At 46.1% G+C, this 117,621-nt stretch overlaps 3 protein-coding genes and 3 non-coding genes across 14 annotated transcripts; 1 reads left to right on the top strand and 5 right to left on the bottom strand.

Moving 5' to 3' along the window:
• Positions 1-119: 119 nt before the first annotated feature.
• On the top strand, positions 120-939 carry UCK1 (uridine-cytidine kinase 1; the record flags this gene model as incomplete). Its single annotated transcript, XM_056538585.1, is given in 1 exon segment — positions 120-939. A coding segment is annotated over 1 exon segment (183 nt), but the record flags the coding sequence as incomplete, so codon positions are not given.
• Positions 940-4,459: 3,520 nt separating this feature from the next.
• POMT1 (protein O-mannosyltransferase 1) lies at positions 4,460-22,366 on the bottom strand. Of its 2 annotated transcripts, XM_056538577.1 has the most exons (20): positions 22,348-22,366; positions 21,232-21,353; positions 20,884-20,990; positions 20,149-20,199; positions 19,880-20,026; positions 19,471-19,582; positions 17,061-17,126; positions 16,892-16,985; positions 16,661-16,816; positions 15,126-15,256; positions 14,512-14,607; positions 14,333-14,425; positions 14,160-14,256; positions 10,435-10,527; positions 6,995-7,115; positions 6,826-6,923; positions 6,358-6,471; positions 5,900-6,026; positions 5,639-5,816; positions 4,460-5,055 (listed from the first exon to the last, which is right to left on the bottom strand). In XM_056538577.1, the coding sequence occupies exons 2-20, from the start codon at positions 21,351-21,353 to the stop codon at positions 4,884-4,886; spliced, it is 2,175 nt and encodes a 724-aa protein (XP_056394552.1). In that variant the 5' UTR covers positions 22,348-22,366; the 3' UTR covers positions 4,460-4,883. The 2 variants fall into 2 exon arrangements, with proteins under 2 accessions (XP_056394552.1, XP_056394553.1); XM_056538578.1 differs by lacking the exons at positions 15,126-15,256; positions 16,661-16,816; positions 16,892-16,985; ... (5 more) ...; positions 21,232-21,353; positions 22,348-22,366 and having other exon boundaries at positions 14,496-14,607.
• Positions 22,367-29,418: 7,052 nt separating this feature from the next.
• PRRC2B (proline rich coiled-coil 2B) lies at positions 29,419-100,553 on the bottom strand. Of its 8 annotated transcripts, none has more exons than XM_056538568.1 (32): positions 100,395-100,553; positions 80,312-80,481; positions 79,541-79,718; positions 78,139-78,241; positions 74,202-74,274; positions 73,920-74,087; positions 68,142-68,386; positions 67,326-67,453; positions 66,193-66,341; positions 66,014-66,104; positions 64,676-64,871; positions 62,086-62,413; positions 61,190-61,353; positions 60,612-60,846; positions 60,272-60,473; positions 56,276-58,240; positions 53,835-54,019; positions 53,637-53,749; positions 51,699-51,822; positions 51,218-51,294; positions 49,099-49,287; positions 48,644-48,838; positions 45,561-45,647; positions 45,298-45,402; positions 44,936-45,122; positions 43,522-43,619; positions 41,529-41,656; positions 40,397-40,637; positions 39,684-39,845; positions 39,501-39,592; positions 34,351-34,426; positions 29,419-30,334 (listed from the first exon to the last, which is right to left on the bottom strand). In XM_056538568.1, exons 2-32 carry the CDS (start codon positions 80,424-80,426, stop codon positions 30,194-30,196), a joined length of 6,540 nt encoding a protein of 2,179 aa, XP_056394543.1. In that variant the 5' UTR covers positions 80,427-80,481; positions 100,395-100,553; the 3' UTR covers positions 29,419-30,193. The 8 variants fall into 8 exon arrangements, with proteins under 8 accessions (XP_056394543.1, XP_056394545.1, XP_056394546.1 ...); XM_056538570.1 differs by having other exon boundaries at positions 29,419-30,331; XM_056538571.1 differs by having other exon boundaries at positions 48,656-48,838.
• Positions 43,410-43,490, bottom strand: LOC130292196 (small nucleolar RNA SNORD62). The gene has a single exon (XR_008848104.1). It is a non-coding gene; the product is annotated as a small nucleolar RNA SNORD62 (small nucleolar RNA).
• Positions 43,731-43,812, bottom strand: LOC130292195 (small nucleolar RNA SNORD62). The gene has a single exon (XR_008848103.1). It is a non-coding gene; the product is annotated as a small nucleolar RNA SNORD62 (small nucleolar RNA).
• On the bottom strand, positions 51,074-51,157 carry LOC130292194 (small nucleolar RNA SNORD62). The gene has a single exon (XR_008848102.1). It is a non-coding gene; the product is annotated as a small nucleolar RNA SNORD62 (small nucleolar RNA).
• Positions 100,554-117,621: the final 17,068 nt, after the last annotated feature.

The raw sequence follows: 117,621 nt of genomic DNA, 5'->3' as shown, positions 1-117,621 counted from the left end.
TTGCAACAGCTGGAGGCACCCTGGTTGGGAAACGATGGCCTCCATATTAGTAATCATTAGTGTGGTGACTATTTGACTGCCTGTAGGTGGCGCTCTGACTTCCTCTCTTTCCCTTCCCAGTGGCCATTAACCTGATCGTGCAGCACATCCAGGACATCCTGAACGGAGACATCTGTAAGTGGCAGCGGGGGTCCGCCAACGGGCGGCTGCAAAAGAGAAGTTTCCCTGAAACGGGGGAATCGGGAGGCGTTTTGGTCCCCGGTAAGCGCACTCACCTGGAGTCCAGCAGCCGGCCGCACTGATCCCCCCCCCCCTAGGTTTTCTTACTTTGGTACAATCCGGCGTCTTACCTCATCACCCACATACAGGGGGGAGGTGCTGGGACACACTGGAGCCGCCATGCTGGATTGGTATTAATATTTTTGAGGCTTTTCCCATGTGTGGGAGCAGAACCCTCCATTCTTACTGTGAAGAAGAGACATTGATCACCATTGTGATTGTACTGGGGGCACTCCGACAGCTTGTGTGGCGTCCTGAACTTATCGATGTGTCGGTAAATATTACGTGAAGATCTGTGAAATGCCCCCGATCACTCATGCTGCCCACCCTTCATCCATGTAATCTTGGGGGGGGGGTATAAGTCTCAGCGCTCATGACGCTTCTCCAATACAGCAGATATATTGACGCTAAATAATGGCATGAAATGAAGAAGAAGAAACATTGTAATATATTTACATATAAAAGAGGTCAGGTGACCGCGACGACCAATCACTGCTGCAGAATGCACTATGGATGAAGAGTCTGACAGTGATTGGCTGGAGCGGTCATGTGACTGTTCACACTGCTCAGTAGAGGTGTCACATACCCGACAGTACAGGACGTATTCTCTATCCACAGACGTTTTGGATCACGGGGGGGGGGTCCGAGCGCTGTGGCCCCCCCTTCCCCCCCCCCCCCCCCCGGCGATCATCTCTACGGAGCCCCGGCTCTACCACAGAGTGACGCATCATAACCAACTCCCCCTCCATATATCTCTATGGGACAGTCATAAATTGCCGAACTGCTCTCATAGAGATATATGGAGGGGGTTGTGATGCGTCACTCTGTGGGAGGGGCCGGGGCTCCGTACAGACGATCGCGGGGGGCCACAGCGCTCTGATCCCCCGTGATCTAAAACTTCTCTCCTATCCTGCAAATAGGGGATAAGTTTTTCTGTACTGTCGGACATGAGACTTATCCTTTTAGGGTAACGTTCACACGTACAGGATCCTGCGCAGATTTGATGTGCAGGATTTGTAACTGTTCCGAATGATGGAGTTGGGAGCGTGTGACGTCATAGCCCCGCCCCCTCAATGCAAATCTATGGGAGGGGATTTGACAGCTGTCACGCCTCCTCCCATATATCTGCAGTGAGGGGGCGGGGCTAAGAAGTCACACTTTCCCGGCGCCAGTACACCTTTAAGGGGTGCTCTATTGCAGAACATCTTATCCACCGGATAGGAGATAAGTGTCTGATTGTGGGGGGGCATCCACCAGCTGAGACTCCCCTTAATCTCCTGCCCGGCGTCCCGGTTCTCTCTGTGCACAGATTACTGCCGACCACCGCACAAAGCAATGGCCGACACACCCCTCCATGTATCTATATCTCCGGCTCTCAGAGTTTGGGGGCCGGGCAGGAGATGGCGGGGGGGTCCCGGCTGTCAGACCCTCCACTATCAGACACTTATTCCCTATGCTGTGGATACAGGGATAGGATGTCCTGCATCGGAGTACCCCTTTAAGTAACTTCATAGCAGTGTCTCCCAACATGTAGCTCTGCAGCATTTACAAAACTGCATCTTTACTTCCTACCTGACAGCAAAGGATGATGGGAGTTGTAGTTTTGCAAAAGCTGGAGAGCTTTGGGGGGGGGGGGGGGGGGGGGGGGGAGGAGACACCGATTGTGGTAGGAAAAGGCGCCACTACTGCACGTGGGTGTGAACGGGATCGAGCCGCATTCACACTGCGCTTCCTGCTGATAGTATGTGCTGGAAAAGCTGCATTTGGCCGCCGTAGCCATAGAGTTCCCCTTTATGAAGTGGTGTAGTCAGCCGCACTATACACATGTATACCGCACCTTATACTTCATTCCTTACATTACACTGTGAGCGGTTGCTATGGGGACAGCTGTTTTTTATTTATTTTGCCCGTTCAGTGTGAACAGAACCTTAACAGGGTTCACAGTTTTTATGGCAACAAAAAATATCAGAAAAATGCTGCAACTTTATAATTGTATTTTTTTTTTTTTACTTTCTCGCCATTTTAAAAGATCTCTGCTTGCTGTCAGTCACTGGGTGTCCAGGACCTCCAGCATGATACATTGTTGCAGATTTTAGTCAAGAATAGTCACACAATTTACTAAAATGAATACATGATGATTAATCTAAACCTCCCATCATATAGAATAATCGATGCTGCAGGAATTAACTAGTAGAGAGATCATTGTAACTAAATGACTGAACACAACAAAAACAGCGCCACCGCTCTCCACAGGTTGTGTGTAGTATTGCAGCTTAGTCTTAGTCACTTCAATAGAGCCGAGTTGCAATACCAGACACAACCTGTGGACAGGAGTGGCGCTGTTTATGCAAAATATATATATATTTTTTTAATAACAACCCTGGAGGCCTGTGCTTCCATATCCAGCATCGAGCCTCACTGTGCTGCTTCTATTGTAATTAGAGATGAGCGAACTTACAGTAAATTCGTATCCACCTTTTCCAGCCCACGGGAGCATCTGAAAGCTGAACTAATTTAGGCAGGGTAAGTCATCAACCGCCGAGCCGAGAAGTTAGTGACGAATCGAATTTACTGTAAGTTCGCTCATCTCTAATTGTAATCTGTGAAAGACGTGGTGCTGGATTTGGATGCGTGGGTTACTGGCAGTGTTTTCCAACCAGTGTGCCTCCAGCTGTTGCAAAACTACAAACTCCCCAGCACGCCCGGACAGCCAACGGCTGTCCGGGCGTGCTGGGAGTTGTAGTTTTGCAACAGCAGGAGGCACACTGGTTGGAGGGTGCAGTACGGGTGTCTAGAACACATAGGCGGCTGATGCATATTGCACGATGGCCAGGGTCACACTGCAGTCAAATCCCGCCCCCCTTTCCTCAGATGGTACGTTCCATGGTTTCGTTAGCCGAGATAGGGGGCGCTGTTTGCAGACCCTTGTATCTCAGCTACCTACCAGCGCTCGCACCATATTCCCGCCAGTATAGGCCAAACTCACTCAGAGCTTAATTTTGCACTTTATCCTTATGCAAATGAGCCGACCTCTGGCAGTGGAGCATGCTGGGAGATCCCCCGCCCTTGGGGTCGGAGGTCGATGGCGGCCGCCGCTGCTGTAGATAATCAGACGCGACATTTCACGAGTCGTTCACATTTCCTCAGTCGGGACGCTTCCTTTGACATTGTTCAGTGCACTAATGATGGTCGTTGTAGTCCCCTGGTTTTATAGACTTCACATTGATCTGTCCAGCAGGTGGCAGCGCCGCCCGCTGTATAAACCGCGACTGTTATAAATCAATGGCTCCTCCCGTCACGGAGAAGAGCGCCACATATCTCAATGTCTTCTGCGTCTCTTGTAAAACTGCAATAACATCGACTTCATTAAAAAGGAAATTGTAGAAATGGCTTCTGTCCTGCGAGATTCATGGCGTCCTGTAAAAGGGCGTGAATATCGGCGCAACTTCTTTTTTTTCCCCCATCGCTTTAGTGCATGGAAAATTTATTTTTGCTAAATTTTCGTAAATCTGTGTATACGCCTCTGATGCAGACACGTGTGTCACCATGGTCACAGACAACAACCATCCCGGTGTAGTCAGATCCTGCAGAGGGAACAATCTAAAACACAGGGTTATCTGTAACCATGACAACGCATAGTACTGCACGGGAGCTGTAGACACAAAACGGAAGTCTTTATTGTCTAGATCAGAGTTTCCCAAAACTACAACTCCCAGCATGTCATTGCCAGACTATATAAGCAGTGTTTTCCCAACCAGGGTGCCTCCAGCTGTTGCAAAACTACAACACCCAGCATGCCCAGACAGCCGTTGGCTGTCCGGGCATGCTGGGAGTTGTAGTTTTGCAACAGCTGGAGGCACCCTGGTTGGGAAAACACTGATGTAGATGGTCTATGCCAATGCCTGTGTGTTACTATAGGGCTCTTTGCTGGGAGTTGTAGTTTAGCAACAGCTGGAGGCACTCTGGTTGGGAAACACTGGCCTAGATGTCCGCTCTGCTGCCCTCTGGCTATTGCAAAACAACAACTTTCAGCATGATCTCCAAACTGTGCACCTCCCAGATATTGAAAAACTACTACTCTCAGTATGCAGGGAGTTGTAGTTTTGCAACAGCTGGAGGCACGCTGGTTGGGGAACACTTGTCTAGATGCTGATTATGTAGAATAGAGAAATATTCAGAACACATTATACTAAATACCTTTATTGTTTGGAATCTATCACAGATTTCACGCTCTTCGCGCCTTTGCTCAGTGTCGCCCCCTGTGGAGTAATCTGCTCCTCACTTTCTGGACTACTCCACCCAACAGGCTGCAGGAGAACATCCAGGAGTCCATCATCCTGTGTTTAGTCCACAACCAACCATTGCAGCATAGAGACCTGAGCCGAGCTTTATTCCCAAACCTGTGGTTCAGCATGCTGGGGGTTGTAGTCCTGCACCAGCCTGGAGATCCACAGATGGGGAATCCCTGCACTGGACTCTGTATGTCCCTAACCTATAGTTTTCTATTCCTCGCGTGGACTCCATGACACCCGGAGGCTGCGGCTCGTCCTCTTCTCTCGCTGACACGTTTCACGCACAGATTGTCGTCCTGAGTCCCCGCCGCCTCACTTCCTGATAAGAATGTCCCAAGTGTCTTTCCACCTTAAGCTCCTCAGCTCCTGTGGTGCCAGGGCCGGCTGCCCGTAGGTCAAAGGGCAGAGTTTACTGAAGGTCAGGACCACACTGGAGATCCACACCAGCAGGAGGGCAGAGAAGGTGTTCTGGAGGGGGTCCGACCTGGAACAGAGGTGGGGGATGAATGAGGGGAGAGACCCCCACAGGGTAAACCCCACCTCACCATACAGAGCCCGGGGCAAATCCCACCGCCTCCATACAGAGCCCGGGGGCAAACACACCGCCTCCATACAGAGCCCGGGGGCAAACACACCGCCTCCATACAGAGCCCGGGGGCAAACACACCGCCTCCATACAGAGCCCGGGGGGCAAACACACCGCCTCCATACAGAGCCCGGGGGGCAAACACACCGCCTCCATACAGAGCCCGGGGGGCAAACACACCGCCTCCATACAGAGCCCGGGGGGCAAACACACCGCCTCCATACAGAGCCCGGGGGCAAACACACCGCCTCCATACAGAGCCCGGGGGGGGGGGGCAAACCAAACAATATACATACAGAGCCCGGGGGCAAACCAAACGTCATACAGAACACAGGACAAACCCCACATCACTGTACAAAGTCCGGGGCAAATCCAATATCATCATACAGAGCCCGGGGGCAAATCCAATATCATCATACAGAGCCCGGGGGCAAATCCAATATCATCATACAGAGCCCGGGGCAAACCCCAGAATCCTCACCTGATGAGATGGCGGTGTACGTGTTCCAGCACTGGGGGCAGCAGCAGGATCTTCAGGGTGAGGGCCGGGAGATAATGATACAAGAACAAAGTCTTCTCCATCAGGAAGAACGGCAGATAATTCACCGCCCAGCCGCCCAGGAACAACGTCCCGGTGAGGTGTAAGCAGCGCCATGTGCCTGCACATACAACACAGGGAGAGGGTGATGGTGTCTGCACATGGTGGATATCACAATCTATAGATCAGGATACAGATCGTCACCTGGTGCGATGTCACAGATCCTGCGCTGCCGCCTCAGCAGGTAGAACAGGAAGAGGACGCTGTATAATATGGCGCCAGCGTTGGCAGAATACCAGATCACAGGGTTCCCCAGCAGCTGGATCTGAGCCTGAAGATATGAGAGGGAAATAGTCACATGACAACGGTATTACTACTACATAGAACAGCGTTTTCCAACCAGTGTGCCTCCAGCAGTTGCAAAACTACAACTCCCAGCATGCCCGGACAGCCTTCGGCTAGAGGCACACTGGTCTAGATGGTTCGGAGCTATAACAAAAGAAGCCATGATTGTATTGTGGTTATTTGCAGCTCAGTTCTGCAGACTTGTAATGCCACACACAACCTGAGGACAGTGGTGGCGCTGTTTTCAGAAAAAAAACAACATCTCAATGTATACGTCCCTCACCAACATGACTGTTACTCAATGAGCGCCTCCTCACCGTGGTCCTGGGATGGAGCCAGTAGGCGATGCTGGTGTCCAGGGTGACCCAGTCTATAGGGGACGAGCAGTACTTGTGCTCCGGGCTTTCGCTCCTCATAGTCAGCATCTTCCACTGTGGACACAGGAACAGTCAATGGCCAAACATTCAGTATAAATTCATAGTTTCTTAACCAGGATGCCTCCAGCTGTTGCAAAACTACAACTCCCAGCATGCCTGGACAGCCAACGGCTGTCCGGGCATGCTGGGAGTTGTAGTTTTGCAACAGCTGGAGGTCTACAGTTTGGTGACCACTGTTTTAGGCTGTCTAGACATGCTGAGATTTGTAGTTTTGCAACAGCTAGAGGCATCTTGTTTGGGAAACACTAGGGTATAGGAAAGTGGTCCTCCAGCTCTTGCAAAACTACAACCCCCAGCATGCCTGTCCTGGTAACCCGATCCCTCAGTGCACACCTTCAATGCCCCTACCTGCAGCTCCCAGAAGCGAGCCATGAAACTGAGGTTCCTCCCGACATCCATCTGTGCCGGGCTGTGCAGCTCCTGCTCCCGCTCCGCCTGCTCCTCGCCTACAGCAAGCAGAGATATTAAAGGACAAGACCGGATCCGAAGCGCCCGCTCACCTCTCCAGGGCACTTACTGCGCCCGTAGCGATGCTCCTCCACGTTCCACACCAGGCTCGGGTGAGAGCCTTTCGCCACCTTGTCACCCACGACCTCCAGCTGCCGGAAGCCCCAGTCTGGTAAGGTGGAGCCGCTGAGCTGCAGAAGGTAAAGTCACTTATGTAGGGATTCTATTCACACGCTGCGGTTTTTATTTATTTTTTTTAACCACAATGTTCTGAAAACTTATCGTGATCAGCAGAATTGCACAGTAAAATGTCACAGATAGCAGCAGCAGTATACAGATAGAGAGGGGGGGGGGGTAGGTGTATAACTACTATACAGTCATGGCCGTAATTGTTGTCCCCGCTGAAATTTTTCTATAAAATGTTGTATTTCTCACAGAAAAGGATTGCAGTAACACAGGTTTTGCTATACACATGTTTATTCCCTTTGTGTGTATTGGAACTAAACCAAAAAAAGGAGGGAAAAAAAACAAATTGGACATAATGTCACCAAACTTCAAAAATGGTCTCGACCAAATGATTGGCACCCTTAACTTAATATTTGGTTGCACACCCTTTGGAAAAAATAACTGAAATCAGTGTCTTCCTATAAGAATCAATAAGCTTCTTACACCTCTCAGCCGGAATGTTGGACCACTCTTCCTATAACCATCAATAAGCTTCTTACACCTCTCAGCTGGAATGTTGGACCACTCTTCCTATAACCATCAATAAGCTTCTTACACCTCTCAGCCGGAATGTTGGACCACTCTTCCTATAACCATCAATAAGCTTCTTACACCTCTCAGCCGGAATGTTGGACCACTCTTCCTATAACCATCAATAAGCTTCTTACACCTCTCAGCCGGAATGTTGGACCACTCTTCCTATAACCATCAATAAGCTTCTTACACCTCTCAGCCGGAATGTTGGACCACTCTTTCTATAACCATCAATAAGCTTCTTACACCTCTCAGCCGGAATGTTGGACCACTCTTCCTTCACAAACTGCTCCCGGTCTCTTATTGGACGGCTCCTTTTCCCAGCAGTAATTATAAGATCTCTCCACAGGTGATCAATGGGATTTAGATCTGGACTCATTGCTGACACTTCAGAACTCTCCAGCGCTTTGTTGTCGTCCATTTCTGGGGCTTTGTGACGTATGTTTGGGGTCATTGTCCTGCTGGAAGACCCAAGATCTCAGACACAAACCCAGCTTTCTGACACTGGGCTGTACAGTGCGACCCAAAATCCATTGGTAATCCTCAGATTTCATGATGTCTTGTACACATTCAAGGCCCCCAGTGCCAGAGGCAGCAAAACAACCCAAAACATCACTGACCTCCCCCATATGTCACTGTAGGTACTGTGTTCTTTTCTTTGTAGGCCTCATTCCGTTTTCGGTAAACAGTAGAATGATGGGCTTTACCAAAAAGATCTATCTTGGTCTCATCTGTCCACAAGACGTTTTCCCAGAAGGATTTTGGTTACTCAAGTTCATTTTGGTAAAATGTAGTCTTGGTTTTTATGTCTGTGTCAGCAGTGGGGTCCTCCTGGGTCTCCTCCATAGTGGGGTCCTCCTGGGTCTCCTCCATAGTGGGGTCCTCCTGGGTCTCCTCCATAGCGGGGTCCTCCTGGGTCTCCTCCTGGGTCTCCTCCATAGTGGGGTCCTCCTGGGTCTCCTCCATAGTGGGGTCCTCCTGGGTCTCCTCCATAGTGGGGTCCTCCTGGGTCTCCTCCATAGTGGGGTCCTCCTGGGTCTCCTCCATAGTGGGGTCCTCCTGGGTCTCCTCCATAGTGGGGTCCTCCTGGGTCTCCTCCATAGTGGGGTCCTCCTGGGTCTCCTCCATAGTGGGGTCCTCCTGGGTCTCCTCCATAGTGGGGTCCTCCTGGGTCTCCTCCATAGTGGGGTCCTCCTGGGTCTCCTCCATAGTGGGGTCCTCCTGGGTCTCCTCCATAGTGGGGTCCTCCTGGGTCTCCTCCATAGTGGGGTCCTCCTGGGTCTCCTCCATAGTGGGGTAAGACAAATCTAGATCTCTGGAGATGGACTTGTAACCTGGAGATTGTTGATATTTTCCACAATTTTGGTTCCCAAGTCCTCAGACAGTTCTCTTCTCCTCTTTCTGCTGTCCATGCTTAGTGTGAGACACACAGACACACAATGCAAAGACTAAGTGAACTTCTCTCCTTTTTATCTGCTGTCAGGTGTGATTTTTATATTGCCCACACCTGTTACTTGCCCCCAGGTGAGTTTAAAGGAGCATCACATGCTTGAAATAATCTTATTTATCCACAATTTTGAAAGGGGCCAATAATTGTGTCCGGACCATTTTTGGAGTTTGGTGACATTATGTCCAATTTGCTTTTTTTCCTCCTTTTTTGGTTTAGTTCCAATACACACAAAGGGAATAAACATGTGTATAGCAAAACCTGTGTTACTGCAATATATATATACAGAGGAGAGGAGATCTATATATATATATATATATATATATATATATATATATATATATATATATATATATATATACAGAGGAGAGGAGATCTATATATATATATATACAGAGGAGAGGAGATCTATATATATATACAGAGGAGAGGAGATCTATATATATATATATATATACACAGAGGAGAGGAGATCTATATATATATATATATATATATATATATATATACAGAGGAGAGGAGATCTATATATATATATATATATATATATATATATATATATATACACAGAGGAGAGTAGATCTATATATATATATATATATACAGAGGAGAGGAGATCTATATATATATACACACAAAGGGAATAAACATGTGTATAGCAAAACCTGTGTTACTGCAATATATATATATATATACAGAGGAGAGGAGATAGATATATATATATATATATATATATATATATATATATATATATACAGAGGAGAGGAGATCTATATATATATATATATATATATATATACAGAGGAGAGTAGATCTATATATATATATATATATATACAGAGGAGAGGAGATCTATATATATATACACACAAAGGGAATAAACATGTGTATAGCAAAACCTGTGTTACTGCAATATATATATATATATATACAGAGGAGAGGAGATAGATATATATATATATATATATATATACATACACACACACACACAAAGGGAATAAACCTGTGTTACTGCAATCCTTTCCTGTGAGAAATACTTCATTTTATACAAACATTTCAAGGGGTGCCAACATTTACGGACATCACTGTATATCCTGAACCCATAGAGATAGCAGCAGTATACAGCTAGAGCTGGAGGGGAGGTGTATAACTACTATATATCCTGATCCCATAGAGATAGCAGCAGTATACAGATAGAGCTGGAGGGGAGGTGTATAACTACTATATATCCTGATCCCATAGAGATAGCATCAGTAATATTACAGATAGAGCTAGGGGGAGGGGTATACCTACTACGTTCTTACCTTTAGCGCAGCAGTGGTGTTGACATGAAGCAGCTTCACTTCGGACGAGATCGTCTTCCATGTTTCCCGCTCAGATTCCCGATTTGAGATTTCCTGTAATAAATCGGGACAAACAGGTTAACGTTGAGATAAGACAAAAACTGTGTAAATAAAGCTTTACCGCTGTAAGATCCTTGGTTGCCATCAGTGAATGGAAACATTTTAAATCTACAGCAATTTTTTTTCCAACCAGGGTGCCTCCAGCTGTTGAAAAACAACAGCTCCCAGCATGCCCAGACAGCCAACGGCTGTCCGGGCATGCTGGGAGTTGTGGTTTTGCAACAGCTGGAGGCACCCTGGTTGGGAGACACTGATCTAGAGACAAGGGATGCTGTCACAGGTTCGTTACAATGTATCAGGACTCCTTATATTCATACACTTTATAATCAGCAGTAGAGATGAGCGAATTTGTGAAACATTCAATTCGGCTGATTCGAGGAATTTTTAGAAAAAATTTGATTTGATCCAAATAAATTTGCGGCGAATCGGTATAAAAAAAGTGTGTGTGTTTAAAAAAATGTTTTATTATTTTTTTTTAGGTAGTACTACTACTACTCCCAGCATGGAACAGACTGTTCCATGATGGGGTTAGAAGTACCTGTACTAATAGACAGATCGCCCCGGGTGTCACTTCTGACACCCATTGCGATCCTCCTGTATAATGTATATAGATATATATATATATATATGTATAGATGCGGGCGGCCGGCCGGTCTTCAGCGCTATGTTCTGTGATGTGAAGTTTTTCAGATTCATATTTCCCGCAGAGAGCTGTGATTGGTCAGATGGTTCCAGCCAATCACAACTCTCTGTGGGAAATATGAATAATCGGTATATATCTATCTATCTATATCTATCAGTGCTGGGGACCAGAGAGGAGCGTCCCCATCTATACATTATACAGGAGTGACACCCGCTGTGATCTTTCCTTTACTGCAGGTACTACAGCTCCCAACATGGAGCACACTCTGCACCATGCTGGGAGCTGTAGTACCTGCATTAATAGACAGATCGCAGCAGGTGTCACTTCTTACACCTGTTCCGAGCTTAGGACAGGGACATCAGTAATATGTATAATACAGTAGGCCAAAAAGGACTGACAGTTTCCTTAATTTACCAAAAATCCATAACTTTACAGAGGTCTTCTGTCAGAAATTAAAGATACTTCTAATTGTTTCTTGCGGAGGCAGATGGCCGGGACAATTATGTATGAATGTATTTAATGTAATTGGGAAAAACAGTGTCATTGTAATTATACAGTAAGAGCTAGCTTTAATTGACATTACTGAAAAACTCTTCTTGCAATACCAATGTCTCTGCTCTGTATGTGAAAAATCTTTTATTTTTTATGTAGGGGATAATGGGAGTTGTAATTCCTGAATTCCAGTACAGTGGTTGCCGCGGGACCGGCAGGGAGTCTATGGCCATCCTGGAGCCGTATGAATGGAAGAAATAAAGTTTTGAAATATATAGTAGCTGCTCTAATTAAAGCAAATTAAGGTTAATTGCATAATGAGACTACATCCAATTAAGGTCAAATAGGTAATAAAACATCAAAGGAACGTAGGTCAAGTGGTTTGACCTTATAGGGATACTCCGGCCCTAAGACCTCTTATCCCCTTATCCAAAGGGATAAGATGCCTGATCGTGGGGGTCCCGCCGCTGGGGACCCCCGCAATCTTTCATGAAGCACCCAGCTATCATCAGCCTCCGTAGTGAACATCGCTCTTGGTCTGATGAATCAAAAAACCTCAATGCAAGCCTATGGGAGGGGGTGTGGCGGCTGTCATGCCCCCTCCCATAGGCTTGCATTGAGGGGTCGAAGCGTGACGTCACGATACTCTGTGCTCAAATAGGATGCGGGTCTCGTTCCTTCAGCCCAGGTCAGATATGCTGCGGGATCGGCGGTACCCACGGACAGTTTGCAAACGTATATTTTGCACTGTTTGCAAACTGACTGTCGGTGGGTCCCGCAGCATATCGAGTGTATATACCATATGGATAATATGTAATAATATGTACTGTAGATGTAAACTTTCACATTAAATTATATATATATATATATACACACACACACACACACACACACACATGTATAATATCAATTTTTCTTTTTGCTCACACAGCAGACAGATGAATGAAGAACAGGAAATAGGAGGGAGAGACCTTAATTGAATAATAAAAACCCAGCCAAGACAAACCACTTGACCTACATTCCTTTGATGTTCTATCACCTATTTGACCTTAATTGGATGTAGTCTCATTCAATTAACCTTAATTTGCTCTAAATAGAGCAGCTACTATATATTTCAAAACTTTATTTCTTCCATTCATACAGCCCCAGGACATCCATAGACTCCCTGCCGGTCCCGCTGCAACCACTGTACTGGAATATAGGAATTACAGCTCCCATCATCCCCTACATAAATAAAAGATTTTTCACATACAGAGCAGAGACATTGGGATTAGAGATGAGTGAAATTACAGTAAATTTGATTTGTCACGAACTTCTCGGCTCGGCAGTTGATGACTTTTCCTGCATAAATGAGTTCAGCTTTCAGGTGCTCCGGTGGGCTGGAAAAGGTGGATACAGTCCTAGGAGACTCTTTCCTAGGACTGTATCCACCTTTTCCAGCCCACCGGAGCACCTGAAAGCTGAACTCATTTATGCAGGAAAAGCCATCAACTGCCGAGACGAGCAGTTCGTGACGAATCAAATTTACTGTAAATTCGCTCATCTCTAATTGGGATTGCAAGAAGAGTTTTTCAGTAATTTGTCAATTTCACCCAGCTCATACTGTATAATTACAATGACATCGTCTTTCCCAATTACATTAAATACATACATAATCGGGCCAGCCATCTGCCTCCGCAAGAAACAATTTGAAGTATCTAATTTCTGATAGAAGACCTCTGTAAATTTATGGATTTTTGGTAAATTAAGGAAACTGTCAGCCTTTTTTGCCTACTGTATTATACATTTTACTGATGTCCCCGTTCTCAGCTTGTCTCTGACCCCAGCAATTATTCATGCCAGCACATCTAAATGAAAATATATATAATATATCGCTCCTGATAATAAGTCCCTGCATTAATAGACAGATAAGATCAGGTGTAAGAAGTGACACCTGCTATGATCTGTCTATTAATGCATGTACTACAGCTCCCAGCATATAGCAGAGTGTTCTCCATGTTGGGAGCAGTAGTACCTGCAGTAAAGGAAAGATCACAACGGGTGTCACTCCTGACACCCGCTGTGATCCTCCTGTATAATGTATAGATTATATATGTATAGAAGTGACACCCGGGCGATCTGTCCATTAGTACAGGTACTATCACCCCCATCATGGAACAGTCTGTTCCATGCTAGGAATAGTAGTACTACCTAAAAAAAAAATGTAAAAAAGTTAAAACACACACACACTTTATTAAACACATTAAAATACATCACTAATAAAATTTTGTTATAGGAAAAAAAAAAATTATTAAATAAATTTTTTTACTGCAAAAACTCAGTGGAATCCCAGCCTCAGAGTAATACCAAAAAGGAGTGAAGGAAGAAATTCGTTATTTCGAATCGAGCGGAAATTCGGATTTGGTCCGAATCGGATTTTTCATGAAATTCGGAAGGAATTCGGATTAGTCTGGTTCGATTCGCTCATCTCTAGTCAGCAGCCGTCACTCACCACTTTCCACAGCGTCTGCGCCGGCATAGAGATGTTATAGTCGATGTAACAGGAAATCTCTTGGGCGTAGGGAGAATAAGGGGCCGCAACGTCGTGTCTGGAGGGACAGAAAACACGGATCACGGTCACAGTCGGCCATCTATAACACGGCGCACTGAGTGGCGGACACATACGTGTTCAGGAAGCGGGCGGTCATGCCGTGGACCAGCTGTACAACGTCTCCATGTCTTACTACCCGCGGGGGCGAGCCGACCACCATGTCCTGCCTGCGGGGGGAGGAGACGCCAGAGTCATTTCTTCTGTCATCTCCACGACGCGTCACGTACGCACACATACCGTATCACGTGATTACCGCGCGGGGTCCTTCACGATCCACCAGTTGTTGACATCTTTGTAGGGATAACAGGTGACCTGCTGCTGGTGCGAGCTCCCGCGACCTCCCTCGTACCTACAGGAGACAGAGTATCGGAGTTAGACAAACAGCGCCACCCTTGTCCTCAGGTTGTGTGCGGTATTACAACTGTCCATTCACTTCAATAGAACGGAGCTGCAATACCACTCCCAACCTGAGGACAGAGAAGGCAGAAGATCTGAGTAAGGGTTTAAAGGCTTCTTCCACAAACAGCGCCACCCTTGTCCTCAGGTTGTGTGCGGTATTACAACTATCCATTCACTTCAGTTGAAGTGAGCAGCAATACCACTCCCAACCTGAGGACAGAGGAGGCAGAAGATCAAAGAAAGAGTTTAAATGCTTTGTCCAGAAACAACACCACCCTTGTCCTCAGGCTGTGTGCAGTATTACATCTATCTATTCATTTCAATAGGACTGCGCTGCAATACCACTCCCAACCTGAGGAATAGAGTGGCGCTGTTTTAGGAAGAAAGCAGCCATGTTTATCTAATCCTAATGTGACTTTGTGCCCAGTCATGCAGAATTTACCGCCCCTCTGCCCGCCGTTTACTCACATGACAGGGTAGTTGCTCTTGTGGGAGTGCAGCCAGCAGGGCACCGGTTTACCCAGCGTGTTCCTCAGCGTGATCTGCGAGCCGAACGCCACCTCCAGCGGCTGCCCCTGGGTGATCCGAGACAGGCCGCCCTGACAATAGAGAGGAAGTCATTACCACGTACGACCGCAACACGGCTACTGCTGTGCAGGCGATACACCCCACATCATTCCCCTCTGCTCATATATACATCCAGGGAATAAACACGTTATAGTTGTCTGCAGCTGGAGAGCTCGTTACAGTGTATCAGCCCTCCTAATAAACCATGTACCAGTGTCAAGACTGGATTTAAATGGGCGCTGTCACTTTAAATATTTTTTATTTTATTTTTTTTGACACACTGTAACCCTCAGAATTTAAACAGAAATGTCTCTATTCCAGTTTTTCCCAACCAGGGTGGCTCCAGCTGTTGCAAAACTACAACTCCCAGCATGCCCGGACAGCCAACGGCTGTCCGGGCATGCTGGGAGTTGTAGTTTTGCAAAACCTGGAGCCAACATATGTACAGCAAACAGATGTACTGGGGACGAATTGAAAAGAGTTAAGTTTCAATTCTCACAAATTGTAAGATCTCTGCTTGGAGGAAGTGAATAGGAACTTTGAATTTTATTAATTTTATTTCAATCTTAATGGTAAATCATTTTTAAAACCAATATTTTTCGATATATATATTTTGTAGCGGACGTCTAGCACAGGTTGAAAGCTCAATGGGAGAATTAAAGAAAAAAAAAAAAGTTCTGCAACAATTAATAATCTTGTATTATTTTTTTTATTATAATTGTCATTATTAATCGTTATAATATTATGAATTATTAATAAATTATATCAATAACAATTGTTATATTTATATAACTCATTAATAATGATAATTTAATTATTATAAATTATTTTTACATAGAAGAGACAAAGCTCAGAGTGTTCTGTAGATAGGAGAATAATAAAGTTCTGTAATAATAATGATGATAATCTATTATAATAATATTACTTAATAACTACCGTATTATATTTATATTCATATTGATAATTAGTTTATATTATAAATTAATAATTCATACTACTACTACCTATTAATAATATTTCTATTAACAATTATAATAAAAATAATAAATAATATTATGTATTATATTATTTATTATACAAAATTTCTGCCACGTATACTTTAATTATTCACAATGTGTAAAATCTCTGCTTGCTGTCAGCTACTTGGAACGTTCTTGTTTACATTCAATATCCAGGATTAGAGAAAAAAAAAGAAAAAAGCAGGTTTCTTCCAGAAACAGCGCCCCCCCCATATTCTCAGGTTGTGTGAGGTATTGCAGCGCAGTTCCATTGCAGTGAATGGGGCAGAGTTGTAATTCCGCACAAGACCTGATGGCAGGATGTGGTGCCGTTTTCTTTCCTCCTGGATAAAATCTCTCTAACTTAGGCTTTAATTTCCTATGAGATGTGGGTTTCTACTTAAGTTCCCCTTGTAATGTGTAACCAAGAAATGTCACCTCCAGACTGGCCTGGAACGCGCTGCTCATGACGTGGTCGTGGGGGCCGGAACGCGTCAGTATGGAAAGGTGAATGTAGAACGTCCCCAAGTAGAGGAGCGCAGGGAGCAGCAGCAGGGCCAGACCACGGGCCCCCAGGTGACAAAGCACCAAACCCTGCAACATGGAGAGAACATAATCAGAGTCCGCAACACCCACAATGCATCAGTGTGAGATCCGCACCGCACGTACATTAGACAGTCTCCGGTCACCGAGCAGCTGCCAACTGTGAAGCCCCGCGAGGGTCAGGATCAGGAGGTAAGAGGAGAGACCCACGTACTTCACCCTGTGCATGAGAGGAGAACATCAGAGGAGAGAACAGGGAGGTAAAGTACAAGGAAAACAATCGACTGCAGCTTACCCCACCGCCCCGGAGCACGAAACACCGGTCAGGAGCAACCACAACCACCAGCGAGTGGAGAACGGACTGCGGGGAGAAAACACCAGCAGAATAGTGAGTGCAGCTCTGGAGTATAATACAGGATATAACTCAGGATCAGTACAGGATAAGTAATGTAATGTATGTACACAGTGATCTCACCAGCAGAATAGTGAGTACAGCTCTGGAGTATAATACAGGATATAACTCAGGATCAGTACAGGATAAGTAATGTAATGTATGTACACAGTGACCTCACCAGCAGAATAGTGAGTACAGCTCTGGGGTATAATACAGGATATAACTCAGGATCAGTACAGGATAAGTAATGTAATGTGTGTACACAGTGACCTCACCAGCAGAATAGTGAGTACAGCTCTGGAGTATAATACAGGATATAACTCAGGATCAGTACAGGATAAGTAATGTAATGTATGTACACAGTGACCTCACCAGCAGAATAGTGAGTACAGATCTGGAGTATAATACAGGATATAACTCAGGATCAGTACAGGATAAGTAATGTAATGTGTATGTACACAGTGATCTCACCAGCAGAATAGTGAGTACAGCTCTGGTGTATAATACAGGATATAACTCAGGATCAGTACAGGATAAGTAATGTAATGTATGTACACAGTGATCTCACCAGCAGAATAGTGAGTACAGCTCTGGAGTATAATACAGGATATAACTCAGGATCAGTACAGGATAAGTAATGTAATGTATATACACAGTGACCTCACCAGCAGAATAGTGAGTGCAGCTCTGGGGTATAATACAGGATATAACTCAGGATCAGTACAGGATAAGTAATGTAATGTGTGTACACAGTGACCTCACCAGCAGAATAGTGAGTGCAGCTCTGGGGTATAATACAGGATATAACTCAGGATCAGTACAGGATAAGTAATGTAATGTGTGTACACAGTGACCTCACCAGCAGAATAGTGAGTACAGCTCTGGAGTATAATACAGGATATAACTCAGGATCAGTACAGGATAAGTAATGTAATGTATGTACACAGTGACCTCACCAGCAGAATAGTGAGTACAGCTCTGGAGTATAATACAGGATATAACTCAGGATCAGTACAGGATAAGTAATGTAATGTATGTACACAGTGATCTCACCAGCAGAATAGTGAGTACAGCTCTGGAGTATAATACAGGATATAACTCAGGATCAGTACAGGATAAGTAATGTAATGTGTGTACACAGTGACCTCACCAGCAGAATAGGGAGTACAGCTCTGGAGTATAATACAGGATATAACTCAGGATCAGTACAGGATAAGGAATGTAATGTATGTACACAGTGATCTCACCAGCAGAATAGTGAGTACAGCTCTGGAGTATAATACAGGATATAACTCAGGATCCGTAATGTAATGTATGTACACAGTGACCCCACCAGCAGAATAGTGAGTACAGCTCTGGAGTATAATACAAGATATAACTCAGGATCAGTACAGGATAAGTAATGTAATGTATGTACACCGTGACCTCACCAGCAGAATAGTGAGTACAGCTCTGGAGTATAATACAGGATATAACTCAGGATCAGTACAGGATAAGTAATGTAATGCATGTACACAGTGACCTCACCAGCAGAATAGTGAGTACAGGATATAACTCAGGATCAGTACAGGATAAGTAATGTAATGTATGTACACAGTGACCTCACCAGCAGAATAGTGAGTACAGCTCTGGAGTATAATACAGAATATAACTCAGGATCAGTACAGGATAAGTAATGTAATATATGTACACAGTGACCTCACCAGCAGAATAGTGAGTACAGCTCTGGAGTATAATACAGGATATAACTCAGGATCAGTACAGGAAAAGTAATGTAATGTATGTACACAGTGACCTCACCAGCAGAATAGTGAGTACAGCTCTGGAGTATAATACAGGATATAACTCAGGATCAGTACAGGATAAGTAATGTAATGTATGTACACAGTGACCTCACCAGCAGAATAGTGAGTACAGCTCTGGGGTATAATACAGGATATAACTCAGGATCAGTACAGGATAAGTAATGTAATGTATGTACACCGTGACCTCACCAGCAGAATAGTGAGTACAGCACTGGAGTATAATACAGGATATAACTCAGGATCAGTACAGGATAAGTAATGTAATGTATATATACACCGTGACCTCACCAGCAGAATAGTGAGTACAGCTCTGGAGTATAATACAGGATATAACTCAGGATCAGTACAGGATAAGTAATGTAATGTATGTACACAGTGACCTCACCAGCAGAATAGTGAGTACAGGATATAACTCAGGATCAGTACAGGATAAGTAATGTAATGTATGTACACAGTGACCTCACCAGCAGAATAGTGAGTGCAGCTCTGAAGTATCTCTGACTCACCTCGTTTGCTGATATCTGTGAAACCTCAGGTACGACAATATGGCCAGAAGTATGAAGAATATAAGAACGGATTCCAGAAGGATCAGACGGGACTGAGCGACCAGAGCGTTTTCTAGACAGGAAGACGACAATTGGTGATAAAGCTGTGGGATCTCCATGGTAACAGACTACAAGTAAACTTTGTGTAGTCTGATCCTGTAGTCATGTGTTGCTCCCCACATTGTTGTATTAGCACAGTGTTTCTCAACCAGTGGGCCTCCAGCTGTTGCAAAACTACAACTCCCAGCATGCCCGGACAGCCGTCGGCTTTCCGTGCATGCTGGGAGTAGTTGTAGTTTTACAACAGCTGGAGGCGCCCTGGTTGGGAAACATTGAGCTAGCAGAATAGTGGGCAGAATAACAAACTCACCAAAGAGAATAAGCAGAGCGGCCGCCACTCCGGCCCAGGTGGAGTAACCCAGCTCAACCACGATCTGATAGGCAAGAGGGACGCAGAGGCCTCCGGACAGGGCAGGAAGGAGACGCAGCCACCATACGGGGACATTACTGCTGTATTCTACAGGGGAGAGAAGTCACATGATAAACAACACAATGGTCAGCAGCGGTCAGCTGATGCTAAACTACAACTCCCAGCATGCCGAGAGCCACAGGATGGACAAGTCCATAAATATCTCTTACCTGCCCCAATTCTGTTCCACAGGAAATTACCATCAAATCCCCCAAGATATCCTACAAGATGGAAAATGATTACAGACATAAGTATTCATACCCTTTACTATGACACATGACATTTATCATGGCTCCTCCCATTTCTCCTGATCATCTCTGAGATGTTTCTTCCCCCTGATCAGAGTCACCGGAGGTAAATTCATCTGATTGGACATGACACGAGGAGGAAAGAACTGCCTGTAGAGCTCAGACACAGCCCTGTCTATATAAGATCTCACAGCTGACAATATACATCAGAGCAAACAGAGTCATGAGAAGGAAAGAACTGCCTGCAGAACTCAGACACAGCCATGTCTATATAAGGTCTCACAGCTGACAATGTATATCAGAGCAAACACCCAGCCATGAGGAGGAAAGAACTGCCTGTAGAGATCAGACATAGTCCTATCTACATAAGGTCTCAAACACAAAGTATGAAGCATGGTGGAGGCAGCATCATGTCTGGAGGAAAGCAGGCGCCCTCCATCACCTCCCCTATAACATCTCTACAGTGATCATGGTGGGGGCAGCATCATGTCTGGGGGGGGGGGGGGGGGGGGGGGGGAGATTGGTCAGAGTTGAGGGAAAGCTGAATGCAGCACAGTAAGAGATTCTTAATGAAAACCTGACCCAGAGCGCTCTGTATACAGGAAGGATAGACATGGTCTGGTCGGCGGCTCTGTGGCCACTATGGGGTCTTCTAACCTCCAAGAGCTAACAGCATGTGTCCTAATGGTGGTCCGCTGTCATCCAGGAAGAATATCCCCTTCATGTACAGAGAGATGAACTGACCGTAGTAAACTTCATCAAACCTGTGGGGGAATAAACAGCACAACTACATTAAAAGGGCCCCCGACCCTATAAAAGGGAAGCTTCATCAGTCTGCACTCTAAAGCAGTAGTCTCCAAACAGCGGCCCTCCAGATGATGCAAAACTACAACTCCCAGCATGCCCGGACAGCCAACGGCTGTCCGGGCATGCTGGGAGTTGTAGTTTTGCAACATCTGGAGGGCCACTGTTTGGAGACCACTGCTCTAACGGGTTAATACTTACACAACCGCTGGAGGATGACAAAGATTCCACAGTCGGCTTATAAGCCCCAACAAAGACAAAACCACAACGATCAGGTTAATTTCTAGAGTGACCACAAAGGGAGACTTCTTCGGAGCAGCCATCTTACTGGTGGTGGTGAGGGGGGGGGTTAGATGAGAAATAATAGGTGAGAAACCGGCGGCTGTAACAATAATAGAAATATATATATATATATACACACACACACACACACACAATATATATACTAATACCATTCCAATTCACATACAGAATGACCTGACAAACTGTAGGGACTCTGTGACCCTTGACCCTAGTTAGAAAAACAATTAAGTGAACCCATTGGAATTCCCTTATTTCTGTGCTGATTATTTATACAATGACAATATATAAATACACTCATAAAAACACACAAAATTAAAGGGGTTCTCCGAGGAACTACACCCCACAGGATAGGGGAGAATTCTCTGATCACGGGGTGTTCACTGCTGGGATGAGGTTTCGGCGCAGTGTGTAGTGCTCTTTTTTTTTTTCCCCCCCTTCAACAGTGTTTCCCAGCCAGTGTTCCTGCAGCTGTTGCAAAACTACAACTCCCAGCATACCCAGACAGTCAAAGCCACTTTAGTCCAGTGGTCTCCAAACCGTGGGGCTCCAGCTGTTGCAAAACTACAACTCCCAGCATGCCCGGACAGCCAACGGCTGTCCGGGCATGCTGGGAGTTGTAGTTTTGCAACAGCTGGAGGCACACTAGTAGGAAAACACTGTCGCAAAGGGGGGAAAAAAAAAAAAAAGAGCCTTGCCCACTGCACCAAAACTCCAGATGTGATAAATATAGGAAAGTCAGAAATGCCCATTGAAATACACTGAGATGATGTAGAGATGTAACAAAGAAGAAAAACAATTGTAGAAAAGTCATTTCTGATGAATGAAACCACGTGATCTAGTCAGCTGCAGAACTGTATGTCACTCAACGAGCTTTATTGACAGTGACACAGAGCGGCCATTCCTCGTCCCGTTATCTCTTCGCTATTATATCCTCCGCTCCGCCACCGCCTCTCCCTCCTGAATACAAACAACCGGCAGTAACGCGGCTACAGACGTGCGAGTTCCAGTTCCTACCTTCTCCGCGGCTCTCCGGCAGCGATTCATCGGGTCTGGAAGGAGCGGAGCTCGACTAGAACGGCCTGCGTAACACTTACGTGCAGTGACGTGATGACGCAATGAGAGGAAAAAAATAAATAAAGATCGTTTCGCAAATCAGCCACTAGAGGACGCACAGGATACACAGACTGTGACTCGATGTCGCCGATTCGCGGAGGAGCGGCCATATTGTCGACGTCAAACGTCAGCCCCCAAATATTTTCCAATATCATTTATTTAAGTTTTTTTTTTTTTTTTTTGGGGGGGGGGGGGGGGGGGGTATAATTTCCTGTGAGGTATAACTTCTGTATATTGGGGAATTATCACAATAGGTTGTAAGGACATGGAGTGGTTGCCCATAGCAACCAGACTGCAGCAAGACATATGTAAAATAGGTCATCTGGTTGCTATGGGCGATGGCTCCAGAATAATTTTCCAACTGTTGTTAATGTCCATAGCAACCAATAATGGTGGAGCTTTAATTTTCACCTGCACAATGTAAGACATTAAAGCTGCATCGTGATTGGTTGCTATGGACATTGGGAGAGGAATTGTTTTGTCACAGTGGTCGCCCGTAGCAACCAGATTACTTATCTTCCATACTTCTCACTGGAATCTGGTTGCTATGGGATCTGGCTCTGTGAAATCTCTCCCAACTGTAATTGTCCACAGCAACCAGATAAACGCATGGGAAAAAAATAAGCAATCTGGTTGCTATGGGAGACCGCACCATAATAATTCTCCCACTGTCGCAAATGTCCATAACAAACGACGCCACAGATGTAATTTTTACCGCCACAGTTGAAGAAATTAAAGCATCGCCGTAAATGGTTGCCATGGACATTAATGTGAGGGGAATTTTGGAGCTGTTTCCCATAGCAACTAGATTACTTATTTTTCATGTCTCACAGCAGTTGATAAGTACTGGAAGGATTAAGATTTTTAAATAGAAGTAATTTACAAATCTGTTTAACTTTCTGGCACCAGTTGATTTAAAAAATAAAAATTAAAAAAAAATGTTTTCCAGTGGAGTTCCCCTTTAAATGGTGGAAAGAAATCTCTAGGGGACACAAAATGATAGGGCAGTGTTTCCCAACCAGGGTGCCTCCAGTTGTTGCAAAAACTACAACTCCCAGTGCCCCTTTAAATCAGTGTTTCCCAACCAGTGTGCCTCCAGTTGTTGTAAAACTACAACTCCCAACATGCCCGGACAGCCTTTGGCTGTCCGGGCATGCTGGGAGTTGTAGTTTTACAACAGCTGGAGGCACACTGGTTGGGAAACACTGATTTAAATCCTATATGCATGACTGACCAGGACATGCGTGTATATGGGGAAAATGGCTACTGAAGGTTTCTGACTCTACAGCAGACCTTCCCAACCTGCATGCCTCCATCTGTTGCAGAACTACAACTTCCAGCATGCCCAGACAGTTTTTTGCTATCCAGGCATGCTGGGAGTTGTAGTTTTGCACCAGATGAAGACATGCTGGTTGGAGAACCAGGCTCTACACCAAGTGGTGTCACCGATTAATCCAGCATCCAGTTTATCTGACGCATTTCAGGAATCCAAAGCAGCCTTCTTCTTCTTCAGGGTTAACGGCTATGGCAATCCTGGGTTTGTTATAAATTGGGAGTTCACCTTTAAAAGGTGTTGAGTTTATTATTTGCACGAAAATTATTTTTGCTCAAAACTGCTCCGGTAACCGGCTGCCGTAGGAATGGGTGCAAGTATTTTGCCTTTTCTTCGCTATCTAGAGGTTTCCTGTCATTTGTGCAAATTTACAAAGTGATGCGTGCCACGATTTTGCACAGCAACTGAGCGTTCCCTTCAGCAGCTCTTCTAAAAGGGCTCAGTGAAGCGGGGTACCCCTTTAAGGAAGGCGAATTAAGTCATTTTCGTTAGTTTCAACGTAGGGAGCACGACCAAAGGCACCAGCTTAAAGGAGATCCTTCACATTTTTTAAATAATTTTTAATAGTGTGCGTGCGTGCGTGAAAGAGAGTGAGTGAGTGAGTGTGTGAGTGTGCGTGAGTGAGTGTGCGTGAGTGAGTGTGAGTGTGCGAGTGCGTGTGCGCGTGAGTCTATGGCTTACGGATGAATCCGCGCAGTCTCGTCCATGATACCCCGCGCCTTATGTCACACACAGTGATGTAAAAGAAACAAGACCAGAACTGAGAAAAGCAGATTTTGCTTTAATTTTTTTTTTTACATTTTTTTATTATTTAAATGAGAATTCTTCCAGATGATAAGAGCTAAAGTACAATCACATAGTATAAGGAGAGGGTGACATGGAACCGGAGGACGAGGCATGGAGGGCGGGGGTCGCTAGTCTGCCAGGCGGTGGCGCTAGTGTGAGGTTTTCTTTTACTCTCTGGTTTTTCGGGTCACTTAAAAAGATTTCTCTTAATATATTTTTAAAAAAATATAAAACTTGGTTATCTATCACCTCACCGCGGTCACCGGTAGACTCTATAGGGAGGATTATCTGGTGTTCGCTCTGCGCTGTGGACCCCGGCCTACAAGAAACCATTCACCTTATTTGTGGTAAAAACAGAAAAATGATATGTAATTGTAGGTTTAAAGTGTGCACCCCCCTGCACAGAATGGGAGGAGCCATTTGTAAACAGGCTTATGATGTCATGAGGGGCTTCCCCTCCTTAGTGACATCACTCAAAGGAACAACCCCCCCGTGTGACATCACTCAGAGGAACCCCCCCCCCCGTGTGACATCACTCAGAGGAACCCCCCGTGTGACATCACTCAGAGGAAACCCCCCCCCCCATGTGACATCACTCAGAGGAAACCCCCCCCCCCCCCCCCCCCCCCCCCGTGGGACATCACAGAGGAACCCCCCCCCCCCCCCCCCGTGTGACATCACTCAGAGGAACCCCCCGCCGTGTGACATCACTCAGAGGACCCCCCCCCCCCCCCCGTGTGACATCACTCAGAGGAACTCCCCCCCCCATGTAACATCACTCGGAGAAACTCCCACCCCAGAACCCCCCTCCCTCTGACCCAGAGGAACTACCCTTCAATGACATCAGAGTTTTTGGTTCCTCCCGGTGACACCCTCCCCTATGACATCACAAAAACCTGGAAAAAAAATGGCTGCCGCCACCATAGATTGACAGGGAGAACGCTTTGTATTTTTGCGGGAGGACGTTGCTGTTGACCGCGCCGCCCCTCACAAAAGGTTATATACCCCCAACAGTAACGCGGGCGCCGCAACAGCAACATCCGATGAGGAGGAGAATTTATAATATATACAAAAGACATCGCACGGACTACAGCGGGAAGCGAGGTAAAGCTGGTTCAATAGAATTCCGTTTGCTACTACATACACACTGTACACTGCATATATACACAACCAGACTACGATCCCTATACCGAGCCAGGAACGGGGGGTGACGGCCATGTTATGGGGGCTGGAAATGGTGCGGTTTATATGAGGGATACGAGAGTGTCTACTGTTTTTATTTCTTTGGGAATGGATGGGGGGGGGGGGGGGTCCCAGCATACAATCTCTATAACTGGTCAGGCTAATTTATGACAGGGTAAGCAGGGGAGGTTCCCTTTAGCTTTGGACCCGCCCACGCAGAACTATATAAGGCAGTGTTTTCCAACCAGGGTGCCTCCAGCTGTTCCAAAACTACAACTCCCCGCATGCCCGGACAGCCAACGGCTGTCCGGGCATGCTGGGAGTTGTAGTTTTGCAACAGCTGGAGGCACCCTGCTTGGGAAACACTGATATAAAGGTGTTTAACCCTATACACAAGACTGAACCAATGCCCCATGTAGATGCCCGTAATGCCAAGATTATGTCTACAAGGCTTCTAAGTAACTCTACACATTAACTTTGCATTCAGTAGATTCCTACCAGAGATTGTTGGAAAGCAACGTGAGGGGCTCCGGAACGTTCTACAGGCTCCTGCAAGAAATATGGTTAGATGTGAATAAGGGGGGGAAATATAACCTGATACCTGCTCCTATATATTATACTATACACTGCTCTAGGGGGTAACTGCACTTATCTTAGCCATTAAAGGGGTACTCCGGTGGAAAGCTTTTTTTCTTTAAAATCAACTGGGGCCAGAAAGTTGAAGATTTATAAATTACTTCTATTAAAAAATCTTAATCCTTCCAGTACTTATTAGCTGCTGAATAATACAGAGGAAATTATTTTATTTTTTGGAACACAGAGCTCTCAGCAGACATCTCTGTCCATTTTAGGAACTGTCCAGAGCAGCCTATGTTTGCTCGGGGGATTTTCCTACTCTGGACGCTTCTTAAAATGGACAGAGATGTCAGCAGAGAACACTGTGGTCATGATGTCAGCAGAGAGCTCTGTGTTCCAAAAAGAAAAGAATTTCCTTGGTAGTATTCAGCAGCTAATAAGTACTGGAAGGATTAAGATTTAAGTAATTTACAAAAATCTGTTTAACTTTCTGGCACCAGTTGATTTAAAAAAAAAAAAAAGTTTTCCATCGGAGTACCCCTTTAAAGAAACTTGTCTCTAGCCATAGAATGATGGGATTTGTAGTTTGATACGGCAGCCGATACGGCACCATCCGCCGTCTACACATTGAGAAGAGTGACACCATTACTATAAAGGCAGTGTTTCCCAACCAGGGTGCGGTCTAGGTTTTTAAACACTGGAGTACCCCTTTAAAAAGAGCTCTCCCTCTTTCTTACAATACAGTATCAGAATGTTGCAGACCTATTTTATTTCCGATACTTAATTTGCAAGATCTCTGCTTGCAGTCAGTTCATTGTGCACATCCAGGAGCTCAGTCCTGCTCATACAGCTGTATACTATATTGACAGTAAGCAGAGGTATTGACATCTGTCAGTGACTTAAACACGGTTATGTAAAGTTGCAGAACTTCTCGTCATGCAGCTAAACATTCTGGAGGAAAATATATATTCTTTTTAATCAACTGTAAATTACTTATTTAAAAAAAAAAAAGAAAAAAAAAGCTTAATCCTTCCAGTACTTATCAGCTGCTGTAGTTCTTTCCGGTCTGACCACAGTGCTCTCTGCTGACACCTCTGTCCGTGTCAGGAACTGTTAAGAGCAGGAGAGGTTTGCTATGTGAATTTGCTCCTACCCTGGACAGTTTCAGACACGGACAGAGGTGTCAGCAGAGAGCATTGTGGTCAGACCGGAAAGAACTACACAACTTCCTGTGGAGCATACAGCAGCTGATAAGTACAGGAAGGATTAAGATTTTTATATAGAAGTAATTTACAAACCTGTATAACTTTCTGGCTCCAGAGTACCCCTTTAAAACCAGAGTCCTTTAAAGTCCTTAGTTGCGGTTAGTATGGGGGTTATGGTCTTTCTAGTGGCCTACAGCCTAGTAAGGGAAACTACAAGTGTGTCCCAACCAGGGTGCCTCCAGCTGTTGCAAAACTACAACTCCCAGCATGCCCGGACAGCCAACGGCTGCCCGGGCATGCTGGGGGTTGTAGTTTTGCAACAGCTGGAGATCCCCAATTTGGTGACCACTGATCTACAGGGATTTATTCAGTTTATTGCAAAGTCACATGACTCTTCTAGTCCCCTCCCCCACATTGTTACAATACATTCTATAAAAAGCTGTAATGGCGACCGACACTTCTAGCGCTAAAACGATTCTCATCTATTTCTGCAGATCCAACTTATCAGAATCAGAAGGGCGCAATACTGAGCGGCCTAAAAAAGGGTGCAGGAGGTTAAAGGGGAACGTATCTACGACAGATTTGATCCGTGAGACCGTACAATCAGCGGTAAATCATTCGGGCGAGTTCACGTGTATTTTGTATAATACGTGATATCCCTGTGTCCCTCCCCGCTCCCTCAATAGGGATTATATGGCCAATCATGGCTGCACTCATTCAAAAACAGCACCACACCTGTTCTCAGGTTTGGCGTGGTACTGCAGCTCCATCCCAAACATTTAAGATCCGAGCTGCAGTACCAGACACAACCTGCATACAGGAATGGCGCTGTTTCCCAGAGATCAGACATGTTTTTCTATTCCTGGACACCTTTCATAGCACAACATACCATGTGACCAGCAACGCGGTACTGCAACAGATCCAATTTTATTTGCCTTTACGGTACACGAGGTCGGTGTCACTGCCAGAGTATCTATGAAAGTGCCGGAGATACCAGAGTATGTCGCTTGTGTATCTCCAGCGCTCCCATAAGCAAACACGCTGCTCCATGCACATGGACAGACCGGGCCCAGTTCTGGAGGTTGCTGGGGGTCCCAGAGGTCAGTCCGTCCCCTCCCACATGATTAGCCACTTTCTCCTATTAAAGTAGTGAGGTACCCCTTAAATGGTTATCCAGGATTAGAAAAGCCACAGTTGCTTTGTATTTTTTTTCTCCCAGCAACAGCGCCACTATTTCCCTCAGTTTGTGTGTGGTATTGCAGCTCAGTTTCATAGAAGTGAATGGAGCAGAGTTGTAATACCACACACAACCTGAGGACAGGCGTGGCGCTGTTCTTAGAATAAAGCAACTGGGTTTTTCTAATCCTGGAGAACCCCTTTAATATTGTCTTTAACCTGTGGCTCTCCTGATGTTGCAAAACTACAACTCCCAACATGCTGGGAGTTGTATTTTTGCAGTAGCTGGAGAGCCACAGGTTGGGGAACACTGATCTAGATACCACAGGCTGTCAGGAAATGCTGGGAGTTGTAGTTTTTCAGCACCTGGAGAATTACAGGTTGGAGAACACAGGTCTAGGGCAGCGCTTCCCAACCAGGGTGCCTCCAGCTGTTGCAAAACTACAACTCTCATCATGCTGGGAGTTGTATTTTTGCAGTAGCTGGAGAGCCACAGGTTGGGGAACACTGATCTAGATGCCACAGGCTGTCAGAAAATGCTGGGAGTTGTAGTTTTTCAGCACCTGGAGAATTACAGGTTGGGGAACACAGGTCTAGAGCAGTGCTTCCCAACCAGGGTGCCTCCAGCTGTTGCCAAACTACAACTCCCAGCATGCCCGGACAGCCGAAGGCTGTCCGGGCATGCTGGGAGTTGCAGTTTTGCAACAGCTGGAGGCACTTTGGTTGGGAAGCACTGCTCTTGAGGCTGCAAGCTGTCAGGGCATGCTGGTAATTGTAGTTTTTCAACAGCTTCAAACAACATGGAAAGAATACGTTAATTCCCATCCAAGCGCCATTACTAATGACGCCTAAAAACGATGAGGGCAAAACCGGTGTAAAATCCGTATTATCGGCAAGATTCACTCACACTCTGCCGCAACGTACACATATTGTCTCCCAAACCGGGGTAGATCCATCACTGAATACAAGGAAGGGGTTAAAAAACAAAAAGTCATCTCATATATATGTATAGGACAAAAGAAATGATCATTAAATAAAGTTCGGTTAACAGGGTCATTTAAAAACAAGTTTAAACAAACAGTGATACAAATCTCCGCTGCTGAGTCAGCTACAATGTGGAAGCGGGGGGGCCGGGGCATGAGACGGCAACAAATCACGGACTGTGTGGTCACATGATGTATGGGGGGTGGGCAGCGAAAGTAAAAGGCGACGCTCCTGTGTCAATGGAGGAGTCCGTTCGGTGAGAAGTAAATCTAAGGATGCGGATACAGGTAGTTGTTTTTTTGTTTTCCAAAGTTTTTTTGTTTTTCAGAGGGGGTCAATGTCCGCCTGTCCGTGTGACTGTGGAGGTAACGTAGGAGGAGGAAGAGGCGGCTCTCTCAACCGAGGAAGAATCCGAAATAAGGAGCAGGAGGAGAAAACGGAGGTGCGTGGGAGGCGATAAGAACTAGTTATTTACAAAGGAAAAACAAAAAACGGGAACCGCTTCTCAGGCCACGCTCTCCTCCAATTTCGCCACCGAAGGCTTGATGGCCCCTGTCCGCACTGGCTTCATCTGACTGGCAGTGGGCTGGTCGGGAAGTTTGGGGGACGCCAGGCCGCACTTCTCATCGGTCCTCGCTTTTACCTGCTGGGAAAAAAGGTAAAACAAGACATTTTAAGTAAGGGAGGCATCATAGGGTTAAAGGGGGTATTCTGCCCCTAGACATCTTATCCCCTATCTAAAGGATAGGGGATAAGATGTCAGATCGCAGGGGTCCCGCTGCTGGGTACCCCCAGGATCTCGGCTGTAGCACCCCGCTTTCATTACTACACAGAGCAATCTCACTCTGTGCGTAATGACGGGCAGTACAGGGGCCGGAGCATGGTGATGCCACGGCTCCGCCCCTTGTGATGTCACGGCTCCACCCCTCGTGATGACACGGCTCCACCCCTCGTGATGACACGGCTCCGCCCCTCGTGATGACACGGCTCCGCCCCTCGTGATGACACGGCTCCGCCCCCTCGTGACGTCACGGCTCCACCCCTCGTTACATCACGGCTCCACCCCCTCGTGACGTCACGGCTCCAACCCCTCGTGATGTCACGGCTCCACCCCCTCGTGACGTCACGGCTCCACCCCCTCGTGACGTCACGGCTCCACCCCCTCGTGACGTCACTGCCACCACTCCCTCCCAAAGAACTGTATTGAGGGGTGGGCCTTGACGTCACGATGCTCCGGCCCCTGTATTGCCCGAAATGACGGAGGGGTGCTACAGCCCAGATCCCAGGGGTCCCCAGCAGCTGGACCTCCCGCGATCTGACATCTTATCCCCTATACTTTAGATAGGGGATAAGATGTCTAGGGGAGGAGTACCCCTTTAATGATGACTACATTTGTTAAAGGGGTACTCCAGTAGAAAAAAATATTTATCAACTGGCACCAGAAAGTTATACAGATTTGTAAATTACTTTTAAAAATCTTAATCCTACCATTACTTAGCTGCTGTATACTCCACAGGAAGTTGTGTAGTTCTTTCCAGTCTGACCACAGTGCTCTCTGCTGCCACCTCTGTCCGTGTCAGGAACTGTCCAGAGCAGGAGAGGTTTGCTATGGGGATTTTTTTCCCCCTGCTCTAGACAGTTCCTGACACAGACAGAGGTGTCAGCAGAGAGCACTGGGGTCAGAATGGAAAGAACTACACAACTTCTTGTGGAGCATACAACAGCTGTTAAGTACTGGAAGGATTAAGATTTTTAAATGGAAGTAATTTACAAGTCTGTTTAACTTTTTGGCACCAGTTGATTTAAAAATAAAATTGTTTTTCACTGGAGTACCCCTTTAATGCAGTGGAGGGGGGAGACCTCAAAATTGTTTACACTGCAAACTGATCAAAAGACCCCCAGTTCTTGAGTGAATAAGGGGCAAGGTAAAGATGGAGTCTTAATAATTGTATAAGATGACCCTTTGCAACTTTTCAAATCAGGGTTTCCCAACGAGTGTGCCTCCAGCTGTTGCAAAACTACAACTCCCAGCATGCCCGGACAGCCGTTGGCTGTCCGGGCATGCTGGGAGTTGTAATTTTGCAACAGATAGAGGCACACTGGTTGGGAGCACTGTTTTAAATGTTTCAAATCCCAACCATCTGCAAGACCCCCACTTGCTGTTAACGAACGGGAACGCTGCTTTACATCCAGAGGTTTAAAGGGGAGCTCCAGAGGGAAAAAAAAAAAAGTCTTCAAATAAAACGGTAAAAGAAAATCATAGTTCTGTAATTTACTTAAAAAATAAATAAAATCTCCAGTCTTGCAATACTTACCAGCTTCTGTAAATTCTGTAATCTTGCCAGTCTGACCACATGGCTCTCTGCTGCCACTACTGTCCATGTCAGGAACTGTCCCCATAAAAAAACCTCTCCTGCTCTGGACAGTTCCTGACATGGACCTTTAATGGTCTGCAATGTACCCCAAGTCAGGTGACTTAACAGTATGAAAATAAAAAGACAATATGAACTGTCCAGAGCAGGAGAGGTTTGCTATGGGGATTTGTTCCTGCTCCGGACAGTTCCTGACATGGACAGAGGTGTCAGCAGAGAGCACTGTGGTTAGACTGGAAAGAAATACACCACCTGTGGAGCATACAGCAGCGCATAAGTACTGGAAGGATTTATATTTTTAATAGCAGTAATTTACAAATCTGTTGTATAAATTTTTTTTTTTTTTTTTTTATATTCTCTCACTGGAGTACCCCTTTAATACATATGTGTTAATGGTGCGACAAACAATTTCTCTCTAGTGGATAGGCAGTGTTTTTCAACCAGGGTTCCTCCAGATCTTGCAAAACTACAACTCCCAGCATGCCTGGACAGCCGTTGGCTGTCCAGGCATGCTGGGAGTTGTAGTTTTGCAACACCTGGAGGCACCCTGGTTGGGAAACACTGGGATAGGGAATAAATGTACGATCATGAGGGGCACCCCCAGAGTTTTGAGAAAAGGAGACCCAAAGCTTCCTTTGGAATGTAATGTAGTTTCTGCTCCACTCATTGTCTATGGGGATTGTCCTAAACCCTTATATTCTCAAGTCCCATAATCAGTGAATGGAGGGGCACTCCGCAGACACGTTTACTTCCTGCCAATGGGAGCTATGAGATCCACTTTCTGAAGCTTGCGGGGGTTCCACCAGTCGCACTAAAACTTATACATGGTGGGACAACCCCTTTAATCCTCCTCATAGTTTAACGTTTGCTACAATCGTATCTACTGTAAAGCGTAAAAGACGAGCGCATTTATCTGGACCGATACATTGTAACAAACATGAGCGCAGGATATATGCGCTGCCGATGTGTTTACCTCCCAAAGCATCACCTATCATATAAGGCTGGGTCCACAACACGTATTTGCAGTACAGTTCCCGTATACAGCATCGTGGGTGAATAAACCTCATTTCCTTTACCTGGGTGTCCTGCGCTCTCTATCCCGTCGCCATATTGGAGGATTCCTTTGTTTTCCGTCTGCTTTTTGACGTGGAGTAGCTGCAGTTGCCTTACTATTCATGCCTATATCCATTGTTACACTTGGCTGAGTGTAACTAATCACGGTAAGCGCTTCTTTTATTCAGCCCTTGCCGCACCACGGAGCGCTGTCTCTCTTATTTTTTCGTATACATATACGGTATTGAAAACCGTATGCATTGACTCCCCATTGAAAACCGTATGCACTGACTCCCCATTGAAAACCGTATGCACTGACTCCCCATTGAAAACCGTATGCACTGACTCCCCATTGAAAACCGTACGCCAAAAGATGCATCAGGCTGTGTCCGTTTTTTTTCCCATACCCAAAACTAACCTACCACGGTTTTTGGTCCGGGTGAAAAACCATATTGAAATGTACACTTTTTTTTATTATTTTCTATTTTTTTAAAACATGGGAGTCAATGGGAACTGTACAGAACTGTATGTGCGTACGGTTCCTTCTGGTTTTCACCATTCGGTTTTTGGCTTTGCACAGGTCTTTTTCTTGGAATTTCAATCAAACAAGTGAAACTTCATTCATAATGTAGCGAAAAGTTAAAAATGTTAACTTTTTTTTTCTTAAAACAGATGCAACCGACATCATTTTTCAAACCGTATACGGATTAAAATTTGTACACACGTTTTGATACCGTTTAGTCCGGTTTTGAGGAATTTTTTTTAAATCAAAAACCTGATACAGGAACTGTCTTGCAAAATGTGGTGTGAACCCGGCCTGAATGTGTCAAATGTAAGAATTTGTGGTGAATAAAAACAAACACCAATACATCCAGTGAGCAGAAATGATTCCATTCACTGCCAGCAAGCAGTTATCTTGAAGATGGTAAACAATTGGGGGGGAAAAAAATAAGTATGTTATAAAGTTGCAAAACACTTTATTTTCATACTGTTAAAGGGGAACTCCGGTCACTACAACACGACACCACATATTCTCCATGCAAACAGAGCTGAGCAGGCAGGATATACGACCACCGGGCCTGGTCCGTAAAGGCTTTGTCCAACACCATCCTCAATGTCCCTAGTAGCAGGGGCCCCCAGGATCTCACAGGAGGGGCCCCCGCTGCTTCTGATCCAGTGATGGACAAAGTCTACAAACATATGGAAGAGTGAGGGCCACTTGATCACAGGACTTTACCTGTTGAGGATAGTGTCCCAAGTTGGCAGATGGCCCCGGTCCTGGTGACTTTCCACTGGGACTAGCTGAAGCTGGCCTTAAAATGAAAGGCAACCGATTGAGAGCAGGTAAAGAGCAAAAGCAAAACTACTGGAGCCTGCAAGAACATGGACTATGGGGAGGTAAAGATGGAGGAGAGGACTGATGGAGATGTGCGATTACGTGGAGGCATATCCTGCCTTATACCACCTGGTGCCATGGAGGTGAGGACCAGACATGGAGTGAGGCCATGCGTAAGAACATACACACAGGAGACACAAATACAGCGCACACGTCAGCAGACACATCTGACATCAAAACCTTAAAAATATAATCTGCAGCATGCACTTTTGCATAAAAGGGTGAAAAAAAAAAGTAGATTTTTATGCTTACCGTAAATTCTCTCTCGGAGGATCCATTGGGGACACAGAGACCTTGGGTGTTTGCTGCTGCCACTAGGAGGCGCTGCCACTAGGCAATAAAAAAAGTTGGCCCCTCCCAGCAGGATATACCCCGCCCACAGGCTCTGAGCCATCAGTTTAGTCCCAGAGCAGTAGGAGAGAAAGAAAAAACAGTAACTGTCCGAGGAAACCAGACAAACATTAACCAAACCAACCCTCGGACAGGTAACCGAACCAAGGACACCAGAACAAATGGGTGGGTGCTGTGTCCCCCAATGGATCCTCCGAGAAAGAGATTTTACTGTAAGCAAAAAAATCTACTTTTCTTGTTTGGCTCCATTGGGGGACACATATAGACTGTGGGCCGTACCAAAGCAGTCCCCGGTGGAAGGCTGGGCCACAGCCGCCTGCAATACCTTGCGACCCAAACCAGCATCAGTGGATGCAAATTTATGCACCTGATAAAATTTTGTAAACGTGTGCAAGGACAACCAGGTAGCCGCCCTACAGATTTGTAAGGCCGATGCCTTGTTGTGGAGAGTCCAGGAGGCCCCGACAGAACGAGTGGAATGAGCCGAGACCCTGAAAGTAGAAGTCTTCCCCTTGCAGCGGTAAGCTTCAGAGATGGCAGAACGGATCCACCGCGAAATGGTCGCCTTCGAAGCAGGAAGTCCCTTACGACAACCCTCTGTAAGCACAAAGAAGGAGTCACTCTGGCGAAAGGAAGAAGTGACCGAAAGGTAAATCCGAACGGCCCGTACCACATCAAGACCCTGGGATTGGACGGAGCTGGACAAAAGGACGATATCCTCATTTAGGTGAAAGGCGGAGACCAACTTAGGCAAAAAGTATGGGACCGGACGGAAAACAACTTTGTCCTGGTGTAAAACCAGGTAAGGGGAACGGCAGGAGAGAACCGCCAGCTCCGAAACTCTCCTAATGGAGGTGACCGCAAAGAGGAAGGCCACCTTCCAGGAAAGGATACGAAAAGAAACGTCCCAGAGAGGCTCGAAGGGAGTACCCTGCAAGGCACTGAGAACTAGATTCAGGTCCCATGGGGGAGTAGGGGATATGTATGGTGGAGTCGCATGAGAAACACCCTGCAGAAAGGTGCAGATGTGAGGATCGGACGCCAGGGGATGCTGAAAGAGAATGGAGAGAGCCGACACCTGACCCTAAGGGAACTTAGAGCCAAGCGTTGTTCCAGCTCAGACTTCAAAAAGGAAAGAAGGTGTGGGAGGGAGAACAAAACTGGGGATAAGGAATGAGATTTACACCATTGAAAATAGGACCGCCAAGTACAGTGATAAGTCTTCGCAGAGGAAGGCTTGCGCGCCTTGATCGTTGTGCGGATCACTTAGGGAGAGAACCCCCTGGCTCTCAGCACCGTGGTCTCAACCGCCAAATGCAGCAACTAATGCAGCAACTAGTAAATTGGGGTGGCAAAGGGGACCCGGAGAGAGCAGGTCAGGACGAACTGGGAGGCGCAGTGGTACGTCGTCCACTAGTCGAACCAAGTCGGCATACCACGCTGGCCTGGGACAGTCCGGAGCCATGAGAATGGCGGGGATGCCCTCCACTTTGAGCTTCCTCAGGACCCTGGGAAGGAGAGGAAGAGGAAGGAAGAGATAGGGGAGGAAGACATGCGACCAGGGGATCACAGCTAGGGCCAAGGGATCCCGGGACTTCGCAACGAACTTTCTGGTTGTGGTGGGACACAAAGAGGTCCATATCCGGAGTGCCCCAGAGGTTGCAGATCTCCGCAAACACCTCTGGATGAAGAAAACACTCGCCGGGGTCGGCCAATGAGCGGCTGAGGAAGTTTGCTTCCCAATTTTCCACTCCTGGAATGTGAATTGCGGAGATGGAGGGAACTCTGAGTTCCGCCTAGAGAAGGATCCTGGAGACCTCGGCCATCGCTGCGGGCCTACAAGTGCCGCCTTGGTGATTAATATATGCCACAGCTGTGGAGTTCTCAGACTGGACACAAACAGAGCGGTCCTGGAGAAGGTGCTCCCAATGGAGGAGACAAAAAGGTAAATTGCCCGAACTTCCAGGAAGTTGATGGGGAGGAGAGCTTCCTGGGAGGACCAACGGCCCTGGAACGTCCGATCCCTGAAAACTCCCCCCCAGCCTCTGAGACTGATATCCGTTGTGATGACCTGCCAGTGGAGGGACAGATAGGATCGCCCCTGTCGAAGAAGACAGGACCGAAGCCACCACAGGAGAGACTGGCGAGTCCTAGGAGGAAGAATAATCCTGCGATCGAGGGATAACGGAGACTTGTCCCACCAGGACAGAAGAGAAATTTGAAGAGGACAACAATGAAACTGGGCAAAGGGAACGGCCTCCATGGTCGCCACCATCCGACCGAGGACTTCCATGCAGAACCGAATGGAAACTGTAACAGGACGATGGAGAAGACAAACTCCTGTTGACAGAGCGCGGTGCTTGTTGGGCAGGAGCCGAATCTGGGCAGTCGCCGTGCCGAACTGGAGTCCTAAGAAGATCAGAGACTGGGAGGGAATCCGGTTGGACTTTGGAGACTCTCCCGATTCTGAGCTTTGTCCAGAAGGTCGTCCGGGTAGGGGGATCACTGACACACCCTGGGCTCGCAGGATGGCAATCACTGCCGCCAGGACCTAGGTGAAGACTCTTAGTGCTGTGGCAGGCCAAAAGGGCGGGCCACAAACTGAAAACGGCCCTCCGGAACGGAGAAATGGGGATGTGAAGGTAAGCGTCTCTGATATCCACCGAAGAAAGAAACTCCCCTTGATCCATGGATGCAACCGCAGAACGGAGAGACTCCATATGGAAATTACGCAGGAGGAGGTGAAGGTTGAGAAGCTTCAGATCCCGGATCAGGCAGACGGAACCCCCTTTCTTGGGGATGACTAACAGGTTTGAATAGAACCCCAAAAAACACTCCTTGGGAGGAACTGGGACGATCACTCCCTGAACGAGAAGGGTCCGAAGCGCGACCCCCAAAAGCCGCTGCCAAGGAAGGGGAACGAGGAGGGGGGGGAGGGGGGAAATAAAATAAAAAAAAGTGATCCCTTGGAAGGAAAGCAAACTCTATCCCATAGCCGTCGGAAACGACATTTTGGACCTAAGAGTCCTGCACGTGGGCGGACCAAGTGTCCCGGAACAGGGACAAACGACCTCCCACCTGAAAAGAATGTTCGGGGTGGCGGCGTCCAACCAGGCGGAGGAAGGATTACGGGTGCCTGACTTGGCCGCAAAACGGCCGGAACTTTTATCCAACTTCCAGGAGGGACGGGCCTTGAAGGAAGGAGCCTTATTATCCTGTGCCCCTTTGCAAATAGGTGAACAGTGAGCGCTATGCTCCTGAGCCCCCCACCTAAAAAGATAGAAATAAAAGGAAGAAAAATCAAAATCGATATAAAACGTCCCTAAACTAAAAAATAAGAAAATAAAAGACCAGGTCTGGGGAGCTCCCGACCTGTGACTGCCTCCTACAGACACGAAGCTAAAACTTAGATCAGAGTCAGTGGGCGGAGTATATCCTGCTGGGAGGGGCCGACTTCTTTTGTAGCCTAGTGTCAGCGCCTCCTAGTGGAAGCAGCATATACCCACGGTCTCTGTGTCCCCCAATCGAGCCGGATGAGAAATTCCCTTACATCTGGATGACATGTTCATATGTATTGTACTGTAAACCGATGCGCATTTACGGCGTCTGTAGTCTGTGCCGCAAACCCGTAACATCTATCATGAAATTGATTTTTTGGTTTTATTGTGAAATGAGAAATACGGCATCTTTCTAACTGATCTAATGTGAAAGATCTCTGTTTGCCGTTAGTGAATGAGAACACTTAGACCACCTGTATATAATGTATAGGTCAAAGTTTTCCAACTAGTGTGCCCCCAGAGGGTGCAAAACTACAACACCCAGCATGCCCAGACAGCCAACAGCTGTCAGGGCATGCTGGGAGTTGTAGTTTTGCACAAGCTTGGGAGACCGCTTAAAGAAGTTCTGTTGTGAAAGATAAGTTATCTCCTATCCAAAGGATAGGGAATAAGTAATAGATTACGGGGGGGGGGGGGGGGGGGGGGGGGGCTGGGACCCCCTACGATCTCCTGAACGGGGCCCCGGCAGTCTGCTGGAAGCGGGAGTGCTGACCCCCACACGGAACGGCGGCCAACATGTCCCCCCCCATGTATCGGCCACAGCTTCCTGGAGGGGTCTGAACAGCCGCTTCTGGCAGAATGCCAGGGCCCTGTTCAGAAGATCGCGGGAGGTCCCAGTGGTGGGACCCCCCGCGATCTATAACTTATCCCCTATCCATCTCCTGCACAGGAGAGCTGCGGCAGAGCCAGGGCCCCATACAGGAGATCATGGGGGGTCCCAGCGTTTGGACCCCACACACGATCAGACACTTATCCCTCATCCTACGGACAGGGGATAAGTGTCTATGGCTGCAGATCACCTTTAACATCCTGCCGTAAAGTGTAGACTCCACCTGCTTAACACTGCGGCTTTACTAAAATTACCACTTTCAGCCAAAAGGTATAAAAAGGTAAAAAAAAAAAAAGTCATAACTTGCATGCAACAAAACAAACAAAACCATCAACCATTCCACATGGACAAAAAAAACAAGACTCAACCAGGCCAAGCGGACACATGAGCGAGCTGCCCCTGTGACAGGTCTTACCCCATGTGGGGGGCAGTTACATGCAGTGGCTGAAGTAGAGAAGGGGCCGGGGTCTTACCGATATGAGTGCTGTGCTTGCACAGAGGCGGTGGTCTGCATACTCTGCTTGCCTTCTGTGAAATGGAATCCCTTCATCTCCATCTGAGAGGACTGGAGAGGAAACAAATGAATTCTAAATGTTCCACTAAAACCAAAATATAAACCCCCTCCCCAACCATTACAAGCATAAAATCTTACTCACTTCTCTACTTGCAGTCAGATGTGAAGGCTGCATCCTCCGGGGGGCGCCCACCGGCATGTTCTGTCCCTGTGGGATCTGAATGGACTGCGGCAGAAGCATGGGCTGCTGTCCAGAGCTATACCGGGGCATCCCAAGCTGAGAGCCGGCCATTGGCATGGTTAGCTGTAACATAGAAAGGGTTAATGTGAAACACGTAGAATCCTTGCCATTAAAAAGGGGCTATCCAGGACAGTGTTTCCCAACCAGGGTGCCTCCAGCTGTTGCAAAACTACAACTCCCAGCATGCCTAGGCAGCCGAAGGCTAGTGGTATTGTTAAAAATATCTAATCACTTTGTGAAGGAGAAGCTAGCAGCTCTGATTGTGAGTATAGCAGTTTTTCCCAACCAGGGCGCCTCCAGCTGTTGCAAAACTACAACTCCCAGCATGCCCGGACAGCCTCTGGCTGTCCAGGCATGCTGGGAGTTGTACTTTTGCAACAGCTGGAGGCAACCTAGTTGGAAAACACTGATCCGGGAACAGAAAAACAGAGCACCACACCTGTCATCAGGTTGTGTCTGGTATTACAACTTGGCTCCTTTTAATTCAATAGTACTAAGCTGCAATACCACACGCAAAATGAGGACAGGAGTGGTGCTGATTTTTGAAAGAAATTAGCTCTGTTTTTAAAATCCCCTGTAAGGTGGTTGAATTGAAGTGAATGGTTCATACACACCTGTGTGAGCGGGGAGTCCATCATCTGGGAGGCTCCCATACCTGCGGCCTGGTTCAGCTGACTTTCATACACCAGCTGCTGACTCCCGCTCAGAGGCTGATAAGGAGAAGCCGCCTGCGTCTTCACCATCTCCAGAGGCTGCATGCCAGGAAAGGGCGAGTACTGAGGCTTGAGTCCTGTGCCGCTGGTCAGAACCATAGCGCTGGGCTGTGACAGGCTGGGATGCATATACACCTGGGACCTGGGGGCACAAAGTGTATACAGCATTGTTGGTGCAGAATACTACACGGTGGACAATAAGTAATTACACCCTGTAGTTAGGGTCGCCACCTTCCTTGCAAAAAAATAAAAAATACCAGCCATGCTAATTTGCATAATTTATATATGCATGACATCACAGGATACACATATGCGGGGGAAATTTTGCCCTTTTCTGACCCCTATAACTTTTATTTCTCTTTATATGAACCTGCACGAGGACTCCTTTTTTCCGCCCCAATCTGTAGTTTTTAACAGGACCATTTTTATTTGATGTGACTTTTTGATCACTCTTATTTTTTAATTAAATTCGGAGTTGCAGTAAGTCACTAACAAGCATGCCCTGATACAGCCTGTGGCTCAGCAGCTGCCCCAAATGAAAACTACAACTCCCAGCATGTTGGAAAATAAATAAATATATAAAAAAAAAAAAAAAATTTATATATATATTTATATATATATTTATATATTTATATATTTATATATTTTATATATATATATATATATATATATATATATATATATATATATATATATATATATATATATATATATATATATAGTAGTATATGTCAGTGTTTCCCAACCAGGGGCACCTCCAGCTGTTGCAAAACTACAACTCCCAGCATGCTGGGAGTTGTAGTTTTGCAACAGCTGGAGGCACCCCTGGTTGGGAAACACTGGTATAGATTGTAGCACAACATTATGGGAGTTGGAGGATTGGTTGGATAAATACCGGCCATTGCATGGCCGGTATTTTTAATATAAAAATACCGGCAGGGTGGCCAAAATACAGTCTGTGCTGGTAAAATACCGGCCAGGTGGCAACCCTACCTGTAGTGGGAGGAGTCTATAGAATGGATGGATGCCTTACCTAAAGGGTTGCATGGAGCTGTACATTTCTTGTGACTGGGATACAGGGAGTCCTCCTCTCATACTCAGCTGAGCCTGCGCTTGGAGCGATGTGTGGAGAGACATGGGGATCTGCTGGGCAGCTGCAGCCTGTTGGACAGCACAAAAACAGAGGAAAGGTGAGTATACATGGAAATAAAACACGTTGCACATACTAAGTCTGAATGCATGCTGACAGAATGGGGGGGTGGTTAGTGGTGGCCCCAGCAGCCAGACAATGTCTATCCAAATGTTGTCATGTATGTCTATTGTAATGTTTCCTAACCAGGGTGCCTGCAGCTGTTGCAATACTACAACTGCCAGCATGCCCGGACAGCCAAAGGCTGTCCGGGCATGCTGGGAATTGTAGTTTTGCAACAGCTGCAGGCACCCTGGTTGGGAAACACTGGTCTTTTGTGAGAAAACCCCTTTACAGGGGTAATTTAAAGGACAACTGTAGTGCTAGACTTTTATATATCCCTGTGCCCGGGCCTCAAAAACAAAAAATAAACTTTAACTCACATTCCTACGAGCCCCCGTTGGTCCGGCACAGGCCTCACGGTCCAGCAGTGCGAACCTCGTTCAACTTCCTGAGGACGGGGACGCCGCAGAGCCGTCGGCGTATCACCGGCCGCAGGGATGTCCCGCCCCGGCCGGTGATTGGTTGAGCTTACTGACCTGTAAGAAGCCGACGAGAGCTCCTTACATGACAGTGCGCTCAGCCTATCACCAGCCGGGGCTGGACATAACTGCGGCCGGTGATAAGCCCATGGCTCTGCGGCATCCACAGGAAGTTGAACGAGGTCCGCACCGGTGGACCGCGAGGCCTGTGCCGGACCAACGGGGGCTCGTAGGAAGGTGAGTAAGTTTAATTTTGTTTATTTTTGAGGCCCGGGTACAGGGATATATATAAGTCTAGCACTACAGTTGTCCTTTAAAAGGGGTATTCCTGTGAAAAAAAAAAAATTTCTATATAAATTGGCTCCAGAAAGTTAAACAGATTTGTAAATTGCTTCTATTAAAAAAAATCTTAATCCTACCAGTCAGCAGAATGCACTGTTGTCAGACAGAAAAGAACAACTCAACTTCAGCAGCTGATAAGTACTGGTAGGATTAAGATTTTTTTTAATAGAAGTAATTTACAAATCTGTTCAACTTTCTGGAGCCAGTTGGTATGAAAAAAATTTTTTTCACGGGAATACCCCTTTAAGCCCTTAAAAGGTATCATCTAGCGACAGCGCTGGGTTATCTCCAGTGTTCCCATAGACCAGTGTGTCTCCAGCTGTTGCAAAACTGCAACTCTCTGCATGCCGGCATAGTCTAGACCAGCGGTCTCCAACCTGTGGACCTCCCAGATGTTGCAAAACCACAACTCCCAGGATGCCAGGACAGGCTTTGGCTGTCTAGACATGCTGGGTGTTGTAGTTTTGCAATAGCTGAAGGCATTCTGGTTGGGAAACAATGACAAGACAGACACCTGTTGACCGCACTGATGCATTGTCACGAAGCCCATCAGGACAGAAGATGCATTTTGTTCTCAGGATTTGTAGTTTTGCAATCGCTGGTGGCACACTGGTTGGAGGACACTGGTCTATTGGCATGGAGTGTGTGCCGACCCTACAGCAGGGACAATAAAGGACCCAATCTTGAGATCGTGGAGGGTCCCAGAGGTCAGATGTAGGGGATGGAATACCCCTTTAATTCAGCTGTGTCCATCATCCAGGCCAGAAAGGATACATTGAGTAATTCTAATTGATTTACGGCCAGGCTGAAAGGCACTGTCATTGTCCAGAGGACCGGCATGACACCCTAGGTAAACGCCAAACCTCACATGATAAGATCAGATGCATTATATATTTATCAGCCTCTCAGACACAACGTCTCCTCACGTCCCTTCTGAGTACATAGTGAAGAGTCAGCAGGATCTATTGAAACATCACAGAGGCTGATAAGAGAGTCATGAGGTAAGTACAGACCTGCTGGTATCCCTGCTGCTGAGGTATGGTCTGCTGGACCAGGCGCGGCTGCCCTGCAAACATGTGACTCTCCAGGTACAGAGGGGGAATGTGGTTACCTAAAAAAAATGCAGAAAGGCAAAAAAAAAATAAATAAAATAAAAAAAAAAACTTGTTAGAAGATAAAACTCTGTAAACCTGAAGAGGATTTTATATTGGTTACAGTAAAGTCTATCAGTAAATTCAATCTCCTCACGTCCCTTCTGAGTACATAGTGAAGGGTCAGAAGGATCTATTGGAGCATCACATAGACAGAATGGATGACTGTCAGAAAACTCAGATTACACAATGATCCTACACTACATCATACAATCGCTACTCCAGTGTTTCCCAACCAGGGTGTCTCAAGCTGTTGCAAAACTACAACTCCCAGCATGCCCGGACAGCCGAAAGCTGTCCGGGCATGCTGGGAATTGTAGTTTTGCAACAGCTGGAGGCACCCTGGTTGGGGAACACTGCTCTACTCACAGTCAGAGCTGCTAGCTTCTCCTTCAAATATTTTAATCCCCTTGCACAAATATAATATATTATAGTGAAATTATTAACCCCTTATATTTTCAGTTTTTGCACTTGTACCATTTTTGTTTTGATTGGACTTTTTGATCGCTTTTTATTATGGTATAAAAAGTCACCAAAAATACGCTATTTTGGAATTTTTTTGCGCGTACGCCATTGACGGTGCAGTTTAAGTAACAATATATTTTTATGGTTCGGATATTTACGCACGCAGCGATACCACAGGCTGGTTTTTATTTACACATTTTTTTTTTTTGATCGGACAGCTAGGAAGAAGGTAAGACACCTCCCGCTGTCCTCTCAGCTGTTCGGGATGCTGCAATTTAACTGTGGCGGTCCCGAACAGCTCCGCTGAGCTAACCGGCAGTGTATTCTCCCATTTTAGACGCTGCTATCAACTTTGATTGTGGTGTCTAAAGGGTTAAAACCAGACATCAGCCTGATCGGCAATGTGGGGTATTAGCCGTGGGTCCTTCTGAGTGTGCTTCACAGATCGGGAGCCGGCCACAGACGTAAATATACGTCTGTGGCCGTTAAGTGGTTAAAATCACAAAGTGATGAGATATTTTTAACAATATATATATATATATATATATATATTTGTGAACCAAGGGGATTAAAATATCTTAAGAAGAATCAATAAAGAATCAGGTTGTATTATAGGAGGGTTCCCTAGGAAAATGGATTCAGGCTGGCCGCTCAGCCAATCACTAGTCAAGACGGTTCATCACCGCGGACAGTGATTGGCTGAATCGGCAGGTCCTGCGATAAACACTTGTCTCAGAAGCAGGAAGGCAACAGAAAATCGGGGGACCAGACGTATCTGCTAGGGTCTGGGGAGAATTAAGAATGGCCATACCTGGATGAGAAGGGGCCACGGAGGCCACGGGCATGGGAGGCATGGACACCCCACCAAATGAGCTGTAATTGACCCCTGCAGAGGTCCCCACACTGGAGGGCGGCTGTATTCCTGAGCCGGGGCCTGCTGGAGAACTCTGTTCTGGCAAACTGGGCGAGTTTTCCCAGGCCTTGCGGGCAGACTCCATCTGCAGGTTACAAAGAAAGTAAAATGACTACAATGTTGCAAACCCCCAGCAAACTTGGATCAACGGCTGCTGCAAAACTACAACTTCAGCCAGAGATTCCGTGGTGTGAACCCGGCCTCATACAGTAAAGTGAATAAAATGTCCCACAGACAGAGGCAGGTGAAGAGAGCGTTACCTTTAGTGTAAGGTCGGCAGTGGGGTATGACATGGGGTTTAGTCCTATGCCTTGCTGTAGGTGGTGATCTCTTCTCAGCATGGGTATGGATTGTGTAAGACCCGCCTAAAATAAGGGCCAACAAGACATCAATAAGTCTGGGAATAATGGAATGAGTCTAATTCGTTTTTATTACAGATAAAGTCTGTACTGGAACTTTATTATAACAAAAACCCCGACAGTCTAGACATTTTGTGAGCCAGAAAGGTTTGTGTCATTTTTACCTTGTTTACTAGGGCATCCTGAAGTTTTGCAACAGAGTTAGCAGCAGGTCCTGGAGCAGCACCAGGGGGTAATGAGTAATCTGCATCCTGGAGGAAGAACAAATTGAAAGATTTATTTAAAAAAAACATTATATATTATAAAATATATAAAAATATTGTAAACTATATATATATATTTTTATTATTATTATTATTTTATTTATTCCTTCATTTTTTTATTGACATAATTCACATAAAAAGGAAAAAAAAAACAAAAAAACATCAAAACAAACCATTGGAAGACATTACGTATGGCAAGCTGATGGACCCATAGGGTCCTTACTGGCGGACATGCCCATGGTACATGGAGGAGAAGAGATCCTTTGTAGCTGCATCCCCGCAGACAAGTGTATTATCATCCTGGATACTTACCTGCCAGCCTATCTGGGGTATAGTACCACCTTAATAAGGTCTTGATTCTACACAGGTAAATGTACCGTTTTAACTTTTTCTCAATTTCTATTCCTTTTTATCTCATTTAAAAAAAAAAATAATAATAATAATATAAATTAGGGACTTATGCTTCTATATATTGTAAGGGAGAGGGACTCCAACAACCTCAACTCCTTTCGGGTTCCCTAGAATGATACACTCCCCCGAGCCTTTATAGACGCCAACACCATGAGATCTGAACTCTCTCTTTACATTCCTTCAGAAGGAGGCGAGCAGCCAATGAAGATGAATAGGGTATATCCCGCCATGCTTGTAGTTGTGGGACTAATGTTGACTGTATAGTACCCCACAAAATGTTCAGAATGCTTAGAGCCGGCGCCGGGAGCTTGTGAAATCATAGTCTGCCCTGCCCCCTCAATGCCAGTCTATGGGAGGGGGCGTGGCAGCCGTCACGCCCCCTCCCATAGACTTGCATTGAGGGGGCGGGTGTGACATCACAAGGGGCGGGGCTATGACATCACGAGCTCCCGGCGCCGGCTCTAAGCATTTGGAACATTTTGTTCTATACGCCGAGCAGCGGAGTACCCCTTTAAATCTGGACCACCCAGACCCCCCAGACCCCCATACCTGATCAAGTCTGTACAGTGTAAAGAACGCTATTCATTGTTTTTTATTTACAGCCCAGATTAATAGATATAATATACTCTGTACCTGCTGAAAAATAATTATTAAGTAACATGATAATGTCCGATAGAAATCTAAAAATCTTAGCCGCCTAAACATCTTAAATGTCGCTCCCGACCCGGGAGATTTAATATCTTCTATCCTCTGAGCTCCTCTGTAAATCTCTTTAAAAGAAGATTATAATTAACTTGAAATGAATCCTTCTGATACGCTGTCAGGATTATACTTGGTACTGAATATCTTTCTGTCTCCGAGGATGAATACAGCAGGAGAGCTTGTATCTATTCAACCGATAGGGTTTCCCCCCAATATCTATAGCCAATATCTGCTTATTCAACCAAACAGCCTGTGCAGGCAGCTCCATTGTGAGAACAAAAACTACAGGAGACTGGGGGGGCACCCATCTTGTTCCATTCTTTATACTTATTTTTGACAGAGAGCCAATCACAAATACGCCCGCAGATGTCTTAGAGAACATAGCTGTGAATATTTATATAGGAAGTGCAGAGATCACAGCTTGGGAAATTGGCCGCTAGCAATAACATACCAGAAATTTTTTTAGCGCTTTGGTCAACTTGTAACCGGTTACGCCAAGAGGCGCGCAGACTATTCTGACCCCACAGAAAGTTTTAGCATTTCTAGAAACAGATCTCCTACAGATAAAGGCTAGATTTGTATTCTGTATTATAGATATGGAAGAAAAAAGGGCGCTGATCCCCAGAATAGAAGAGGTTGTCTTCTGAGTAAATAATAACCTTATACAGAGGTCCCACAACATACGATGGTAATCTGTTAAAAATGAACCATCGTTTGTTGAAACCATCGTATGTTGAGGGATCCGTGCAATGTAAAGTATAGGACAGTGGTCTACAACCTGCGGACCTCCAGATGTTGCAAAACTACAACACCCAGCATGCCCGGACAGCCAACGGCTGTCCGGGCATGCTGGGAGTTGTAGTTTTGCAAAATCTGGAGGTCCACAGGTTGAAGACCACTGGTATTGGAGGTTATACTCACGTGTCCCCGCCGCTCCAGACAGTCACCACCCGTCACCGCTGCCCTGGATGTCGCCCTCCATCGATGTCGCCGCGTCCCCGGGTGTCCCCGACGCTCCGGAAAGGCCTCTGTTTCCCCGGCATCCGCGCTCTCATGTCGCCGCCATCACGTCACTACACACACCGCTCCTATTGGATGACGGGACGGCGCGCGCAGTGACGTGATGACGACGATAGAGAGCGCCGACGATGCAGGGGATCCCGAAGAGGACGCGCCGGAGCCCCGAGGACAGGTAAGTGATCGTCAGCGGACCACACGGGGCACTGTAAACGGCTATCCGGGGGCAGCTGAAGCAGTCTGCGCTGCAGGATAGGCGTTTATGCGATGGCCCCGACATACAAAAGCATCGTATGTTGATGCTGCCTGCACCATGTGATGGTCTCTGAGAGTGATCGTATGCTGAAATGATCGTATGTCGGGGCCATCGGAGGTCGGGGGTCACTGTATACACAAACGTACAATGTACATTGGGAGATTTCCAGCTTTTCAGAAAAGATAGAATAGTAGAGTATCAAAATATTGTATTGAGGCTTAGAAATAAATTTAGTTTTTATCTTCTCTCCTTTTTTCTTATTGGCACTAGATAGCTGTCTATGTTGTCTATGTTAACCGTATTGGAAATTCATTATTTCCCTAAAAGACTATGCGGAGATTTCTCAAAACCTGTCCAGAGGAGAAGTTGCTGTGTTGCCCATAGGAACCAGATTGCTTTTTATCATTTTCCAGAGGCCTTTTAAAAAAAATGAAAGCAGCGATCTGATTGGTTGCTATGGGCAACGCAGCAACTTTTCCTCTAGACAGGTTTTGATAAATCTCCCCCTACGTACGTTCATTAAAAAAATCTAATAGAAAGTACTGAGGATAACAAGCAGGATCGTGTTTGCTATGAAAGGAAGGGAGAAAATTCTCACTTTTGCGCTTACTCCAAATTCAATGGGAGGAACAGGAAGAACAGAATCCACATGAATCTCCACACCATTGACCGGTGGCACGCTGCTCTCCAATCGCTCCGTCCCTTCAGATCCTTTCCGGTTCTTTAGTGATCGCTCATTGCCGATAGGACCGGGCTTGTGTTCTTTGTTCATTCCAGAACTGGAGTCTGACTCCTGCAAGAGAAAAGCACCGGGGGGGGAAAAAAAAAAAAAAAAACATTTCAGGAAATGAACAGAGGTAAATTGCCCCCACAATGAGGATTAGGTAAATCAAGTAGATAGTGACTTATGGTAAATACATAGGACAATGGCAGATGCTGCTTCACACTGATGAACTGCACTATGAAATGAAGCCCCTTCATAGCCACTATAGTCTGTCTGGAGATCATCTAGACTTGTGAGTGTGCTGTCCTATCATACAACAAACAACGCACCTTCTTTTCTGACTGTTTCTGGCCCTGCTCTTTAGGACAGTCAGATTTTGACTCCACCATGACTGCGCCATTCAACTCCTCTGGTTTCATTGTCCCATACGGAGAGCTTCGCTGTGAGGACGTGGCAGAGGATTCCCGAGATTCGGCACTGAGGTCAATGCCGCTATCACCCTGGCTGCCTTTAAAACCCTACAAAGAACAATATCACACGTTAGACCATACCAGTATGTCACAGTCTGGTGGATGATCTGTGCGTCCCAGAGGACCCCTTTAAATCTATGGCTCGCATGTAGCAGGATGCACTTATACATAGGTCCTACTGTAACAGGTAACAATAAGGGGAGAGTCAATCTATGTGCACAAACCCAGACAGAGCAGCCTCACAGCGGACATAGTTACCTGGGTGTGACCATACTTGTGGGGCTCTGCTTCCCTTACATTTTTTGGGCTCCTTGTGGTCCTTTAACATTTAATAATGTTGCTTTTTGGCTATGGCTGCTAATATCTTCCTATTTAATAGCTTATTGTCACTGAATGTTAATACTTTGTCTCTTTAAATAGGTACCATTTGTTTGGGCCCCGTGTACTGCCTGCCTTATTTTCTAACAGTGACGTTACATGTACTTGGCCGCCTATATACGGTTTATCTGCTTATACCCTATTGTGGAATCATATGCCCAAGAAGGAATGGGGGAGTCAACAGCTTATCTAACTTTCAACTAAGAATTCTTTGAAAAATAAAGAATAATAAAATAATAATATATAATAAAATACCGTATTTATCGGCGTATAACACGCACTTTTTAGGCTAAAATTTTTAGCCTAAAGTCTGTGTGCGTGTTATACGCCGATACACCCCCAGGAAAGGCAGGGGGAGAGAGGCCGTCGCTGCCCGCTTCTCTCCCCCTGCCTTCCCTGGGGTCTAGAGCCCTGCTGCCGGCCCTTCTCTCCCCCTGGCTATCGGCGCCGCTGCCCGTTCTGTCCCCCTGACTATCGGTGCCGGCGCCCCACTGCCGGTGCCGATAGCCAGGGGGAGAGAAGCGGCTCCGACAGCCAGGGGGAGAGAAGGGGCAGCGGCACCCATTGCCGGTGCCGCTGCCCCGTTGCCTCCCCCCATCCCCGGTGGCATAATTACCTGGGTCGGGTCCGCGCTGCTGCAGGCCTCCGTCGTGCGTCCCCAGCGTCGTTGCTATGCGCGGCGCACTGACGTCATGCGCCGCGCCGTTCAGCGCATAGCAACGACGCCGGGGACGCACGCCGGAGGCCTGCAGCAGCGCGGACCCGACTCAGGTAATTATGCCACCGGGGATGGGGGGAGGCAACGGGGCAGCGGCGCCGGCAATGGGTGCCGCTGCCCCTTCTCTCCCCCTGGCTGTCGGCGCCGCTTCTCTCCCCCTGGTTATCGGCGCCGTTACCGATAGTCAGGGGGACAGAACGGGCAGCGGCGCCGATAACCAGGGGGTGAGAAGGGCCGGCAGCAGCGCTCTAGACCCCAGGAAAGGCAGGGGGAGAGAAGCGGGCAGCGACGGCCTCTCTCCCCCTGCCTTTCCTGGGGGTGTATCGGGGTATAACACGCACACAGACTTTAGGCTAAAAATTTTAGCCTAAAAAGTGTGTGTTATACGCCGATAAATACGATATTATATATTTTTATATATATTATATATACACACACACACACTAATATATATATATATATATATATATATATATATATATATATACACACACACACACATACATACACACACTATATATATACACACACACACACACACACACACACACATCTATCCACGCACACACACACACATATATGTTCATTTGGTATTTTGTGCAATACTTCAAACATCTCAGATTTATCCCTAGGGGTGCACATAAATTCTTGCCGTCTTTTTCTCTTGAATTGTCTTAGGTTTTGTTTGGTAACCGTGCAGCGGCCTGATCATACGTTTCTTTTTTTTTGCTAGTACAGCCTCTCAGTAAAGACGTCTCCTCACTTCCCTTCTATTGAGTACATGGTGAAGGGTCAGCAGGATCTATTGGAACATCACAGAGGCCGGGGGATTGCAGTATTAGAGATATTATTAGTGTATATACAGCAACAGGGAAAACCTACCTCTGAGGATGCAGACTCTGTACTGAAACTGCTGCCAGGCTTATTCCAGTTATCACTGCCTGACTGAACGGAGATACCTGGAAAGAAACACAATGAAGGTTAAGTTCCAAGTACATAGAGGAGACACAAGGAATAAAATCTGACAATGAGGAGCAAGGAAAGGTGAAGAGAACGGATCAGACACCAGATGCTGCTCTCCCGGATTGCATTACCCGGCCCAAAGAAACTATGCACCCTTACTTTAGACCAGTGGCCTCAAACTATGGCCCTCCAGATGTTGCAAAACTTCAACTCCCAGCATGCCCGGACAGCCAATGGCTGTCCGGGCATGCTGTGAGTTGAAGTTTCGCAACATCTGGAGGGACACAGTTTAAGACCACTGCTTTAGACCGTATGTATAAAGTGACAGAATGTTCTAACAACGTTTCCTATACGTAGAATTTTCCATGATCTACTTATGAAATGCAGGGTCATAACTTACCTTGACTGTTGCTCTCCCAGATCTCTTTACCAGGAACTTCAGTCTGATCCAGGCACATGTCATTCTGCTTTTTGGCAAAACGAGGAGGGATCCTTGACTGTATGGAGCTGTTCTTGGTAGGCACCTGAATATTATATCAAAAAGTCCTTTAAACCATGGTCTCCAAACTGTGGACCTCTAAATGCTAAAATACTACAACTCCCAGCATAGACAGCCGACAGCTCTCTATGGCGGCGTTTACCCAACCTGTGGCTAACAAGCTGTAACAAAACTACAACTCTCATCATGTACTTACAGGGGGACATGTATCAAAGATTTTTACCCGTTTTGTGTTTACATTTTTGCACAAAATTTTGCGGAAGCAGTTTTTTTTGCTTTTTTTGCGCACATTCTGTTGGAGCATTTCCTCCAGAACGTGTAGGTTTCGGTGTAACCTTGGAGTGACATATTTAGTAAGCTCGTATTTATTAACTTCATAAATTTCATTTACCCACAGAAATCTTGAGCAATGACCATATTTTTAATGCAAATATAAGCCATCTTGGACTGCACGTAGTAAGATGCTCAAAATCATTGATTTCATTTTTCAAAGAGTGGAGGAGGTAGGAGGAGATGACTATATTCGCCCGCAATTTATGAAACTCATTGCGCTTGATGGATAAATTTAGCGCATCTGCGCATAATATAATTCGGCAAAAGAGGGTAAATTGCTTCTACCATACACAAATAATGATACGTGTCTCCCACAGTCCCCAAATAAACAATAAAGGCGTACTGCAGTGTAAGACAATGGCCCTGATTTTCTGACTTTTGTAAACCCGACATGTTTTGTCGGATTGTGCACCAGATTCTGGTGCATTGCGCTAGAATTTCTGTCCGCGCCAGAATTGAAAAAAAATAAAAAACTGAAACCCCCCCCCCCCCCTCCACACACACACACACACACACACACACACACACACACACACACACACACACACAAAGGGTGTGGCCTTCTGGGGAAGTGGGTGTGGTCACAGAAAAGGGGTGTATCCCCGACATTTTCACAAAAACCCAATATATTTACTAAGGCTTCCACAGAAAATGAGGTGGATTTGAGCTGAGGAAAACCCGATCGATCAGAGCAGGTGTAGAAAAAACAAAAAATCATAGGAAATTAAAACCTACAAAGAAAACACCACAAGAGTCTTAGGAAGTCAGGGACAATGTATCCCATATCTGCAAGTCAGGGGATAAATTTCTGATCATGAGGGTTCAACCGCTGGGTCCCCAAGATTCCCTGCCGATGCTCTCCGCTCTGTGCAAGGAGACTGTTGTCACCTACACGAAGCGGAGGTCAACATATAACTCTATGCGAGGATCGGAGATACACGAACGCTGTATTTTGTGCTCTGAGGCTTCCATTACCATATTGCTGCAGCGCCGGCCTTCAGATCACAGGGGTCCGGCCGCTGCAGCATTTGGATAGGGAATAAAATGTCGTACACTGCTGTATCCCCTTAAAGGGGTACTCAGTGCTCAGCGTTTGGAACTGTTCCGAACGCTGGAACCGGCACCGGGAGCTCGTGATGTCAAAGCCCCACCCCCTCAATGCAAGTCTATGGGAGGGGGTGACACAGCCGTCACGCCCCCTCCCATAGACTCGCATTGAGGGAGCGGGGCGTGATGTCATGAGGGGGTGGGGCTATGACGTCACAAGCTCCCGGCGCTGGCTGCAGCTTTCGGAACAGTTTGTTCCAAACGCTGAGCAGCGGAGTACCCCTTTAAATTAAGAGTTTGCCTAACTATGGTTCGCCTGCTTAAAAACTACAACATCCCATCATACCCTAAACACCAAAGGCTGAAAGAGAACGATGAGGGTCGTAGTTTGGCAAGAAACGCTGCTCTATACTGTATGATAACTAGGGTGGGTTCATATCCACAATACGCGACTCTCACCTGAACAATCTGATCCTTTTTCCTGCGGTCTTTGTCCAGAGCTCGTCGGGGCTTATTGGTCATGTCAGAATAGGACTCCGCTCCCACCTCAGCGTCTTCATCAATGACAGAGTCTGAAATGAACAGCGACATTCATGAACAAATCTAAATTCACATCTGTCTGGAAAATCACAGAAAAATCGGAGGGAAGAGCCGTACCGCCATATTTCAGATCAAAAGCCGTCATTGTTTCCGATTTCTCGCCGGTTTTATGCCCTGCTGGCCTGGAATCCCGTTCAGACTTCTTGCCTGGGACATCTCCATTGTCACAATGGGACGATCTTTCTAAACCATAGCGGTGGTGGTGGCCGCCATCTTGTGTGTAGGAATCTTCAGAGCAGCGACTTTAAGGACAAACACACAAGATAAAAGGTTTGATTTAGATTTATCACTATTTCTAAGAATAAAAGAGAAGATCGTAAGTAAATATTAGAGCTCTGTCTTAGGGTGGGGTCACACCACGATTTTTCTATACAGTTTTTGGATACGTTTTTTTTTTTTTTTTTTTTTAAACCGTATGCAACCGTACAGCAAACCGTGACCATAGACTTTCCATTCAAAACCCTATGCACCATATTGTATACGGTTGGCTCAGTTTTTCACACCACACGGTTTTTTACTTTTTTTTTCTGGACAGAAAACCGTGGCCTACCACGGATTTTGGTCCAGGTGAAAAACCTTATTGACCCGTATACTTTTTATTTATTTATTTATTTTTTTAACATGGGAGTCAATAGGAACCGTACAGAACTGTATGCGCGTACGGTTCCATCCGGTTTTCACCATACGGTTTTTGACTTTGCAGTTTTTTTTTCTTGGAATTTCAATCAAAACAAGTGAAACTTTATTCATAATGGAGTGAAAATTTCAAAACGTATACTTTTTTTTCTTAAAAAACGAATGAAACCGGATATCATTTTTCAAACCGTATACGGATAAAACTTTGAACACACGTTTTAATACAGTTTAGTCAGGTTTTGAGGGGGGAGGGGGAATTCTAATAAAAAAAAAAAAGAATTCAAATATACTGGTGCCAGAAAGTTATGCAGACTGTTAAATTAATTCTATTTAAAAATCATAATCCTTCCTGTACTTATCAGCTGCTGTATGCTCCACAGGAAGTTGTGTAGTTCTTTCCAGTCTAAACCAAAGTGCTCTCTACTACCAACTCTAACTGTCCAGAGTAGGTGCAAATCCCCATAGCAAACCGATCCTGCTCTGGACAGTTCCTAGAAAGGACAGAGGTGGCAGCAGAGAGCACTGTGGTCTTACTGGAAAGACTACATGTTTTTCTCTGGAGCATTCAGCAGCTGATAAGTACTGGAAGGAATAAGATTTCAGAAATAATTTACAAATCTATATAACTTTCTGGCACCAGGATATTTTAAAACATTTTTTCCCATTGGAGAACCTCTAAGGCTACCACACACATGACATAGGTGTAGGCTAAACCTGAGACCAGTCACCTAATGTGTATGAGGGACTCCTGATTCTCACCCAATAGGTAATGTGGGGATAAAAAGATCGGGAATGTTACATTTCAACTGCCCGATCCCTTTGTTTTTACAGTTACGTTGCTGGCTTCTCTCCATTTAAATCACATGCACACACAGCTCAGTAGAGTGTTCATGTTTATGGGGGATCCGAGAGACAGAAGTGTTCCCCAACCAGGGTGCATCCAGTTGTTGCAAAACTGTCCAATTCCAGCCTTTAGCTGTCCGGGCATGCTGGGAGTTGTAGTTTTCCAATAGCTGGAGGCACCCTGGTTAGGAAACACTGTCCTACATAATCATTTTTGAAGGACTGTGTAATGTCTGAAAAGTGTCAGCCTTTGCAGTAATACTGCTGTTTATTTCAGGTCAAACTGTATCATTGCAAACGCTGACGCTTTTCAGACATCACACAGTCCTTCGAACATGGTTGTGTAGGACAGTGTTTCCTAACCAGGGTGCCTCCAGTTGTTGCAAAACTAAAACTCCCAGCATGCCCGGACAGCCTTTAGCCTTAAACTGGATGACCCCTGGAAATACTGCTGTTTATTTCAGTCCAAACTGCAGTTCAAACTGTATTTCCAGGGGTCATCCAGTTTAATGTAAATCTAATGTCTAAAGGTAGTGTAGGTGCCTCCAGCTGTTGCAAAACTACAACTTCAGGCATGCCCGGACAGCCAAAGGCTGTCCAGGCGTGCTGGGAATTGTGGCTTTGCAATAACTGGAGGCACCCTGATTGAGAAACACTGTCCTACACAGTCATTATAAAGGACCATGTGTTGTCTGAAAAGCGTCAGCCATAGCAATGATGCAATTTTATTATATAAACAATAAAGGATGAAGTTTTATGTTTAATTTGGTGCTGGAAGCCTATCTTCCTCCTTCATGTTCCGCATTGACCTTGAGTCCAGGGGAATCTCTATGCACTTCATCCGTATAGGAGGTTACAGACATATAGGGAGTAGCGCTTGACTTTTCGTTCTATTTATCTTTACTTTAGACAATGTTAGTAGCAAACCATCTGTATCTAATAACGCTATCCCTCTTTCTAGACCACTACTACACCCAGACATGCAACAAAACAAAAAAAAAGGTATTATCCCCCCTTACCTGGTCTTCCCAGAAGAGGAGCCTTGTTGGTAGTCACGAGAATTAACTCCGACCTTTGACGGCTTCTCGTCATATCCAGAAGACTCCATCTTGCGTCGGTCTACAAGAGGCCTCTGGCTGGAGAAGCTTCTTTTGGACAGTTCTCTTTTCTCCGAGAAGCCGTTCCCAGACAGGTTTCCATCCCCGTCGACCTCTCCGGGCCTCTTCTCGCTGAAGTCGCTGCTCTCTGACGCAGTTTCCCAATCCTCGTTCACGTGGTCGGCAGTGTGATAAGACCGTTCTGGAGATCGTCTGGCCGGCAGCCCGGGGCGGTCATTCAGTGGCATCTTTGGACGGGCCTGCCAGTGCTCATGGTTGTTCACAGTGCTACCCATCTCTTCACCGCTCCAGTGCCCCGCGGATTCCCTTTCCTGTCTCAGACGCCGGAATCTCGGAGGTTTATCTTGACGTGGGGGTCGTCTTCTAACGAAAGATCTTTTGTCCAAACTCTCCCTATCTGAATATTCGTCTTGGAAAAACGGCCGCCTGTCATCTCCTTGCGTTTCGTCAATCGCTCTTCGAGGATGGAGGGAGTCGGAATAGCTGTAGTCGTTGCCGTGCTCTCTTTCGGTGTTTTGCCGCGCTCCATAAGACTCTGAGGATCCGTTATAATCTTGCCATGTAGACCCTCCATTCTTACCGTTCCAGTGTGAAGACTCCTTGGAGGTGAATGGCCTTCTGCTATAGCCGTTACTAAGTCTGGGAGGAAGCGATCTCCCAAAAGCCCTTGGGGCCCGGGATTTAGAGTCCATACTATTGGAATCATCTGAGTAATTTCTATTAGATCGCCAGGAATCTTGGAAGTCTCCTTTCCTGCTGTCATCAGCTTCTCTTTCCACAAGGGGCTCATTGCCATTCTCTGACCCCCGCTGACGTCTACGTTTAGGAAGCTCTTCGTACTCTGACCCTTCGCTGTGAGTTTCACTAACACCGCGCCGCCGTGTGACCCTATTTCGGAAATCCTCGGTAGGGATAAATTCTCGAAGGCCTCGACCTCTGTTGACCCTCTGCCCATTATAAGGGCCAGTAGAACCCCGGCCTCGTAAATTGAAGTCTTTGAAGCCTCTTCCTCTTCCGCGGGTTCGGCCCCCAAATGCCTGCTCCTCATCGATGAATATCCAGTTGCTCTTTTTGGTTTGGGGGATGGCGACGGACGTTTCGCGGGCAACAGACAGCGGCTTTGGACCCCAAGTTTTTTCAACCTTCTCCTGGGACATTTTTTCAGGTTCTTGGGCATAGGGTTGGAAATGGGGCTTTTCCTCGATGGTAGAGCTGGCGGAGGAGCTTACGAGTGCAGGTTCCACTTTCGGCACGCTGTCTAGCTTCGAAAGCAGCTTCTCCTTCATGGTTTTTACCGTCTCCTTGGTTTCAGGTTTGCTTTTCTCCAGCTCCTTCTCCTCCACCTTAAGAGCTTTCAGCACTGGTTTCTTTATAGGACCAGTCCGGCGGCTCCGTCCGAGGTTCTCTGTGTGCGGCGGTGAAGAGTTGGTAGTGGACTCGTTCCTCCAGTCTCCTCCACCAGTAGAGTCTTCGCTGCACCGATCTTCCTTCTTCCATGCCTCAGGCACCATATTATGCTCTTCCTTTGGAGATTCCTCTTCCACACTACTTGCGGTATCAGAAGACTTTTGATGGTGCCCATACCCCCAGCCATTAAACTGAGGCTTCTTATCATTCACAAACTCTGACTGCCGACACTGTGCAGGGCTTTGCTGCCCCCTACTGACAGCAGGGTCTGTCACGCTCTCCAGATGCTGGTATGAACTGTCCTGCCCTCTCCTTTGAGGCGAGATGCAGCTACTGTAGCTTCCCGAAGACTTTTCATAGTTTCCGGTGAGATATTCCTCGCCTCTCTCATCTAAGGGCTCCTGGTGGGCGTGTACAGCATCCAGCCTCTCCCTCGAGGAACAGTAGGAGCTTTCATTCCTTAAAGAAACATAAAAAAAATAAAAATGTATCAAAGTAAGAGCTTAAGATGATTTGTGATTACCTCTTACATTGCAAGTAGAGATGAGCGAACTTACAGTAAATTCGATTCGTCACAAACTTCTTGGCTCGGCAGTTGATTACTTATCCTGCGTAAATGAGTTCAGCCTTCACGTGCTCCGGTGGGCTGGAAAAGGTGGATACATCCCTAGGAAAGAGTCTCCTAGGACTGTATCCACCTTTTCCAGCCCACCAGAGCACCTGAAAGCTGAACTAATTTATGCAGGAAAAGGCATCAACTGCCGAGCCGAGAAGTTCGTGACGAATCGAATTTACTGTAAGTTCGCTCATCTCTAATTGCAAGTAACAAATCTTGGGACAGAAATAAACAGCAATACTTCCAGGGGTCATCCAGTTTAATGCGAATCAAATGTCTAAGGTGGTATTTCCCAATCAGGGTGCCACTAGCTATTGCAAAACTACAAAGCCAACCATTGTTCCTCCAGCCATAGGCTGTCCGGGCATGCTGGGAGTTGAAGTTTTGCAACAGCTGGAGAACCATAGGTTGCTGCCCAGCGCTATAAGGCAGTGTTTCCCAACCAGGGTGCCTCCAGCTATTGCAAAACTACAACTCCAAGCATGCCCAGACAACCAAGGCTCCATTCATGCTCTGTCGGGCCGACCAACCTTTTCCAGACAGAAATGTTAGCCAGCCCTATAGAGATTGACTTGAGCAGTGGCCACACAGTGGCTCTGTTCAGTCCAAGGAGAATTCTGTCCCTGATTTAAGTGGTCGGACCCCCATAGATCAGCTTGTTAACTTGGAACACACCTTTAATAAAAGGTGAAGGACCATGCTTGTTTATATCCAGAAGTAAAGTGACATCTTGTCTGTGCTGCAATTTGCTACAATGTATTAGCGAAGCTAAGTAGAATAAATCTGTAGGCCCAGTTCAGCTCAGAAAGGATTGGCTGGTCTAGATACAATCTGTGAGCAGTGAGAAGTATAAAATCATAAGGGTTTATGTCTCCGGGTGCAAATAAGGACGTTACTAACTGATGACAGCAAGCAGAGATCTTTGCTTAGGGTTGCAGAATGTTACCAAAGAGTAACATATGTCATCATACAATCAATATGCTTTATTAATACCTTACAATAATCTTCTGATGGCTTGGGCTGCAATGCTGGGATCGCTACTGATCATAACAATAGGGATTCTGTGTCTTCCTTGCCAAATGAATGAATGGTAATGTGGATAAGCCTGTAGATTCCAACTATGCATATGCCAGGGGGCACCCGATGATCACGGCATCCATTACTGCCTCTGTTCTGCACATAGCACTCAAGTACTATGCAGACGTCTCTCATCCCCAGGACCCCCTGACTGGGCTCCCAACCTGCTCCTACTGGGGATGCCGGAGCTCTAAACAAACAAAACTAAGGGAAGTCAATACCTGCAACCAGATACACCAGTGGTCTAAAACTGTGGCCCTCCAGATGTTGCAAAACTTCAAGTTGTAGTTTTGCAAGAGCTGGAGGGCCACCATTTGGAGTCCACTGCCCTATACCCCAGTATTTTTCAACCAGAGTGCCTCCAGCTGTTGCAGAGCTACAACTCCCAGCATGCCTAGACAGCCAAGGGCTGTCTGGGCATGCTGAGAGTTGTAGTTTTGCAAGAGCCGAAGGGCCACAGTTTGGAAACCACTGCCCTATACCCTAGCATTCCCCAAAAAGGGTGCCTCCAGACGTTGGCTGTCGGGGCATGCTGGTAGTTTTAGTTTTACAAGAGCTGGTGGAGGCCCACAGTTTGGAGACCACTGCCCTATACCCCAGTGTTTCCCAGCCAGGGTGACTCCAGCTGTTGCAAAACTACAACTGCCAGCATGCCTGGACAGCCATTGGCTGTCCAGGCATGCTGGGAGTTGTAGTTTTGCAAGAGCTGGAGGGCCACAGTTTGGAAACCACCGAGTTAAACATACTTTGCTACAGAACAATAACTTTCAAAAGAAATGAATCTGCTATCCAGTTACCTGCTGTAACCTCCATCTGTCGCACTCTCCATCGGCTTCTGCGGGGGCAGGGAGTAGGCTTTGCTCTGTAGGTGCACATAGCTGTCCTGGCTCCATGCCGACACCTGTTCAGCAGACTGAGGCCTGCGATCGGATGGCTGGCAGTCGTCTAGCTGGCAGCCTCCACCCACGGATTCTTGCTGGATCATGTGTTTCATCACACCTAGCAGGAAAACAAGTTTATTTTGTGGGCAGAAAAAGCAACCTTGGCCGCGGATTGGGCATGCTCAGTACCAGGGATCAAATTCTGAGGTTCATCTACAAACCAGGATGATATAGTAGTAAAATAATAAGTACAAACCTGGCGGATGTATGGAGGAAGGATAGAAGTCTACAGCACGACCCTGAGTCATACGGGGATCCATATAGGAAGGCATCATCATCCAGCGAGGATCAAACCCCAACATTTGGGGGTGATGGGAATAGAAGGGCCGGGGGTGGTTGGAGTGGGTGGATGCCACATAAGCCTGTTGTTGTTGTTGTTGCTGCTGCTGCTGCTGTTGTTGTTGCCATTGCTGCATCTTATACAACTGCTCCTAAGGGCACAAAAAATTTAACTGCATTACATCACCGCAAACAGTCCGTACAGACATAAACACATATCACCACATATTAGTGCAAAGATAAATAAAACATTTTGCAGGTGCTCCGGTGGGCTGGAAAAGGTGGATACAGTCCTAGGAGACTCTTTCCTAGGACTGTATCCACCTTTTCCAGCCCATGGGAGCACCTGAAAGCTGAACTAATCTATGCAGGAAAAGTCATCAACTGCCGAGCCGAGAAGTTCGTGACGAATCGAATTTACTGTAAGTTGGCTCATCTCTAACAGTGACCTCACCAGCAGAATAGTGAGTACAGCTCTGGAGTATGTTCCATTACCTGCTGCTGCCTCTGGAATCGCGGTGGGATGAGTTTCTGCTGCTTGACAAAGTCCTGAACTGGAGACACCGATTCTCTGCAGTCGTCGTCACTGCTGCTCTCACCTCTAGGAGCTGCTGGAGGCTCCTCGTCTATATACTCGGAGGGAGATTCCTGGGAGTAATCTAGAGAACAGGAGAAGTCTGTTCTGTTAAAGTGTATCTTCACTTAAAAAGTTTCCAATTGGTTCTCACAATATTGACTACAGATGTTTTTTTCTAAGACACCACAGACATAACACAATAAATATCCTTACTCTGTGTGTTAATATTGCTATCAAAACATAGCAGCTTTCACCCAAAAAACAGCAACTAAGGCTGCATTCACACCTCTTTAACGTTACGGGTGCCGGATCTGGCTGGGGGAGGGGCAAACCGGGCTCTCCCGTACCCCAGCCGGACCAGCGCTGAAATTCATTTACTTTAATGAGCCGACCGGAGTCAAATGGTGACTCTGGTCGGCTCATTTTGACCCGTATCCGGTTTTGTGACCGGACCTAAAACCGTAGTATACTACAACTCATCTTCCTTCATGTCAATGGAACTGATCTGCAATACCACAGAGGACAAGAGTGGCTTATTTAGGGGAAAAAATCCTGGATAACCCCTTTAAAGGGGTACTCCACTGGCCAGAATTAGGTAGTAAATGTTACGAAAGCTGTTTTCGCGCTGCAGGGGTCAGCCACACCCTCTTGTGCCATTACAGCCACGCCCTCTCAGTGAAAGTCTATGGAAGGGGGCGTGAGGTCACGAGGGGTTTGGCCGACCCCTGCAGCACGAAAACAGCGTTCAGAACATTTACTTCCTAACTCTGGCCAGTGGAGGACCCCTTTAAGCTTTTGTCCCATATGTTTGTACCTCGTCGGAGCATCTGTGTGTTCTCCTGAGCGCTGCCTCGATCTGAGACTGGAGATCTGGGATCCTCATTCTCTTTGTTCTCCATACGTTTAGGAGTTTCGCTCCCGGATTTAGGGGCCTGTTTGGTCTTCTGATCCAGCTGTTTGAGTTTTGCAGCACAGGCAGCTAACCGTTCTTCACGAGTCCGCCGCTCTTCCTCCTCACGCCGCTTGCGAGCTCGCTCAACTGCTTCCGATATTTCTGAGGTCGCAAACTTCTGCCTTGAAGGAGCCTTCTCTTCTTTCTCCTCAACAGATGGCTGTCGTAAGACTGTGGCTGGAGCGGCTTTCTGTATGAACATCAAAGATAGAAGTTATTAACTCACAAAAGTAAACCACAAAACCAAGTGTGCTGCTAAAAGATATTAAATCTGATTAATGGATTTTATGTCACTATTGATATGACATAAGTTATAAACCCCACTTTGAATTATTAAAACTATGGCTCCTATATACAAGAATATAACTACTATAATACTTTCTCCTATATACAAGAATATAACTACTATAATACTGCTCCTATATACAAGAATATAACTACTATAATACTGCTCCTATATACAAGAATATAACTACTATAATATTGCTCCTATATACAAGAATATAACTACTATAATACTGCCTCCTATATACAAGAATATAACTACTATAATACTGCCTCCTATATACAAGAATATAACTACTATAATACTGCTCCCTATATACAAGAATATAACTACTATAATACTGCTCCTATATACAAGAATATAACTACTATAATACTGCTCCTATATACAAGAATATAACTACTATAATACTGCTCCTATATACAAGAATATAACTACTATAATACTGCTCCTATATACAAGAATATAACTACTATAATACTGCCTCTATATACAAGAATATAACTACTATAATACTGCCTCTATATACAAGAATATAACTACTATAATACTGCCTCTATATACAAGAATATAACTACTATAATACTGCCTCTATATACAAGAATATAACTACTATAATACTGCCCCCTATATACAAGAATATAACTACTATAATACTGCCTCCTATATACAAGAATATAACTACTATAATACTGCCTCCTATATACAAGAATATAACTACTATAATACTGCCCCCTATATACAAGAATATAACTACTATAATACTGTTCCTATATACAAGAATATAACTAATATAATACTGCTCCTATATACAAGAATATAACTACTATAATACTGCCCCTATATACAAGAATATAACTACTATAATACTGCCTCTATATACAAGAATATAACTACTATAATACTGCTCCTATATACAAGAATATAACTACTATAATACTGCTCCTATATACAAGAATATAACTACTATAATACTGCTCCTATATACAAGAATATAACTACTATAATACTGTCTCCTATATAGAAGAATTTAACTACTATAATACTGCTCCTATACACAAGAATATAACTACTATAATACAAGAATATAACTACTATAACACTGCTCTTATATACAAGAATATAACTACTATAATACTGCCTCCTATATACAAGAATATAACTACTATAATACTGCCCTTTTATACAAGAATATAACTACTATAATACTGCCTCCTATATACAAGAATAACTACTATAATACTGCCTCCTATATACAAGACTATAACCAATATAATACTGCCTCCTATATACAAGAATAACTACTATAATACTGCTCCTATATACAAGAATAACTACTATAATACTGCTCCTATATACAAGAATAACTACTATAATACTGCTCCTATATACAAGAATAACTACTATAATACTGCTCCTATATACAAGAATATAACTACTATAATACTGCTCCTATATACAAGAATATAACTACTATAATACTGCCTCCTATATACAAGAATATAACTACTATAATACTGCCTCCGATATACAAGACTATAACTACTATAATACTGCTCCTATATACAAGAATATAACTACTATAATACTGCCTCCTATATACAAGAATATAACTACTATAATACTGCTCCTATATACAAGAATATAACTACTATAATACTGCTCCTATATACAAGAATATAACTACTATAATACTGCTCATATATACGAGAATATAACTACTATAATACTGCTCCTATATACAATAGAACTACTATAATACTGCTCCTATATACAAGAATATAACTACTATAATACTGCCTCCTATATACAAGAATATAACTACTATAATACTGCCTCCTATATACAAGAATATATCTACTATAATACTGCTCCTATATACAAGAATATAACTACTATAATACTGCCTCCTATATACAAGAATATAACTACTATAATACTGCTCCTATATACAAGAATATAACTACTATAATACGGCTCCTATATACAAGAATATAACTACTATAATACTGCTCCTATATACAAGAATATAACTACTATAATACTGCTCCTATATACAAGAATATAACTAATATAATACTGCTCCTATATACAAGAATATAACTACTACTATTATACTGCCCCCTATGTACCCGCTGAATAACAAAACCCCCATTTTCTCCCTACCGGGTGTTCAGCTACAGCAGCCCAGCTGTTGGCTTTCCGTGGAGGGGTGTGCACAGGCTCCTGCCCCCTTCTGGTTGGGCGTGGATGTGCCACTTGATCGTTCCACACCTTCCCCTCCTCCGCAGGGTGCTTCCCTTCAGCGCTGTCAGTGGCGTTAAAGGAAACCTGCCGCTGCCTCCTGCAGTCCCAGCCATTCCTGAAGAACCAATATAATCAATGATATGATCTAGAGCAGAGTGTGTACGTACTAATAGAGGGCGGGATCAGCGCCAATTCTAAATTTAGGGATAAAAACAAACTATAAGTGAATACATATAAAATGGTCTCACACTGTGTCGCTCCAGCTGTTGCAAAACTACAACACCTAGCATGCTTAGACAGCAGTTGGCTCTCTGGGTATGCTGGAATCTGTAGTTTTGCAACAGCTGGAGGCACTGGGGTATAGTCCAGTGGTCTCCAAACTGTGCCCCTCTACCTGTCCAGGCATTCTGGGAGTTGTAGTTTTCGAACAGTATGAGGCACCCTGGTTGGCTAACACTGGGGTATAGGGCAGTGGTCTCCAAACTGTGCCCCTCTACCTGTCCAGGCATGCTGGGAGTTGTACTTTTCGAACAGCTGGAGGCAAACTGGTTGGCAAACACTGTGATATAGGGCAGTGGTCTCCAAACTGTGGCTCTCCAGCTTTTGCAAAACTACAATTCTCCACATACTGGGAGTTGTAGTTTTGCAACAGCTGGAAGCACTAAGGTATAGTCCAGTAGTGTCCAAAAGGTATCCCTCCAGCTCTTGCAAAACTACAATTCCCAGCATGCTCGGACTGCCGTTGGCTGTACAGGCATACTGGGAGTTGTAGTTCTATAACAGCTGGAGGCATTAGGGTATAGTCCAGTGGTCTCCAAACTGTGCCCCTCTAGCTGTCTGGGCATGCTGGGAGTTGTAGTTTTCGAACAGCTGGAGGCAACCTTGTTGGCAAACACAGTGATATAGGGCAGTGGTCTCCAAATTGTGGCTCTCCAGCTTTTGCAAAACTACAACTGCCAGTATACTGGGAGTTGTAGTTTTGCAACAGCTGGAGGCACTGGGGGTATAGTCCACTGGTCTCCAAACTATGTCCCTCCAACTCTGCCTTTGGCTTTGCTTATGTCAGTGTTTCCCACCCAGTGTGATTCCAGCTGTTACAAAACTACAACTCCCAGCATGCCCGGACAGCCGTTGGCTGTACGGGCATGCTGGGAGTTGTAGTTTTGCAACATCTGGAGAGCCACAGTTTGTGACCACTGATTTAAATAAACAACACAGCAGGCAGCAAGTAGCAGCCAAATAACTGGCCAATCCTACCATTTACTCCTGTTGTCCTTCGGGGCGTCATCATCCTCCTCATCTTCACTGAACTTCAGCTTCTCAGAATAATCCACTTCATCGTGAATGCCTGAAATCACCGGGGGAACCACAGATTAAGGCCGATCTACAGCAGACCCCTAATCCGCAGCCCCCTGGTAATCCCCCCCGACACATACCCGCCCAGCCGTCTTCAGCGTCATTGTCCAGGTCATCCAGTTCTTTAAGATCTTCAGCGTTTATAATGGTGGCTCGGGGGGCCCTCTCCGGTTGAGGGCGCTGTGACCGCACAGGCCGTAATCCGCCACCGCTCGGCCTGATCTCTTTTCTGCTCGTAACACAAGGAAAGGACACGATTATAAAAGAGGCGAGAGGTGGACAATGTGGACTAGGGCTGCACGATTTGGGGAAAACGTGCGATTATGGAGGGAAAAATTGTGATTGCGATAAAATAAATGTTGAAATCCCCCAATTTCAAGTCTATCACCCCCCTCCCCCAATGTCACATATCCCCCATTAAAGGGGTACTCCGCTCCCCAGTGTCCGGAACATTTAGTTCTGAACACTGGGTGCAGGCTTCCGTGGTCAACCCGCCCCCTTGTGACGTTTCACCACGCACCCAGGACGCCACGCCCCGCCCTCTCAATGCAAGTCTATGGGAAAGGGGCATGACGGCCATCACACCCTTCCCATAGACTTGCATTAAGGGGGCGGGGCGACCACGGAAGCCCACACCCTGCGCTCGGAACTAAATGTTCCGGACGCTGGGGAGTGAAGTACCCCTTTAATGTTGTGCCGCAGATCCTGTTCTCCTCCATGCAGACCGGTGTCTTATGGGACTTACAGGACTTTCCTGCTCAGCCAATCCCTGGTGGGACACATGACACGGCTGTGACCACTGATTGGCTGAATGGGAAAGGTCCTGAAACCAGCTGCTTACCGGGATACCGGGACCATAAGGAGGAGAATGGGATCTGTGGCAGACTTACGGGGACCGGTGCTAGGTGGGCAGGTTTTATTAATAATAATAATAATAATAAATATATATATTATTTTTTTCTTCATGCCCCTGTTATTACTTAGGACGGTGTTTTCTTATTAGGGTGCCTCTAGCTGTTGCAAAACTACAACTCTCAGCATGCCCGGACAGCCTTTGGCTGTCTGGGCATACTGTGTGGAGGAGTTTTGCAACAGCTGGAGGCACCCTGTTTGGGAAACACTGACTAAGTATTTAGATTTGCGACATAGCGTGCAGCACTCATATAGACGACATAGGGCAGGGCGGAGTGCACAGGAGCGGGGGTTCACTCACCCTTCTTGATTGTTCATCTGATATTGTCTAAAGGGTACGCGAGGTTCAAGGCGAGATTGGGAGGAAAGGACGGGGAAAGAAGCTCGATCCGATGTCCCAGCTGGTTCTGCAGGGTGCTGAGAGCACATCTACAAAGACAACAACGGGGGATTTATTACTGGATCTACAGTCATTGTGTTGTGTATGTTGGGCACAGGTCAGCATTTGTGTAGACGTTATCCAAAACTCAGTAGTTGGCATGAATTTGTCATGTGCGCCTAATGTGCAATGTGGGATCAGTACAGGATAAGTAATGTAATGTATGTACACAGTGACCTCACCAGCAGAATAGTGAGTACAGCTCTGGGGTATAATACAGGATATAACTCAGGATCAGTGCAGGATAAGTAATGTAATGTATGTACACAGTGACCTCACCAGCAGAATAGTGAGTACAGCTCTGGAGTATAATACAGGATATAACTCAGGATCAGTACAGGATAAGTAATGTAATGTATGTACACAGTGACCTCACCAGCAGAATAGTGAGTACAGCTCTGGAGTATAATACAGGATATAACTCAGGATCAGTACAGGATAAGTAATGTAATGTATGTACACAGTGACCTCACCAGCAGAATAGTGAGTACAGCTCTGGGGTATAATACAGGATATAACTCAGGATCAGTACAGGATAAGTAATGTAATGTATGTACACAGTGACCTCACCAGCAGAATAGTGAGTACAGCTCTGGGGTATAATACAGGATAGTCACATGACAATTTCAGACATGTTGTAAGCCCCTAATGAATGACATTTTGGATATTAGTACTTACAAAAGCTGGCAGCATGTCATGGTAGGTAGGCGGGTGATAGGCGTTTCCCATGAACTGTGAAGCCCCTTTTCTGGTGGGCTGAGCCGGGCGCAGTGAAAGCTCCTTCTGGTCACTACTAGTTTGCGCTGTGGAGGGGGCGCTATCTGCAGGAGCAGTGGATTTGCTGCCCGGCTCAGTAGGAGAGACGGTTGGAGAGATGCCACCGGTAATGCTTCTCCCACCGCCCTCCCTCCAGCTGGTGACATCTGTAACGGGAGCATGAAACAGGGTTAAACATTAAGATTCCAACAAAATCCAGGAACACAGAACTGCACAATAAGCACAAAATATAAAGCAAAACTAAACTAGACAGACGCTCCAATGCTGCAGACAACTGGCAGCGCCCGGGACATCCAAGAAAACATTTCTGCACTTTTGTCTCTATGTGACGGATCTCTGCTTGTCATTAGTGAGTGGAAATATACATATGGTGCTTACATTGAAGGTTTTACATCTTATAGCTGAGTTACATTTGTATTGAGTCAGAACAATCAGTCACTTTGAGATAAACAGCGCAGTTAAAAATGTATCATCATCGAGTCCAATCTTAAAACGACCAACAACCCCTCAGCATTGAAAAATCCCTGATCTAGGAAGAGCTAAACATAACAGCACCTCCAAAGATCAGAGTAAGGCCACGTTCACACGTCGGAATGTTCATGCCAGATTCCACATTGGAATTCTGCACAGAGATTCCACTGCAGCAGAGTCCAGTTGAATTCAATGGGATTCTGCCGCGCTGTGCACATGGAAGAATTTCCAAGGCAGATGGTTCCAGCAAGGAAAAAATTCCATTATCGTGCCCACAAAATGACACCGCACGGAATGCATAGCCATCTACGAGATGGCGCATTCCTGTGCGGTCCTAGGTCCGGCATAATCTGCCCGCAGACTCTGGTATTTTCTGTAGTGTGAACATTGCCTAACAAGACTGCAGGATCAGACTACGCATGGTCTGTCTGTAGTCTGTAACCATGGAGACACAGGACCCACACACTATAAAACAGTAGGAGACTTATCATTAAGATTCGCAAATCTGCTGCACTTTTAAATGCATTGGAAGGGTTCAAAAGCCGCTGGAGCCGGCGCCAGGAGCTTGTGATGTCATCGCTCCCGGTGTTCCCAGGTATCAGACCCCCCCCCCCCACAATACTGCAGTACATTAGAACTTTTCTGCCCTAAGGCCACGTTCACATGGCCGCCAACGGTCGGAATGTCTGCCCAGAAAATACGGACAGACACTCTGCACATCTGAATGTTTCAGCAGGCGCTAGGACCGCTCGGAAAGGAGCTGTGTCAGACGCCAATGCATTTCTGAGCGGAATCTGCAAACATAACAGACATTACTATTCCTTCTGCATACAATGTGTGTGTACAATGCAGTAGAAACACATTGAAATCAATAGGACTCTGCTGCAGAGGAATGTCCGTGCGGAATTTATTTATTTTTTTTGGTGAATTTTGTCATGTGTACATGGCTTAATACAGGATTTCCAGCATGTGCTGCATATAAAGGTCATGTTGCATGCACTGACAAAGTCCCTGTCTACCCATTTGTCAGCTAATCTATTTAGGTAGGATATCCATTGGGCTGGAAATACTTCTACTACTAATCTAGGAGATTTTTTTTTGTACTCACCGTAAAATCTCTCTCTCGTAGCCTTCATTGGGGGACACCTATACTGATGGGTATATGCTCTTGCCACTAGGAGGCGCCTACACTAGGAAAAAAAGTCTGCTCCTCCCTGGCAGGATATACCCGCCCACTGGAAGTGAAGTCATCCGTTTTGTCAATCAGTAGGAGAAGCCAACCAAGAAATATGTCCGAAAGACCCCAGAAAAGAATCCCGGATAAAAAACCCACAACCGAAAAAGATTATCCCAACAAAATAGAAGAAATGGGTGGGTGCGGTGTCCCCCAACGAAGGCTACGAGAAAGAGATTTTACGGTGAGTACAAAAAAAAAAAAATCTCGTTTTCACGGTCGCTCTTCATTGGGGGACACCTATACTGATGGGACATACCAAAGTAGTCTCCTAGGGTGGGAAAAACAACCAGAGAAAGGGAAACAGTCCAGAGACTGAACCCGCTCGACCATAAGGCCTGCAAACGAGATCCCGGGCAGAGACAACAGAGCCGGAAGGAATAAGGCTGAAAAGGGAGCAGAATGCCCTGAAGAGGGGCATCCCGGAACACCGGAGCGACCGTCACCTGGAAGATGTACACCTGTAGAGTAAGTAAACCCAACGTCCGCGAAACTCTCCGGGTGACAAACTTCTAGTTCTAGACAAGAATAAGTGCAGTACAGAAAGACCGCCCCACAAACGGGACAGCGGAGAAGTCAGGGCAGGAGAGCTAACCTGCCCGAGACCACAACCATACCTAAGGCCCAAAGAACCAGAAGGGCCAACCTAGAAAAGAAAACACGCCTCCAACAGAGGAGAGAGCCAAGTCTGTATGAGCAGCAGTAGATAACCAAGAAAAAGGAAGAGAGCCAGGCAGCAAAAGTGCACAGCTCAGCAAAAAACAAGCGCCCAGCCAGGTACCCCACCTATATAGAAGAGGGGGAAACAAGGGGAGGTCGCCATGAAACCCAGGTCCAGACCATGCCAAGCTCCCTGATCCCCGTACCCCCTGTGGAAGGGGGGTTATCAAAGTGCGCCAGGCACTATAGGAGCAGAAAAATGCCGCCCAAAGGTAAGGGGGCAAAGGACTGGGTGGAGGTAGACCCCAGGAACCCTGCAACAACATATCAAGGAATGGAGGAGCTAATTTGAATCCTGACTACGAATGGAAGTAAGAAGCACACACCCCCAAAGTGTGAGGAACACCTCAGCATGGTGTAACCCTAGACCAGAAGGGCGTCAACGGTGCCATTCTGGTCATTTCCTAGGCAACAGAGCCGGCGACTGAACCACCCTGCACAGGAACCTAGGACAGATACCTGGGAGCATGGAGGGGGCCAAACCGACTGTCGCCCCATCATGCCCCATGCCAGAGCAGAGGAGTTGGATTGCCTAAACCTGTGGAAGATTACAGGAAGGCCTGAGGCACACCCCACAGAAAAAAGGTGGACTGTACACGTGCAGAGTGGCCTAGCATATGTAGGGACACAGATACAGTTACCGTACGATTGAGGGGTACCAAGACTGCAGACACAAAAGAAACCGCAGACATTCAAAAGTCCGGCAGCATGGAATCACAACCATGCCCCTAGCAGGCCAACGCTGCACCCTTAGAAAGGGGAACAGAGCGCTGCTCATTCTGTGAAAGTCTATGGAACCTGCAAGAAATGCCCACACCCCAGCGCCAAATGGTGCCACACACCAGGACTGAAACCACAGAGACTCTTTGGAACTTCACCTGGAAAAGGAGTCACCAGACTGTAACCGCAGGGGCGACAAGAATGGGGAAGGTGACCTGGTGGGGGAGAAAACCATGAAGACAGTGTCTGCTATCTGGCATAGGGACCATGGCCACACCGGGTGCTGTAGACAGAATCACAGACAGAAAGTGGGTTACCAGCCTTCAGCTGTGAGAGTGGCAGGCATGTAGGCAGGAACCTGGTAAAGGAGGGAACCCCGCAAACCAGTATGTGGTGTATTGTATTGGGCTCATGGAGCAACACTGGGAGACTCATCTGTAACAAGTACAATGCCAGGCGCTGGATAAAAGGGGACAGCCAGATAGGCAATCACTGTGCCCCACTGCCACATGTGGGAGGGAGGGGAGGCCTAGGAGCCATAGATAGTATCCCTGCCACAGCAGTGGGGTACCTTGGCAGTGGATAACCTGAACTACCGTCAACAGTGTGGCAAGTGTATGGTAGTGGACTCAACATAGTAGTAGTAGTAGTAGTAGACCATTCAGCAACCGTTGGGTGACTGGCGGACCTGACAGAGTGTCCTTAGCGTCCGCCAGCAATGTGAAAAAAAAATAAAAATAAACTCTTGCAAGGGCACCCGACCAGTGTCTTGCCTCGGTAGGGAGGGACTGGAATTCGTCCGTGGGCATGACATGGCACTCAGTCCTAGACACTGAATATATCACCGACAGTTTCCAAGGGATCGAGAAATCCCTGGAAGTAACCCGCGCATATTTTCCCTGACAGAGTGAGAACCCTGCAGAAAATAGATACGACAGAGGCATACCTCAACTGACAATGTAAATAATCTAAAGCAGGCCACTGTACAGGGTGACTGAAAGAATAAAGCGGCCACAGATTTCGTCCCTAGAAAAGGGACCCTGCAAATATTAAACTGATAAAAACAGATGTGACAGGCCAAGGCAGTAATAGTGCTTGGTTGCCACAAGGGGGAGCTCAAGAAGCAATGAAAAATCCAGGGCGCAATACAATTGATTGCCACAAGAGGGCGCCAAACCACACCAAATTGTCTGAGCGACCAGTGGTGAAATGCATTTAATTTTTTTTTAAACTTCGACAGCGCAGCCCACCGAGAAGGGAGGGCGCGCTGGAAGAACACCGCCCCTAGAGCCGGCCTCAGACTAGGAGAAGCACGGGGGGGGGGGGGGTGTGGGAAATGATGGTGATCGAGGGTGGACGACTTGTGGTAAGATGCAGCACCCGGCCGCATGATCTGCAGCCATTACAGGAAGGGGGCTGGGGACCAAAGACCCACTGCCTGTGGCTGTAGGTCTCCGGTCAGCCCATGAAGAACATGGCTAGGACACTGTGCCTGGCCGCAATGATAGGAGTAAGCGGGATGGTGAGCCCACACTGAGAACGCAGTCAGCCTGGTGGGACCAGAGACCCGCTGCCTGCAGCTGTAGGTCTCTGGTTAGCCTAAAAAATAACGCGGCCAGGACACTGCACTGCCGCACAAGAGACCCACTGCCACAGAGACTGAAACTGGGGCAGCGACATAGAGTCTCCGTCCGGTAATGAAGATAACGTAGCCAGGGCACTGTGCCTGGCCGCAATACATGTGTAGAGATGCGTGGCCCGAAGAGGGGGGAGGGAAGGTTCACCGCACTGTCCCCACAAGAATAGCACCAGAGGCCATGAGGGGTCAGGCAAAGCACAGCCACGTGAAATGGCAGCTGAGGAGCTGGGCACATGAGAAGAAGGGGACCCCTGGGAGAGGGAGGGAGAGGGGGGTTGTAGTACATACTCACCCACGGCTCCATCTTATACTCACCCTGAAGTCTTCCACCAGCTTATGGCCACGCTGCATCATACCAGGCTAAGATAGTGGGGCGAGCAGGGGCAGTGGGGGACCCGGAACCAGGGTACAGCTTCCAGGCGCTGGCTGTTGGAGATAAGGGGCTGACAGCCCATACTCATGTTCTGTGCCCCTTTGTCGCATATGGGGGAACAGGTAGTGCCTGAACCCCCACCTGAAAAAGGGAAACAAAAAGGAGATAAAAACCTAACTAAACATCCCTTAATAGAAAATAATTTTAAAAAGACCAGGTCTGGGGAGCTCCCACTCCTGTGTCTGCCTCCTACTGACACAAGCTAAAACGGATGACTTCACTTCCAGTAGGTGGGTATATCCTGCCAGGGAGGAGCAGACTTTTTTTTTCCAGAGTCAGCGCCTCCTAGTGGCAAGAGCATATACCCATCAGTATAGGTGTCCCCCAATGAAAAGCGACTGAGAAAAAAGGCTCAAAACTGATACAGACAAGAACAATAGAGGTGAAGGGCTCATTATATACACAGGTTTGGGGTAAAGTGGGGGAAGGGAAGACTGACAAGAAAACGTTCAGAGCGGTTACCGGGAAGCAGGGCGAGGGGCTTACTCTGGGGGCGGAGGCTTGGTCCGGGCCCATACGACGGATCTAAGACGTTCTTTTCTTTGCCAGCCTTGTCTTGCTCGCCAGCTGCTTTCAGCGTTGGAAATTCCTCGGGAGAGAAGGACAACAGTCGGCTTGAGCCCCTTGAACCTACAAAATAGAAAGAGCAAAAAGGATGGAGACCAGGGCAGGTAATAGAATGTATAAAAAAAAGGCAATAAAAGGTCAAGGCACTAAGTGTATAATGGAAGAAGCGTCACTCACCACCTTCGTGTCCTGCTGGCTTTCCGTTCAGCTGAGCCCATGACTTTGGCCCACCTGGCACTAAATTTATATTCTGCAAAAAAGTAAAATAATAATAATAAAGTTGTCAGGATGTAAATTGCACGAGTTGTAGTTTTGCAACACCTGGAGACTCACAGGGTGGGGTGAGGGGGTCACTTACTTACGACATAGGTCACGAAATTAGTGTATAAGCAGAGAACTAATGAAGGAAAATAACAGTGAGCGCAGCAGAGGATCTGCAGAATATCTAATAATCCAACTGATGTGGCAGTAGGTCTATTGATACAGTAATTATTGGATTTCTTGACCTGCATCCCTTAAAGGGGTACTCCGCTGCTCAGCGTTTGGAACAAACTGTGCTGTGGAGCTCGTGACTTCATAGCCCCGCCCCCTCAGTGCAAGTCTATGGGAGGGGGTGTGATGTGACTTCATGAGGGGGCGGGGCTATGATGTCACAAGCTCCCGGCGCTAGCTCCAGCGTTTGGAACAGTTTGTTCCAAACACTGAGCAGCGGAGTACCCCTTTAACTTTTGGGTCCTGTGTTATCTGCAAAACAAGTGAATGATTTGTATTTTTGAGGGTTTTTCTGTGAGAGTTAAAAGATGGGGAATCCCTAATGCAGACCCTTTCCCCCGTCCTCACGGAATTAACCTATGTGGGGCACATCCCCGACATCTCCACCTTTATTCTTCAGAATAAGGAAAGTAATGAGAGCGTATGCCTGACACCCGGGGGAGTAGGCCTCTGGGTGTTGGTAGAGATTACTGTAACCTTCTGAGAGCGCCAAATGCAAAACACAAGATAAGAATAAAGTTCCCACCAAGGAGAAGGAATAAATTGCCAGCTGATGCCTAATGGAGGTAATAGTATGAACCCCAAACGAGAAATTAGCGTCCACCGATCCATAGTAAAACAGTATTTTATTAACACGAATGCAAAGACTGTACATAAAACCAAAAAATAAAATCACATAAAATGGAAAGTGCTATTAGTGGAATCTGACAAAAATGGGTCTCTGCACATAACAGAAGGGCATGAATACATAAAAGGCACGCCATGACACTGACTACTCCCTAATAAACAAGGTTAGTACTAGAACTGCAGGTATGGTACTAACCTTGTTTATTAGGGAGTAGTCAGTGTCATGGCGTGCCTTTTATGTATTCATGCCCTTCTGTTATGTGCAGAGCCCCATTTTTGCCAGATTCCACCAATAGCACTTTCCATTTTATGTGATTTTATTTTTTGGTTTTGTGTACTGGCTTTGCATTTGTGTTAATAAAATTCTGTTGTACTGTGGATCTGTGTACGATAATTTTTCGTTTGGGGGTTCGTATAGTTTTGACGTAGATCAGTTACGCATGGGAACGTTTTTGTTTCTTTCTAATGGAGGTAGTAGTAGCAGCCGCCGCCTAATGAAGGTAGTAGAAGTAGTAGCAGCCGCCGCCTAATGAAGTTAGTAGAAGTAGTAGCAGCCACCTAATGGAGGTGGTGGTGGTGGTAGTAGTAGTAGTAGTAGTAGTAGCAGCCGCCGCCTAATGAATGTAGTAGAAGTAGTAGCAGCCACCTAATGGAGGTGGTAGTAGTAGTAGCAGCCGCCTAATGGAGGTGGTGGTAGTAGTAGTAGTAGCAGCCGCCGCCTAATGAAGGTAGTAGAAGTAGTAGCAGCCACCTAATGGAGGTGGTAGTAGTAGTAGTAGCAGCAGCAGCAGAAGCTGCCACCCAATTGTATGTGGTAGTAGCAGCAGAAGCAGCTGCCTAATGAAGGTAGTAGTAGCAGCAACAGCAGCCCCATAATGGAATTAGTAGTAGTAGCAGCAGTAGCCCCCTCCTTTAGGTAGTACCCCAGGCAATTACTGCACTACGTTCTCTACAAAACGTTGCCGCTTCCCTCCCCATTCTCCCATAATGAACATTGTGTTCTATGGAAAAGCCTGCGACATTCCCATCACTCGGCTTCCTCCATAGCGTTACACGGCTCTTATAGGTCTCTTATAGGTGCAGTGGAGAACACAGGAAGATTTATCAAATACTGTCCAGAGGAAAAGTTGCTGATTTGCCTATAGCAACCAATCAGATCGCTGCTTTCATTTATGAAAAGGCCTGTGAGAAACGAAAGCAGTGATCTGATTGGTTACTATGGGACAGGTTTTGATAAATCATCACAGAGTGACCCAAATGTCACATACTCCTCTATAGACCACCAAGTTCCAGAGGGGAAACGGGGGAAGTGGAGCGGCAGAATTTAATTAGGCACCATAATGCAGCTAGAGGTACATAGGCAGCAGGTATCGCATTTGGTACCGGGGACCTTTGCACAAGTCTCCACTATCGTTCTGGTGTCGGTCACATACAAATACTGGTATCAGGGCATCCCTAATTTAGCCCCCCACTAAATGGTAGATCAGTGTTTCCCAACCAGGGTGCCTCTAGCTGTTGCAAAACTACAACTCCCAGCATGCCCGGACAGCCGAAGGCTGTCCGGGCATGCTGGGAGTTGTAGTTTTGAAACAGCTGGAGGTACCCTGGTTGGGAAACACTGATCTAGATATAGCCAAGGAAAGCGCACAGCTGTATGCTCCACTCCCCTCTTCCCTGCATGAGATGAAGTGCATTATATGTCTATGGGGGTTGTGTCCTGCAGAGAGACAGAGGTCCCAGGAAGACGAGGTGTGGAGCGCTATACAGTGGTCCCTCAAGTTACAATATTAATCGGTTCCAGGACGACCATTGTATGTTGAGACCAGAACTCTATGGAAACCTGATAATTGGTTCTGAAGCCACCAAAATGTCATCCAAAAATAGGAAAAAGTGAGGATTAAAGAAAGATAAGTAGATAACTAATATATAGATAAAGCAAATCCTTACATATAAAAGTAAGAAAGATCTGCTGGAGCTGTAATCACTGTCTATGTAGAGGACAGGAGCTTCTTCAGGGTCCTGTACAGAACACACAATGTCCTAAAAAAGTAACATGGAGCCGCCCTCACCTGGTGTCCAAAGGAGCAACTAACCCTGGCACAGGTAAAGAGTACAGAATATGTAATACCTCCCTGTACTGTAGGGGGCACTACCAGACACCAGTCAGTGCATACACTTCAGTAAGGCTGGGTCCACACTACGTTTTGTCCCATACGGGAGCGCATACGGCAGGGGGGAGCTAAAAGCTCGCGCTCCCGTATGTAACCGTATGCGCTCCCGTATGACATTCACTTCAATGAGCCGACCGGAGTGAAACGTTCGGTCCGGTCGGCTCATTTTTGCGCCGTATGCGCTTTTACAACCGGACCTAAAACCGTGGTTGACCACAGTTTTAGGTCCGGTTGTAAAAGCGCATATGGCGCAAAAATGAGCCGACCGGACCGAACGTTTCACTCCGGTCGGCTCATTGAAGTGAATGGCATACGGGAGCGCATACGGTTACATACGGGAGCGCGAGGTTTTAGCTCCCCCCTGCCGTATGCGCTCCCGTATGGGACAAAACGTAGTGTGGACCCAGCCTAATACAGGTAAAGAGTACAGAACATGTAATACCTCCCTGTACTGTAGGGGGCGCTACCAGACACCAGTCAGTGTATACACTTCAGTAATACAGGGGTTTTACCAGTGAATGCCTATTCTGATTGGTCGGTTCTTCCGGCCATTGTTTCACAGATCTGGACTGTCTGTAACATTGTATGTTGAGTCTGGTTTCAAGTTACAATGGTCCAGAAAAGACAAGAAAAGTCCATTATATGTTGAAACTATTGTAAGTTGAGGCCATTGTATGTAGAGCAGCGATTGATAAAAAAAAAAAAAAGAAAAAAAAAAAAAAGACGATTGTGGACACTTGTTCTCTACTGGAACGGTTCATAGTGAAGAGGTTAAATTGAAATGGATAAGGAATGACCGAGCAATATACAGTGTGGCCCCTCACCTCCGGACTGTTCACTGTGGTTGGCTTCTGTAAATTGGAGACAGACTTCGGCAAACCCTGCTGCGGCAGCGACTCCTGCGGCTGAGGAGCTGTCACACTGGAACTGCACGACAAAGGGGGAAAATAAGGAGATGAAGAGTAACTCCCACCATGTAACAAAAAAATTTTTCTGTCCCTGCCTATTGCCCATCTATCCCTAACCCCATCCCTGTCTGTAATTTTTTTTTTTTTACCCCCTTAGAAATATATTTTTGTCTGCCTAGTAGTGTGCTCACTTACCAGGCAGACTTCTCCAGCTGGCGCAACTTCACTGATGCCTGCTGGGGGAACAACTTTCGCCCTTAGCTCATCTATGCTGTGCTCCCGTCAGGAGCACGCATCGATGAGCGGCCAACAGCAAAGCAGGCTGCCCTGTGGTCTCCTCCGCCTTGTTTAGCAGTGTAATGTTATCCAGGGAGGAGGAGTATAGGAGCTTCGCCCAACTGCCGTGCTCACCGCCGAGACCCGGGACCGAAACAAAGTAAAGGTAAGTGAAATAAGACCTCACTTAACTGTACAGGACATGTACAGTCCTGGAGCATCAGCGCAGCACTGGGATTCAGTGCCGCGCTGCCTCCAGAATGTACATGCAGGGGCGGGCAGCTGCGAGGCCAGGCAGCCAATGAGCGCAGCCCAGGAGTTCACATTGATCTGCTCAGCCGTTCTGATTGACAGGCAGGGAGCGAGCGCAGACTGACTGAATTAGGACCGATTGCCCGGCCGCCATCAGTCCGAATTCAGTCGTGACGTCACGGCAGGCTGCAGTCAGCCACTAGTGGCCGGTTTTCAAATATAAAATACAATATTTTAAATAAAAAAAATAATAGATGTATATTAGAGATATATTGTAGAACATAAGTACTACAACATATAAAAAAAATAAAAAAAGGTTAATGACAGTGCCCATTTAATGCAGCAATGGTAGAATTAGGGGAGTGTGAGGAAGACGAGACAACATTGGGACAGTTTCATATCACTCATTACTGTTTACGTCAAGAAACTGGTAAATATTTTGTGTGCCAAATTTATTCATTTGCTTTAGACGCTATTTGCAACGTGTCAATATGGAGGGGAGGGGGTGTCATCTTCTCTGCAAAGAGGCTTGGATTAAAATGCAACAAAATTGTTGCAACATTTTTTTTCCACTAAATTCTCGAACACGTTGAGTCAAATAATGAGGTGCTGCGAACCGGACAATCTACACCTGCAGCGGATCCACTGAGATACATCTGGGACATTCTTATTGTCTAGTTCAGGTTACACAGACATAAATACAAAGATGCAGCTTTACTGAAATAGTCAAATATTTAAATTCGCCAATGACACCGCTCCACCACTAAGGGGCGCTCTGCTCCGAACTCACCTCTTTTGGTCTGGATGCTCTTGTTTGTTTGCCCATCCTGTTCCGTCTTTGGGCACTATAATAATATTGGGGTCGTTTCCTTTGTTCTCAGATTTCAAGCTTGGCAAGTTTGCAGGAGGTGGCATACGCCGAGCAGCGGCAACTTTCCCAAGACTCTGTAAGCCATGTCTAGGTATAACTGGAGGAAATATAAAAACAAATAAGTTAAATACATAAAAAAAAAATATATATATATACACACACACTATAAAATATATGTGTGTGTGTGTGTGTGTGTGTACACAAACCGGACCCCACTGTTATCCCCTCTTCTATTCAAATTAAAGAGGTTATAAAACAGAGCTGTTCTAAAAAACAGCGCCACTTTTTTTCTTCAGGTTGGGTGTGGTATTGCAGTTCATTTCAATTAAGTGGGGCTTAACTGTAATACCACGCACACCCTTAGTACAGATGTGGCGCCGTTTTTTGAAAGAAAGTGGCCATTTATATAATTCCGGATAACCCAGCAATCTGATTGGTTGCTATGGGCAACTGGCCTATTTTTCCCTCCGCACAGGTTTAAAGAAATCTCCCCCACATGTCTTTCAAGAACAGCGCCACCCCTGTCCACGAGCAATAACTGCAAAACCAAACACAACAGGCGCTGATTTTAAAGAAAATGTGGTACATGAAGAAATAGAATGCGCCCCCTAAGGTGAAGTCAACAGACAGAGGGTCACATGATCTCCCCCCGTATACAGAGTCATGTGTGTATTATACCCTCCCCCTCACCTGTGGTTCTGACGGCTTCTATTGATTTCCCTTTATACTTGTCAAACAGGTTGAGAGACGAGTACTTGCTTTTCCCATCCTTTCCCTTGGATATCTGCCCCAAACGATCGGACATTGCGATGAAATGTCATCTAGTAGGGAAATTTTTCTCTGCGCCTCTCCCGATCTGCCTGTGAGCGAGAAAGAATCGTAAAGCGATAAGTAATGTGACCCTACCAGCAGAATAGTGAGTGCAGCTCTGAAGTATAATACAGGATATAACTCAGGATCAGTACAGGATAAGTAATGTAATGTATGTACACAGTGACCTCACCAGCAGAATAGTGAGTGCAGCTCTGGAGTATAATACAGGATATAACTCAGGATCAGTACAGGATAAGTAATGTAATGTATGTACACAGTGACCTCACCAGCAGAATAGTGAGTACAGCTCTGGAGTATAATACAGGATATAACTCAGGATCAGTACAGGATAAGTAATGTAATGTATGTACACAGTGACCTCACCAGCAGAATAGTGAGTACAGCTCTGGAGTATAATACAGGATATAACTCAGGATCAGTACAGGATATGTAATGTAATGTATGTACACAGTGACCTCACCAGCAGAATAGGGAGTGCAGCTCTGGGGTATAATACAGGATATAACTCAGGATCAGTACAGGATAAGTAATGTAATGTATGTACACAGTGACCTCACCAGCAGAATAGTGAGTACAGCTCTGGAGTATAATACAGGATATAACTCAGGATCAGTACAGGATAAGTAATGTAATGTATGTACACAGTGACCTCACCAGCAGAATAGTGAGTACAGCTCTGGAGTATAATACAGGATATAACTCAGGATCAGTACAGGATAAGTAATGTAATGTATGTACACAGTGATCTCACCAGCAGAATAGGGAGTGCAGCTCTGGAGTATAATACAGGATATAACTCAGGATCAGTACAGGATAAGTAATGTAATGTATGTACACAGTGATCTCACCAGCAGAATAGTGAGTACAGCTCTGGAGTATAATACAGGATATAACTCAGGATCAGTACAGGATAAGTAATGTAATGTATGTACACAGTGACCTCACCAGCAGAATAGTGAGTACAGCTCTGGAGTATAATACAGGATATAACTCAGGATTAGTACAGGATAAGTAATGTAATGTATGTACACAGTGACCTCACCAGCAGAATAGTGAGTGCAGCTCTGGAGTATACTACAGGATATAACTCAGGATCAGTACAGGATAAGTAATGTAATGTATGTACACAGTGACCTCACCAGCAGAATAGTGAGTACAGCTCTGGAGTATAATACAGGATATAACTCAGGATCAGTACAGGATAAGTAATGTAATGTATATACACAGTGACCTCACCAGCAGAATAGTGAGTACAGCTCTGGAGTATAATACAGGATATAACTCAGGATCAGTACAGGATAAGTAATGTATGTACATAGTGATCTCACCAGCAGAATAGTGAGTACAGCTCTGGGGTATAATACAGGATATAACTCAGGATCAGTACAGGATAAGTAATGTAATGTATGTACACAGTGACCTCACCAGCAGAATAGTGAGTACAGCTCTGGGGTATAATACAGGATATAACTCAGGATCAGTACAGGATAAGTAATGTATGTACACAGTGACCTCACCAGCAGAATAGTGAGTGCAGCTCTGGAGTATAATACAGGATATAACTCAGGATCAGTAATGTAATATATGTACACAGTGACCTCACCAGCAGAATAGTGAGTACAGCTCTGGGGTATAATACAGGATATAACTCAGGATCAGTACAGGATAAGTAATGTATGTACACAGTGACCTCACCAGCAGAATAGTGAGTGCAGCTCTGGAGTAGCGGATCTCACGGTGATTTCTTATACATCTCCATTACACCGGTTGCAGGAAACAATATTTATAGTAACACGGGGCTCCATGCCTGCGCCTCCCACATACACGCCTCTACTACTTCATGCCTCGGCAGCGCATAAAACACACAAGTATCTCAGGAATGACAGGCAGTCGGGGCAGCTGCCGCTTCAGGAAATTCAGCCGCTTCCAGTCACTACAGGACTTCGTATAAGAGCGGCTGCTATACTGTAATGAATGAGGCCAAGATCATAAAACATATGGGGGGGGGGGGGGGGGGGGGGCGCAAACTTTACAATTCATCTAGGAATACTTAACGGGGTTATTTAAGATTAGAAGAACAGAGCTAATTTGTTCCAAAAACAGCACCAGCCTTGTCCTCAGGTTGTGTGTGGTATTGCAGCTTATTTCCATTAAAGTGAATGGATGTTTTAGGAAGGAATTCGCTCTGTTCCTGAATAACCCGTATAAATAGAATTCACAAACAAGTAGCAATAGTCGTACATTACATATCACGTGTGCACAGTACAAGTCCATTGGCAGCAGTGCATGAACAATCCAAGTGAGCGCGCTCTATACTCAGCACCTAGAGACCCCACCAAGAGCAGAGAGATGATGTATAGACGCGCCGCCATCCCGCCCGACATATAGACGCGCCGCCATCCCGCCCGACATATAGACGCGCCGCCATCCCGCCCGACATATAGACGCGCCGCCATCCCGCCCGACATAGACGCGCCGCCATCCCGCCCGACATATAGACGCGCCGCCATCCCGCCCGACATATAGACGCGCCGCCATCCCGCCCGACATATAGACGTGCCGCCATCCCGCCCGACCTATAGACGCGCCGCCATCCCGCCCGACATATAGACGTGCCGCCATCCCGCCTGAGCATCATCTCTTTGCTTCGGGTGCTCAGCATAGGGCACGCTCACTTCGACTGTTCAGGAACGGTTTAGACATAATAGGGTGTTGTACGACTATCCTAAGCATTTCTACATAAACACTGAAGTAAAACAGTAAGATGTGCGCCCCGGGTAGGTTTTATCTAATTTGCATGGTGCAGGGTGGGAGACCACATTACAGGTTGCAGACAGGACTGAACTGTGGTGAATTTTATTGATGTTAAAGGAGTACTCCACCCCTAGACCTCTTATCCCTTATCCACAAGATAGGGGTTAAGTGTCTGATCTCCTGCCTGGTTCCCCAGTAATCCATATGTGCAGAGCGATCTCCACTCCGTTCTGGATTACTGGAGACCGAAGCTGTGACCAGGACGCCCCCTCTATATATCTCTATGGGAGATTTGGCGATACACGAGTGCTCCTGCTGTACCTTTGTCTCTCCCATAGACATAAAGGGGGCGTTATGACCACGGCCAATCAGAAGCCTAGCACAGCCGGTGTTCTGAACATAGTGACACCACGACAGCCACCCCACCCCCAATCCTGTGCCATCACGACAGTCACCCCCCCAATCCTGTGCCACCACGACAGCCACCCCACCCTCAATCCTGTGCCACCAAGACAGCCACCCCACCCCCCCAATCCTGTGCCACCACGACAGCCACCCCCCCCCCCAATCCTGTGCCACCACGACAGCCACCCCACCCCCCCAATCCTGTGCCACCACGACAGCCACCCCCCCCACCCCCCCCCCCCCCCCCCAATCCTGTGCCACCACTACAGCCACCCCACCCCTATCCTGTGCCACCACTACAGCCACCCCACCCCTATCCTGTGCCACCACTACAGCCACCCCACCACCTATCCTGTGCCACCACTACAGCCACCCCACCCCTATCCTGTGCCACCACTACAGCCACCCCACCACCTATCCTGTACCACTACAGTCACCCCACACCCACCCTTTGCCCCCAATGCGGCCACCCCTACCCTGTGTCACTATTACAGCCACCACTGCGGCCCATCATCCACTATTCCCTCCCTCCGCCAGAGATGGACAATGCATTGACAGGTCCCTCCTGGGATGTGAGGGGGAGGAGAAGGTCAATACACAAAGCCATAAGTGCAGGTTCTATACACTGCACCAGGTCATTCTACAGCACTGTTTGCAGAATGCAATCCTCAGCGTGGCGCCCTGTGCTATCCTGGCACTGACCCACTTGTATAGGATAGAAAGGAGCAACGAGGATGGAACCTCCTGCAGCATCACCTGAGTGTAACACAATAAATAGAAATATATCCATCATTTTGTTCATCCAGTACAGTGTTTCCCCACCTAGTGTGCCTCCAGCTGTTTCCAAACCGGAGCGAATTGCTTATGCCAATGCTTCTCAACCAAGGTGCTTCCAGCTGTTGCAAAACTACAACCCCCAGCATGCCCGGACAGCCAACGGCTGTCCGGGCATGCTGGGAGTTGTAGTTTTGCAACAGCTGGAGGCACCCTGGTTGAAAAACACTGATTGAGGAGATAAGAAGCACTAGAAGCCGACAACTGCTTATCCCTCCTCCCGCCCCATCTGCAGATCAGCTCCGTCCTGATATTATAATGCAGAGGATACGCCCCAGTGACCAGACTGATGAGAGGAGACGGGCCGCAGCCTCATCCAGCATCTCCCCGAGGAACAATGTGGTAACTAAGTAACCGTCGGCAATCAGGTTATGGCCACGGAGAGTAAGGAGGGATCAATAAAGGAACAGCCCCCCCAATGTATGGGAATAGGTGACGTCCCCATCCTGGAGCTGCAGGGTCTGTGCTTACAACAGTTGTAGTTCTGAACATAGAGCATTTACACGTGTTACCCATAGTATCTGGATACACTACAACTCCCAGCATGCCCCAATAGACCCTATAATCAGAGCAGCATTTCCCAATCTGTGTGTCTGCAGCCATTGCTGAACTACAACTCCAATGAACTTGATGCTCTCCAGCTGTGGCACAACTACACCTCTCAGCATGCTGTCACAACCTTTGGCTTGTCAGGGCATGATGGGAGCTGTAGTTCACTATCCTGTGGCTCTGCAACAGTTGCAGATCATTGTTCAATGGCAGTGTTTCCCAACCGGTGTTCCTCCAGCTGTTGCTAAACTACAACTCCCAGCATGCACCTGTAGGCTCAGTGTTGGACCAGCATGTATACTGCAACCTTTGGCTTGTTAGGGCATGATGGGAGCTGTAGTTCACTATCCTGTGGCTTGCAACAGCTGCAGATCATTGTTCAATGGCAGTGTTCCCCAACTGGTGTGCCTCCAGCTGTTGCAAAACTACAACTCCCAGCATGGCTGGACAGCCGAATGCCATCTGAGCATGCTGGGGGTTGTAGTTTTGCACAGGGGAAGGAACTTTGGTTGGAAAATACTGCCATAGTGATTGTAGACTGGTGGTCTAAGTTGTGGACCTCCAGATGTTGCAAAACTACAACTCTCAGCATGGCCAGACAGCCAAAGGCCGTCCCGGTATGCTGGGAGTTGTAGTTTTGCAATATCATAATGACCCTAATGGAATGTTTCGCAACCAGGGTGCCTCCAACTGTTTCAAAACTACAACATGCCTGGACAGACTTTGGGGCATGCTGGGAGTTGTAGTCTTGCAACATGTTAGGATCACAATGACCTAAGCAGGGGCCTCCAGCTGTTGTAAAACTAAAAGGCCCAGCATGCCTGGACAGCCAAGCTCATACTGGTTGGGAAACACCGCTCTACAGTAAATGTTCTGATCCCCTTTCTGCCTAAAATACTCCAAGTCGCCCCGACGCGCCCCCCCCCCCCCCCCACCACCGGGAGGATTCATTTCACGGCGTAGGCGAGCAGAGAATCCCAGCGGCAGCTGACGCACCCCACCGTCCTGCGTAATCCACCTGACTTCCTGAGAGAAGCGGCGACGCGTCCTGAACGACTCAAACAAACATGTTTTTCCATAGGATTCTCATTCAGAGTACAAACTGTATCCAAGCAACGGCCGCCGACCGCCCCCCCCCCCAACGATACACACGCTGAGGATGCAGAAAACACATCATCCAGGTACAGGAGAGACCCCGGAGAGGATCAAAGGGGCAGAAACAGCCCCAACAGAGAGGAGCGACGGACAAGGGTCTCTAGAGAAGAAAGAGGGGGCATTCTCTTATTCCATCCCAAATAAAGGGGTGCAGCAGTGTTACCCAAACTGTGGCTCTTCAGCTACTGCAGAATATCCCCCTGGGAGATATAGTTATCAGGGCATGCTGGAAGTTGTAGTTTTGCCACTGCAAGAGACACAAGATGGGGAACACTGCTATAGAACATGGGATAGATATAGGGAATACTGGGAGTTGTAGTTATACAACCTTAAAGGACAACTGCAGCGGTATGACACTTTTCCCCTAGCCACAGGATAGGGGATAAGTGTTTGATTGCGGGGGTCCGACCGCTGGGACCCCCGGAGATCTCCCTAACGGGGAGTCACCATTAGTGCTCATGGTGAGCGCTAAGGCGCGTAGCGTCAACCTAGAGGTCGACAGTGACGCCCCGTCTCCTCCCCGTCCCCATACAGTTCTATGGGGGAGGCACGAACGCTGCCTCCCCGCCTCTCCCATAGAGATGTATGGAGGAGGCGTGTCGGCCGCAACATCATGCTGCAGCCGGCACGCCCCCTGCATGGGACAGCCGCGGCCCTGTACAGGAGATCACAGGGGGTCCCAGCGGTCGGACCCCCCGTGATCAAACACTTATCCCCTATCAACAGGATAGGGGATAAGTGTTAATCACGCTGCAGATGTCCTTTAAATGTATCTAATTAGGACTCTTAAAGGGGTTCTCCACCATAAGTTGATTTTAGTACATAAGTGGCAGACAGTAATGGACATGCTTAGGAAGGATCTGCGCTTGTCTTGGGGCTAAATGACTATGTTGTGAGATTACCATAATACTGGGGCTATCTTTTTGTCAACAGGCTATTTCCTGTTGGAGTTCATTTTCTCAAACTACAAGCCCCATGATACCTTAATCGTAAGCATGAGGTCACATTTATCCCTCCCACACATCAGCTACCCCACCCATTAAAACACCTGTGATCCTTTCCATGGAACAGACCAGGGTGTCTCCAGGTGTCCCAAAAAAAAAAAAAAAATAAATAAAACTATTCTTGAAGAATTATCTCCCTTCCGCTCATCGGTCACTCCACCCATAGAAGCACAGACAGGTTTCCTCTGAACACCTGACTAGTAATGTAATGTGTCGGGCTGCACTGCAACCTGGGAAGACCTGAGACGACACTCATTGCATTATAAGCTGTTAAAAATAAACATTGGGGCAAAAATCACAGAAGAATTGCGAGTCCATCGTCACACACAGGTACAGACACTATATTATGGACGACACTAACTTTACAGCCTCTGTAGCACAGTCAAATAAAATAAAAAATCCTGGAATACCCCTTTAATTTGTATTTCACTAGTCCAGAAGCTCAATGTCTTGCAAAGCATCACAGGACGGCCCTTGCGTGGTCCACCCTAACATCAGAAGAGGGGGTCACCTGCCACAACCTGAGCAGAGGGGGGCGCGTATACTGGGACCAGATTAACATTATGGATTACAAAATGGTCAGATTTACAATAAAGCCTCATCCACGCGTCTACAACGGCTAGGTGAGCATTCATTTTTTGTTCTTTTGTTTCCCCCAAGTCCCTATTATTATTTAGGACAGTGTTTCCTAACCAGGGTGCTTGGTTTCAAAACTACAAGTCCCAGCTGTTGGCTGTCCGGGCATGCTGGGAGCTATAGTTAGAGGTGAGCAAAGATACAGTGATTCGATTCGTCACAAACTTCTCGGCTCAGCGTTTGCTGACTTTATCCTGCATAAATGAGTTCAGCTTTCAGGTGCTTCTTTGGCTGGAGAAGGTGGGTACAGTCCTAGGAGAGTCTCCAGCCACCAAGCACCTGAAAGCTGAACTCATTTATGCAGGATAAAGTCAGTAAACGCTGAGCCGAGAAGTTCGTGACGAATTGAATCACAGTAACTTCGCTCATCTTTAGCTATAGTATTGCAATAGCTGGAGGCACCCTGGTTGGGGAACACTGACTCAGCATTTGAATTTCGTTGACTATCTGCGATATTCCCCCCTAGGGAAAATTTGCCCAGCAACTTATAACTCATGGAGGGTCTGGGCCGCCCCTGCAGGTTATGGCAAATTTTCCCCGGGGGCCATATCGCAAATCACGATGCAACTGTGACATATTGTGCAGCTCTAGTGTGGGCTACATTACCATCCAAAGTGATGACCCCCCGATACATTGTATCCAGCGAGACCAGACCGACAGTGTAACTGCAGTGATACATTGTATTCAGCTGTATCCAGTGTATCCAATCCTCTATGGACTCCATACATCGTATTCAGCTGTACCCAGTGTATCCAATTCTGTGTGGACTCCATACATTGTATTCAGCTGTATCCAGTATATACAATCCTCTATGGTCTCCATACATTGTATTCAGCTGTATCCAGTATATACAATCCTCTATGGTCTCCATACATTGTATTCAGCTGTATACAGTATATACAATCCTCTATGGACTCCATACATTGTATTCAGCTGTTTCCAGTGTATATAATCCTCTATGGACTCCATACATTGTATTCAGCTATATACAGTATATACAATCCTCTATGGTCTCCATACATTGTATTCAGCTGTATACAGTATATACAATCCTCTATGGACTCCATACATTGTATTCAGCTGTATCCAGTATATACAATCCTCTATGGACTCCATACATTGTATTCAGCTATATACAGTATATACAATCCTCTATGGACTCCATACATTGTATTCAGCTATATACAGTATATACAATCCTCTATGGTCTCCATACATTGTATTCAGCTGTATCCAGTGTATCCAATTCTGTGTGGACTCCATACATTGTATTCAGCTGTATCCAGTATATACAATCCTCTATGGACTCCATACATTGTATTCAGCTATATACAGTATATACAATCCTCTATGGACTCCATACATTGTATTCAGCTGTATCCAGTATATACAATCCTCTATGGTCTCCATACATTGTATTCAGCTGTATCCAGTGTATCCAATTCTGTGTGGACTCCATACATTGTATTCAGCTGTATCCAGTATATACAATCCTCTATGGACTCCATACATTGTATTCAGCTATATACAGTGTATACAATCCTCTATGGTCTCCATACATTGTATTCAGCTGTATCCAGTATATACAATCCTCTATGGACTCCATACATTGTATTCAGCTGTATACAGTATATACAATCCTCTATGGACTCCATACATTGTATTCAGCTGTATCCAGTATATATAATCCTCTATGGTCTCCATACATTGTATTCAGCTGTATCCAGTATATACAATCCTCTATGGTCTCCATACATTGTATTCAGCTGTATCCAGTATATATAATCCTCTATGGTCTCCATACATTGTATTCAGCTGTATCCAGTATATATAATCCTCTATGGTCTCCATACATTGTATTCAGCTGTATCCAGTATATACAATCCTCTATGGACTCCATACATTGTATTCAGCTGTATCCAGTATATACAATCCTCTATGGACTCCATACATTGTATTCAGCTATATACAGTATATACAATCCTCTATGGACTCCATACATTGTATTCAGCTGTATCCAGTATATACAATCCTCTATGGTCTCCATACATTGTATTCAGCTGTATCCAGTGTATCCAATTCTGTGTGGACTCCATACATTGTATTCAGCTGTATCCAGTATATACAATCCTCTATGGACGCCATACATTGTATTCAGCTGTATCCAGTATATACAATCCTCTATGGACTCCATACATTGTATTCAGCTATATACAGTGTATACAATCCTCTATGGTCTCCATACATTGTATTCAGCTGTATCCAGTGTATCCAATTCTGTGTGGACTCCATACATTGTATTCAGCTGTATCCAGTATATACAATCCTCTATGGACTCCATACATTGTATTCAGCTGTATCCAGTATATATAATCCTCTATGGACTCAGATTGTGCGATTCAACCATCTAAACCAATACATCTTGCCTGCACTGACACACTGTAACCAAACACCAGCATAGAGATAGATAACCTCTTTATTATAGAGATTTGGCTGTAGAGCGTCCGTGTACATTACCATCATGTATCACATAGTTGCATAAATATGAACACCCCCCCTCTCTATTGCAGGGCCATTTCTCTCTCCAGCTTCTGTGCTGTTGCTAGGCAACTCCTCCGTGTAAAGGACTGCGCTCACCTACATCACATCCCCCCCCCCCCAGTCACATGACCGTGCGGTACGCACCGGGAGCTACAACTGCAGATTTCTTTCAGTGCAAAATTTCACATGAACTAAGAAAATGCAACAACATGAATGTAAAGACGCCATCTGGGTGAAGAAAGTCCTACAAGGTGACCCTGGGCACCACCAAACCGCAAGAACGTGCCCACCCGGACCCCCTGCAGTGAGGAAGGTGAATTACACTGGATAAAACAAAACAAGAAAAAAAAATTATGCCTGCACGATGCCATCTGCCAAACGCTCAGCACCGGGCGCACTGATCACCGCCGCCTCCGATGTCAGTAAGTGAAAGGAGAGCAAGAGAAAATCTAATTAAAAGGAGGAAACAGGCGCCGAAATGTCCCAGGGGAGTGGGGGAGGAACACTGAAAATAAGGGGTGGGGGTGTACATGATACAGGATCAACCATGACCAGATCTAAAGGGAAACATGGCCTGGTCAGATGGATCCAGATCTCTATAGAGAAACATGTCCTGGTCAGATGGATCCAGATCTCTATAGAGAAACATGTCCTGGTCAGATGGATCCAGATCTCTATAGAGAAACATGGCCTGGTCAGATGGATTCAGATCTCTATAGAGAAACATGTCCTGGTCAGATGGATCCAGATCTCTATAGAGAAACATGGCCTGGTCAGATGGATCCAGATCTCTATAGAGAAACATGTCCTGGTCAGATGGATCCAGATCTATAGAGAAACATGGCCTGGTCAGATGGATCCAGATCTCTATAGAGAAACATGTCCTGGTCAGATGGATCCAGATCTCTATAGAGAAACATGTCCTGGTCAGATGGATCCAGATCTCTACAGAGAAACATGTCCTGGTCAGATGGATCCAGATCTCTATAGAGAAACATGGCCTGGTCAGATGGATCCAGATCTATAGAGAAACATGGCCTGGTCAGATGGATCCAGATCTCTATAGAGAAACATGTCCTGGTCAGATGGATCCAGATCTCTATGGAGAAACATGACCTGATCAGATGGATCCAGATCTCTATAGAGAAACATGTCCTAGTCAGATGGATCCAGATCTCTAGAGAGAAACATGTCCTGGTCAGATGGATCCAGATTTCTATAGAGAAACATGGCCTGGTCAGATGGATCCAGATCTCTATAGAGAAACATGTCCTGGTCAGATGGATCCAGATCTCTATAGAGAAACATGGCCTGGTCAGATGGATCCAGATCTCTATGGAGAAACATGACCTGATCAGATGGATCCAGATCTCTAGAGAGAAACATGTCCTGGTCAGATGGATCCAGATCTCTAGAGAGAAACATGTCCTGGTCAGATGGATCCAGATCTCTAGAGAGAAACATGTCCTGATCAGATGGATCCAGATCTCTAGAGAGAAACATGTCCTGGTCAGATGGATCCAGATCTCTAGAGAGAAACATGTCCTGGTCAGATGGATCCAGATCTCTATAGAGAAACATGGCCTGGTCAGATGGATCCAGATCTCTATAGAGAAACATGGCCTGGTCAGATGGATCCAGATCTCTATGGAGAAACATGACCTGGTCAGATGGATCCAGATCTCTATAGAGAAACATGACCTGGTCAGATGGATCCAGATCTCTATAGAGAAACATGTCCTGGTCAGATGGATCCAGATCTCTATAGAGAAACATGTCCTGGTCAGATGGATCCAGATCTCTATGGAGAAACATGGCCTGGTCAGATGGATCCAGATCTCTATAGAGAAACATGGCCTGGTCAGATGGATCCAGATCTCTATAGAGAAACATGGCCTGGTCAGATGGATCCAGATCTCTATGGAGAAACATGACCTGATCAGATGGATCCAGATCTCTAGAGAGAAACATGTCCTGGTCAGATGGATCCAGATCTCTATAGAGAAACATGTCCTGGTCAGATGGATCCAGCTCTCTAGAGAGAAACATGGCCTGGTCAGATGGATCCAGATCTCTATGGAGAAACATGACCTGATCAGATGGATCCAGATCTCTAGAGAGAAACATGTCCTGGTCAGATGGATCCAGATCTCTATAGAGAAACATGTCCTGGTCAGATGGATCCAGATCTCTATAGAGAAAGATGACCTGGTCAGATGGATCCAGATCTCTATAGAGAAACATGTCCTGGTCAGATGGATCCAGATCTCTATAGAGAAACATGTCCTGGTCAGATGGATCCAGACCTCTATAGAGAAACATGACCTGGTCAGATGGATCCAGATCTCTATAGAGAAACATGTCCTGGTCAGATGGATCCAGATCTCTATAGAGAAACATGTCCTGGTCAGATGGATCCAGATCTCTATAGAGAAACATGTCCTGGTCAGATGGATCCAGATCTCTATAGAGAAACATGTCCTGGTCAGATGGATCCAGATCTCTATAGAGAAACATGTCCTGGTCAGATGGATCCAGATCTCTATAGAGAAACATGGCCTGGTCAGATGGATCCAGATCTCTGTGGCACTATGCTGGTGAATGGGGCAGAAATAGGAACAAGCAGCATGAACCAATGAGCCCTTTCTGTCAGGTTTGAACAGTTCAGGCTGGCGGACTAGGTGTAATGGTGGGGGGGGAATGTTTTCTTGGTGCACCCTGCCTCCTCATACCTGTGGACGGATGTTTTGACTGTAGAGTTCATCTAAGCATTGTAGAGACCAAGGTCTTCCCTTCATGGTGACTGGTTGCTTTATGGCAGGAAGAGACTGTCAGCAGGACAATGAACCCTCCACAAGGGGTCGTATAGTCATCCATCGGGTCCAGGAACATGACAGAGTTCTTCTCTCTTCCCTGTCCTTCAGAGTCCCAAGATCTTAATCCTACAGACTAGTGTTTTCCAAACAGTGTGCCTTCAAGGAGTAGTGCAGTCCTGAAAAACGTATCCTAAGAATAGGGGATAGGTTTCAGATCGCGGGGGTGGGGGGGGGTCGACCGCTGGGGCCCCCCCCGCGATCTCCTGTATGGGGGCCCCGCGGGAAGGGGGCGTGTTGACCACCGCACGAAGCGGCGGCTGACACGCCCCCTCAATACAACAGTTTCCGCCTCTGCCATAGCGCTGTATTGAGGGGGTGTGGCGGCTGCTGTTTTGTGCGGTGGTCAACACACCCCCTTCCCATCGGCTGCTGGCGCCCCGTACAGGAGATCGCGGTTGGACCCCCCCGTGATCTGAAACTTATCCACTATCCTTAGGATACGTTTTTCAGGACTGCACTACTCCTTTCAGCTTTTGCAAAACTACAACTCCCAGCATGCCCGGACAGCCAAAGGCTGTCCGGGCATGCTGGGAGTTGTAGTTTTGCAACAGCTGTAGGCACACCGTTTGGAAAACGCTGCTATAGACATTTCTGGGGCGAGGTAGAATGGGCTGTTCAGATCAAGTCAGGACCTCCATGTAATGTGTAAATACTGCAGAATAATTGCAGGCCTGATTGAGTCACATAAGATCAGAAAAACAGGGAACAGCGCCGCCCGTGTCCACAGATTGCATGTGGTACTGCATTACAGCCCTAATGAATCAAACGACGCTGCAATACCATACATAACCAGGTGTGGTGCTGTTTCAGGAACCATGCAGCCATGTCCCCATCATGTACGTTGGGCATTTCCTTATATATTTCTATTCATTGAGTGATGGGGAATCATGAGAGGAGGAAGCAGCAGAAATTCTATGCCCCATGACTGCTCCTCCTGTCAGCACTGAATGACAAATACTAGGAATAAATGAGAATCGTGTAACAAGATCTATGAGGAACCACGAGCGCAAGGAAAGACAGAGAAAACGTTCATTCTGCACACGTGAGAGCCATAAGGACCCTGAGCAGAGGGCCCCGCATCCTCCGAGGAATTTTGTTTATTTCTTATAAAATTACCTCAAATCACTAAGGGGGCAATTACAGGAGTCAGCGCCGCAGCCCCAGATCCACCGACCTCCCCGATCCAACCGCTGAGAAATCACCAGCGCTCCCAACTGTACGGGGCGACAAAAATAATACCAGGCCCCAGGGCGACCGATCTCATCACCGCTCACTGTGAGCCAAACAAAGCCGACACACCGCCATATGAGCGCCTAATGCATGTACATACAGTTCTAGCAGAATAGTGAGTGCAGCTCTGGAGTATAATACAGGATATAACTCAGGATCAGTACAGGATAAGTAATGTAATGTATGTACTCAGTGACCTCACCAGCAGAATAGCGAGTGCAGCTCTGGAGTATAATACAGGATATAACTCAGGATCAGTACAGGATAAGTAATGTAATGTATGTACACAGTGACCTCACCAGCAGAATAGTGAGTACAGCTCTGGAGTATAATACAGGATATAACTCAGGATCAGTACAGGATAAGTAATGTAATGTATGTACACAGTGACCTCACCAGCAGAATAGCGAGTACAGCTCTGGAGTATAATACAGGATATAACTCAGGATCAGTACAGGATAAGTAATGTAATGTATATACACAGTGACCTCACCAGCAGAATAGTGAGTACAGCTCTGGAGTATAATACAGGATATAACTCAGGATCAGTACAGGATAAGTAATGTATGTACACAGTGACCTCACCAGCAGAATAGTGAGTACAGCTCTGGAGTATAATACAGGATATAACTCAGGATCAGTACAGGATAAGTAATGTAATGGATGTACACAGTGACCTCACCAGCAGAATAGTGAGTACAGCTCTGGAGTATAATACAGGATATAACTCAGGATCAGTACAGGATAAGTAATGTAATGTATGTACACAGTGACCTCACCAGCAGAATAGTGAGTACAGCTCTGAAGTATAATACAGGATATAACTCAGGATCAGTACAGGATAAGTAATGTAATGTATATACACAGTGACCTCACCAGCAGAATAGCGAGTACAGCTCTGGAGTATAATACAGGATATAACTCAGGATCAGTACAGGATAAGTAATGTAATGTATGTACACAGTGATCTCACCAGCAGAATAGTGAGTACAGCTCTGGAGTATAATACAGGATATAACTCAGGATCACTTTGTGAATCCAGCCTTGTAGTATTAGGACAGAAAGAAACCACTTGCAGCAGCTCCACATTTTTTCTGCTTTACGTCCATATTTCAGTAGACCGTCCACGTAACAGACTATCGCACCTCATTGCAGATGATCTACACAGCTCAGGATTCTAGTGATACAGAACATTATTTGCCTTTCTATCACCTTAGTGTGAGGCATCTGCTGACAGACAGGTAAACAGAGCTCCTCAGCAGCGACGCTCTGCAGCTGTCCGCGATCGGGAGGACGGCAAAGTCCACACGGCACCTGGAAGATCAGCGCCACCACAGCCCGAGATCTGGGCAGAAACTGGGGTGTTTTCAAGAATAACACTAGGTTCTTACAGCTTGTTGTCAGTGAATTGCAACAATCTAGTTCACACCTAGGCTGCAGACCTGTCCTGACCTAATACTTTGTAAGGTCATGTTCACACCTGCTTTGGAGAATGCAATTAACTAGAGTAGTGTGCCTCCAGCTGTTGCAAAAAAAGTTTTGCAACAGCTGGAGAATCACTTTTTTTCCCGTCAGATGCTGCTTAGGCCATGTTCACACTACGGAATTCTCACCAAATTCCACGAGCGGAACTCCGCGGTGTGAACTTAACATTAGTGTGAATGGGTCTCCGCGAGACACATTCACACAGCGGAAATTCCGTGGCGGACAATCCCGCCGCTGAAATTGTTCAGCACAAAGAGAACATGTTCATTCTTTGCGCGGATTCCGCGAGCACTGCATAGCTGTCAATGGTGATGGCTCAGTGCCCCGCGGCCCTAGCGCCGAATCATCTTCGGCGGCGGACGCCAGGCGGAATCTCCGCTAGCGGAATTCAGCGAGCGGAGATTCCGTAGTGTGAATGCACCCCAACAGTGCTTGCTGTCAGTGAGTGGGCACATTATTTACATCCAGCAGCTGAAAAACCCATCCTGACTGCTCACAGTTTAGGGTTTGTTACATTGTATCAGTCTGGAGGGGATCCGTCTATACTGGATACATCCTTGACAAGTATTAGGATAGGTTTGCAAATAAGGACATTCTCATTCCAAAGCCAAACAGTGTGCCTCCAGCTGTTGCAAAAGTACAACTCCCAGCATGCCCGGACAGCCAGCGGCTGTCCGGGCATGCTGGGAGTTGTACTTTTGCAACAACTAGAGGCATCCTGGTGTAATAGGTCAGGGGTCTACCTGTTGGGACCCACATTTGTACCTAGAGGGAAAGAATAACGTTACAAGCATCAATATCCTGTAACTCTTCAGCCGTTGTAAAACTACAAATTCCAGCATCCCCCGTTGGTTGTGAGGGCATGCTGGGAGTTGTAGTTTTGCAAAAGCTGAAGGTCCCTGGTTTGGAGGCCACACTGCAACAACAGCACAATAACCAGGGATACATACATCAGTGCATGTTGGGGTAATGCGTCATATCTAAGAGCCTTGGCCTAAAACGCGTTAGCGTTTACCCTGACGCGCTCTGCCGACACAATGGCGTTATTACGGATTAAGCAAAAGTGGCTTTTTCTATCTTTCACCCCACGTGTTTGCCAGAGGAAATCCTTTCTTCTATTTAAAGTAGTCGCGGCGCTGGAGGAGAAAACGCGAGGAACGCTAAAAAATGTACAAGCTTAATAGTTTTCTTACAACCTTTCGCAACGCAGACAGTGAAACATGCAGCAGACGATGGAGCGCGAGGCTAGACGACGTGTACGAGTAAGGAGCGATACATCATCGCTACATGTCACCTGCACCGATACATTGAAGCGAATAACCAGCGGACATGACACACAGGACAGCCCAGACCAGTCGAACATGACTACAACTCTACCCGTACCGCCATATATTGCACTGTCCGCAGCCTGCTCTCCAGCTATTGCAAGCTAAGGATTCCAAACATGCACTGATGGGTCAAAGGTTGTCAAGGCATGATGGGAGTTGTTTTTTTAATGGCTAGAAAACCGCATTACAACTCCCATCATGCCCAAACACTGCGAAGTAGCTTCCCTCAACCTATGGCTTCACTGCTGTTAGGAAACTACAAAGCCCAGCATTCCATGTCATGGCATGTTGGGATTTGTAGTTTTGCAACAGCTGGAGAGCCCCAGGTTGGGTAACACTCATGATGTAAAGGAGTCCTATGATGCCTTATAAATCAATGTTGCAAAACTACAACTCCCAGCATGCCTGGACAGCTTATGGCTGCAACGGTGGCATCTAGCGCAGTGTAGTGTAACCTGTAGCGAGACTACAATGCCCAGCATGCCCGGACAGCTTAAAGCTGCAATAGTGGCATCTACCGCAACGTATCATAACCTGTAGTGAAACTACAATACCCAGCATGCCCGGACAGATTGAGAAACGCTGCTGCAATGTATATAAGGGTTTGTCGGGGCATGCTGGGAGTTGTAGTTCTGCAACAGCTGGAGAGCCACAGGAGAGCGATGAATACAATGTTATTATTTTCATTAAATATAACAAAATCTGTGTCACAGCGAGAGGCAGCCCCCCCCCCACCAGGGTGCCTCCAGCTGTTGCAAAACTACAACTCCCAGCATGCCCGGACAGCCTTTGGCTGTCCGGGTATGCTGGGAGTTGTAGTTTTGCAACAGCTGGAGGCACCCTGGTTGGCAAAGGAATGATAAGGTCCTTATCTGCAAAAGGGTGAAAACCTGTCCTAGTACTGTTAACAATGTATCCAGTGTAGACGATCCACTCCAGACTGATACAAAGTAACAAACCATAAGCTGTGAGCAGGATACAGTCAGGATGGGGTTTCAACTGATGGATGTAAAGAACGTGCCCACTCACTGACAGCAAGCAGAGATCTTAATAATTGGCCGCATTTGATATCAATCATATAAATCTCACCTCAGTGCCAAACTACAACTCCCAGCATGTCCCAAAAGTCTCAGTTACAGACAAGTTGACATGAAACATGCATGGACTACAACTCCCATTCTTTAACAGCCACATGCAACGCAATACAGATGTCAGGGCACGATGAGAGTTGTAATACAACGACAGCGGATGGGGGGGGGGGTCACAGGTTATGTTCATACAGATGTTGGATGCTGGGAGTTGTAGTAGTTACACTGCAGGGTGCAAAATGCGGAGCCATAACAGTGTAAGGGCCACAACAATGGAAAGCTCTAGTAATGCTGCCGTGCATGCTGGGAGTTGTAGTTCCAGCAACCTTGGGGGGGGGGGGGGGGGGGTCGGTCACAAGCTGCAAACCAAAGTATATAGCGTGGGGAACTATTGTATGGACAGAACTGTCCGGGATTGCTGGGAGCTTTAGTTCCTCCACCATTACAGGTCACCGAATGCAGACTCCTGCACAATACAGACAGCTGTCGGGCATATTGGGAGTTGTAGTTCCACTATAATGGCCTCTGTATAATATCAGACAAAACCGTGAGAATGATGGGAGTCATGTTCTGGTAAATCATCACAGAGCTGTCAGACAATGCTGGGAGTGATAGTGCCACTAGAAACACAGGTCACCAGGCTGCAGACCATTACAATACATCATATTCACAGCTGTCAGACAATGCTGGGAGTGATAGTCCTCTACAGTTAGAGGCCCAGGCTGCAGACCATTGCACCATATACACAGCTGTCAGAATGATGGGAGTGATTGTTCCTCTACAATTACAGGGCCTAGGCTGCAGACTGTTGCACCACACAATCTGCAGGATGTAAACAGTCCCCGGAATCCTCTGACAACACCTCCGGACAATAACAGGGTCTAGGCTGCAGACCACTGCCCTATATCATACACAGCTGTCAGAATGCTGGGAGTGATTGTCCTCTACAATTACATGGCCAAGGCTGCAGACCATTGTACCATAATCATATACAGCTGTCAGAATGATGGGAGTGATTGTTCCTCTACAACTACAGGGCACAGGCTGCAGACCATTGCACCATAATCATATACAGCAGTCAGAATGATGGGAGTGATTGTTCCCTACAATTCCAGGGCCCAGGCTGCAGACCATTGCACCATAATCATATACAGCTGTCAGAATGCTGGGAGTGATTGTTCCCTACAATTACAGGGCCCAGGCTGCAGACTGTTGCACCATAATCATATACAGCTGTCAGAATGATGGGAGTGATTGTTCCCTACAATTACAGGGCACAGGCTGCAGACCATTGCACCATAATCATATACAGCTGTCAGAATGATGGGAGTGATTGTTCCTCTACAATTCCAGGGCACAGGCTGCAGACCATTGCACCATAATCATATACAGCTGTCAGAATGCTGGGAGTGATTGTTCCCTACAATTACAGGGCCCAGGCTGCAGACTGTTGCACCATAATCATATACAGCTGTCAGAATGATGGGAGTGATTGTTCCCTACAATTACAGGGCACAGGCTGCAGACCATTGCACCATAATCATATACAGCTGTCAGAATGATGGGAGTGATTGTTCCTCTACAATTACAGGGCACAGGCTGCAGACCATTGTACCATAATCATATACAGCTGTCAGAATGCTGGGAGTGATTGTTCCCTACAATTACAGGGCCCAGGCTGCAGACTGTTGCACCACACAATCTGCAGGATGTAAACAGTCCCCGGGATCCTCTGACAACACCTCCGGGCAGCAGCCATACACCTGAGCGGGGGGAGGACCAGGAGAAACCATTCCAGCCCCGGGAGGGATGCGCGTCCCCCCCGTCACTGATAGCTCAGTCCGGTCACCAGGGAGGAGGCCTCAGGCCTGGGCTGTCCCTCCCCCGGTCACCTCTATGGAGGCCGCAGCCTCCCGGTCTTCTCCCGGTCACCTATCCGTCCCCCCCGGAGGAGGAAGATGGCTGCTGGGCCCGAGCGAACAAAGCTGCGGCCTGGGCCCGTCCTCCTCCCGGGACAGGATGAGCCGCACAGCCGTCCCGCCCACAATACCGACCTGGTCTGGTGGGGCGCGGTGTGCTGGAGCTGCCGGTGTACTGCCGGGATCGGGGCGGGCGGTCGGTGCGCAGGATGGCGGCGGATAGAAGGCGACTCGGCTCCGGCTGCGCCTCTCTCCTCCGTCTCTCCGGCTGTGGAGGTTTTTTTTTTTTTTCTCTCACTACAGCCCCGCCTCCTTACTGAGCTGTCAATCATCCAACGCGATCACTGCAACAGCGAACAGCGGCTCCTGCTGGCTCCCGGCGGTACTACAACAACAACAACTGCACAGCGAACAGCGGCTCCTGCTGGCTCCCGGCGGTACTACAACAACAGCAATTGTACAAGCGAGCAGTTGCCCCTGCCGGCCCCCGGCGGTACTACAAAAACAGTGATTGTGTAAATGAGCAGCGACCCTTGCCTGCCTCTGGCAGTACTACAACAATATCGTACAAACAACATTGTACAAACGAGAAGGGGCCTCTGCCGGCCCCCGATGGTACTACAGGAGCAAAAACTGCACAGCGAGTAGCGGTCCCTGCCGGCCCCCCGCGGTACTGCAACTCAACTCAAGACTCATCTGCCTCCTGTCCTCCCGGCAGGGTTCATGCTCAGCCCCTCATGACTTATATATTGTTTTAGTTTTCACCTCCTCCTCTCCATTATTTTTCATCCCCTCCTCCTCTCCATTATTTTTCACCCCCTCCTCTCTATTAGTTTTCATCCCCTGCTCCTCTCCATTATTTTTTATCCCCTCCTCCTCTCCATTATTTTTCACCCCCTCCTCTCTATTAGTTTTCATCCCCTGCTCCTCTCCATTATTTTTTATCCCCTCCTCCTCTCCATTATTTTTCACCCCCTCCTCTCTATTAGTTTTCATCCCCTCCTCCTCTCTATTAGTTTTCATCCCCTCCTCCTCTCCATTATTTTTCATCCCCTCCTCCTCTCCATTATTTTTCATCCCCTCCTCCTCTCCATTATTTTTCATCCCCTCCTCTCTATTAGTTTTCATCCCCTCCTCCTCTCCATTATTTTTCATCCCCTCCTCTCCATTAGTTTTCATCCCCTTCTCCTCTCCATTATTTTTCATCCCCTCCTCTCTATTAGTTTTCATCCCCTCCTCCTCTCCATTATTTTTCATCCCCTCCTCCTCTCCATTATTTTTCATCCTCTCCTCTCCATTATTTTTCATCCTCTCCTCTCCATTATTTTCCATCCCCTCCTCTCTAATAGTTTTCATCCCCTCCTCCTCTCCGTAATTTTTCACCTCCTCCTCTCCATTAGTTTTCATCCCCTCCTCCTCTCCTCTCCATTATTTTTCATCCCCTCCTCCTCTCCTCTCCATTATTTTTCATCCCCTCCTCCTTTCCTCTCCATTATTTTTCATCCCCTCCTCCTCTCCTCTCCATTATTTTTCATCCCCTCCTCTCTATTAGTTTTCATCCCCTCCTCCTCTCCATTATTTTTCATCCCCTCCTCTCCATTAGTTTTCATCCCCTCCTCCTCTCCATTATTTTTCATCCCCTCCTCCTCTCCTCGCCATTATTTTTCACCCCCTCCTCTCTATTAGTTTTCATCCCCTCCTCCTCTCCATTATTTTTCATCCGCTCCTCCTCTCCTCTCCATTATTTTTCATCCCCTCCTCCTCTCCTCGCCATTATTTTTCACCCCCTCCTCTCTATTATTTTTCATCCCCTCCTCCTCTCCATTATTTTTCACCCCCTCCTCTCTATTATTTTTCATCCCCTCCTCCTCTCCATTATTTTTCATCCCCTCCTCCTCTCCTCTCCATTCTTTTTCCTCCTCTCCTCTCCATTCTTTTTCCTCCTCTCCCCTCCATTATTTTTTATCCTCTCCTCTCCATTATTTTTCTATAGCTCTTTTATTTTCCACCTACAGACCTATATGCGGCTTGTTGTTTTAACTTATCCCCTATTAACCTTCCCCCTATCCTCAGGATAGGAGATAAGTTGCTGATCACGGGGGTCCGACCGCTGCGACCCCCCCCACCATCCCTGGGACAGGACTGCGGTGCTTCAAGTGAGGAGCGCGTATTGCCTACTGGTAGTCGGCTCTCACTCTATTCATTTCTATTTCTATTCATGATGTCCAAGTGCTGTACTCGGGTCTTTTTGGCGCTCCCATAAAAATGAATGGAGCGCTGGAGCCTCAATGGTAAGACCCCCCATGATCAGTTACTTCTCCCCTATCTTGTGGATAGGGGATAAGTTAATTTTTGCTAAATTTTTCTTTTAATGTACCAGTATTTACATTCATGTCCTGTAAATGAATAGGAAATGACATAAAGGTCTTTGGGTGGAAATATAAAACAGTTATGGCTCTTAGAACACAACTTTACCTAACATCTTTACCTCATATCATTACCTCACAACTTTACCTCACATCTTTACCTCATATCAATACCTAACATCATTACCTCACAACTTTACCTCACATCTTTACCTCATATCAATACCTAACATCATTACCTCACAACTTTACCTCACATCTTTTCCTCACAACTTTACCTAACATCTTTACCTCATATAATTACCTCACATCATTACCTCAAATCTTTACCTCATATCATTACCTCACAACTTTACCTCATATCATTACCTCACAACTTTACCTCACATCTTTAACCTCAAATATTTTCCTCACATCTTTACCTCACATCTTTAACTTACAACTTTACCTAACATCTTTGCCTCACATCTTTACCTCTCTTCATTATCTCACTATTTTACCTCACATTATTTCCTCACATTATTTCCTCACATCTTTACCTCACATCTTTACCTCACATCTTTACCTCACATCTTTAACTCATATCTTTACCTCACATCTTTACCTCATATCTTTACCTCACATCTTTACCTCATATCTTTACCTCACAACTTTACCTCATATCTTTACCTCACAACTTTACCTCATATCTCTAACTCACAACTTTATCACACATCTTTACCTCACATCTTTATCTCACAACTTTACCTCACAACATATACACAACATCTCCTCTGGAGAGGGAGCTGTGTCCCTCGATGTGGAGGCTCCAGGAAGGCACCAGAGGGTTTATCAACACTTTATAAAGGATTCATAGAGACACATTTTCCTCTTGAGGAGGTACCTAGGTGTGTTAGTGTCTCCAGCAACAAAGATGTCGCCTTATCTCCATCTACAAGCACAGTCCTAACAACAGAGGCAGCCATGGGGGCTGAGGAGCATCCATGTGGCAATGAAGATGGAGGACGGGACTCACCAGATCAGCAAGAGACGGACAAGAAGAAAAGAGATTTTCACATGGAGAAAAATGATTTCTTGTTGAGGAGGTATGTGTGTAATATGTGATTTATACTGTATATGTGTACAGTGTGATATATCTGTATACAGGCTACAGTCATGGCTCCCAGTTAAAGGGGTACTCCCGTGGAAAACTTTTTTTTTTTTTTAATCAACTGGTGCCAGAAAGTTAAACAGATTTGTAAATTATACAAGTAAAGAGAGACTCGGCACCACCTGCTGAATAGCGCTGAAGGGATATGATCTGTACTCGGTATACTGTGTCTTCCCTTGCAACTGCTGGAGGGATTTCAGTGGTGCTCTACGTGTGCAGCAAAGTCCATTCAAAGTATAGAAGGTATAGAGAAACGGAGCAATCACCACACCGACCCAGGTATTCTTTGCAGGTTAAACTTTATTCCAGGATTATCACCACGGGATATCCCGGTCTGACGAAGCGCTTCGGCGCCAAACGGTCCGTCACCGAGAGGATACCCCCGCGTCCTCGTCTACTCCCCCCTGCTTGTCTCCCGCTGTGATAATCCTGGAATAAAGTTTCACCTGCAAAGAATACCTGGGTCGGTGTGGTGCGTTGCTTCGTTTCTCTATACCTTCTATGCTTATGATTTGTAAATGACTTCTATTAAAAAAATCTTAATCCTTCCAGTACTTATTAGCTGCTGAATAATACAGAGGAAATTCTTTTCTTTTTGGAACACAGAGCTCTCTGCTGACATCACGAGCACAGTGCTCTCTGCTGACATTTCTGTCCATTTTAGGGACTGTCCAGGGCAGCATATGTTTTCTATGGGGATTTTCTCCTACTCTTAAAATGGACAGGGGTGTCAGCAGAGAGCACTGTGGTCATGATATCAGCAGAGAGCTCTGTGTTCCAAAAAGAAATGAATTTCCACTGTAGTATTCAGCAGCTAATAAGTACTGGAAGGATTAAGATTTATTAATAGAAGTAATTTACAAATATGTTTAACTTTCTGGCACCAGTTGATTTAAAAAAAAAAAAAAAAAGTTTTCCACCGGAGCACCCCAGCGTTCTGAACATTTTGCTCCGAACGCTTGGAGCAGGGTGGCGGTGGCGTGATGTCACGGTCATACACCCTTCGTGATGTCACACTACACCCCCTCAATACAAGTCTATGGGAGGGGGCGTGGCATCTGCCACGCCCCCTCCCGTAGACTTGCATTGAGGGGGTGTGGCGTGACGTCAGGAGGGAGCGTGGCTGTGACATCACGACCCCGCCGCCTGCACCCACCGTTCTAAACGAAAGCCGGGTGCTGCACAGAGATCGAGCTGCGGGACCCTGTGATCAGACATCTTACGAACCCCAAAAATGGTGGCATTTAAAAGTTCAACTTATCATCTGTGCAGGAGTCCGAGCGTCAAAATAACCTGAGCCGAGCCCCTGTCCGATCCCAACTAGTGTTGCTCGCGAATATTCGCAATTCGAATTTTATTCGCGAATATCGCATATTCGCGAATATTCGCGAATATAGCGCTATATATTCGTAATTACGAATATTCTTTTTTTTGTTTTTTTTCACAGTACACATCACAGTGATCACCCCTCTCTGCTTCCAGCTTATGTGGTGTAAGAAGGCTCTAATACTACTGTGTGAGACCGGTGTGCAAATTTTCGCATATGCGAAACTATGCGTATTCTAATTTTCGCATATGCGACTTTTCGCTTATGCTAATTTTTGTATATACAAATTTTCGCATATGTTAATTTTCGCATACGCGAATATTCGCATGTGCGAAAATAAAACGAGAATATTACGAATATGCGAACATTGGCGAATATGACGAATATTCGTCCATATATTCGCGAATATTCGCGAATTCGAATATGGCCTATGCCGCTCAACACTAATCCCAACGTCTCTGATCCGGATTTTTAAGGTTTAGTTCCTCAGCCCGTATTTATAGGTATATATTAGGGGGATGATGTCCAGGGCTGCACGGCGACTACACACAACACAACCATACACCAAAGGGTGGCGCCTCCTGCAGCTCAGCTAATGGAAGTGAATGCGGTCATATTGGGACAGGATCCTCACCACATCCTCATGGTCACTGCTTCTTGTCTGTTACAGCGCTCACTTTTATTGGTTGTGATTGAAGCAGAATCATCCACTGTGATCAGTCACCACTGAATTGTCGCAGGAGAAAAATGTTTCCTAAATGGTCAAAACCTCCATGTGACCTGTAACATTTCAGAGCATTTCACCTTAAACCAGAAAACAAAACCTAAATTTTCAGCCACTAGGGGTCTCACTCCTCTGCAATTTGCTGCCCACTGCCTGTTGTTAAGGGGAATTATGTCTCTAGCAGTAGAGAGACCAAGACAAAACACAGGACAAGGGCGTACTGCTTAGCTAGTGCAGAAACGGATCACAGAAAGTGGGGGGTGGAGCTTAGCTAGTTCAGGAAAAGAACACAGAAAGTGGGAGGAGGAGCTTAGCTAGTGCAGTGACTGGATGCAATAAAGTAAGAGAGGAGCCTAGATAATGCAGATACAGAACACATGAAGTGGGGGTGGAGCTTTGCTAGTTGCAGCGACAGAACACAAGTCAGAGAGGGGCCTAGACAGTGCAGAGACAGAACACAGGAAGTGGGGGTGGAGCTTAAATAGTGCAGAGACAGCATAGGAAGTGGGGGTGGAGCTTAGCAAGTACAGAGACAAAACAGAGGAGTTTAAATAGTGCAGAGGTAAAAAAAAGGAAGTGGGGTCCAGGCCTAGATAGTGCAGAGACAACACAGGATGTGGGGGTGGAGCTTTGCTAGAACAGAGCCGGGACATGAAATGGGTGGGGCAAGGTAGTGCAGAAATGGGACACAAGAAGTGAGGGTGGAGCTTAGTGCAGAGACAGAACAGAGGACATGGGGGTGAGGCTCAGTGCTGAGATGGGTCTTGGGAAGTGAAGTTGGAATTTGGCTAGTGCAGCGACAGAACACAGGAAGTGGAGGGCAAGGCTTAGATAGTTCAGAGACAATACAGGAAGTAGAGGTGGGGCTTAGCGTGTGCAAAGACATAACAAAGGAAGTAGAGGTGGGGCTTAGCGTGTGCAAAGACATAACAAAGGAAGTGGAGGTGAGGCTTAGCTGGTGCCATGTAGGGAAGAAAACCTGGACTGTGTGAATGCAGCCTAAGCACTTCCTGTGCTTCTTTGTGTATGTACTTGTGTCCTTGCTATGTACACAGTGCTGCCTCCTGGATGTAACCCCCTTTACTCCTTTTTATCAGCAGTTCTTTGCTTAGATCAGGGCTGCTTGTGTTAGGTAACCCTTTCCTTGCTGTGCAAGCAAGCCCAAAGCCCAAATCTAAAATGACTTTTTTTGGGGGGGGGGATACAGCTAGAGCTGAAAAAACTCGGACCCAGGTTTACCATTGCAAATTAAGCAAATGCGCTCAAAAGCTGGCAAACGTCCCCTGGCCCGATTTTTCCTGTGTTTTTGTGCTTTTTCTTGACAGGGGGAGTGACTAAGTAAGAAAGGGGTGTGTCTTTCCAGATAGGGGTGTGGCCTTCAATTTGCCTCCATTTACCAAGTTTTGATGCAAAAAACGGGTCACAAGTTTTAGAAAAGATTAGTGATTCAGCCTCACCATTCTCTCCAGATCTCCGCTTGCTGACAGTGAATAGAGCATTCATGTTTATAACTAGTCCGGACCTAATACTTCTCACAGTTGAAGGTTTGCTACTGATTATCCAGGTACGACAATCCCAAGTGAGGTAGACACAGTCACAGCACAAATCTTATTTCTGTACTGATAGTTTGTTACATTGTATCAGTGCAGCTACGGCAGGATTATATTTTTAAGGGTGTAGTACCCACTTCAGCCTCTAGATGGTGATGAGAATCAATTAAAAAGCGGAGACACAGCACAACTCCCAGCATGGCTTGACAGCCAATCAGGTGCAAAACTAGAACTCCCAGCATGCCCGGACAGCCGAAGGCTCTCCGGGCATGCTGGGAGTTGTAGTTTTACAACAGCCAAGGCCTCTGCCCAAACATCCAGCTGTTATATAGGAGTCCACCCAGAGGACAAGTTTATGATAAGGGCAGTAGAGACACTTGTCACACATGACAGGCTTAGATACAGCAGCTCAGCAGATGGTATCACACATGGTAGGCTTAGAAACAGCAGCTTGGCAGATGTATCATACATGATAGTCTTAGATTCAGCAGATGGTATCACACACGATAGGCTTAGATTCAGCAGCTCAGCAGACAGTATCAAACATGATAGGATTAGATACAGCAGCTCAGCAGACAGTATCACACATGATAGGATTAGATACAGCAGCTCAGCAGACAATATCACACATGATAGGATTAGATACAGCAGCTCAGCAGACAGTATCACACATGATAGGATTAGATACAGCAGCTCAGCAGACAGTATCACACATGATAGGATTAGATACAGCAGCTTAGCAGACAGTATCAAACATGATAGGATTAGATACAGCAGCTCAGCAGACAGTATCACCCATGTTAGGATGAGATACAGCAGCTCAGCAGACAGTATCACACATGATAGGCTTAGATTCAGCAGCTCAGCAGACAGTATCACACATGATAGCATTAGATACAGCAGCTCATCAGACAGTATAACACATGTTAGGATTAGATACAGCAGCTCAGCAGAGTGTATCACACATGATAGGCTTAGATACAGCAGCTCAGCATACAGCATTTGCTTAGATACAGCAGTTCAAGAGATAGTATAACACATGATAGGCTTAGATACAGTGGCTTTGCAGACAGGATGACACATGGTAGGCTTAGATACACAGTGTGAAGTATGGCGCGGTCCTGCACTCAGTAGATAAGGCGTCATGCGGTTTATCAGAGCAGGAAGAAGCTGCAGATACTGAGATGGTGAAAAAGAAGCTGCAGATACTGAGATTGTGATAAAGAAGCTGCAGATACTGAGATTGTGATAAAGAAGCTGCAGGTTCTGCTTCTCCGGATTCTCAGCAAACACCAGTGACTCCATGTATTGTGTCCCCTGGATGCTGTACGTGGGCACTATATGGCACTGTTATGTGTACCCTGTATGGTAGTATGTGGGCACTATATGGCACTGTTATGTGTACCCTGTATGGTAGTATGTGGGCACTATATGGCACTGTTATGTGTTCCCTGTATGGTGTACGTGGGCACTATATGGCACTGTTATGTGTTCCCTGTATGGTAGTATGTGGGCACTATATGGCACTGTTATGTGTTCCTTGTATGGTAGTATGTGGGCACTATATGGCACTGTTATGTGTTCCCTGTATGGTGTATGTGGGCACTATATGGCACTGTTATGTGTTCCCTGTATGGTGTATGCGGGCGCTATATGGCACTGTCATGTGTTCCCTGTATAGTGTATGTGGGCACTGTATGGCACTGTAATGTGTTCCCTGTATGGTGTATGTGGGCACTGTATGGTGTATGTGGGCACTGTATGGCACTGTAATGTGTTCCCTGTATGGTGTATGTGGGCACTGTATGGCACTGTTATGTGTTCCCTGTATGGTGTATGTGGGCACTGTATGGCACTGTTATGTGTTCCCTGTATGGTGTATGTGGGCACTATATGGCACTGTTATGTGTTCCCTGTATGGTGTATGTGGGCACTGTATGGCACTGTTATATGTTCCCTGTATGGTGTATATGGGCACTATATGGCACTGTTATGTGTTCCCTGTATGGTGTATGTGGGCACTGTATGGCACTGTTATGTGTTCCCTGTATGGTAGTATGTGGGCACTATATGGCACTATTATGTGTTCCCTGTATGGTAGTATGTGGGCACCATATGGCACCGTTATGTGTTCCCTGGATGCTGTATGTGGGCACTATATGGCACTGTTATGTGTTCCCTGTATGGTGTATGTGGGAACTGTATGACACTGTAATGTGTTCCCTGTATAGTAGTATGTGGGCACTATATGGCACTGTTATGTGTTCCCTGTATGGTGTATGTTGGCACTATATGGCACTGTTATGTGTTCCCTGTATAGTGTATGTGGGCACTATATGGCACTGTTATATGTTCCCTGTATGGTGTTTGTGGGCACTGTATGGCACTGTTATGTGTTCCCTGTAAGGTGTATTTGGGCACTATATGGCACTGTTATGTGTTCCCTGTATAGTAGTATGTGGGCACTATATGGCACTGTTATGTGTTCCCTGTATGGTGTATGTGGGCACTGTATGGCACTGTTATGTGTTCCCTGTATGGTGTATGTGGGCACTATATGGCACTGTAATGTGTTCCCTTTATGGTAGTATGTGGGCACTGTATGGCACTGTTATGTGTTCCCTGTATGGTAGTATGTGGGCACTGTATGGCACTGTTATGTGTTCCCTGTATGGTGTATGTGGGCACTATATGGCACTGTTATGTGTTACCTGTATGGTGTATGTGGGCACTGTATGGCACTGTAATGCGTTCCCTGTATGGTGTATGTGGGCACTGTATGGCACTGTAATGTGTTCCCTGTATGGTGTATGTGGGCACTGTATGGCACTGTTATGTGTTCCCTGTATGGTAGTATGTGGGCACTATATGGCACTGTCATGTGTTCCCTGTATGGTAGTATGTGGGCACTGTATGGCACTGTTATGTGTTCCCTGTATAGTAGTATGTGGGCACTGTATGGCACTGTTATGTGTTCCCTGTATGGTGTATGTGGGCACTATATGGCACTGTTATGTGTTCCCTGTATGGTGTATGTGGGCACTGTATGGCACTGTTATGTGTCCCCTGTATGGTGTATGTGGGCACTGTATGGCACTGTTATGTGTTCCCTTTATGGTAGTATGTGGGCACTGTATGGCACTGTTATGTGTTCCCTTTATGGTAGTATGTCGGCACTGTATGGCACTGTTATGTGTTCCCTTTATGGTAGTATGTCGGCACTGTATGGCACTGTTATGTGTTCCCTTTATGGTAGTATGTGGGAACTGTATGGCACTGTTATGTGTTCCCTGTATGGTAGTATGTGGGCACTATATGGCACTGTTATGTGTTCCCTGTATGGTGTATGTGGGCACTATATGGCACTGTTATGTGTTCCCTGTATGGTGTATGTGGGCACTATATGGCACTGTCATGTGTTCCCTGTATGGTGTATGTGGGCACTGTATGGCACTGTTATGTGTTCCCTGTATAGTAGTATGTGGGCACTATATGGCACTGTTATGTGTTCCCTGTATAGTAGTATGTGGGCACTGTATGGCACTGTTATGTGTTCCCTGTATGGTAGTATGTGGGCACTATATGGCACTGTCATGTGTTCCCTGTATGGTGTATGTGGGCACTGTATGGCACTGTTATGTGTTCCCTGTATAGTAGTATGTGGGCACTATATGGCACTGTTATGTGTTCCCTGTATAGTAGTATGTGGGCACTGTATGGCACTGTTATGTGTTCCCTGTATAGTAGTATGTGGGCACTATATGGCACTGTTATGTGTTCCCTGTATGGTGTATGTGGGCACTATATGGCACTGTTATGTGTTCCCTGTATGATGTATGTGGGCACTGTTATGTGTTTCCTGTATGGTGTATGTGGGCACTATATGGCACTGTTATGTGTTCCCTGTACGGTAGTATGTGGGCACTGTATGGCACTGTTATGTGTTCCCTGTATAGTAGTATGTGGGCACTATATGGCACTGTTATGTGTTCCCTGTATAGTAGTATGTGGACACTATATGGCACTGTTATGTGTTCCCTGTGTGGTGTATGTGGGCACTGTATGGCACTGTTATGTGTTCCCTGTATAGTAGTATGTGGGCACTATATGGCACTGTTATGTGTTCCCTGTATAGTAGTATGTGGGCACTATATGGCACTGTTATGTGTTTCCTGTATGGTAGTATGTGTGCACTATATGGCACTGTTATGTGTTCCCTGTATGGTGTATGTGGGCACTATATGGCACTGTTATGTGTTCCCTGTATGGTGTATGTGGGCACTGTTATGTTTTTCCTGGATGGTGTATGTGGGCACTATATGGCACTGTCATGTGTTCCCTGTATGGTGTATGTGGGCACTGTATGGCACTGTTATGTGTTCCCTGTATAGTAGTATGTGGGCACTATATGGCACTGTTATGTGTTCCCTGTATAGTAGTATGTGGGCACTGTATGGCACTGTTATGTGTTCCCTGTATAGTAGTATGTGGGCACTATATGGCACTGTTATGTGTTCCCTGTATGGTGTATGTGGGCACTATATGGCACTGTTATGTGTTCCCTGTATGATGTATGTGGGCACTGTTATGTGTTTCCTGTATGGTGTATGTGGGCACTATATGGCACTGTTATGTGTTCCCTGTACGGTAGTATGTGGGCACTGTATGGCACTGTTATGTGTTCCCTGTATAGTAGTATGTGGGCACTATATGGCACTGTTATGTGTTCCCTGTATAGTAGTATGTGGACACTATATGGCACTGTTATGTGTTCCCTGTGTGGTGTATGTGGGCACTGTATGGCACTGTTATGTGTTCCCTGTATAGTAGTATGTGGGCACTATATGGCACTGTTATGTGTTCCCTGTATAGTAGTATGTGGGCACTATATGGCACTGTTATGTGTTTCCTGTATGGTAGTATGTGTGCACTATATGGCACTGTTATGTGTTCCCTGTATGGTGTATGTGGGCACTATATGGCACTGTTATGTGTTCCCTGTATGGTGTATGTGGGCACTGTTATGTTTTTCCTGGATGGTGTATGTGGGCACTATATGGCACTGTTATGTGTTCCCTGTATGGTGTATGTGGGCACTATATGGCACTGTTATGTGTTCCCTGTACGGTAGTATGTGGGCACTGTATGGCACTGTTATGTGTTCCCTGTATGGTAGTATGTGGGCACTATATGGCACTGTTATGTGTTCCCTGTATGGTGTATGTTGGCACTATATGGCACTGTTATGTGTTCCCTGTATGGTGTATGTGGGCACTATATGGCACTGTCATGTGTTCCCTGTATGGTGTATGTGGGCACTATATGGCACTGTCATGTGTTCCCTGTATGGTGTATGTTGGCACTATATGGCACTGTAGTGTGTTCACTGTATTGTAGTATGTGGGCACTGTATGGCACTGTTATGTGTTCCCTGTATGGTGTATGTGGGCACTGTATGGCACTGTTATGTGTTCCCTTTATGGTAGTATGTGGGCACTGTATGGCACTGTTATGTGTTCCCTGTATAGTAGTATGTGGGCACTGTATGGCACTGTTATGTGTTCCCTGTATGGTGTATGTGGGCACTGTATGGCACTGTTATGTGTTCCCTGTATGGTGTATGTTGGCACTATATGGCACTGTCATGTGTTTCCTGTATAGTGTATGTGGGCACTGTATGGCACTGTTATGTGTTCCCTGTATGGTGTATGTTGGCACTATATGGCACTGTTATGTGTTCCCTGTATAGTGTATGTGGGCACTATATGGCACTGTTATGTGTTCCCTGTATGGTAGTATGTGGGCACTGTATGGCACTGTTATGTGTTCCCTTTATGGTAGTATGTGGGCACTGTATGGCACTGTTATGTGTTCCCTGTATGGTAGTATGTGGGCACTATATGGCACTGTTATGTGTTCCCTGTATGGTGTATGTTGGCACTATATGGCACTGTTATGTGTTCCCTGTATGGTGTATGTGGGCACTATATGGCACTGTTATGTGTTTCCTGTATGGTGTATGTGGGCACTATATGGCACTGTTATGTGTTCCCTGTATGGTGTATGTGGGCACTATATGGCACTGTTATGTGTTCCCTGTATGGTGTATGTGGGCACTATATGGCACTATAATGTGTTCCCTGTATGGTGTATGTGGGCACTGTTATGTGTTCCCTGTATAGTGTATGTGGGCACTATATGGCACTGTTATGTGTTCCCTGTATGGTGTATGTGGGCACTGTATGGCACTGTTATGTGTTCCCTGTATAGTGTATGTGGGCACTATATGGCACTGTTATGTGTTCCCTGTATGGTGTATGTGGGCACTGTATGGCACTGTTATGTGTTCCCTGTATAGTGTATGTGGGCACTATATGGCACTGTTATGTGTTCCCTGTATGGTGTATGTGGGCACTATATGGCACTGTTATGTGTTCCCTGTATAGTAGTATGTGGGCACTATATGGCACTGTTATGTGTTCCCTGTATGGTGTATGTGGGCACTATATGGCACTGTTATGTGTTCCCTGTATGGTGTATGTGGGCACTGTATGGCACTGTTATGTGTTCCCTGTATGGTGTATGTGGGCACTGTATGGCACTGTTATGTGTTCCCTTTATGGTAGTATGTGGGCACTGTATGGCACTGTTATGTGTTCCCTGTATAGTGTATGTGGGCACTATATGGCACTGTTATGTGTTCCCTGTATGGTGTATGTGGGCACTGTATGGCACTGTTATGTGTTCCCTTTATGGTAGTATGTGGGCACTGTATGGCACTGTTATGTGTTCCCTGTATAGTAGTATGTGGGCACTGTATGGCACTGTTATGTGTTCCCTGTATGGTGTATGTGGGCACTGTATGGCACTGTTATGTGTTCCCTGTATGGTGTATGTTGGCACTATATGGCACTGTCATGTGTTTCCTGTATAGTGTATGTGGGCACTGTATGGCACTGTTATGTGTTCCCTGTATGGTGTATGTTGGCACTATATGGCACTGTTATGTGTTCCCTGTATAGTGTATGTGGGCACTATATGGCACTGTTATGTGTTCCCTGTATGGTAGTATGTGGGCACTGTATGGCACTGTTATGTGTTCCCTTTATGGTAGTATGTGGGCACTGTATGGCACTGTTATGTGTTCCCTGTATGGTAGTATGTGGGCACTATATGGCACTGTTATGTGTTCCCTGTATGGTGTATGTTGGCACTATATGGCACTGTTATGTGTTCCCTGTATGGTGTATGTTGGCACTATATGGCACTGTTATGTGTTCCCTGTATGGTGTATGTGGGCACTATATGGCACTGTTATGTGTTTCCTGTATGGTGTATGTGGGCACTATATGGCACTGTTATGTGTTCCCTGTATGGTGTATGTGGGCACTATATGGCACTGTTATGTGTTCCCTGTATGGTGTATGTGGGCACTATATGGCACTATAATGTGTTCCCTGTATGGTGTATGTGGGCACTGTTATGTGTTCCCTGTATAGTGTATGTGGGCACTATATGGCACTGTTATGTGTTCCCTGTATGGTGTATGTGGGCACTGTATGGCACTGTTATGTGTTCCCTGTATAGTGTATGTGGGCACTATATGGCACTGTTATGTGTTCCCTGTATGGTGTATGTGGGCACTATATGGCACTGTTATGTGTTCCCTGTATGTTGTATGCAGGCGCTATATGGCACTGTCATGTGTTCCCTGTATAGTGTATGTGGGCACTATATGGCACTGTTATGTGTTCCCTGTATGGTAGTATGTGGGCACTATATGGCACTGTCATGTGTTCCCTGTATGGTGTATGTGGGCACTCTATGGCACTGTTATGTGTTCCCTGTATGGTGTATGCGGGCACTATATGGCACTGTTATGTGTTCCCTGTATGGAAGTATGTGGGCACTATATGGCACTGTTATGTGTTCCCTGTATGGAAGTATGTTGGCACTATATGGCACTGTAATGTGTTCCCTGTATGGAAGTATGTTGGCACTGTAATGTGTTCACTGTATTGTAGTATGCGGGGTCTGTCACTTTGCATGTTACGGTGGTATGTATATATGGTTGCGCCATTATTTGGGCAGTATAATGACACTATTATGTGGGCACAGCTTGGTGAAACAGTAATTTGGTAAATATATATATATGTCCATGTTCATCACTTGCAGTACCAATTACCACCATTGCCAGTGACAACACTTTCCATTGGCTACAGTGTTACAGCGCCCCCACCATTATTCATGTACAGTCCATCATTTTCATACATATTGTAATCATGGAGCCTGCGTCCCAGGAGATCAGCGTTATTATCCCTATAAAGGGCGATTCCCCTTCTGACCTCCCAGGTATAGAGGGCGCAGGGGACATCACGTAAATCCGCGCAAATTATATTCTATCTGCAATTATCCACCCGGGGCCCAAATAAGCAGCTTGTGGTCAGGGAGCGCGGTTGGCGGCGGCGGTGGCGCCATATGTCAGGGTTTACAATCTGCTCCTCCGTGTTACTCTAAGCTGCTTAGTACTTATATTTTATGTCATTGAATAAAGGGTTAAAGCCGCGACCTCTGCAACAAGTGACCGGACACCCATCGTGGGGGTTCTAGACGGCTCGTCCGGGTATATTCATCGCATAATGGAAAGTTCTGGAACTTCATAATATACACGGGAAGTAATGTAGATTGAATTGTTAACATATTGAAGCTACACACTGGAAAACCTGGACAGACCTAACTTCACAGAGCTGAGAGTTTGTTACAATGTATCAGTTTAGGCTGTGGTGGTCAGAGCATGTGTGTGTTCAGTGATGTCACAGACTAGTCTGATGATGTCATAATACAGAGTCAATTAAAACGACCCCTGACATAGATAAGAGATATAGGTAGATGGTAGATAGATAGATAGATAGATATGAGATAGATAGATATGAGATAGATAGATATGAGATAGATAGATATGAGATAGATAGATATGAGATAGATGGATATGAGATATATAGATATGAGATAGATAGAAATGAGATAGATAGAAATGAGATAGATAGATATGAGATAGATAGATAGATAGATATGAGATAGATAGATAGATAGATATGAGATAGATAGATATGAGATAGATAGATAGATAGATATGAGATAGATAGATAGATAGATAGATATGAGATAGATAGATATGAGATAGATAGATATGAGATAGATAGATAGATATGAGATAGATAGATAGATAGATAGATAGATAGATATGAGATAGATAGATATGAGATAGATAGAAATGAGATAGATAGATATGAGATAGATAGATAGATAGATATGAGATAGATATGAGATAGATAGATATGAGATAGATAGATATGAGATAGATAGATAGATATGAGATAGATATGAGATAGATCGATAGATAGATAGATATGAGATAGATATGAGATAGATAGATAGATAGATATGAGATAGATATGAGATAGATAGATAGATAGATAGATATGAGATAGAAATGAGATAGATAGATATGAGATAGATAGAAATGAGATAGATAGATATGAGATATAGATAGATAGATATGAGATAGATATGAGATAGATAGATAGATAGATAGATAGATATGAGATAGATAGAAATGAGATAGATAGATATCAGATAGATAGATATGAGATAGATATGAGATAGATATGAGATAGATAGATAGATATGAGATAGATAGATAGATATGAGATAGATAGATAGATATGAGATAGATAGATAGATAGATAGATAGATAGATATGAGATAGATAGATAGATAGATATGAGATAGATATGAGATAGATAGATAGATAGATATGAGATAGATAGATAGATATGAGATAGATAGATATGAGATAGATATGAGATAGATAGATAGATAGATAGATATGGGATAGATAGATAGATAGATATGAGATAGATAGATAGAAATGAGATAGATAGATATGAGATATAGATAGATATGAGATAGATAGATAGATATGAGATAGATAGATAGATAGATATGAGATAGATAGATAGATAGATAGATATGAGATAGATATGAGATAGATATGAGATAGATAGATAGATATGAGATAGATAGATAGATATGAGATAGATAGATAGATATGAGATAGATACATAAGTGGGTCGAAGATTAAACTATTGGGCAGAATATTGGCTATTCTCAGTACAGTTACTAGGACTATTGTGGTGACACTAGAACTATTGGGGTGACACTAGGACTATTGGGGTGACACTA

The sequence above is a fragment of the Hyla sarda genome, chromosome 9, assembly GCF_029499605.1.
Source record: "Hyla sarda isolate aHylSar1 chromosome 9, aHylSar1.hap1, whole genome shotgun sequence".
NCBI classification, from domain to species: Eukaryota; Metazoa; Chordata; class Amphibia; order Anura; family Hylidae; genus Hyla; species Hyla sarda.
The sequence above is the reverse complement of the archived record's forward strand: the minus strand, read 5'-3'. Positions and strand labels throughout refer to the sequence as shown.

Bases quoted from the DNA above. Each gene is read 5' to 3' on its own strand.
- POMT1 (XM_056538577.1), bottom strand. From the start codon at position 21,353: ATGGCTGCTCCGAAGAAGTCTCCCTTTGTGGTCACTCTAGAAATTAAC. The intron at 16,817-16,891 runs GTACGTGCGGTG...TCCATGTTGCAG, and splicing joins GTGACCGGAGACTGTCTAAT to GGTTTGGTGCTTTGTCACCT. The intron at 14,426-14,511 runs GTAATCACGTGA...CTCCCCCCGCAG, and splicing joins ATCGTGAAGGACCCCGCGCG to GCAGGACATGGTGGTCGGCT.
- PRRC2B (XM_056538568.1), bottom strand. From the start codon at position 80,426: ATGTCCGATCGTTTGGGGCAGATATCCAAGGGAAAGGATGGGAAAAGC. The intron at 68,387-73,919 runs GTAACCGCTCTG...CTCCCGTTACAG, and splicing joins GCCCCTCGCCCTGCTTCCCG to ATGTCACCAGCTGGAGGGAG. The intron at 60,474-60,611 runs GTTTGTACTTAT...TTTTCCTGCTAG, and splicing joins TTCCTCCATACATCCGCCAG to GTGTGATGAAACACATGATC.